Here is a 136039-nt window from a genome sequence, read left to right as displayed (position 1 = left end):
TTATCTACATTAAGCTTGTGAACAACAGCTCCAACCCCTTCTGACACAACGACATAAAGCAAGAAAAGAAAAACCTTCAGCCATGATTCACTGGACTACTGCAAGCTGTGTATTTACTTTCTGAAAAACCTGTGCAATCAGCCTTGAATGCAGTCATGCTGGATAGTCCAACTTCTCACACAAGCTCCTTCAACTTACATTTTCATGTTTCATATGCTTCAGTAGCCGTAGTTCTCGGTAGGTCCTTTTCGCATGGATGATAGACTGAAACGGTCGGGACAGCTTCTTTACAGCCACTCGCAACCCAGTTTTTGTGTCAAAGGCAGAACTACAAGACAGAATAATCAAATTCGTCAAAATGATTCACTTATAAATACCCTCAAATCTATTTAGCAACTCCAGATAGCAACTGACAGAGACTGAATCACACAACCCATTTTATTTCTCTCTTTCTTTCCAATGCCAATAACATCCAGGCATCCTGGTCTGCAACCTGATTGCAAATTCCCACACATTTATACAAATGTTGTTTTATACTGAAAACATTTATAAGATTAATCTTTTTCCACCTACTAAAGGTAAATATTATCTTTAAAAGTGATTTTGCAGGAAGAAAGAAATGTTTATGATTCTTCTGCCTAAAACAGTTATGCTTTTAAATGTAAATAAAGCAATTAAAACTGGTAGAAACATAATAATATTCCTTATAACACAAAAACTAATGCCATTTATTTGTTAAAATATTGTGAGTGCACATAACAGATGCTCTGTACTGTAATGTCATTCCTTGAAGCTCTCACAATCTCTTCAATGAGAAAACTCAAGCAAAAGCCCAATGCTTGTGAACCAACAAAAACTTTAAGCATTAGAAGACGGATGTGACAATCCTGATATGCTGCACAGAACCTTCCTGAGCTTAGGGTTGTGTATTTAGAGACCTAAAGAAAAGCAGGTACTTAACTAGCAATCAAATTACTCTTTTCTTCAACACTTATCTAGAACTAGCCCTGGTTTGTCAAAAAGAAGTAGGAGCAGAAACAGGATGTGAAACTGAGGTTATGCTGACACAAGACAACAAACATGGGGATAGCACGGAAGTGAGAAAGTTGGAGGACACCACTTGTTGAGTCTCCTACTGCCATCTGGTCCAGGGCAGGCTCCTAGCTGCACTAATAAGTGAGAACACACTGGTCATTGATCAGCACTGAGGGAAAAGGAGAGCTTCATATTCACAAACGCAACACGTGAAGCAGTTCAGCTAATAGGAGGTCCAAAACCAATTGCAAAAGTAGCTCTAGATTGAACTCACAATTGCACAGACCAAAAAAAAGCTAACTGAAAATAAATTAATTTGAATTTACTAGCAGAAAGATAACTCATCTCAAAGTTGCATAGTTTCCAAGAAACTAGTTACACTATGATTACAGAAACTAAAGCTAGAAAATAAAATACAAATTTGTTTCTACCAGCACCAATCCTTCTCTGAGGACCTGCAAGGGAACGAGAAAACCCCCACACACGATGGAAAGGGGCATCTCTTTTGTATGAGAGGTATCTGTACACACAGCACGAGGAACTTTCTGGAAGAGATATGAAAATACGGCCAGAAGGAAGATCACAAGAGCTCCAAATTGCCATAGCTGAATTACTGGAGCTGCACCACAGTGTCTACAAGAATGCCCATTAGTAAACACCTCTCCCAGCCTGCATGTATGGAAAATGCAATTAACTGCTCATCTTCTAGTCTTGCATTCAGATGATCTACATTAAGTTCTCACCCATCACTAAAAACGTGATAGTTCAGCTACAACAGCTCAAGAATACAGAACACTTTTTTTGTCTAAAGTTTCCCATAAACCGCTTTGCGATACATAGTCATACCTAATTCAGGCTAACTGTATGATAACACTCATGGTGTTTTCTGGGACTTGGCTCACAATTAAGTTTAGCCATCACCATTCAGGACAGGCTGCAGTTAACTAGTCTCAGATCTTGACCAGCTGTCAAGTACCTCAGGTGCAAAAGGCAGCACGCACTGGACAAAAAAAAAAATATACAGAGGAACTGCTACTAAAGAGGTGATATTTAGGGTTATTTCATTTCCTCCAGAATGATGGTTTAAAATTTCTTAAATCCATGGCATTCTTCTGCTTGTTTGTAAGTAGGGGAATTATTGCAGTATCTTCATCATGTCCAGGACATTCAGCGATGGTACAGCTATGGAAGGGAGGAGCAGACCTCTCAGCTTTGTAACAGCTCTGTAACCCAACAGCCTGCACAAGAGAAGCTGAAGAGCCCTTAAGCAAAATTCTGAGCAAGAGTGCGACTTAGCTGCTTCCTTTCCAAAGGAATTAACAGTCTGCAAAGTGATTAAAACGTTATTGTACAGAAATACCTATTTAAAAAAAAACAAAACAATAAACTGCTAGGAGCACACCACATGTGCCTTTATGTTTTATAAGCTGATGGCAACAAGCATTAGAGCACCCATTTGCTTACAAGAGGCTGATCCAACGCTGCCTGCAGACCTGCCACTGACACCCCAACAGCAGCAATCCTGCTGCTGAACCATGAGTCACTGCCCACCGATCCGGCCCAGCCAGCATTACAGGATGCCGCAGTGAGACCCCGCTCTTACACGAAGAATGCAAGACTGATATTTCGGTAATCCACATATGTTTCAGGGCAGACCTTGTTACTGATTTTGACAAAATCCTTCTAATGCAGAAGACTTACATGAATATACAAAGCTCTGGCAAGAACAAACTGAAATATCACTTCACACAACAGATGTCACCATAATTGTTAATGTGGCTTAGTGATGAATGATCTCAGGGTACATATTGACGTTTCTCAAAGTTTTGGCACCAAAACCCGACTTTAATCTCCACATCTTCTCAATTTTTAAATATAGACCCTGAAAAATACCCAAGCTGGCTGCTGAGATATTCTTCTCCTGGCATGCCAGAAGACACAACAGTTGCTCTAACACTAAGGACATGCTCTGGCTGCCTCAGGCTGCCTGCACAAAACACCTTTCTCCATCCACTGACTGCAAAAATAAAGTCAGTGTTTTCTATCACAGTGTTCCAAGTTGAACCAGACGTTTACAGCAGACACTGCATAGTCTAATTAATTAATTCACTGGCTTAATTCTTTACTTTTATTAATTTTTCCTCCACTTTCTAGAAAGCCCTTCTTGTTAAATCTCTCACCTTCACAACTAAATAAGGTGTCTCATTATATTCTAATATAACAATGCTGTAGACAGGTACAGGAGTACATTTAACCCCTCTGTTTAGGGCTGCTTAAAGCCCCACAGTTTGCTATCCCAAAAACGAGAGCACTCCAAACTCCCAGTCTGAAACTAATGTGGATACCTTTTCCCAGAGCAGGACAAGGAAGTGGGAGGAAACTCTCTAAGGGAGAGTTTTTGAGAGATTTTTTAATTTTATTTTTAATCCAGACATACCTTCTCTGCTTCTTGTCTTTCTGAGTAGTAATTCTTCTGAAACATGTTTTTACTAGAACACAAGGAAAATCATGAAAAAGCCTGTGCTAAGATCCATGTGCCACACATCCACAACTACTTCCAATACAGAACTGTTTCATCCAGGCTGAACACAGTTGCACAATCTTTGAAAGTTTGGAGGCAGCACCACAGGAAATTCGTGATGCAAACTCTTCAGTTATTGGTTGTGAAAACAAACACTGGAAGCACTATGTATACAACAGAGCACGGGGAGGGGAAGAACAGGAGAGGAACAGGCTACATACACTGCATAGGGCCAGCCTGAATACAACAGACAAGGAATGGAGCAAATCCACTTCCCATTGCACTTAGGAGTTATGTAACTGCAGCAGCTGAAGTGGTATTTATCAGCAGGGGCAGTAAGACCTTTCTTTCACTAAAAGTGAACCCTTCAATTATTAAAAAATAAATAAATCAGGGAGTACATCGGTTACCCTTGCTACTGTAATTGGTTAGGCTCTGTCTTTTATGACAAACAAGTATTTACATACTGGGGACACAGCAGTGTTAAGAAATATGTCTTATTTAAGTAGAGCTTCCTGACAGCGGAACAGAAGAGAACTTCTTTAGAACTGCAGTGCATGCAAAGCAACTCCTTTTTCTATTAGCAGAGGTCAGCATACATGGCTCCCTAAAATACAAATGATAGTCATGATATAAGTTTGCACATTACGTTAATGAAAAAAATAGGCACGTCTGCTCCAAGGCAGAAGCAGAACAGATGTACAGTCATTACGCACCAGTATTAGAGACCTCTGACCACACTGACAGAGCAGAAGCCAGAACATTAGGCGCGAAGGGCACAGCAGTCTATGCAGCTTTATTTGCCTCTACTATGTGACTGCTCAAGCCAGAACGTCAATCCGACCCAGACACAAACTCATCTTTAAGATTAAATGATGTCAGCAGCGCAGCTGATTCGCACTCCACAATCCAATATATCTTCGCAGAAATTACAAGCGAGGCACGCGTTGCGAGCCGAGCTCAACTCCGAGCGCTCCCTGTTCCTGCACACCAACTCCAGACTTTGCTCCTGCAGGCAGCGCGCTGCTGCCACTCTAATGGTTCCTGCAGCCCCCGCCGGGGACGCAGAAGCCCTCTGCAGCGCCCAGCTACAGAAGCGATCGCCTCACACGTAATCCATCCTCCGGGTCCAGAAGGAAACTGGGACAGGAGCAGAGCTCCGCGGAGCTCGAGGCCTTGCCAGCCCGCATCCTCTCCACCCCCACCTCCTAACTGCGAGGAGGCACTGCAAAATACGTCCAAATGAGATCACGCTGGGGGCTGGAACGCGATTATCTTCCCCTGAAAAAATGCCCCGGTGCCACCTGCCATGTGCTGCGATCCCCGGCGCGCACCGCGGACGGAGCGGGGACTGCGGCGGAGGGGGAACGGCGCGGCGCGGAGCGGTGCCCGAGGCTGGACCCGGCCCGGAGCCGCCACTCACCAGACGGAGCCGTAGGCCCCGGACCCGACCGGGGACAGGTTTTGGTAGCGCTCGGGCACCTCCCACACCGTCTTGTTGAGCTCCTGCCGGTAAAACTTGGGCCGCTCCTGAGACATCTCGGCTGCGGAGCCCACCCCGCCCGGCCCGGCGGGAGGGGGCGGCTGCACCACCACCTCCAGCAGCGGCGAAGCTCCCTCCTTTCCCCCCTTCCTTCCTTTTCTCCCTTCCTTCCTTCCTCCTCCCCGCCTTGCTCCTCCCACAGCCGCCCCTTCACACCGCCCTCTCCTCACAGCGACCGTTGGCCGCCGCCCCGCCCGCGCCCTCCCCTCCGCCTCACACTGCCCGGGGCTGAGCCCTCGCGCGGAGCGGTTGTTCCTTCCCCACTCCTCTCCTTTCAGCCACCCTCACTCCGTCACCACCGCCGCCTCCCCTCACACGCGTTTCTCTCTCTCTCCTCCCCCGCGCTGCGAAGGCCGCGAGGTGAGGGAGGAGCCGGCCGATAGGGAGGGCCGAGGGGAGGCACTCCACCGCAGGTAGGACGGGAAAGGCGCGGCCGCGGCCCGCCCCCCAGCGGGCAGCTCGGGCTGGGCCCGGCCCTACCGCCTCCCTGCTCCCAATGAGGTCCTACGGCTCAATCCGGCCGCTCTCGCGAGAGCTGAGGCGGCGCGGGCAGAGATGCCCCAATATGGAGGCGATGCGGAGCGGCGCGTGGGAGCTCTCGCGAGAGTGGGAAGAGGCGGGAGGCGGGCTGTCTGCTTTCAGCGTTACGAGTGCGGTGCTGTGAGGCGCTTTTGCCCACGCTGCGTAAAATTAAGGCGGCACAGCCCTTGTGGTGATTTCACGAAGCCTGCTTTTGTCACCTTGAGGGTATACTTCAAGCAAAATATGAAAATCCATGCGAATGCTGACTTACAGCAACAGGCCCAGGTTGACCTGTCAGGGCCCTCAGCGAGGCTGTGTATCTTGGTGCCAGCAGTGCTGCTTCTGTGAACCTCAGGGGGTTTACAGGAGCAGTCTGCTGTGTGGGGCTCCAGGCCTGTGAAGCTGTGGGGAGATGAGCTGGTACTGCTGGATCCCTGCCTGCTTGGACTTCAATTTGCAAACTTGAGCTTCTTTTCAACTTTCGTTATTGTGTTACCTCGAATAAAGGTGATTGTGCTCAAACAGCAAAGAACTTGTACTGGGTATGTAGAGCTAATGAACAGAATGTCTCTTACACTCTTCTCACCTTTAAAAGGAAGAAACCATGCCCTAGGGATGGAGCATGCCTGAGGCAAGCCTACTGCTGGCTCTTGCTGTGATTAGTGATTGAATTCAGATCTTCCTGATGTTAAAATGCTAAGGAATGTGAGTCAAAGGTTTGGGGCATTAAAAACCAGAATGGTAGCAGATAGCGGTTTTTTTACTGCAAATTGTGGTGTTGTACAGCCTCCAATTTAGCTGATCTCTGTACAATTCAATCTAAGCCTGTTGTTTCCAGCAATGGAAATAAGGAGAATTCAAACTGTTTCTCAGCTGTGACTGTCTTATGGAAAGAGGGTGTATTTTGTTCCTGTAACACAGACCTGCTCTAGGGATCCCATAATGGAGGGGATCCAGGCTAGTCTTTTCTACAGAGTAGAATCAAGGCAAATTCAAGAAGGATTCAGTGTTCTGGCAGTCAGTTTGCTCAACCCTAACAGCAGCATGTCTTCCAAGGATTGTAGTCTCTGGAGCCTTGCTTATCCTTGGTGTAACTGTTAGCTTCACAGGGGTGATGTTGGAATGGACAAATGTCATATGCTTTTTATTGGTTTTGGTTTTAATAGGTATTTCAGTCACCTTGTCTGATTCTTTCAGTCTCACTGCCAAGAACGAGAGGTTTAATTGTCATTTCCAGTATTTGATATTCCTCAGTTTTTCACTGTTATTAAAAGGGAAATATGGAGCTGGACAATGATACTGGCCACACTAGGATGCAACCAGCAGTTTGCAGAGTCCAAAGAGAAATCCAGACGGAGGAGCACCTACAAGCACTCTTGGAAAGAAACCTGCCTTCCACCTTCAGTGGAGATCCGCACATCTCTGAAAAGAAGAGACGGCTATGTTGCAGGTGAGCTATATGCTGGGAATTTGACAGGTGTAAAAAAAACTGAGTAGGCTTTTCAAGCCCAAATGTGGAAAGATGCTAATATCTTCCTGCAGCTTGTAATTAAAATGCTGAATTGTATTGAATGACAACTGAAGCAGAACAGCCAGTTGGAGCAAGTCACAGCAAAATATGCAAAAACAGCTTAGCACTCCACTACCCCACAGCTTAGTGTATTGCAGGAGTGTTTGTTTGCTTCAGGACTATGATAGAGTGAGAGATACATTCATTGCAAAGAGAAGTTGTCAGTATTTGTAGTCCCTTCCAGTGCTTCCCTCAGCCCAGGTGTCAGATACAAGCTTTCACTTGCATTTTTTCTGATTTCTGCCTTTTGACACTTGTATTTCCTGAATTTCAAGAGCCATTTTCTGTTCCTTCTTAGCTGGGGATGTGGAAAGTTGCATAAGGGTATGACTAAGATTGGCTGAATTGCTTTTGGATTATTTTTGAGCTATGTTCCTGCATTCTTTGAAGAGAATGGGTGAGGCAAATGGTACTGCCTATACAGCATTAATGTTTCCACAGCCTGATTTTCCCAACTGCCAAAATTCTCTTCTGGGCATTATCCTAGGGACAGAAACATATCTTCTGCCAGAGGAGCCCGGCAGGCTCACTAGAAGGCAGTCTTTGTTGACAATTTAGGAGAATTCCTGGTGTTCTTCCAGCAAGGCAAATATAATCAAAAATAGGAAGTGCTTTTATCAGCTTCCCTTTTAGTTTTGTTTGACTGTAAATACTTTTGGTTTCCTGAAAGAATCTCTCTTTGGATGTGGACTGCCAGTGGTTATGGCTGTGTCTACACTACAAAGTTCGCATAAGAAATCTCTGATTCATCATTTCTCTGAGCTTTGTTTTAGTGTGTATTCTGAATGTATACTGAAACTCAAACTGTTATTTTGGGACAGTGACAGGCCTTGAGACTCAGGTCTAGCTATGGGTGAGGTTCTACAAGGCGTGGTCAACTAATCTAACAGCTTGCTGCTGCCAGACTGCAGAGTGGAATACCAGGGGGACAACTCAGATGTCAGCATTTTAGCTTTCAAATTGTAAGTATTCTTGGTGCAAAACAAATACTTTGCTGAGAGGAAATTTGGACAGACCTGATCATTGCCCTTTATAGCATGCATACAGAATTGTGCTGTGATTTACCATGGACACAGGCTTTGAAGTGACAGAGCATGTGCTCTATGGCCAAGGACTGCACCTGTACCTCTGAAGTCAGAGTTCAAAGGGCTGCCTGCAGGTGTGTTTGGAGGCAGTTTGATGCTCTCACCTGACCTACTTTGCAGCAACTACAGATGCTTTGTGCAGACAGCAGCTTTTGAATGCCCTTGCCAACTAGTATAGACGTTTTCCTAGAAGGGCATGCTGCAGAATCCCAGGCAGCTTTCCCACTGCACTGAAATAGAGGAACTGTGGGAACTTGCATGATGTTAAACAGAGTTGTTGACAGAACTGGCAGAAGTTCTAAGGGAAATACATCAACATCGTTATGGTCGGTACTGGTAGAGGTTGAACCTTCCCTGCAGTGTTCCATTACATTCCGTTGTTGTGCAACAGATGGCAGCAGAGGGGGAAAACGGTGTCGGATGTGGAAGCGCAAACGAAGCAAAGAAGTGTCACTGATGTCCTCCGTGCGGAAAGCAAGGCACTCGCTGACGTTCCTGGATGCTTGGTGAACGTTTATGGAGACTGAACAGTGCACGTGAGCGGTGTAGCAGTGCGCGGTGCATCTCCACAGTGGTTCATAGGTTCATTAGGTTGGAAAGGGACCTACAAGATCATCTAGTCCAACCATCCTATCACTATCCCTACCCAACTACTAAATCAAATCCCTTAGCACCTCATCTAAACGCTTCTTGAACAGCGCTAGGGATGGTGCCTCAACCACCTCCCTAGGCAGGCCATTCCAGTGCCTGACCACTCTTTCAGAGAAAAAATGTTTCCTCAGGTCTAATCTAAATCTTCCCATGTGCAACTTGCGGCCATTCCCTCTCGTCCTGTCATTATTTATCAGGGAGAAGGGGCCCGCCCCCTCCTCACCACAACCTCCCTTCAGGAAGTGGTAGAGTGCAATAAGGTCTCCTCTGAGCCTCCTAGACATTCCTGGTGTCAGTGGGTCACCCCTGTGCTGGTGCAGACTGTTGTGAGCATGGCATGGCAGCTCCTATTTATCACAAGTAACGCAGAAATGCACAGCTAGTGGTAATGACTGTACTGAAAAGCAGTGCTTTGCAGCTGAGAATCTGCTCTATCAAACAATGTTATTGTGCTCTTCCTATGCGTTGCAATGTCCGTGGAAGTAAGTGGGAGGCACTGCTTTCGGAGCCTCCGTGACTGCTCCGCGCACGCCAATTGCTGACGTCACAATCGCGGTGCTGACATCACCATCGCTGTGCTGACGTCACCATCGCGGTGCTGACGTCACGCGCGACGTTCCCCTCCCGCCGCCAAGAGCGCCACCCCGCGCGCACCACGCAGCACACACCACACGCCACGCTGCAAGCGGACGCGTCCCCGGAGCTCCGCCCCGCGGCGGGCAGGCGGGGGCGGTGCCCGCAGCGAGGGGCCGCGGCTTCCGCTCACCGCTCTGCCTCGAGCGGGGGGAGCGAGAAGGAGGCGGAAGCGGGCGGGCGGCGCGCGAAGCTGCTCGCACCGCGCATACTCCGCCCGGCGCGGCCCGGCGTGGCGCAGGGGCACGGCGCAGTGCGCAGGCGCGTGGGGCTCCCCGGGCTCCCGGCGCTGGCGGCCATGGAGCGGAAAGGTGAGCGCCTCGCGGCCCTTCGGCCCGGTGGCTCCGCGCTCTTCTCACGCTCTTTCTCTCTCTTTCCTCTCAGTGCTGGCGCTGCAGGCTCGGAAGAAGCGGACCAAAGCCAAGAAGGATAAGGCCCAGAGAAAGTGAGTGCGGCCCCGCTCCCCTCCTCGCACCCCCGGGAAGGGCTGCTCGGGGCACTGGGCCGCTCCTCGTGGGCCCGGGCCGCTTTGTTTCGGTAACGGAGCTCTGCAGCCCCTCCCGCCGCTCCCTGAGCCGTTGCACTCTCCTCACGCCCCTTTCTTCCTCCTATTAAAATCCTTATCGTAAGGGCTCTGTAACGGCACGGTTACGTGGCTCTCCGACTTTGATGCTCTTCTGTGGCCGCCCTCGCGCCGCAGGAACGTTACGGTGTGCAGGGAGGATGGGGATGCGGAGAGGAAAATTAAAGGGTCTCGAGTGGAGACAATGGCTCGCAGCAACGCTCATCGTGCGCTGCATTCATCGCTGCAGATGCATTGTGTTCTGGGTGTAAAACACACAGCCGTGTGCTTGCCAGAACGCTGTGTGGTGATGTGAGTGCTTCGCTGCTGGGGTCCCTCGGTAGGAGGAACCTTCAGGATCATAGAACCGTAGACCTTAGAGCCCCCTCAGCCCCACCCCTGCCGTGGGCTGCGTGCCCCCTGCTCGGGGTGCCCAGGGCCCCATCCATGGCCTTGAGCACCTCCAGGGTTGGGGCATCCACAGCTCTGGGCAGCAGTTGTAAGTCAGCACCTCACCATCTTGTAGTCCTCGGGTTTCTCCCGAGCTTCTAACTTAAACCTGCCCTTTTTTTAGTGCAAATCAATTTTCACTTCTCTTGTCACTGTTAGGTTGTGTAATGGTTCCTACATAAAGGCTTTGGTGGTGCAGGGAGTTGTGGGTATCTGTCTTACAGCGGTTCTTAGTCACTTCCTCTGACAAGTTGTGTTTTAGAGTGTTTCTGGTTGGTTACTGTCTCCAGCAGACATTCAGTTGTTCTGAGGGCTCTGGGGAGGTGAAGGGCTATAAACTGAGCTCTTTGGGAGATATGTGTTATATTTCCACACTGTTCTGTAGATGTGCCATGTATCTTTTGAAGATACCATTAGGACAACTTTTTGAGAGCTCTCTTATCATTTCTGAGCAAACGATAGCTTGTTTTGTTCTGGATTTGCCTACTTTCTTTTTTCTCCTTTGTCCAGCTGCAGACACAGCACTGACCACCACTGGTTCTTGTGATTGGAATGGCTGTTGTCTGTGCAATCTGGATGTTGCTGAACAATAACTTTCAGTGCTGACGTTTTTATTTATTTATTTTTAAATGCACTTCATAACCACATGGCGAGGGCAGGTACTTTCTTGCGCTGCTGACTGATACTGCTGCTAACTTTGAGTGGAGAACTGTACTATTTGTGAAATGCTGTGCTTATTTTCTTAAACTACTGCTTCATTACTATTTTCAAGGAGCATATTCAGCGGCTCCAACCTATCAAATTAAATAAACTGGCATGTACTTTGTGCTTTATATGGTGCAATGGCAACAACCCATTCTACCCATCTCTCATCCTATCCATTCTAAAAGCCTTGTTTGATATTGATGGAGAAGTAAGAGCACATGTTATCCTGCAGAAGGAGCAGGCAAAGCTCCTTGGTAGTATGGAGGTGGGGTACTAGTATCTTCTCACTCCAGTAAACCACCCCAAATCTTCTGGTAACATGGAAAAATTGTTAAACTGGACATCTTAAATCTCTGTTTAGGAGTCATCTTGCTTGGCCTGGTGCTCTGTGCCATGTTAGCTGCTACGGAGCTGGAGTAGTGGTGTGGCTGTGCACCTTCTGCCCAGCTCCCATTGCTGTGAGGAGGAGAGGGGCAGAAGAATGACAGTTGAATGCCTCAGAGGAGAAACAAAGCAAGTCTGGATGCATGGAGATATGACTTCTGACATAGGCTGTCACCGGGTTGCTTTGTGAGCTTCAGGGAAGCATTTATTTCATTTTCTTTTCTCAGCTTTCCATCAAAAAGGGGAGTAGAATGAGAATTGCTTTAAATTATTTTTGGGAAATGAGAGATAAGTTTCCTCTTTGTCTTTTCTTGATACTGTCAGGAAAAGCACACCTCAAAGCTTTAGTTGTTGATGTAACACAGGGAGTTGGTATGTAGACAACTGCAGTGTTTGCTGGTGCCTGAAGACAGCTGTGCTGAAAGCTGCCTGGAGAGGATGGGATCATTTCACTTTATCATTTTGTGAGGTGCAAAGAGCTCTATCACTGTCACACAGTTGACTCACAGAGGTACTGAGAGGAAATCTTTTAATAAAAGGATCTTATAGGCTTAAAAGCTTTTACTTAACTAAAACGTTTATGGGTTTGACCATAAACCTTTCAGGCAGCTGGATCTTGAGATGCATCCATGTTGTTTTTTTGGTCTGACTGTCAGAAATATGGATTTTTTGAATCAGTTTGAAGCAGTTTCTGATCTCTGCAGAACTCGGCACTGGCAGGCAGGTGTGGTGGACATGGCATTTGCACCAGGAGGTCCGAAGCTCCATGGTGTTCTTCTGTGTTCTTGTGCTGTTTTTTCTTCTGTGACTTCTGGGGAGCTAATCACCAAATCCTGTGTTCTGGTGTGCTGTGAGCAGTGGGGAGTAGTGTGATGCATGTGCCAACAGCACAGGCTTCCATCAGCCACGAGGCAGCTGCTGCGTACGCTGCGGAGCTGGTGTGCTGGAAGCAGTGCAGGTGAGCAACACATTGCAGTTTGGCTTCTGAGTCCACTCCTGGGCACTGTTTGGAAGGGAGCATTGGTTTGAGTTAGCTTTGCAGGCAGAGCAGCAGTTACTGACTGAAGTGAAGCAGTGATTTGGTAATTTGTAATGGGATTGAGCATTCATGGCAGTGAGCATTTTGCTGGCAGTTGTGGTCTGTGGCTCTTTGTCTATGTGTCACAAGCCCTGGGATCACCAAGCTGTTCTTTGTCCTGGGTACTGATGTGACTGAAACCTGGGGTTTAAAAAACTAGGCTCCAAAATAACTATCTGTATTGAAAGCAGTTACACGAGCAATGGAACATGTGGTTCTGTACTACAGCTCATTTTTTCTGAAGTGTGGAAAATGAGCATCTTTAATAGAACTAGACTACAGGTCTGCATGCTGACTGGCTAATTGGGTATTTCACCAAGTCTGGTGTTATGCTTTAGCTGTGACTTTTATGTTCTGGGAAAAGTTGCTCCCTCAGGCACAGAAACTGCAGCAGCTGTGTGTGGGGAGTGAGGGGGATGAACTGACTGTGCCTCAAAGCACTACACTTTACTACTGTAAGCATGACTAACTAATGGTAGACATACAGCTGTGGTATATGGCATGTTCAGAGGAACATACGTGGTTGCAGGACTTTCTTCTAATGGAGTGCTTGGTGAACGGGTCTGACTCATGGGCTTTGCTCTGCTGAGTGGGAGACATTTTTTCCCAATTCCTTGGACAGTTCCTCCAGCTACCTCTGCTGGAGGAGGGGGGGCAGTGACACCATCTGGCTTCCTCTCCTTCCCACGTGGGTGCAGTATTCAGCATCTTCAAGCAGATGGTTTACAGTTATCTGTAATCTTCTGGACAGACTTTTACCGTTATCATCTTCTTCCTCTCCAACTGAACAGCAGTAGAATTGTGGGATGAAGAGCAATCAGGAAAGTGGTAATCTTTCTACACACTCTGAGTTGAGGAAAGTTCCTTGAAGCGTCTGCAGTACTTTGTTTATTACTGCATGTCCTTCTTGTATCACTTCCTTACTGCCTTTGGAGGGCCCTGGAGGTCTGGCAGCCCTCTTGGGTCCTTCACTTGCTTCTGGAAGACTTTTCCTGGCATCAGGATTTCGGGTTATGTTTTCCCCACTTGTCTTTCATCATTAATACCAGAGCTGCATTTTGGTATTTTGAGTACATCTAAAGCAGAGTCAGAACTTGATGCCTCGCCCACAGAATTTTTCATTCAAATACAGCAGTCATGACCAGACTTCAGCATGGCAGGTTGTAACATAAGCTCTGCTGGTTTCCATGGAAGTCCCTTGGTTTGTGTTGCTGGAATAGCAAATAGTTCTGCAAACGGCTTGTTAAGTGCTTGCATGGGGGAGTGGGTACAGGAGCAAGAAACTTAATTGCCTCTGTTATTTGTATTAGTGCCATTCTAATGTGAAATGCTTTATTACTTATCTTCAAACTGAACTCCCGCTATTTACCAAGCAAAAGTATGTATTGGTGTCTCCATGCTCTGTTCTTTCAGAGCTAAATGTTCTGTCTCTGGCCCTGTAAGCTCTCAGTGGTGGTATTCCTGCACACCCCCAGCTCCAGCATGATGGACCTGCAGCAGTGAGTATGGTGGATCTGCCCTCCTAGCAGCAGGTGCCAGTTCTTAATTCAGGAAAACAGGGATGGAAGAGTAAATGAATTGCATAGAATTGCAAAATAATGTGGAATATAGGCTCAGAAATCCCTGACAAGATCTGGTTCCTGGAAAGCCTCTCAAATATGCTTATTTTTAAAAGGGTAGAAAGGGTCAAGTGCATACAAGCAAGAAAGTGCTTATAATTTCAGGGTTTGCTTGCAAGTCTCCTCCATGTAGGCACACTGGAGACTAGTGTCAGAAGCAGCTGTTTGTCTGACTAGAGGTGCCTTAACGTGATCCTGAAATTGCAGGCTCCTTATGGATTGCAATGCACTCTTCCCTTAGAGACATTGTCTTGATGTGTGGATATGAAAATAGGGGAAGTATTAAATCTGCTCTTTTCATCATGCCATATGGAGCTTCAAGTTTTTGGGTCCTTGTCCCCTACAAGGCACCATTATAGGACTTAAAGTAGGGTCTTGCTGTGGTTTGGAGTCATGGAAATCCCTGGATGGATGTTTAAGGTGGAAAGTGTACTTAAGTCGGAGACTCAGATTGCTACAGGGCTCATGCCTGTGTCTCCTGCAGGATGAACCAGATTACTCTTCAGTCTTACATTCTCAAAACTGGATTACATTTAAGAATGCAGGTTTCATGTGTGTCCTTTTATCTCCCAAATAAGGGCTGATAATGTCTGTAAGGGTAATGCTGAAGGAAGCCTGAAAATCATTCGGGAAAGCAGTCATCTTCAGCTTCCTGCAGATGGGCATCAGTTCTTCAAATATCAAAGGAATGCCCAGCTGAGATGAAGAGGAGGAATAAGGAAAATACTTTGTTGTTTTCTGTTATCATGCGATGGTTTGAAGACAAGGAAAAATACTTGTTTTGACAAAGTCACTGAATGGCCTTAAATAAAACCATGAAAATGGTTTCTAGAAGCATTTTGTTATGGAGATGGAGAAAACAAGTTCTGAGTTGTGATGGTGGAACTGCATGAGATTTGGCTGTTGGGATGTCCTCCCTGCTGCTTTGCAGAGAGTGACAATGGAACAGCACCAAGAACCCTGGTCTTACCCGTTGCAGGCTGTGCTGATCCATGTGACTGTGGTCCCCTGCTTAGGGCTGCTTCATGGTTTTTGAGCTGATTTTTAGTGCAGACCAGATTGTGCAGGAGGCCAATGTGAATAAAAAATGTTTTCTCAACTCTTTTTCTGAGAAAGAAGTGATTGAACTCTTGAGTTCTTCCAGATGAACGTTACTGTCCCTGCGGTGCGTTGAGAGGTGGTTGTGTGATCAGTTCAGGGAGTGGGGAGCAAACTGTGTACCATGGGAAAGTTTCGTGTTGTAAGCACCCCTTCTAACAGGGAGACATCTGGCAGCTCCCACCAATGTGCATTAAAAGACTGTCAAACTTAATTCCATGAGCTTGTAAGGTGCAAACCTTTCAGTTGTTCAGCTGGCTGAATAACGTTCTTTTTGGATCTCCTGGTTTAGAAGGGCAGAGCTTGCTTCAGAACACCTCCTGTGATAGCCATGCCTTCATAGCTGGGCTCTGCATCCTTACTGCTGATGTCATGCTGCTGAGCTCTTTCCCCTATTGCTTACGCAGACAAGCAGGATAAGCAGGCACAGAGGTGGCTGGTAATTCCTTTGCATCACAAACAGTGCAAAGTGATTGCTGTGAAGAATATGGAATTCTCTGCCTTTTTTTTTTTTTTTTAAGATCTGGTGAAGATTTGCCTCCTCTCCCACTTTTTTGTTACTTCTGAGAGTAAAGGATATGTTTTTCTTGTAGCTCTGGAGGGAGAGATTTGGAATTACTTCAGAAAATGCCTTTTTCACTTTGAACGCCCTTGCTCTGCTGTGCGACTGTGCTGTATTAAAAGGGTTGGGGCAGCTACCCAACCTCCCTGCTCATCCCCACTTGGAATCCAGGGAGTATTGAATAGGCAAATAAAACCGGCTGGTGCAGGAAGATGAAGTGAAGCATCTTCCCAAATTCCCAATTTCATTAGAGGGAAGATGGAGACAGGTAAACATCAAGAGGAGGAGATGAGTCTCTCTATGCTCAACCCCTGACATGATTGAATTTGCAGGAGGTCAGCTGGGAGCAGCCCCCGGTCTTGCTGCAAGGCCCTTCACCTGCAATGCAGTGCTGTGCATCTGCAGCTAGGTGGTGGAGGCAGATCCCTCTCCTCCCTCCTCCCGCACAAAGCTTGGCTGCGCTCCGGAGGACCCGGCCCCTCGGCCATCCATGTCCTCCCCTTTCTCAGCAGTGCCATCCGATTTTTAATGGCTCTTTTGAAAACTGTTGGGCTGTCTCCAGGGATATCTGTCTCAATGGGAGGCCGTGCTTCCTGCAGGTGGGTTACCCTAATTTATGTCTGTCTCATGAACTTATCTCTGTCTCATGTTCTTCGAGCATTCCTGAGAGGATAAGGACTTTTTTTGAGGGGGGGTTGGGGGGAGGGCGGTGAACTCTGGATATGGGTTCTTGAGAGTTCCGTAGGAGTTGGTGTTCTGCCTTAATGTTCCTGTCTTCTTTCAGCAAAGTACTACTGTGTAGTTGTGTCATTCATTCTGGTGATTGATTAGTACATTGATGGAGAAATGAAAGTAAAAGGTGATATATTTATCTGTGTCTTGTAATACTGTTGACGGCAGTTTCAGCTGTCATCTTTAAATCCAGGGTATGGATTTTCCTGCTGTCTTTAGCAGCATTTTGTGCCTGGCAGAGCCCTGCCTGCGCAGAGGGTGCAGGGGGGTGAGGGTTGTGGTTTTGTGGATTAATTTTTCTTCAGTATTCATATATATCTGCACTGATGAAGGCTCCTTTAATCCATATTTGCAGTTGATGTGGTCAAGGGGAGGGAAGTGGTAAGATGTATTGACATCTGATGGACCTCTGCAGCAAGACAAGGAATGAGATGTGTTTTGGAGGGGATTTCGTGAAGGAAGTAGCACTGTAGAAATGTACATGACCTGAATACAGCTCTGTACCACATTATGGTGTAATAGGTTGTAATATACAAATTAAGTGCTTCATAGGAATTGGTTCTGGATTCCCAGGACAGGCTGAGCTGCAGACTGCTGTGTTCAGCCCCTTTAGGATGGGTGCAGAAAGCCCAGCAAACGGGTGTAGTGCTTCCAGTAACTTCTGCCCTGGTCATGAAATCTCTGTTATTGAAAAGCATTGGGACTGCAGAGCAGCATGGTGTTTCTGTCTGCATCAGTGATTCTGAAGATGAATAATCTTTTGAATCTGTTCCCGTTTGCGCAGTCACAAAGTGAAAATCTTGAAAGGGCTCTGGGTAGAATTACTCTGCACTACTTATGCTGTGGGTGTGGCTGCTGGGCTTAAATTCTCCATTCTGACCAGTTCCTTGTTCCCTATTTGTAGGATTCAGTGTATGTTAGCATCCAGTCTCCCCTTTGTGCTGTTGCTACTTGCTGTGATTCGAGGACAGTTAATGTCTGTTTGTAGCTCCTTTGTCCCTGGAGGAATGCAGCACTTTTAAAGAAGGCTTTTGTCCTCCAAGACTTTTTCCTTTTTTTTTTTTTTGTCTTCTCTCCTGACTCCATAGCTCTATGGTTTTGACCTGGGGCTGGATCAGGCTACAGAGTGGCTGCAGTGAAATAGCATTCTGTCTGTCTGACCAGCAGTCCTGTTGTAAGGCTCAGAACCTATTGTAGGCTGCTTTGGTGGGGAGGTTGGACTCGGTGATCTCTTGAGGTCCCTTCCAACCCCTTCAATGCTGAACTGCTGCCTGCTTTGCTTTTCTGTTCCTGAAATTGGAAGTCAGCAGGGCTCTGTGGCTCTGACAGCACAGCGAAGGCATTGTGGGGCGGTGTGGTTTTATCTGGGGTGACCTTGTGGCTCCTCTTTGATTTAATGAACTTCAGTTCTCTGCTGTAAATGGTTACACATGTAGTCATGATTGGAGTGGACAGTGTGATATTTTTTTTTCCTTTTTACTCTCTGTAGGTATTGTAGAGAACTACTGTTCTAATGTGTAGAAATGGAATGTAGTTGATGTGTAAAATCTCAGCAGAGTGCATGTAGTAGGTAAATGTTGAACGTGCATTCTGCTGCATAACTGCTAAAAAGTTGATGCATTCATTTTTGTCATTAGTTGATACAGCTGACATGACCTGACTCCAACTCAGGAGCTGCAGATCCTGCATCCCAAAGCCCATACGCATCCACAGTACCTGCTGGCATAACCTGCAGCTGTCTCAGAATTTAATACTCCCTTGAACAAAATGAGTTGGATTTAAAATAGGGTTGGATGTATCTACTACTTCTCTGGGAAAACAGTCTCAATGCAGGAAGCTCTGCTAACTCATGCTGGTGGGGAAAACCATTGTAAAGAGTGTTATCTTGTGCTTCTGTGTGGCTGCTGTCTCAGTCTTGGGCACTCAGAAAGGTTTGTAGAACACCTATGCATCTTCCTGCCTCCCATAGCTCCAACAACAGCAAACTTCAGGCTTCAGTGAAGAGACAAGCCAGAAATGCAGTGTGTGAACAGGAGACATCAGGACAGTGCCAGAAATCTGGGGTCTGGAGGCTTAGAGGCAGCGAGATTGTTAAATGTTCATTTTGTCTCTGGAAGGTGAAGGGAGCAAAGGGCATGGGTTCTAAAATGAGGCTGATTTGTTTCAAAAGGAGTGAGAATTAATTGAAGGTAGTATTCAAAATATCCTTCATCACCATTTAAATCTTCAGGTGTTGTGAGAGCATCTCAAAATCCAAATTTACTTCAGAAAAGTCCTCTCTGAATAAGAGGACCGAGAAGGAGTTCAGAGGTGCTTAAACATCTTGATGGAGTCACTAAGCTTTTCACTCGCACTCATCTGACCCTTTTTTATTCTACTGTAAAAGTGAATCTGGAGCCTTAAGCTGTCTTTCTTGCTAGCACATGAACCATTGTTTACATTCTTTTCCTCCTAAAGTAGAAACAAAGGTGAATTTTTTTTTTTCCTGGAGACTGAGGAGTATGTCTTCTCCATTATTTACAATCTCTTGTATGAAATGTGAGGTACTGAATTGGTGTGGGACATACAGTGTCTTCTTTCAGACCTGACACTCAGCACCGTGGCCCTGCTGCCCATTCGGAGAACGATCCTCCAGAGCAAGAAGAAGAAATCCTGGGGTCAGATGATGATGAACAAGAGGATCCAAATGATTACTGCAAAGGTGAAAACATGCCTGTTTAAGGTGCAACTTTTTCAGTGTAATTAAGAATTTCCTTTGTTTCCCCATCTGCTATGGACAGATAAAATTAAACCATCTCTCTGATTATTTTAAGTATTTTTTTTTAATTGGATGAATATAATAGTACTTCTCAAACTAACCTGTGAAAGATTGATTCTGTTATCAGTCAAGATTTGGGTTAGAGAGCTGTTCGTAATGCACGTTGGCTTCTCATCTGTGTCAGCGGACTTTCCGAATCAGTAAGAGCAAGCAGACATCCATATCTTTTTCAATAGAAGAAATCATACTTTAAACTAAATTTGAGATTTCATAAACCGTATTTTCCAAAGGTTGTTAGCCTAGTGAGCCTCAGATGCTTTCTTTGAGGAAAATGTTTTGTGATGCTGTGGTGATGACTTGCACTAAAAATGAGGAAAAGTTGGTTAGGTTGTTCTGTGCAGAGAGGTGGTGCTGGAGCATCCCTGGAGACCCTCAGGATCAGGACTGGAGGGGCTCTGAGCACCTGATGGGGCTGTGGGCCTCCCTGATCAATGCAGGGAGTGGGACCAGTTGGCCTTTAACGATCCCTTCCAACTCAGACATTTCTATGATTGATCTTTCTAGTTCAGTTATATTAAAAAGATATTTTTCATTCCAGCTGTGGGGCTCTGTGCTGCTCTGCCTCTAACTTACATTCTAGTGCAACCCAGTTAGATAAACATTTGCATTTGTTTATACGATTATAGATATTTAAACACATAAGAATGCATGCCTCAAGTTGTGATGCTTGTTCCACGTACCTGTTCTTCAGCCCTTGTGTGATCCTTTGTTATACCAACTTCCCACTGCTTTTCCAGGTGGTTATCACCTTGTGAAAATTGGAGATCTCTTTAATGGACGATACCACGTGATTCGGAAGCTTGGATGGGGCCACTTCTCCACTGTCTGGTTAGCGTGGGACATCCAGTAAGTATTCCTTCACAAGAGTGCTTCCATCTTTTCTTGCCAATAATTCTCTTGCATACAAGAGCTACTTAGGGTAATGCTGGAGAATAACTTCTTATGAGTGCTAACAGTCTCCAATTTACTTACCACGTGTGCATAGAGGGAAGAGATTTGTGGCGATGAAAGTGGTGAAGAGTGCAGAGCACTACACAGAAACAGCACTGGATGAAATCAAGTTGCTAAAATCGGTGAGTCCGTGAGAGCAAGGTTCAACTTAATTCACTTCTGGGTGTTCAGGTTAGTCGCATGCTTGATCTTTATGGATTATCTTGCAGCAAATAACATGGGTAGGACCCAAATGCTTACTGATGCAGTAGGTGTGCTCTTCAAAGTATATTCGTGCCTGGTTATCACCTTAAGACATACGAAGATAACTCTTTTTCGCTGCAGGTTCGCAACAGTGATCCAAACGATCCAAGTAAAGAGAGAGTTGTTCAGTTGCTAGATGACTTCAAGATTTCAGGAGTTAATGGTTCTCGTATCCTTTTGTAGAAGAAAGTCAAAGAATTGCAATAGAGGTGTGAGTTCCCTGTCATACCAGGGTCTGGTCTAGGCTTCCATTTCACTGCCTGAGGAAACCTGCTGTGAAATCATTGCCCTCTGTGGGTGTCCGTTGCCTGCAGAGCTCAAATGTAGAGTCATTCAGCCTGACATAATACTCCTAAGTCATGGAGTCAGTACTGCTTAGTCACGCCTTTCGTGTAAGAGCTGTGTTGGCTGCATCTCATTTGAGAAGCAGGTCTGAGTGGCTTACTGGCCAAAATACCTTGCCCATCTATCTCATCTCTTCAGTTTTACAGGCAGCCTAGTGATAACTCCTTATTTAAGTAAAGCATTGCAAAATGTCAAGGTGAATAGAAATAGCAAGCATATATGTGGTCTGTAGCTTGATGAAGTGATTTTCTAGTTAGGGAAACATCTTACCTTGGCCTTTACCAACAATCCTGAGAGGTTTAAAGTGTACTGCTTTGAAAATATCCTGTAATTCTGTGAACTGTCTTCTAATAGGCATTGATTTGTGGGAAGCAGTACTAATACATCCTTACAGTTTGAATGCTGGATTTCCTTTTGTACGTTTCTGCTTTGCAGCATCTTGAACTTTATATCAGTGAAAATTATTGTGCTGATGAAGAGAATAAGGCTGTAGGTTATAAACTTCCTAAAGCTTTTAGGAAATGCTAAGTACCCACCTAATGCATTTCCTCAAACATTTTTCCAGAACCTAGCACTGAGTAAGTCTTGACTTGATGTTGTATTTCTTTCACTTTTAGGAAATGCACATGTGCTTCCTACTTGTGTAGAGGAGTAGTGTGACTGTAAATGCTGAGATCTTAGAGGAAAAAAAGCAAATAATATAAATATTATTGTAGTCCGGGCATTTAAAAAGCTGCTTTTGCTGGTAGAGATGCAGTGGGGTTGGTAACTTAAAGTGACTTACGAAATAGAAATCTGCTTATCTTTTCAGGTTATCTTTTCAGGTATTGCTAGTACAGAGAGATCTGGCATTGGGTTTTGCCTGGGGCAAGAGAATGAACTATTCCAAAGCTTACATTGTTAGCTTGAAGCTGTTTCAGTACTAGCAGGAAATAGTAATGCCCAGTTGCTTGTGTAGCTGGCATCTGCCCAAAGCAGGAGATTGCTACTGCTGCTTTAGGCCATTATTCTAACCATCTCCCTCCTGTATTCTGCATTTTAGATAACAGCACTGATGTGTATAATAGGGTGGTGCTGTTAGGGAAGCCATCTGCTCTTAGCTGTGTCAGAAAGATGAGGGTTCTTCAATGTAGAAACAAAAAATCAGTTGAAGATTTATTTCAATCTTTAGTCCTGAGAATGTAGGGCTCCTTGGGTCCATCTTTTTTCTTGACTGTTCTAGATATCTGTATGGTGTTTGAAGTTTTAGGGCATCACCTCCTGAAGTGGATCATCAAGTCAAATTATCAGGGGCTTCCGCTCCCTTGTGTCAAAAAGATCATCAAACAGGTATGTTCCAGTTCTGGCTGCACTGTTCCCTGTGACCAAGTGAGAAGTCTTTCATGATGGGAGGTAAAAAAAGAATTTTTCAGGTACAAGAAACAAAAGTTAAATATCAGTGATATGTCTCTGGTGCAACCAGGCTGTTTTTGGGTTAATATTCACTTTCTCTACTGGAAAATAACTTCTGCTACAGATATTTTCTCTCTCTTAAACCCTGATGAAAGGCCAGTTTTGCTTTTAACCTCTTCTTTCCCTGGTCATTCCTCAGAAATGTAACTAATTCTTACATAGTCACAGTAAGTGCAGTGCTTAATGATGGAAAAGCAAGAGAAATCTTCTTGGTTGTCCGTTCCTACCTGTGAAAAGGAGAGGAGGAGGAAGCCATGAGATTTTTATAGGGCATTAAAATTTGATTTTCAGCTTTTTTAAATTACGACAGTAGTTGCATTAAATTACGACGGTAGAAAGAGAACTCTGAATTCATAGTTAAGATCTGTATGCAAATCTGTATTTTCTAGAACTCTAAAATAACTGTTGGTCACATTAGCACTAATCTGGAGTATTCTGAGACAGCCATCCTTTAGGCTCACTGGGTTCAGGCTATTGTAGGCAGGTACTGAATTATGGTTTTTCAAATTCACTCAACTTTGTTTTATAATTCTTTGCTTTTTCTCATGGTTGATTTCCTTCTCTCTTGTCTGCAGGTTCTTCAGGGTCTGGATTACTTGCACACAAAGTGTAGGATCATCCATACAGATATTAAACCTGAAAACATTCTTCTGTGTGTTAATGACCAGTATATCCGCAGACTGGCCGCAGAAGCAACAGAATGGCAGAGATCCGGGGCCCCCCCACCATCTGGCTCTGCAGGTGCTTGTTTCATAAAAGTTGGTACTATTTCCCCATTTCTCCCCACCTCAAAACAGAATTGATTTCACTAGGGAAAACTGTGCTGAGCACTGTGGAACAGTAACGCAAGTAACTACAGAAAAGCCAAATGCAAATTGTGCAGTTAGTCATTTTAACTCAGAGGTGCCCAGGAAGGTTGTCTTTTGCATAAGAAAAATGGAGGGAGGATACATTCTTGCTGACATCTGCTTTTAATGCAGCTTTACTTTTCTGTAGTGTAGATAAAGTGGTAGGACAATCAGTCTGGTATAGAACATGTTGTATGTTAATGCTGTCAAAACTACTGGAGTAAAAATGTGGTGAGGTACTTCTCACATTTTCTACTGAAGTATTTCCTTCATTGCATCATTCTGGAAAAGTCCATTTTGGGAAAGTCTCAACAAAATGGTTTACCTTTTTAAGTTGTCACAGAAGTCTAAGAGCTTTTAATATAAATAGCTTCCTTGACTTGCTGATGCTTCTGAAGAGTTGAGCACAGATTTTCAGTTGTTGCTCTGCAGAGTATCCATCTGTACCAGCATGTCATTCCCAAGAACTACTGCAGTATGTACTGAAAAGCTCTGTCAGTCCTAATTTTAAAACATCAGCGTTTTGCTGAGCCCATTGCAGTGTAGCTTAGCTAGGTTAGGTTAGGGAAATGGTATTTTAATATTTTGGTTTGCATTTGCTTTTCAGTAAGATGCATAATGTATGTAGTAAACGGAGCTGTATGACAGGAAGTGTAAGTCTTTGATATCAGTCAAGCAAGTCTATGATCTGGGATTTTAATTATCCATTTGCTTGTTTAATGATCTTTCTCATCCTTTTTATTCTTGCTTTACTTGCATAGAGAAAATGTTGTGACAGGTTCTCATAGGAAAAAGCTTATCTTAGTATGAAAATCTGGTTGCGGTTTTTGAATGGAAACATACTAATTTACTAATCTTACTTTTCATTTCAGTGAGTACTGCACCACAGCCAAAACCAGTAAGTGTAATAGTACTTTCATATGTAAGTATCCATCCATTGTGTTGTTTCATAGTCCAGTTGGCAGTAAAAGAGAGCAAACTGAATAGATCAGAAGGAAAAGTGCAATTTGTCATAGACGTAAGCATTGAATTCAACACTTGGAGATGTCAGTAGTTGTATCTCAAGTATATCACCACCAAGTGTCTCTTTGGTGGTTTGAGGTCTGTTGTGAAGGTTGACTGCTGTCTGTGAAAACTGGGGTCCCTCGTTAGCATGGTAGGGACAGAAATGTACTGATAAAAAGTAAATACAACTGCTGTAAAAACCTTACAATCTGCTTTGTATCTGAGAGAACTGTCCCCAGAGCTTTCATCCCAAACTGCTTCCTCTGATGTAGAATAAATAAAAACTTGTCTTGTGTTGGATTGAAATATGAAATACTAAGTCAAATGTCACTGTTTCTTTGTAGGCTGACAAAATGTCAAAGAATAAGAAGAAGAAGTTGAAAAAGAAACAGAAACGTCAAGCAGAGTTGTTAGAGAAGCGAATGCAAGAGATAGAGGAAATGGAGAAGGAAGCAAGCCCTGGGCAGACACATCCTGAAGAGGAGGAGGAAGCTCAGAGCCCTCTGAAAATGCTCATAAAAGTTAGTCCACCCAATGAAGATGCAGACAAAAAGAAAGGTATGGACCAAAAATATTGCTGGGGTAGCAGCATTCTTTCAGTCATACTGATGTGAGCAGACTGGGCATCTTTGAGAGTGGTGACTCTTCTTCAACATGGTTGTGTTACATTCTGCTTGTCTAAAGAGGCTAGTAAATGAGGTGTTATAAATTGAATTAATTAATGATTGCGTTCGCATACGTTCTGGGAACTGTGCATTCCTCAGGCCTCCTTGAACAGCTTTGGCTCTGACTTTGTATAAAAACGTTCTGCTCTCTTCTCCTTTCCATTCTTCCAGCGGAAGTCATCGTACATGAACAGTCTGTTCTAATGGAAAGTAGCATGGAAAAATGTGTAACAGAGATAAATTGCAATGGTGTGATACGGATGTCGGACTTCCCAGACTCTGGCAGTCAAGGGTCTGTGCAACTTGAAGATGACCTTCACAATGCCAACGACTGCGGTGATCATTCTCACGCACAGAAGGAGAACTTCCATAGCTGTAATTACAGCCAGCGTAACGGTGATGCAGATAACAGGCCTCCGGCAGCAGTGTCGAACTCTTTCGTGCCCTTAGTTTCAGAAGATTCCATGGTGTGTCAGCCTAATTCCAGCGAAGAGCAATCATTCAATGAGCAGATCAACCATTTGCAAGAAAGCATCCGGACAGAGATGCCATCAGAGGATGAGAATGAGAATAATAGCCCAGCAGACAACAAAGGTACCAGAAGAGCCATGTGAGAAAGGGCTCCTTTCTGCTTGATCTGGGAGACCTGTTACAATGCTTTATCAGAATCTTGGTAGAAAGCACCATTCTGTGGGCAAAGTTATCAGAACGACCTGTTTGAACCTTTTCCTGGCAGGAGTAATTAGCCTGACAGTCTTTCTCTGAAACTTTCTGTCATTTTTACCTTCCAGTTGTAGCTGTAGCTTAGTTCTGCCTACTGAATCCACAAGTGCTTCCACTAAAAAATTGCATTTGATTTCTTTGTAGGAACATTCTTTCCTTGATAAGGTATTCCACATGTGACTTTTTTCAGTATAGTTTAAATTTACTTGTCCCTGGCTATTCCATTGTAGGATAGGTAGTTAGGTGTCTTTGGATAGCTGTTGCTCCACAACATGAGCAAAGCTAACTCCTCTCAGTTACTTGAGATGAGTACACAGTTTCTCAGAACTGGAAAAATAAATGAAGTTGGAATGAGTTTCAGAAATTGAATGAATTGATAGATCTGTCTCTTTTGCATATTTGAGTGAGGGTCAGGTCAAGTATATTTGCTTAGAGTAGGAGGGAGAATTGTTAATTCTGTTAAGTTGCTCAGTAGTACTTTCTTGGCAGAGCACTGCTACAGAATTATGTGAAAAAGCAGCAAGTGAGACTTAATGCAGCTGTAATTTCAAAATCTTTAGTTGGATGGCTCTGCTAGATTTTACTTCATACAACTCTCCCCAAATTGCTTTCAAGATCCACAGCTGGATTTAATTTAGTGAGCTAATATTGTTGCTTTCCACCAGGTTTAATGAGGTTTTTTTTCCCCAGTATATACTTCAGCTTCTGCTAACGTCTGTGTTGCTACAGTGACTTATGACTGTCAAGAAGATGCTGTTGCATGTGGACTCTTTTCCTTCAAGGATTTAGGAAGATTTCTTAAAGACTTGTTATGCTCCTGGCAGTGCCCTTATTGAAAAAGCATGTATTGATACGGACAGACTTTGTGTGTGTGCTGTAGAACAGTCCTCCCTGCATACGTTTGCTTGTCTTTCTCCTTAACAGAGGTGGCTCTTCTTCATAGCGCAGAGTGAAGTTGATTTTTATGCCTTGGCTTCAGGGAGAGAAAAGTTAGATCTGTAAGGAAAAATTTTTTGTGGGTGGGGAGAGAGGGCTTATAGGATTTGGATGGCAGATGGTGACTCTGTTCATGGAGCTTTAATCAGCTGTTGTACATGATGCCTCTAGGAAAATCAACTGCTGGGAATTTCCTTCTTAATCCTCTTGAGCCCAAGAATGCAGATAAGCTTAAAGTGAAGATAGCTGACCTAGGAAATGCCTGCTGGGTGGTAAGTTTAAAAACTTTTCACATCGACTCTTTAACCTGCTGATTCAGTTGTGGTGTGCCAAGACTGCACATATAAAACAGAATCCTTTTTATACCTGCTTGGCAAAGCAGTCATAATTTTAAACTGCTTGGGAAAAAAAAAAAAGTAGAGGGGACCAGGGATCCAAAGGAAGAAATGGTCCCTTAATGTAAGATTTCAGCCTAGGTTTTGTGTTCATTACTGGTCATTATAGAATACTTCTTATTAGGCCTTTGAACAGTGTCAGTTTAGAGTCTGCATAAAGTGCATAGAAATCTGTGTATGTGAAACTTCTGTGGGAGTCTACAACTCCTCTGGTGAAAGTTGAAAAGAACTACTGCGTCTAACTGTGTGCTTTATTAGCTTCTCAAACCGTTCCACTGAATTCATGAGCACATGAAAGAGACTCATAAATACTTTTATTCTTTTGATGATTGTTCTACGTTGCTTTTAAATGTTTGACACGTCAAATGGAATAAATGTTTTACATGGCTTTTAAAGGGACAAAATACTTGAGATCTGAAAGGAAAATCAAGTGTTTCAAACTCAATCCTGTGCTGCTTACCTGCTTTAATGATGACTGATGTGATCTGATAGAAAGGGGTGCAGACTCTGAAACAGTTCTCCCTTTTCTGCTTTCTCTGAGTTACTGGACTGCTTTACTAAAGTAATGTGTCATGTAGAGCAGTTAAACAGTTCTTGTAGGAATATAAGGAAATACTTAACAAAGATCTACAATTCAGGTGAAATCTAATGGGAATGAGCTTTGATCTGCTCTGGCCTTCCAGGCTATTGATTTTTCTCCTTTAATCAATCTCCAGCCATTCAGTAAAATGTTTCTTCTGTTTAGCACAAGCACTTCACTGAAGACATCCAGACAAGACAGTACCGATCCTTGGAGGTGTTGATAGGATCGGGGTATAACACCCCTGCTGACATCTGGAGCACAGCTTGTATGGTGAGTGTGGCATCCAGGGGATTTTAAACTGCTGCTGTGGAGCGTTCTGGTAAACGTGTGCTCTGTGCTGAATCACCAGCCAAGTCTGGCAAAGAGAGACCAACAGCCAACAACAGCAAACCCAACGACCAATGCCAAAACACCTACAGGGGTTTCAGCCAATGTGCACACATGCCAAATAGCATGTTTCTACACCAAAATTGGTCTGTTTTATTTTCTGCTACATGTTGCTTTTCCTTTGAAAGTTAGGGCTTTGTTGTTTAACACTTGCAGAGTTCAAATAGAGCTGTACTTCAGTGTCATGCTTTGTGGAAAAGCAATTGTGAAGACAAAATCTTTATATAAGGACTTTCTTGCTGCATCCAGTACTGTTTCATAAGGGATGTCTCAGTATTTTAATGTCATGCACCTTCTGCATGTTTGAAATCATTAGAAAATCTGATCCAAACATTACCATAGCTATGCCTGTGATGTTTTTGAGTGCTGTCATTAAAATGCTGTAGAATAATTGCGCATTTTGAGGTGATAAAAGTGTATGAGAATTGTGCAGGTTATTCTTATGCCTGTTTTTCTTGTGGTGGGCAGAAACAGGCAGAGTCAACCTTCTAACAATGTGTGAAGTAATTTTGCTCATTTCTGTTTTAGGCCTTTGAGTTAGCAACAGGAGACTATTTGTTTGAGCCTCATTCTGGAGAAGATTACTCGCGAGATGAAGGTACATTTGTCTAAGTCTTTTTTTTGGAAATAGGATGTGAAATACAATTAATCCTTCTTCAGAACAATAGCCTTCTCTTAGAAACAATGCAAAAATAATTTAGCCAGGTTATTAATCTTAACGGACTGCTGTGCTTGACTGTTTGCAGTAGAATTTCACATTCTTGTTCCTGGTGTCTTCCATTCCTTTAAACCCCTAGATTATCTGTCTTGATTCTCTAACTCATTGCTCTTCACCGTCGTACTCTTTGAGTTCTTGTCTTTGCTGTTGTAATCTGATTTTGTGTGTGGATGCCAAAGTAGTTCTTGAGGGGGATAGTAAATCTGTCCATAACATTCCAGGAATGGAAACTGTGATGTACAGAAAGATGTGTTTTGTGGATGTATTATATACTCTCCTTTTTGTTTGTTTGTTTTGAAAAAAATGCAGATCACATTGCTTTGATCATAGAACTTCTGGGGAAAATACCTCGCAAGCTCATTTTGGCAGGAAAATATTCCAAGGAGTTTTTCACCAAAAAAGGTAAAAAGGAAATGAAGCAAATGTCTTGTTTGTTTGTTTGGTTTTTCTCCCTTTGCGCATCCAGTAACAATAGATAACATAGACAGCTCTTTTAGAGTCTTTCTTTTGTTTTATGAGAGGCTTTCTCTGGAGGGGAAAAAAAAAGACAAAATGCAGCTAACTATAAGATATCCTTGTCTAACTGCTAAAAATACACTGTGTCTTGGTACATGACATCTTGGTTGTAGATCAAATCAACAGATTAGGAAGCAATGCTGTACGTATTTATCATAGAATCACCAAGATTGGTAAAGACCTCCAAGGTCATCTGGGCCAACTGGAATTTCTTCAGACTGGAGGAGGCAAGAGGTTCCAGTATCACTTTTCTTCCTTCAGTACGCCCCACAGTTTTATCTTTCCCATGCATAACCATTCAGGAGAGCTTTTTGAACTCAGTCTGCTGTTTGTCCTGTTATTTGAATGTTCTGCTACCATGCCTTGCAGTTAATATATCTGTCTTGGTTTCCAGGTGATCTGAAGCACATCACTAAACTGAAGCCCTGGGGCCTTTTTGAAGTCTTGGTGGAAAAATATGAATGGTCCCAGGACGAGGCAGCTGCATTCACAGACTTCTTACTACCAATGTTGGAGCTGATCCCAGAGAAGCGAGCTACAGCAGCAGAGTGTCTCAGGCACCCCTGGCTCCTGTCTTAGGAGCTTCAACCCAATGCCACTGCACTGCACTCTGGTTTACAGCATAGGATATACACACCCAGCTGCCCTTTCCCAGCTCTGTTTTTTTTTCCTCTTGTTCATTTTGAGCGTGAAGTTCTTCCTTCAAGGCTTCCAAGATTTTAGATAAATCTAACCTGTTCTGCTGAGTTTGCTGGTGTGACTTAGTGGGGGCTCTCCTCATCCAGTGGGCATCATCTTTGTTTTGCCTTGATTGGGCTTCACCAAAGACTAATTGACTAGAACATGAAGTTTTCCCTGAGTCTTCTCATTGATATGCACTACTTTATGGATGTGTGCTCAGATATGCTCCCTTAACTAAATCTCAACACTCCTTCTATCATAAGGAGATCTGAAGATCTGAACTCATCTCACTGACTCAGGAGTCCATTTCCCACTGCTCATTCAGTAGCTAGCAGCAGTGTGAGGAGTAACAGATGGCACTATGGTGGTGTTAGTTCCTTGTAGAGCAAAGACCTCAAAATCCTCCATCGTTTTCTAGGTGTCTGCTGTATTCATTGCTTTTCAGTCACATAATTCTTTAGTTCTAGCTGCTTGAATCTCTTGAGATGAGCTATTTAAATCTAGATTTTTTAGTATCATTTGTTTCGTCCTCTAAAGTACCCTCTCCCTTTATTTTCCCTCCTGTCCTCATAGAATAGTTTCTGAATTCAGTGACGCTTTCTACTTGTTCCCTAATGCCTCAGCCTGTGACTAAAAGGTGACAAGCAAAAAAAGCAAAAGCTGGAACTGACTCAGTGCACAACCTTCAGCATACTGATGGGTGCACCCTTTGGCTGCAGAGAGGTGGTGCAGGTGGCTTCTAGTGCTTTAGTGAGCTATACATTTTTTTTTTTTTTTTTTTATCCCTTCCTGGCACTTTTATGCCTTGCTTAAGGTCGTTGCTGCACCAGTGAGAGAGAGGCTTTCACTAACGCAGTCTACGCTGGCCATTTCAACCATTCACATTTTTGTCCTCAGAAAGAGTGGGCAGCATCTGTTTCACAGCCATGCTATTGCCCTCGACTTCAAAGCTCAACACTTGAAAGCCTGCTATTAAGATTTTTTAAAATTTGTTTCAGGTGATGGCCTTCAGGACTAACTTCCCAGATTGGGATTGCCTTTTATTTTCTGGGCCGTTAGCACAAGGAGAGGTGGAAGAGAGCTGATGGACTTTCCTCTGTAGATACTGATGTAGCTGCTTGTAGAGTTACCCCAAATCAAAATGCTCTGTGAGATTTCTGAATTAACTTCTCAGAGGGGGTTGGATGTAATAAGTAAATGAATTAATTTTAATTACAGCTAAATCACTGTGGTTTAATAGTTTTATGATGACTTCTTTGAGGCTTACCCATCCTATTGCAGATTCAGTGCACCCGAATAGAGCAAGATCTGGCAGTGCTGAGGCTTCAGAGGCATATCTTCTCCCTGGACCAAATAGGGCTATGGATTTGTGGTAGCTCTCAGAGCACCAAAGTTCCTCTAGGAGCTCACTGGAGGCCATGCAGATGTGATCTGAGACTATTGTGTTGCCAGAGCTGCCAGGATGGCCGTTACATGTCACTTTGTTTGTGTGTTGAAAATCCTGGTTCATGAGAGTTGTTCATTCATAAACCTCTGTCATTTAATCTGCTTAGAGAGTTGCTCCAGTCTAGTGCCTGGCTGGGCTAATTAACACATCATGCTGCATGTTCTTTTAGGGGTAGGTCAGATTGCCTATGCATATAATCTAAAATGAATGAAGGTAACACACCAAATGGGTTTTAACTGCTGATTTGACCTCTCTTTCCCTCCTGTTCGGAGCTTTTCCAGCTGCGTGTCACTTCCATATCTGTTACAGAAGGACTGCAGTCAGGACTGGATTCCTAAACACCCTCCATCTACAGACTGTGAAGATATATTGGCAGAGCAAATGGTTTCTGTTGTCTCGACAGCTCACCTCATCCTGTGTGCTTCTGCCTGGCTGCTGCAGGAGCTTTTCCTGGGAGGGGTTTGCACATTCTGAGCTTCTTCCCTTCCTGCTGCACTCCTCCACCTGCAGGAGGACACTGTTTTACCCCGGTCGCTGAGGCTGGAGCCGCTGTGTGAGGTGGAGACAGTGGAAGCAGCTGTCAGGATTCAGTATTGTACCATGTGCTCACTCACTTTGGGTTTAAATCCCCAAACTGCCGTTAAGTGCTCACATTAAAGGGTTTGTACTTGCTGTGTCAGTCTAAAACCTGAAGGAAAATACATTTTTATTCTTTCTACTTGGGTGCTTTGTCTTCTTTCTTTGTGAAAGCCATACAATAAACAGACTATTTAATTACTCAGCTCTAGTCTCCCTATGTTCCCTCTGGAGGTCTCTTTTCTGTTTCTTGGTCCAGGGAGCTGCTTTGGCAGGGGCTTGGACTCGATGATCTATAGAGGTCCCTTCTGACCCCTACAATTCCGTGGTTCTCAGCTCGAGGCCCATCACATGCCTCAATTTCTGTACTGCATAGTCCCAGTTCTCCAGAAGAAGACTCGGGGTGTTGGTAAAACACTTAATATTATAATTCATTTTTAAGAGAGGGAAAAAAAGTGTCAGATGTTGGGATAACCGCTGCAGTTGCACTGTTCTAACATCATCTTTCTCCCTCTCACATCTCTGTTGCCTTCCACAGCATGGAATCAACAGAGGAAAGGATGTATTGGGGGAGTGGTGACGTCGGGCACCATCTGCTGCAGCCCAGGGGCACTGCTGCTGTGTAAGTGCCCTTCAAGGGCTGCGTGGTTCTTGCCCAGGTGGCAGTTTTCAGGCATGGAAGGTTACAGGGATGACTTTGGCCGTGGTGGAGGATTTCCTCTGGCTCGAGGAGAGGGCACACAATCCAAAACACCAGCTTTTAATTCAGAAGTCATTTCCTCAAAAGATGTACAAAGCCCAAGAGACAGCAAACTGTGGCCCCAAACCTCCCCCTTTTCCCCGTGTTTGGTGATGGACTCAAAAAGCCAACACCAAAACCCGATGTCCCACGAGGCTATTCCCATCACACAGATTCTGTGTGAGCTGAAAGCCGTAGCAGCCCCTGTGTGAAGAGCTGTAGAAAGTCCATGGGTGGTGGTATGTGTAAAGCTCTCAGAAAAGTCACTCAAAAGGAAAGGGCCATATCTGAAGTGCTGCAAAGAGCTCCAGGCAGCCCTGGGGAGAGAAGGGGCATGACTGCTGGTGCTGAGGGGAGCACAGCACCACGTTTAATGCTTTCTGTTGCCTGGCAAGAATTTACATTCTCCTAGATGGAGGCAAAGTGAAGCCTGTTCCCCATTTAGCCCCAAACAAACTGCATCAGAACACAGCACCAGTAATCCTGTGGCTACGCTGGTGGCGTTGCACGTGCAAGAAACACCAGGAATCACTGCAGCCCTCCTGCGGTGATCAGCGCTGTCACTCATTGCCCTCTTCTGTAAAACAAAAAAATCACTGTGTTAACAGCTCATGGTTCTAATAACAATCATAATGAAGGTGCGGGTGTGTTTTCCAGCTTTGTTTTTCAAAAAGTTCAACTCCCCCCAGCCCCATTGCTCTCATTAAGCCCCCCCTCGTTACCCCTGCACCCATCCTGCTGCTCTCACCTTTGCTTTCCACTTTAAAATCTGATGGCAGGAGGTTGTCCTGGCGGTTTCCCAGCACAAAGGCCAGGAAGGAGAGGATGAGGGCATCGAGGATGCCAATGATGCACAGGATGTACGCCCAGCGCACCGTGCAGGCACCCAGCGTGTACTTGTCTGTCTTGTCCCCACACATGCGCTTCACCTCACTCGAGTCCCAACCGTCAGGGTAGATGAGGCACCCGATCATCAGCCCGGTGGCTGCAAAGCAAAGGGGCAGTAGCAGTGTGAGCACATCGATCACTGGTGCTGGCTGAAGGGGCTTCAATGTGGCATGGAGTCAGGGGCTCTGCTCCCCCCATGACAGTGCAGCATGAGGACAATGCAGCACACAGACGGAATGGCATGGGCATGATGCAGCACACGGACCGAGCAGTATGGGGACAATACAGTGAGAAGGCAATGCAGCACAGGGAAAGAGCAGCATGGGTGTGGTACAGCACTGCCTTCCCATCCTCTGCCCAGGACGCAGCCCCATCTCCCATCACACTGTTGCCTGGGCAACTTTGCTCCTCTCCTACCACTGCATGCAGCAGGGTTCTCTGTTCAAGGAGATGCAGTCTCCGAGCGAAGCTGGATCACAGTTTGTCTGTGCAACCTTGCTGCTACTCTGTGCACAGCCGGGTTTTGGCTCACCACTGGCAGCAACACGGGATGCAGATTGATGTCACTTGCTCAGCTGCTGCAGTTACAGTGGGGCTGGGAGCTGCACGGCTGCATGTGCATGGCTGTACCATGGGAATCACAGCACCAACTTTTGGGGGACACCTTCTGCTGCACAGTGCACTTCCCAGTGCCTCCAGGTGCATTTTTTCTTCTGCACCCTTGTGCTCAGAGAAGTCACTGCTGTTGCTTGGGTAGGCACCTGGGTGCACAGAACAAAAGGATCTGCTCTCTGCTGCACTGAGGTCTCTCCTCAGCTGTGGGGAGCTCCTTGGCACAGCACAGAGCATCTCTTGCAATTCAGAAGCAGCTGCTTTCTCATGTATTAAGCTTTGCTGTAACCAACAGAAAGGGTGGAGGAGGAGGAAGGGGGAGGTGGGGACAGCTGGAAAGGAACTACTGCCCCAGTGGAAGTTGACCCCAACATGGAGCTGTTTCTCAGCTCTGCGGTGCCAGGCACTGGGAAAAGCTGTGCTTCAGAGACCTTGGCCACACACAGGAGCAAAAGGAAGAGCAGACAGAGCATGGGGAACTGGGTTGGAGGGGACAAAGCCACTTAGTTCGGCACAGCCCAGCCCTTGCAGTGAACTTACCCCCTTTGGCTCCATGAAGAGTGGTCACAAAAACATCCATAAATGTCCTGAATCCAGCAGCAAAGCCCTTCCCCGGCCCAGCTCCCTGCAAGGCTGAGCTGCCCCAAAGCCTCTTATCTAAATCTTCATTTGAGCTCAAGCTGGGAATTGGAGCAAACCCACGCAGCCGCTTGTCCCCAGGGCCACCTGAGGAGTGCAGGGACACCATGAATCATGCAGGAGCTGCGCAGGATGGGTTGGATTGGGTTACCAGCAGATCAGGTGTTGGCGTGCTGGGAGAGGGTACAGGGAAGGAACCCAAACCCTATAGCTGAGAGCAATATCCCAATGCCCCTTGATTCAGGGCAGTGCCCACAACCCCAGGGAGCCCACCTCATGCCCACTGCCCCATAGCGCAGTGCCTTTGCCCACTGCTCACCTGCCGCCAGCTGCATCCAGGCACACACTTTGTAGACGGTGGCGGCGTTGCAGAAGAAGAAGAGGCTGAAGCAGAGGATAGAGCCGATGATGAGGAACGTGGAGATGCCCACGAAGAACATCGCCGTTTTGAAGGCACTGGAGGGGATAGTACCGAAATCCAGCGGACTCCCCTTGCAGATGAGCTCTCCGGTGAGCGCATTGCCGATGCAGTAGGAGAAGAGGCCGAAGTAGCCAGCCTGCGGCGTGTCGATGCTGTCGCCAATCCAGTAGGGCTGGATGAAGGTCACCACCATCAGTATGGAGAAGCACAGCGTGAACAGGGCCCACAGCACACCCATGGCCCGTGCATTTCGCACGTAGTTGGTGTGGTAAATCCGCGCCGCCTCCTGTGCCGGCAGCAGCTTGGGCATGGCCGGGGGGAAACGGGGGGGCCCGCCGCCTCCCGGGGCCCCGCAGCGCCAGAGGAGTGCGGAGAGCGGCGGTGCGGGGCGGGGAGGGCCGCGGGGCCGGGACCGCCCCGGGGATGGATGTACCGGGGATGGATGGACGGATGCGCCGCGGGGAGGTGCCGCCGGGATGCGCTCTGCGCCCGCGGGTCCGGGTCCAGGATGAGTCCCTGTGGTGAGAGCCCCCCCCACGGGATGAGACTGCCGGTGTGAGACGGCCCCCGAGATGTGCTCCCTCCCCCCCGCCTCGGGATGTGCTCAGTGCCCCAGGATTAGACCCTCCCCCTCCCGGGATGAGATCCCCTCCGGAATGAGCGCCGCCCCGGGATGACACCCCCGGCGTGAGACCCCGGGGTGTGCCCCCAGGACACATCTTGTCCCCGTGGGATATGTGTCCACAGGATGTGCTCTGTGACCCCTCCACGTGCCCAAGGGATGCCACCCACCACTGTTTGCACCCCGAGTCCTTGCTGCCTGCATTGAGGTGCACCACAGGATGTGTGCTGTGCCCCCCAGGAGACCCCTGGGTCACTCTGTGCACCCCAAACACTGTACCCCTACACTGCCACCTCTGTGCCCCACAGGGAGGGGACAGGCTGCAGAGACACCACAGGGCTTTGTCCTCGTGCCATTTGGGGAGCCCACAGCCAGGGCCAGCCTGAGCGTCACTGTGTGGCCACCGAAGGCCACCAAAGGCAACCGAAGAAGGCCACCGCTGTGCAGGCATTAATCACTGCTGAGTGCTGAAAGCTGCACAGTTCCCAGAGCTGTCCCCATGCCTCAACAGGTTCAGTTCCTGTGCTCCAGGTGCAGCAGATCCCCTCATGGGAAGCACAATGCCGTTATCTGACATTTGCTTTGGCTGAAGGAGTGGCCACATGGCACAGCAGCACCTGGGGACAGCACAGTGCCACACAGCTGCCCTTGGAGTGGGGGTTGCAGTGCAACGAGGCCAGGTGCGATAGGAGGGAGCATGGCAGGTGCTGGCTATAAAGCACCCCCACCCACCTGCACCCACACCTACCTGTACCCACCATGGTGCTGCTTCTCCGCCTGCTGCTTGCCATGCTGCTCATTGCCCTGGCCCTGGCCGCTCCCAGTGAGCGGGGGCTCATCTTCAACCTGGTAATAAGGGAGCACACATTCCCACCATGCAGCTTTGGTTTCAGGGTGCCCTGAGGCAGAGAGCAAAACTCATTTGGAGATGGGGAGATAGAGGGAGAGGGGGTTCACTGGGGTTGTGGGGCAGCAAGTGAGAATGCAGCTGTGTGGGGTCAGTTGGGTTTGTGGGGGGGTCTGGGGTTCTGGGTATGGGCTGACCCTATTGCTGCCACAGGACACGGGGGAGCTGTGCTTGCAGAGTGCGCAGTGCAAGAGTGGCTGCTGCCAGCGGGACACTGGGCTGAGCCTGGCACGGTGCACCCCGAAGGCGGCTGAGACCCAGGACTGCTCCCGGAAGGTAGGTGCTGTGCTCCAGCCTGTTCCCAGCCCACGAGTGCCCCCAAAGTGTGCTGCCCCACTGTGCATCTGTCCCCACAGAGCCTCTATGGAGTTTACTACAAATGTCCCTGTGAGAGTGGCCTGACCTGCGATGCCGACTGGAGCATCGTGGGCTCCATCACCAACACCGACTACGGGGTCTGCTATGACAAAAACGATCCCACCACATTGCGGTGACAGACGTGTGTCACAGTAAAGAGCATTCCCCACCACGCCCTGTGCCGTGCTGTCACTGTGGGGCAGAGGGGACAGCTGTGTGTGTGGTGCATTTGGGTCAGTTCAGGATGCAGGTGGGCAATGAGTAATGGGGTCACATCAAGATGGTGATGTGGGGGCACAGTTGGATGCAGCAGTGGGGATAAATTGGCTGTCAGCACCACCATTGTGGTGGGACACATGAAAGGGAAGAAGGAACATAGAGCAGGAGACAAGGGACACATGGAATGGGACAAGGAATGTGGAAGACAAGGGACACGTGGAGGGGGCAAGGAATAGATAGAATGGGACAAAGGACACTGGGGACAAGGGACACGTGCTTCAAACTCCTGGGTTGGGGTGGGGGAAGAGATGCCACCAGATCCCATTTGGAGATGAGTGGCACCTCCCCCTCAAAAGAACTACCCCTGGTGTTCCCCCGGGGGGGAGGGGTGGGAAGTGTAGATGATGATGTCCTCACATCCCCATTGCTGCATGTGTGTCCCCCTCCCCCCACCCCACCGCTCGTGCTGTTTTTAATACGAGGGTACAGGATGTTCTGCTCTGCACAACCTCAACCTCCCTCCCTCCTCCCCCTGTACCCCCCCCTTTCCTGCCGGCCCCATGGCCTTCACCTCTCCTTTTCTCTGCAATGATTTAACCCTTTTTCTTGCGCAAAAAAAAAAAAAAAAAAAAAGAAAGAAAGAAAAAGAAAAAAGTGCTTTTTGTTAACATTAAGACCACCATTTTTGCAAGCATCACCTCTTCTCTTATTATTTCTATGGTGACTCTTCACATTTTTCATGTGATATTTCATCAGGGAGATCTCCTTACACTTCCCCACTGCATCTAGAGCTGCAGAAATGTGTGTGTTGGTTTTGGTTGTTGCATTGCAACGTGTCCCCACTGCAGCTAGGGTGGGGGCTCAGTGACTCCCCCTGGGTGCACCTCCACCACTGGGGTGGCTTTGGGATGGAAGGGGGTCTCATTCTTACAGCAAGGAAACACTAATCCTTGGGGGGACCTGAGGTTTTGCTCTGAACACCCAAAGCTCCGGGGAGGGATATGGGACTGATCTGCAGGGGCATCCCCCCATGTTCTCCCCCACCCTGGGCACTGACCCCTTTTGGGGTTTGCCTGAAGCTCTGTGGCATTTGCACAGCTCAGGGATAGTGCTGGTGTGGAGATGACATTTCCAGCTTTCACTATAGGGATAAAGACCTTTCAAGAAAAAAAGAAAAGCAAAATTAATGAAAAGTGCTCTGGTTTTGCTGCTCCTGCCAAAAACAATTGTTGAAGATTTTTCCCAGCCTCTCCTGTTTGGCCTTCACATGGGACGCTGGGAGCGATATCACCTCCTGTTTTCCTGCCCTGGTGTTTTCCCCACAGCTGGAGAAGGACACCCCAGGGCAGCAACAGGGTGTGGGTGCTGGTGTCCCACATCCCATCCCACTCCACACCACCACGTTCCATCTCATCACACCCCCATCCCATATAAATCCTATCCCACTCCCATCCCATACTGTCACATGCCCACCACATCCTACCTCACCCTGCACTTCACTGCCCCGTTATAAAGCAGGGGGACATGGAGATGCATATGAAGGTGCTGTGGTGTGGACCCCCAAACCCCCTTGTTGGCCCTGAGCCCCCCACAGCAGCAGCCACTGATTATTTCCAGAAAGACCAAAGCAGAAAATTCCCCCAGTCTGCTGGCTGAATGTTTTGCGCTACTGGAGGAATTAATTAGAGGGACATGGAGGAGGGGGATGGAATTGTGTTAGCACAGGGAAGGCTCCAGGATGGGGGAAGTCTCTGGAGTGGGATCCCTCAGGATCAATGTTTTTGGCATAGAATTCCCCAAAGTGGCGCTAAGTTGTGATTTTGGAGGGGAGGAACTGGGAGTGCTGGGGGAAATCTTGGGAGCTGCACCTGGGTGTGATACTGGGGGTTGCTGAAATAGGGGTGATGCAATAGAGGAGTGCAGTGCAGTGCAATGCAATGCAATGGGAGTGTTCAAGGCAGTGGAAGTGTACAGTGCAGTGGAGGTGTGCAATACCATGAAGGTGTGCGTGCAGTGTGGGGATGTGCAATAGAATGGGGGTGTGCAGTGCAGTGGGGATGCACCCTGTAAGGACGAACAGCGATACAATGAGTGTTTGCAATGCAATGCAGTTCAGTGCAGTGCAGTGCAATGGGTGTGTGCAGCACACGCTGACACCCAGCAGGGCCACGTCACCCCGTGCAGAGCCTCCGTGCTGCGCTCGCATTCTCCCTGAAAAAAATGCCGCTCCCAACTGCAGCCCGGAGCCGCCCCGGGGGGTGGGGGTGGTTCTTGGGGGGGTCCAGAGGGGCTGCCCGGGGCCTCCTGTGACCCTGCAGCAGCACCGCGGGTGGGGGCGGGCAGGGTGCCAGGCCCCGGCGTGGGGACGCGATGTACCGGGCGGAGGGAAGGGAACAGCCCTGACTCAGCAGAGGGGGGGAGGGGGAGGAGGGGGGGAGGATCGGAGTGGGGCGAGGGAAACTGCCGGGTGGGACTGCGGGCAGAGCTGGGTCAGCGGGAGGGCTGTGTGCACAGTGTGGGGGCAGGAAACCCCCATCCCGCTGCTGGTGTGCCCCGTGGGAGTGGGAACCGCTCAGCTCCCGCTGTCCCCGGTGTCCTGCTCCACCCCATTTGCGCTCCAGTGTCGTCCGCGTCACCTCCCGGCATCATAGCCCCCAGCATCACCCCTGTGCCAGCAATCCCTGCATCACACTCCCGTGTGGCCCCCTGCATGGTCCCCACCGTCACCCCCAGCAACGCCCCCCTAGCATCCCCCTCAGATCACCCCCCCCCCACCCCCAATCATCCCCGTAAAATCATCCCTGGTATTATACCTTAGTGTAGCCCCCAGCACCCCTTCCCTTAGCACTGCACTCCATTCATTGCACCCCCCATTGCGCTGCACACCCCAGTGGACTGTACACCCCACTGCATTATGCACCACTCCCACTGCACTGCATTGCACACACACAGTGCATTGCACACCTCCATTGCACAGCTCCGTCGCACTACACACCCGAGGGGTCCTGCTCCCACCCTGACACCCCAACACTTCCATCCCCATCAGTGCCCCCACCCAGCACATGGCCGAGTTGGGGGTGGGGGTGTGGCTGGCATGGAGCACTGCCACCCCTGTGCCCGCCCCGGCAGAGGCTGGTACAGTTTGTTACGTCCAGACCGGAATGTACTTTGTGTTAGAAGTGGCCCCCAGCCAGAACGCGCAGCGGCCGTTATTTATACTCCCACTCAGCCCTCTGCATCCTGTGCCCGGCGCTCATGGTGTTATCTGTGCTGGGTCCACACTGGGCCCCCCCAGTGCAGTGTGGGAGCCTTGGACTCTGCCCTCCTGCCATTTATTTACAGCTTAAAATACATATATATATGTATATAAATATATATATATATGTATAATTATGCATATTATATATATATATATATATATATATATATATACACATTCTTGGTGGGTTTTTTTTCTCCTTTTCCTTGGTGGAGAGATAGCCCGGAGGTACAATTTATCCTTTGGGTGGTATAAAGCTGTCCATGTGGGAGGGGAGTGCCGTGGGGCACCCATGCATTGCACACACCCATTGCATTGCTACTCATCCTTACGGGGAGCATTCCCAGTGCACTGCACATCTCCATTGCAACACACAACTCCGTTGCATTGCACGCTCCCACTGCACTGCATCCCCCTGGTGCATTGCTGTGCATTCTCCATGGGTGTCCATGCCACCCTAGTGGGACACACAGGGGTGTTGCGAGGGGACAGCAGTGGATCCCAGCATACTTTGAAGTGAGCACTGGGTGCATGGTGACAGGGTCAGGGCAGTGATGGGGCAGCAGTGGGGTTCTGGGTCCCCATGTGTGGTTGCTGGGGGGGCTCTCCCCAGTGCTGTTTCCACTCCTCAGAGCAAAGCACTAGTTGGCTGCATGCAACATCTCATCATCACTTCTCTGCTGGGAAGATTTGTGGGGTCATGTGCAGCATGCAGCCATGTACCCCACAGACAGGCCCTGCCCTTGTGGCCCCCCCCCTGTCCCTGTGGCCCCACTGCAGCTGCACCTCGGCCATCAGCGGGGACACGGTGTACTCACGCTGTGGTTGTGCAATCCCAGCCCTTCGCCTCCGTAAACACCCAACTGCTGCAGCACAGGGCTGAGCTCACACCATGGCATAATTAACCCCCCAGCCTGGGCTGGTTCGCAAAGTGGGGGTGCTCACAGGGAAGAGGGTGAAGGGAGCAGTGTGGACACCACACAACAAACTGCAAACTGCTTTGCACCCCCAAACTGAGGGTCAGGAGTCCCATTGCTGAAGGAAGAAAGCAGGGAGTGAAGGTGTGCTGGGCTCAGAGGTGCTGTAGTTTGCAGGACAGAGGGAACAGAGGAATGCCTATCCACTCCGCTCCCTTCCCCCCCCCCCCTTTTTTTTTCTTTTTCCCCCCCCTATTTACCTTTGGGCAGAAGGCTTTATTCTCACATTGCACCTGGTGCGGGTGAGGGGGGGCACTTCCAGGTTGCCACCCTTGGGATACCCAGGTGTCACGTGGGGTGCTGAAGCTCAGAGCTTCACCCTGATCCCTGTCCCCATCCAGGACAGACATGTGCCACTGGGATGAGCAGGGACAGGCAGTGCCCTGGCAGCTCTGCAGCGCCTTCAGGGATTGTTCCTGGAATTTTTATCCAGAGGAGCAGATTTCCTCCTGGGGTTGGGTAGGCACAGAGGGGGGAGGGGGGGGGGGGGGTGAGGGGTTCACACATCCAGCACTAGTGCTTTGCACCCAAATTATGTAAGCTTTCCCCTTGCTGCAATGTCACGCACATCCCCTCTGTTCCCATGCCCACAGCTGTCTCCATCCCACCACCACCTCCTTGTGTCCCATGTCACTGCCGGGGGCTGCAGCGCTGCTTGCAGCCCAGCTCAGCGGGATCTTGCATAACGTTGTGCTACGACACTCAGGCACTGCGGGCGGGTGAAGCGAGGACAGGGCTGCACCGTGCATTTCCTGGCGTGGGGAAGTTGACGTCAGCTCGTGCTCTTCTAACATCGAGTTTCCTTGCAAATATGAAATGCAGAGTTGAGGTGGGAGAGAACAGAGCACCCTCACCTGCACTGGTGCTCCAGCCACTGAAGAGCTCTGTTACAGGAACACCCTGGTGCTCCCTTCCTATGCACATTACCGTATATGTTTTCTTTCTGTGCAAATAAACAAATGGAGCACGGCATGCTGCAGCTCCCCACAGCTGCTGCTTTTTAGAGCTTTGGCTTTATCTCAGGATCCTGAACGAGATGCAGCTGTGACACTAAGGACCCCCTACAGCACTCATTACCTGGTGGAGGGAAACGCAAAGATTCCGGCAGGAAATACCTTCGAGCAGAAGCCGGGATCACTGGGTCACAAATCAGGATGCTGAGGGCCCGTGGGGCATCATCAGCCAGGGTTGGGGATCCCCAGAAGGACACTGGGGGCACCTCCTGCCATGGGGCAGCCCCTCGGGGGAGCTTGCCCCGGCTTGCTGAGTTGGTGGGAGCGGCCTCGCGGGCGCTGCTCGACCCCTGCAGAGGCTCTGCTCAGGGCTGGAGTAGCCCCGAAGCGTTGCGGAGTAGCACAGCGGTGAAATGACCCCACCCTTCACCCCTCAGGCTTATTGAGTGAAGGTGAGATCAACCCAATGGGGTACGGCACGGAGCTGCTCCCTTCGGGGGCATCGCACAGCAACGAGGATCCCCCCCCAAGATCACTGCCTGGGCAACCAGGTTCCCCCATCCCCCGACCGCCCCCAGGAGCACTGCGCGGCGTCTCATCCACGCGACCCATCGGGGCAGGGCGGAGCGCCGCGGCAATTCTCATTTGCATGCCACTTCCACTCCAGCCAATGAGAAAGGGCTGGGGGTGGTGTAGAGTAGACGGGCGGGCGAAACTACCAATGGAAGGTGAGCAGGGGGGCGGGGCAAAACGGCGGGGACACCCGGCCAGCGCGGGCGCCCGGTGCCACTCGGAGCCGGGAGGCGGCGGTGGGCAGGTGGGGCCGGGATGGTGCGGGGTGGGGTGGGGTTGAGGGGGCGGGATGGGGGTGTTGGGACGAGCATCACCCGTGTGCTCGAATGGTCCCCGGCTCTTGGTGGCTACAGAGAGCCCCGAGGAGGAGGGGGTGGAATACAGCATCGCGCCCACGGAGGGGGCACACATCCGAGCGCTTTGCCTCTGCTTTTACTCCACTCGTGGAATTCTGCTCGTTCCCACGGAGCAGTACAGCTCATCCCTTGCGGTAGGACCAGGATTGGGATTGGGCTCGGGAATGGGACCAGGATTAGGATTAGGGTTGGAATTGGGACTGCCGTCAGGATTGGGTTTAGGATTAGGATCACGACTGGGATTAGGATAGGGACCGGGGACTGTCAGTGCTGTAGTGCCCGAAGAGGGGATTTATTTTCAGAGTGGTCAGAAAATGAGGCTGCTGTACTCAGATACAATGAGTTTCCTAATGGCACTGACCAAAAATATCCTCTGAGTGCGGGCAGCAGTGTGTGGTTTAATTCAGGGCGGGTGCAGCAGTGTGCCCGACATAAATGGGGCGTTTTGTTTGGCTCCAGCTGTTTCCCCCCTCTGTAGTGGTCTGGCCTTCCTGAATTATCTGGATTTTGTGGTTTTTTTTGTTTTTTTTTTTTTGCACCCAACCCACACCTGGAAGGATGTGCTGCTGTCACACCAGGTGTCACCCTGCTGTCCCAAATTATGGAAGTTACAACCTGTAAAGTTGTTTCAACTCAGGGTTGAGCAAAGCCAGTGTCCCTGTGGTGCTGTGGCAGGGGATGCCATGTGGGTCCTGGACCCCATTGTGTGACATTAGACTGTCTTGGTAAGCCAGGACATGGGAGAAGTGGGGAAGGAGGAAGAGATACAGGGCAGGAGAAGGAATATGGGTTTCTGTGGTGGTGCTGGAGAAGTGATTGCTGGTAAAACCCTGTAAGGGAAAAGTGCACATGATAGTAGGGGATAGTCCTGGACGTGGTCCTGGTGTGACCCTAGGGGTGGTACTGGAAAGTGTCTAAGAGGTGGCCCCAGCGATGCTTGTGATTTGGCCCTGGAGGTGGCCACATGTGCAACCTGCAGGGCATGTACTGCACGTTGCCTTGAGGTCCCCTCCCCTTAGAATGAGAAGGGACCTGGGACAGTTCCCTCTGAGCAGGAGGAGTGCAGTGCCAGAGATTTCTAGAAAGCAGACCCCAAACCACCTTGCTCAGAACATCCCTGTGCTGCTGTGCAATTAGGTTGGTTTTAGTTGTGGCCACGCACAAGCAGAAAGCTCACCAGGAAGAGTTGAGTGGTTCCTCCTGGATACCTGGTCCTGCACACCTTTGTTAGCACCTGGAGGGTAACTAGCTACTGCATGACCCCAGGGAGAGGCAGGCTTGAGATTGGCTGATGCTTCCCACCTGGTTGTTCTGTGCTGATGAAGGCTTTGCTGAGCCCTGAGCTGTGCTGCTGTTTCTCTGCTTGTTACCTTCTATGCTAATTACTGTGGGGGTCTGTGTGCTGCAAGGAGGTGGGGAGATGCACAAAAGCATCCCCAGGCGTTTGCATGGCACCTCGTGTCAATCTTTAACCCCTGGCACTGGGAGAAAGCTGGGAAACGCTGCCCAGACAGGAGCAAATGTGCTTTGGAGCTGCAGAAATTGGGGGTATGGCACTGGTGGCAGCGTACTGTGCAAAGTGAGGCAACTCCAGAGCTCTGGGAAGGAGCTGCTCCCAAACAGTAGTGCTGCTCGTGGAGAATTACCCTATTTAAAGGTATTCCAATTTCAAGGAATTTTTTTAACTTACGTTAAATTTAGTCACTTAAATAAAACCAGCTCTGGGCAGCTCTGTCTTGGTTGGCAGTTGCAGTGTTTCTGGCTTGCACCCCACATGCTAGTGAGAGGCTGCACAGTGTGCACTGTTGCTGTGTGCACCCTTGTATGTGCACCATTGGTTTGTGCATGCTGGTATGAGATTGTGTAGATGTGGTTGTGCACATGTGGGGTATGTGTTTGTGCATAGGTGGTTGTGTACATGGTGCATGCATGTATAGTTGTACACATGAGGTTATACACACATGGTGTATGCACGTATGGTTGTGCACATTGTGCTTGCACATGCACCAGAGGTCCTCAGAACCTGCTCTTGCAGAAGGTTCCGTGCACCAACTGCACCTTCACCTGAGCACTGCTTTGTGCAGGCAGAGATTGATGTTTGTGCCCCATACATGTGTGCAGGGCTCTTGGTGTGCATGCACTGATGTGTTGGGGTTCACACTGCTCTCAAAATGCTGCTGAGGATGCTGATGAAGTAGAGCCCACTGATTACTGGGGAGCTGCTGTGGATGAGGCTCACCTGGGCAAAATGCACTGGTGCATAGCAGAAAGCCCTCTGTTACAAGCAGTGAGATGCCATTGTAAAAAGCCAATGTTCCTTTCCAGATTTATTTAGGAAAAAAGCACTAACTTGGAGAAGAATTGACATATGAGATATCCTTTGCTTGCCCCATGCTGGACTGACATGCACTCCTTGTGCGTGGGGATGCAGGGATTCAGCAGCAGAGCCTGGTTAAGTTTACTCTGTGACCTGCAGGCTGTGTTTTGGTGTGCAGACAGGAGCAAATCTGTTCTGTTTTTTTCAACCTCTACAGAAATGAGACTGCGTTCCCCCCTGTTGTGTGAATAGCGCTGAGCTCATGGCAGCACTGCTGCCCACAGAGCAGAGATTTATAGATATCCATCAATATACATACCACTTATCCATTTTTGCATCATGTAGTATAGGTTTTACACACGTTCTATCAATTGTCTATAATGTATATGATTACACAGAGGGATGTGTGGTGCTCTGTCCCTGCCACCACACTTTGTCCTTGCTTTGCAGCCCCCAGGGCACAAAGCCGAGCTGCATTGACCTGCAAAGCTGTGGTGGCCATGTGTAGCGCTGGGCATTCCTTGCAAGCACAGGGGTTGGCATTTGCCTTGATGAAAGTGGCCCTGGAGCAGCACCCGGTGTATCACTGGGCGCTGTTGGGGGTGTTCATTTCCTCCCTCCTGCGTTGCGACACTTTGCTCAGTATTTATTACAGAAAACCATTCCCTCCATCGGAGGGAAGTGAAACAGCAGTGTGGTGAGGAGACATGTCTACTTTGTCACCATGTGGGTGAGCATTTGGGAACAGCAGGGTCCCACTTGGGGCTGTCTGTGTGCCAAGCCAGGACCCTCCCTTTTTCTCCTCCCCCCCCAGCTCCTGCCAGCCTCCAGGAGGGAGATACACGCTGCAAAGTTTCCGCTTGCAGCTGGAAAGTTCCTGGTATTGAGATTTCTAGGAAATGCAGCCTGGGATGGTGGTGGATTGGGGTCCTGTCCTCAGCCCCAGGTCAGACTTCAGCTTCCACCTTCACTGCTGGGAATCAACAGCTGGTTTTATGGGGCAGGTTTTGGTGCAGGGCAGCGTGCTGGTGTGGCTATTCTGTGAGGTCCTGGGCTGTTGCACTTGGAGGGTTTATGTCCAGGTGCTGAAGCCTCTGGGTTTGTCTTGGTTTTAAAACATGTTTATTATAGCTCGTAAGTTATAGATGTACATTGAGATGGTGTGAAACTGCTCTGTTGTGGGGACGTGGCACAATCAGGAGCCCTGTGAATGCTTTCCAATTGTGCTTGTGTGTGTGCAGATCTCTCCTGGCCTTGCAGCCTCCAGTCCAAGGCTCCCAGCAGAGAATCACTGCTGTTGGGCGCAGCTTTGGAGGATGAAGGTGGTGCTGGAGCTGGTCAATCATTATGGCCTTGGATAGTACCAGCTCTGGCGGGGAGTAGAGCTCAGGGAGCAGCAGCCTTCCAATAGATTGTTTCCTGTTAATTGCTCTGGATCCTGTTAGTCTTCCCTGGCTGTGCTTGTGCCTCCACAACACTGGAGATGAGCAGAAACAGAGCCACCTTCTCTCTCTGTTTTGGTAGACGTATTGGGACAGAGCCCAAGAGCCTTCACAGCAGTCCTGTGGGCTGTATCCCTCCTACTGCTGCTGACGCAGGGCATTGCCCCCCCACTCCCCCCCATGCCTTGGCCAGCTGCCCTGGACAAGTTGCACTAATTGCTTACGTCGAAAAATAACGAGGAGGATGCGGGTGATGTATTTTTAGATATCTCTTAGTGGAATTTTGAGATGGGTGGTATGGAGGCAGCATCTTCTGAGCCATCCTCTATGCCCCCATGCTGATGCTTGATGCACCCAGGGAAGCTGTGCCCCAAGAGGCTTTGGAAGGCTCTCTGTCCTTCGTGCTCACAGTTGGAAATGACCTGAGCTGCATGGGGTATTGCTGCATTTCTGCTGCACAGTGTGCTGGTGGGAGCAGCCAGGAGCATGTGGGCTGGACATAGGGCATCTTAGAGGAGGAGGTTGGAAGCTGACAGTTGCAGGAAGGGGCATTCGGCTGAAAGCAATGGAGAAATACCCCTGAGCTTCCCAACTGCCCTCCTTGCACCAGTGCTCTTGGTGCTTTTAGAGATTGCCATCCAAAATCTCTGCAGAGCAGAAGTGGAGCAGATGCAGCATCTCATCAAACGTTGCCCCGAAGACTGTTCTGATGGGGCACTGCAGCAGCAGTTCCCTTCTTTCTCTGTTTGCTCCTTCCACATGGAGCCCTTTGTGTCTCGCTGGTTTCCTGTGCTGGGGAGGCTGGAATTGGGTTTGTCCCGCTCAGCCCGGGTGCACCAAGCACAGTTGTTCTTGCAGTGTGACTGATCTGCCTCGGGAACTGAAAACATCCTTTCTTTGCTGTTTATGAAGCCTCGAATGGATGATTTCTCCTGCTGGTTAGTGTCATCTTCCACACCAAAGGCTGTGGGAAAGTTTCGCAATTACGCTGACTTTTATAGATCTGTTTTATGTTTCAAAACTCATTGCTTTCTAATTCTGTGTTGCATGGTTCCTTGATTACGTGTTGCACAGTAGTGTGACTACCAAAACAAGTCGTCCCATTTGAAGGAAATCATCAGGAAATGCTTTTTTTTCTCAATTTGAAGCAGTTATGTTCTCACTGGTTAGCATTTGTCCAGCTCTGCCAGGGATGAAAGCCATGGTTGTCCATCTCTGTGGTGAGCAATGCAGCAGCCTAGGCAGTGTTCTGGTGCCTGACTGCATGGGTTTTGCACTGCATCCTTGCAGTGTTTCCCCATGCAAACAGCACTGTGTTCTGCTCATATTTTGTTTCAGCATAATGTTCACTGCCACCGGTGTGGCATGGTCTGTTGGCTGAGGCGCGCTCCTCTCCTGTACAGTCGTTGCTTCGAGCAATGCTTTGCCCCAGAAACCCATTTCTTGCTGTCTTCCAGCAGATTTTCTTCACCTATGTGGTTGGAATCTGTTGGTGCTGGGTTTGCATTGCCTTGCTTTACCTTTAGGTCTTCCCATTGGGGTGAGACTTTGTGGTAACCCATGGCCTCAGCACCTTTTTGGGTCTTTTTGTGCAAGAGGAATGATGTGTGCCTGGGTTTGGGCCATTCACTTAAGAGTAATGCAGCCTGTGATGGAACAGGAGGTTGTTCCTTGTGGGAAATAATTCTCATCAGTGTGTGGCATAGCTCGAAGTACAGTGTTGCGCAAACTTTGAGCCACTGTGTCATAGAGGCTGAGCTGAGGGAAGAAAGAGCTCTGGGGTTCCACTTCTTCCCTCTGAGCATCTCAGCCTCTCACCACTGCTCATGGTGTCTGGTGATGAAGGGGCTTGAAATCTCTCTGGTGTTTTTTCTTGCTCCATGGGCTGAAGGCCAGCATCCCCTTGGGGCTTCAGTCCTGTTGGTGGAGCATCCCTGCAGAAGGCCCCAATGGGTCGAGTGCAGCCAACAGTGCTGAGCTTCAGCATTATGCTGTGTGCTGAGAGTCCCTTGGCCAGCACGCGTTGAGCTGTTAGCACGGTTTTTTGTTTTTTTTTTTGGTAAAACCCTTGCTGGAGGACTCTCTGTAGCAACGTGGGAGGACCCAGGGATGAGAGCTAGCAGGACATGACCATTCCCATCGTGGTGCCACAGTTCGGATCCAGCTGCCAGGGCAGTTTGGTGCCTGCAGCCGGAGTTGCGTGTGCTTGTGGTTCAGCAGCGCAGAGCTTGGGTGGCCCCTGGGAAGGGATTTTCCGTTCTGCATGCTTGAGATGTTCTCTAAACTTCCTGCACGGCCAGCAGCACTAGGGTTCTGTAGTTCTTAACCCTTCCCCCTCCTTCTGCCCCTCCATCCTCCCCCTAGCTGTGCTGATTCTGCCCAGGGACAATGACAACCGATGAAACCACCAAGCCTGAAGGTGAGGTGCAGGCAGCTGCACTGGCGGAGCGTGGGGAGGACATCACACCTACCCATGACCGTGGTGTGCTGAAGGTGAGTGGGATCTGTGGCTGTGCCACGGCCCTCAGGGGCCCTGTGGCCATGTTCTGTGTTCCTGGTGTGACCCTTGGGCACTTTGGGGCCCACAGGGCACAGGGAGCACCGAAGGATGGAGCAAATGCACTCCACATGGGTTCAGTCTGCTGAATGAATTTCGCTGCTATTGTGTTTCTAATCTGATTATTAGTTTCAAATCCACAAAGCATTTTTGTGTGTGACTCACAGACGTTAGAAAGAGCACATTACTTAGGTCATGCAGTCTGCTCTGCAGCCCCTGGTTCACATTCGGGGCCGTTTCTGGATAGTTCTGCTTACCAGCACTTGCTCTTCCCCAGCTGAATAGGACCTTCCCTCTAATAATAGCATCCTCCCCTGTTGGGAACTGCTTGTTCTGGCTGTAGCAATATAAAAGGAAAAAAAAAAGTGTTGACAAGAAGTGAGGAGTGAAACAACACACCCCCATGAGTAAAACCCCATGCAGGGGGATCTGCACTGGTGTGGAGCTGGGTTTTAGGAATGGGGGATCAGGTGGCTTGCCTCCAGCCTTCCCCGGTGTTAGGGCAGAATTCTGAGAGGGGGTTTATATGCATACACACACCTGTTTTTTAAAATAATAGATATATGTACATCCTAAGCTCACCACAGCCTCTTTCCTGTGGGTGGGTTCTCTCTGTAGATCATCAAGAGGCCTGGGAACGAGGACGAGTCCCCTATGATTGGGGACAAGGTGTATGTGCACTACAAGGGCAAGTTGGCCAATGGCAAGAAGTTTGACTCCAGCCGCGACCGCAATGAGCCCTTCGTCTTCAGCTTGGGCAAGGGTAAGGGGACTGGGCACTCCTGTGTCCCAATGGGACTAAGGGTCAGCTTTTTGGGGTGTGTCTCTTATAGGGTTTTTCTATTCCGGGTTCCTTCGTGATGCCTACTTCTCTCCCAGGCCAGGTCATCAAGGCGTGGGACATTGGGGTTGCTACCATGAAGAAGGGTGAGGTCTGCTACTTGCTGTGCAAACCGGAGTATGCCTACGGGGCCGCTGGCAGTGCCCCTAAAATCCCCTCCAACGCCACTCTCTTTTTCGAGGCAAGTACAGGGCTGGGAGATCTTGCTGCTTTCTGCCTTGCCAGCCAGCTCTGAGAAAGGAAAAAAAAAAAAAGCAACAAAAACCAGCTTGCATTCCTGAAATGTGTCCCTCTGCTCCAGGAACCAGTGCCAGTGTTTTCTCAGCAATGTGTGTCTGAGCTGAGAGTCTGTGGTGGGGAACAGCACTGCAGGGAGAGCCGGCACAGCCTGAATGTGCAAAGGGACATGAGTGGGGAAACAGCTCAGGAGCTCCTCCAGGGGTTAAAAATCCACTCCTGTGCTCCATGTGCACCTCCCAGCCCCGATTGCGCTCTGCCCTGCAGGATTAATAAACTCAGCTTTTACTGTTACTTTGTGCTGTGCTTCAGGTACTGGATGTGGCCCAATTTCTAATAAATTGGCTGTATTATGCTGTGGCTTGGAGCTGGCTTTTATGGGCAACTTCTGCGTGTCAGCTGAGTGCAGAATTAGTTTGCTTGGCTCTCTGGCTTGGGGATGAACTGCTGCTTTGTGGATTTTCTGTTGTTTTTCTTCTCTTCTTCATCTCCACCCACAGTTCTGCCTACCTTCCCTTTAATCCTTTAGATTGAGCTGCTTGATTTCAAAGGCGAGGACCTGTTTGAGGATGGAGGGATCATCCGGAGGATCAAGAGGAAAGGAGAAGGCTATTCCAACCCCAACGAAGGTGCTACAGTGGAAAGTGAGTACTGAGTTGGGAGCTGCCCTTGGCACAGTGTGTGACGGCTGTTCCAGAGTTGCTGGCTTGGAGGGTTTTACTGGAAAACCTTGAGCCTCAGGAGCAGCCAGCTGGGGATGGAGTGACTGCTCAAGGACAGCCCGCACTCTGTTTCTCCAGTCTCTGTGGGGTGTTGGGGTCAGCCCCCTTCTTTTTGGTTTGTCCCTCCCTTGTACCTGCGTGGCTCCAGGATGTGGTTGTATCCAGGACTGGTGTGGTGGATGCTGAAAGTCCAGGCTGTAATTTGAATTTCAGCCCTCAGCACTGGGATCTCCAAGGTTTTCACTTAGTGTGCAGCTTGCCTGGTGCTTGGGGCACATCTTTTTGTAGAGGAGCAGCAGCTTCTCTGGTCTCCTTGTTGCAATGCTTATCATTGCTTTGGTGGTTTCCATTGCATCAGCTGCAGCATGGGGCCTTTTCTTTTCCTTCTCATGCAGCCAGAGGACAGTTTCAAGCTTCTGGTGACAGCTGATGGGGGATGAATTAACACAAAAGAGGTCTGTGGAGTCGGTTTGGTCTGAACTGCATTGCAGCTTGCCCTATCCAGCTCCTCACTCCCTCTCTGTGAGTGGGACAGAGTGATTCTGGTCATGTTTGTGGAGCAAACATCTTGCCCAGGTGGGGAGGGCCAGGTTTTTTTTTTCTCCTCCTGAGAACAAGTCAGCCATAGAAGTGAAGCTAACATGCCATCTGCAAGGCATCTAGTTTCTTATCCCAATTCCAGAGTTCCTGTTCGTTCAAGAGGGTCCAATTAACTTCCTTTAGTGAAGGTGAAATTAGATCTGAACTCATAAAACTCACTGTCTGTTCCTCTCACAGACTTTTTTAAGGAGATGTCCTTGTCTCACGCTGATCTATCTGCCTGTCACATGGCTGGACCCATCAGGGAGTAGGGTTTCAGGCTGCCATGCCTATCCCCGAGGTTAACCCGAGGAACAGGCTGAACAGAATGACAACTGCCCCATTCCCTCCTGCCTTTTTAACACTATTTTTTATTTTATCCAGAGGGGCTGTGAGGGTTGAGCCACACATGCCTGGAGAGCAGGGAAGAGCCGTGCTTTCCCACATGCTTTTTCCTTTACTCAGGTGTGGTGGTGGTGTGGTTGCTCAGGGCAGAATGGAGATAGGCTGAGGAAAACACTGAGCAACCACTTTTCTGAAAGGATGCACCAAGCTGCAGCTTTGCTTGGGGCCACATCTCAGGGGGCTCAGTGCCTTGAAGGCAGCTTGTTCCTGTTTCAAGTGGATGCTCAGTTCCAAGCGAACACAGAACAGGAGCACACGCACAGTCAGGTTAATAAAGATGAATGCCCTCAGAGGCAGTGCTGCGTAACAGCGCTGCCCAGAGCAGGAGCACTGCACCAAGGTGTGTGAAGGAGCAGCATGAGCCAACCTGGCAACCTTGCAGGGAAATGTTTTGGGTTCAGAAAGGCTTTTTATTTTTCCGAATGCATTGCTGTTTACCTCAGAGTGCTTTGCTCAGGGCTGGTTTGTGGGGGTGCCCAGTGGCCATGGTGGGACCCCAAGGAGCAGCCTTGGGTTATGGGAGTGCTCAGACGTCTCTATCCTTCACCTCACTCCCCACCAAACCCTGCATCAGTGCATAGCCCCCAGGTGCCCAAAATCTCTGTTTGAATGATGCTGGGAGAACACGTGCACTAACCAGGGTGAGCATCTACAGACTGGAGTTTCATAAGCAGTTCTATAGGTTTGAGTTTTATAGACCGTAATTTGCAGTTCCGGTTCCTAAAACACGGGCTGCAGTCAAAATCCCGCATTCCAGCTTTTGTTACAACCTTTCCCCACCCCCTCCCCCTCCTCTCCATTTTAATCTGAGTACAAATTGCTGTCAGCACATCAAGTTCATGTGCCAGCCACACTCGGTACACTGTGTTCTAAGCTCTTCAAAAACAAAATCGCTGCAGGCACCGGGAGAACAATAAGTCAGCACTGCAGCCGAAGGGATGTGCAGAGCCCGGCGGGGGCTTTGCTTGCTGTAATCCAAGAGCAACCACAGCCAGCTGACCTGCTTCAGATAGCACCGAAATGCTCCTGGAAACCAGAGCAGAGATTTCCCTGTTGCTAGCATGCAATTAGAATGGAAGGAGAACTCTTCTGCTTCTCCTGAAGGGAGGGCTGGGAGCTCGTGTTCTGGGCATCCTGTTGTGAGAAGGGCTTGTGGGATCACTGCTGTGTCCTGCTGCTGACAGGTGACCCAGGGACCCGCGGTGCCATGTGCTTGGTGCAGGGCCAGGGATGACGTGCACAGAAAGCATAAGCAGAGATAGCAAGGATCTGTGAGGTTGGTGGCCTGCTTGTGTTTTAGGGTGACTATTCTGTTGAGGAGATCAGCTGGGTTTAGCCCTGGAGAGGACTCGGAGGGTTTTCCATCGTGCAGCCTGGCTGCACAAAGCAGAGCGCTGACTTCAGCTGTGTGTCAATGAATGGCCAAACCATCCCCACTTAGAAAAGGGGTGAATTTCTTCCCAAGGCTCTCATCTCTCCCCACTTTATCAGTATTTATGTAGGTAATAGAAACCCTTCTGGCTTTTCAGTGGTGTGCACACAAGAAGCTATGTCCATCCATCCACAGTGTAGGGTTACTGCTGCAATGAGCATCTGCAACATCCTCAAGCACTTTTGGCAGCATTAGTGCCTGTGTTTTTTTTTTTTTTCACTCTTGCAGACTTCTGGGGGGGTTTCCTGCAGTAGATAGGAGTGTCTTATGAGATCGCTTTGACTCTATGTTTGCACTGGGTGTGGGGAACACTCACCATCCCCCAAGCACACACCATACTTGGGATCAAGTGAATGAGGAACAGCCTCAGGGTGGAAATCATGTCGGGAGCACCAGGTGGCAAATTTGCTAGGTGTCTGCTGTCTGCCCTGCCATTCCCTGCCAGTTCCATGGGCTGGAGCAGTGTGCTTATTGGTTGAAGATGAAAAAAATAAATGTTTATCTTGTACTTTCAGTTCTTAGAGGCAGGAAAACATGGCCTTGTTTTTGAGGTGTGATATGGGAGTATAGTGCTGTATAGGAGATTTGTAATCACCGTGATAAACTCCACGTGGCAGTATGCCAGGAGCAATATCCAGTTCCAGTAAGGCTGACTCGTGCAGTGCAGCACAAGGGGAACATATTAGTCATAATGTTTATCTGTTGTCTGGTCCTTGCTGGGATGAGATATGGCTGCACTGCTTTTTAGAAATGCTCTCCAGGCCTTCCTACCCCCTCTGCTTCACTGTCCGTCTGTCCGTCCGTCCCCTCCCCCCCCCCCAGTGCTTACAGGGCTCTGGCTTAACTGCAGGGGGGAGGAATGGGGGCTTGTGGGATTTTAGGGTCTTGTGGGGGATGTGGTCTCTGGATGGAATCACCCCAGTTCTGTTCCCGCTTCCTTAAGAGAACATCTGTGTGCAAAATCCCTTGGAAAATTGTTTATGGGAGCTCAGGTCCCACATGGTGCTGACTGCCTGTGGTCTTCACTTTGTCTTGCAGTTCACCTGGAGGGGTTCTGTGGTGGAACTCGCTTTGACTGCAAGGATGTGAAGTTCGTGGTGGGTGAAGGGGAGGACCATGACATCCCTATTGGCATCGACAAAGCACTGGAGAAGATGCAGAGGGGAGAGCACTGCGTCCTCTACCTGGGGCCACGGTAAGCAATCTTGTGCTCATGATGCTTGGTGCAGGGTTGAAACTTCCAACGTTGGAGGCTGTTAGAGCACTTGTGAAAATGCAAATGTGCCAATAGAATTCCTCTGAGATATGTTAGCATCACCAGCAGGGACAGCCAGAGGAGTAAGTGGGAGGCAGGGACTTGTTGGAGCTCAAGGAATCACCTTTTCTTGTCCTGGCTCTTGATGTAAGCTGTGTAAAGCCAGATCTGGGGCACCTGTGTGCGTCTGGAGGCACATGTGTAACGCATCATATGCTGCAGTGTATCTTTGCCCAGCAGTGTTAGCATAGAGTTGCTTGTGAGAACAGTGAGCGGCTTGGGTGTGTGCTTGCTAAAGTGAAGATGCAGGGGACTTCTCTTTCCTCTTGCTTTTTAAAGGTGCTGGCTGATGAAGTGGGGTATTTAGGAGGAGGATGGTGAAGTTGGTAGAAGAAGAATGAGGCTGAGCAGAGGCTGGTCTATGGGGGAGGCTGTGGATGCCCCTGACCCCCAGTGAGCGCTGCTTGCTTCCTCCCTCCAGATACGGCTTTGGCGAGGCAGGGAAACCCAAGTTTGGCATTCAGGCGAACGCTGAGCTGGTGTACGAGGTCACGCTGAAAAGCTTTGAAAAGGTGAGGGCAGGACCCCCTCCCCACACTCCCCACGCTATGCTCACCCTTTGTCCCTGGTGTGGCTGTGCCATGGCCCCTGCTGAAGTGGAGACGTCAGCAAGGATCGCTGTGTTCTTGATTTGTTCTTGTGTGTTGGTTTGTTTCATTTTTCTGGCCTGGCTCCAAGGCTGGTTCTTTTATTTGTTCCTAGCCTTGTTCCTTGTGTACTTTTTTTTTCTATCTCCTTGGTCTGCACAGAAAAAAAATATTAAGTTTTGTGTCCTGATGGGGGGTGGGCAGAGTCTGTCTGAGTGCTGGGGGAACTGGGGACAGGGACTGGGGACAACACAGGGATGCCAGCAGGTGCTGCTGGCTCCCTGAGCCTGGCTGGAACAGGGATGGTGCCATGACCCTCTGCTTGCCCTATGCTGGGGAGAGATCTTTTTCTTTTTTTTTTTCCCTGTTATTAAACCCCTAAAATATATATATTTTTTATTTTATGCTTGGATTTTTCATTCTGTGGGATTGCAGTGGCTGTACTGCTGTGGACAAACCATGCTGTAATGCTGGGTTCAGAGCATATCTCATCCCTGCAGTGGTTACTATGCACCCCAGACATGTGCCTTGTGTGCATGAATGTATCCTGTTCCTTGTCCTCTGCATCTCCTCAAATTCAGTGCTCTTCCTTGTGCAAGACCACCCTGCTGAGCCCCACTCTATTCAAGAGAAATCCTCCAAAGCCTCCTGGGGCCGCCTGGATTGCAGCATCCCATTAATTTTGCTCTTCTTAACACTTCCTGAGGGCATGCATGCAGGTGGGGCTGGTGTTTGGAGTTGCATGGTGTGTTGATCTGGCACTGCTCCTGCTGTGTGATTGCTGCCATGCACTGGGGTGGTGATTCTGAGCATTTCTTTGCAGGCCAAAGAGTCATGGGAAATGGACACCAAAGAGAAGCTGGAGCAGGCTGCCATTGTCAAGGAGAAGGGGACAATGTACTTTAAGGTTTGTGATGCCTGAGGCAGGAGAAGGAAGCTGTGCTGCTGGGCACTTGAAGCAAGTCCTGGTTCACCTCACTGAGTCTTGGAGGGCTAAAAATGTCAGAAATGTGCCCCTACCCCCCCCCTCAAAGAGTGCTGGTCCTCTGCCAGTTCCTCTCCCTGTATAATGAGCATACACTATGGGCAGTGCAGCGTTACTGGGGCAATGCAGCCTCATCCACTCCTGCCTGCCCAGCTGCTTGCTGTCCTCAGCAGATCCACTGCCTTTTTGAGCTTGGGTTCATAAAATAGAATCATAGAACCATGGAATGATTGGGTTGGAAGAGAACTTGAAGATCATAAAACTCTGGAGTGGTTGGGTCAGGAGGGCACTTGCAGGTCCCCCAGCCCTACTCCCCCCCCAAGCTCAGGCTGTCTAGGGCACCACCAGGAATGGGGTGCCCACAGCTCTAGGCAGCAGTGCTAGAGCCTCACTGCCCTCTGGGTAAAGAATTCCCCCCTGACATCAAATCTAAACCCTCCCCTCTTTTAGTTTTAAACTCCTCTGTGTCCTGTCATTGCTCGATCTCAGGAAGGCAAGTACCTGCAGGCGGTGATTCAGTATGGGAAGATTGTGTCCTGGCTGGAGATGGAGTATGGCTTGTCAGAGAAGGAGTCAAAAGCCTCTGATTCCTTCCTGCTGGCTGCCTTCCTCAACCTGGCCATGTGCTACCTGAAGCTGCGCGAGTACACCAAAGCTGTCGAGTGCTGTGATAAGGTATGGGATCATGACTTGTTTTACTCTTCTTTCCCAATTGAGTTTGTCTTTGCACCAGCAGTGCTTTCCAAAGGGCACCGTGTTGGTGGCATCCCTGCTGTTGGAACACTTCATTATTTTATAAAAGGCTCAGCTTTAGAATTGTTTGAGTTGGAAGGGACCTTTGAAGGTCATATTGCCCCATTCTCTGCAGTGCACAGGGACATTCACAGCTCTGTCAGGTGCTCAGAGCCCTGTCCAGCTCTGACCTTACATGCCTTCAGAATGAGGTATCCACCAAAATTTAAGAATCTTGCCTCTTCATTGCATGAGACTTGCTGCCTTAACCCAAATAAAAGTTACTGTTGAGATGCATCTACGGCTCTCAGGAAGCTTTCAGTGTAGGGAAATTAGATGAAGCTGGGACAAAAACCTACTGTATCCATAGCAAGCACATTCCTCAGGGTTGCTGGGCTTCTGTGAACTCTGTGCTTGCAGGCACTGGGATTGGACCAGGACAACGAGAAGGGCTTGTACCGGCGGGGTGAGGCCCGGCTGCTGATGAATGAGTTTGAGCTGGCAAAATGTGACTTTCAGAAAGTGCTGGAAGTGAACCCACAGAACAAAGCAGCCAGGTCGCAGATCTCTGTCTGCCAGAAGAAGACAAAGGAGCACAACGAGCGGGACAGGAGGATCTATGCCAACATGTTTGCCAAGTTTGCTGAGAGGGATGCAAAGGTTTGTCACACTCAGGGGTCAGTTTTGGGATTACTCAGCAGGGTGATGGGGTGAAAACAGAGCAAGTGGAGACTGGGACAAGGATGGAGGTGATGTATGGGCTGCAGCTACAGGTCACGTATGGGTTTACAGAATCTTAGTCACCAAGGTTAGAAAAGACCTCTTCGATCATCCAGTCCAACCATCCAACTATCACCAGTATTTCCCACTAAACTATGTCCCTCAGTATGACATCTGAACGTTTCTTGAACGCCTCCAGGGTTGGTGACTCTACCACCTCCTTGGGCAGCCCATTCCAGTGCCTGACCACTCTCTTGGAGAAGTATTTCCTAACATCCAACCTGAATCTCCCCTGGCACAACTTGAGGCTGTGAGGGCTGCAGCTGTAGGCTGTGCATATGTGCTGACAGAGCAATGTGGGAAGGAGCCCCTTGGTTCTTGGTCTGTTGAATGCAGAAGCTGCTGTCAGGTGCTCGGTTGTCAATTAAAGTATTTAGGACATTGGCTCATGACAGCTGACAACAGATTTGGTGTTTGTGCTCCAGGTGCTGTCCCCTGCCTGTGGCAGTTGATTAGCTTGGGTAAAGTGAAATGTCAGCCACTTGCTGGCAAGGCCAGGGGGAGTCTGAGACATGATAGTATGGATTTCCTGAATCATGTAACCCAATCCTCCACTGCTCTGCTTATACAAGAGATTGCTTTCTCGTAACAGGCTCTAATCCAAAATTCCTCCAAACAAAGACCGATGCACAGTGTACCGTAACAAGAGAGGGCACAGCTTTGCAATCTGTGTGGGTCGTTTTTAGTATAATCTCTTCTGAACTGGTGTCTGAAAATGAGGTGGTGGAATATATGAGTGCAGTGGGCAGGGAGCAGCTGCGGCCCAGCACCAGGAGGTGGGTAGGGAGTGGGGCTTTGCTCAGCTGCTGGGTACACTGGGGCTGTGGGATGCTGTCCTGCACCTAGGGGACTGGCTGCAGCCAAAGGTCGTGTATGGGGTGCAGCTATAGGTCCTGTATGGGCTGTAGTTATGGAGCTGTGTGGGGTGTAGCTATACTTATTTATGGGTTTTAGCTGTAAGTCTGTATGGGATGCAACTCTGGGTCATATATGGGCTACATCTGAACTGTGTATATGGGCTGCAGCTATAGCTCCATGTATGGGCTTGCAGGTATTGCCCAGCACTTGGGCTGCAGCTCGGTAGCCCAGTGTTTTGGTTTCTCACTCCATGTGCTCTCTTGCAGGAAGCAGCCAGCAAAAGCAGGGTAGGAGAAGAGGCAGCAACAGCAGCACATAATGAAGGAAAAGAGACAGAAGGGCACGTATGATGGAGGGGGTGGCAGAAGGACAAGCCTCCTGCCCTCAGCCTGTGCCAAGAACTTTGCCAGGACTCAGTACCTGCTGGTGTTTCCTTGTAAAGTTTGTTCCAGTTTGTGTGATTGTGAAAGCAGAAGTGCCTCGCAGAGATCAGACCAGCCTGGTGCTGCTGCCGGCTGCGAGCAATTGGATGGCATGGGACCACTGCCAGTGGAACAACCACCTTCACAGAGGTGGGGGACAAAGAAATCAAAGCTGGAGCTCCCGGCTTCAGGAGGTTCCTTGCTCTGTGTCCTCTGGGAGGAGCTGGGAGCACTGCGGCAGAATGTGACCAAGCCTTCCTCCTCCTCCTCACTGTGGGTTGGGCTGGGGGGGCTGCAGCAGGGTGTCCAGACCCTGCTGTGCTCATTTGTTTTGTTCCCCGTTCCCTTTGGCCAGGCTCAAATTTTTCAACAGGTTTTATGGTATGGTCATGGCCCATCGGAAAAAAAAAAAAATAGAAGCAGTGATCAGGGAGCAAAGGAGTGCTTCTGACAGAGCCAGTGCTGCATGATGCCATCCTCTGGCCCCATTGGAGGGATGCAGGCACTGCCTGCAGAGAACAACTTTCAGTTTTTTATTTTTACTGTCTGGTCTTTGTAATACCCCTTTGGAAGCTGGAAAATAAAGAACTGAAAAAAGTAAATTGGTTAAAACAATAAAAAAGTGCTTCTTCTCTCCATCCTAGTGGGGATGCATCAGTTCAAGTGTGTTACAGTGTTAGTGCTGTCCTCTAGGACTGGTTCTGCTTTGGCGTTTTGCTTTGGGGTCTTCCTTTGAAGTTCTGTTTTGAGGTTCTGCTTTGGGGAGTGGCTTTGGAGTGCACCTGTGGATGCTGCTTTGAGGTCTTGCTTTGTGGTGCCCCTCTGGGGTCCTGCTTTCAGATGCCACTCTGGGGTCTCAGCAGTATAGCCTTTCCAGTCTGAAGGGTTTGTTCTAATGCCTTTATTTGCTCAGTGTCAGTGTTCAGGAGATTTGGGGCTGGTGCTCTGGGGTCATTGCTTGCCCCAGGTCTGGTGTAGGGGTGAAAAGCTGAATGGAAGTGATGGCTCTGCAAAAAATTTTATTTTATTTTGCAAGCAGTCCAAAAAAGTCACTTTGGGTCGGAAACAACTCGGGCTTGCTCTGTGGAAACTTACAACCCTGGCTACGCTGCAAGAGAGTGGCAGTGCTGAGCGCCCCGTGGCTCTGGATGCTCCACTCTGCATGGGGTGTGCAATGTCCAAATGCCACCTAGTGGCACTGGGTGCTGCAGGGAGCAAAGCTGCAACGGGGTTGATGCTGCAGTGGGGTTGTATCGAGTAAGGAATGGGTTGGATGCTGCAGTTAGGTTGGGTTGAGTAAGCAATGAGTCCAGCAGGAATGTTTCTGTTTCCTGTGCAAACCAACCCAAATCCTGCGCTTCTGTCCCCAACATAGAGTGGGAAAAAGGAGGCAGTCCACAAGCAAATCCCCCAGCTCCCATTTTATGGGGATTACTGCAACAGCTGTCACTCTCCCTGCAGGGCCGGCCAGCCCTGAAATCCTATTACCGAGTTTCAGAAGAAATAAAAAGTTAATCATCTCCTGTGTGCGCTCCTTCCGCACCACCAGCACTGGGGCTGAGGTTGCACCCATGGAACCAGCTCTGATCCTATAGCGGCTGCAGCGATGCCACTGCAGACGGAGATTCTCCGTGAGGTGTGGGCCACTGACAGGTGAAGTCCTTTTTTCTCTCCTTTCAATACAATTTAATGGTTTGTCTTAGTGTTATTCTGTTGGTTTTTTTTTTTTTTTTTTTGCTTGGCTGGCCAGAGCCATGGTACTTAGTGGCTTGCAATGGGAAAAGCATTCGTTGGAGCACATTCCCCCTGGTTAACCTTGCTGCCATCAGCCCTGTCCAAAGCAGAGTCCAGTCCCTGCTTGGCCCTGTTGGAATTTGGGGCAGCTGCTTTGGAAAGCTGCTATCCCTTTTGGCTCAGGGACACCTTAGAAATAACTAAAAAATTTTAGTTATTAAAAATCCATGCCACCTAAAAAATAACCTTTCAACCCATTCTGATGGGGCCAGACATCAGCCCTCTTCTTCCTGTGCCCCACAGCCCCAGTGAGGAGCCAAGCAGCCCCCAGCAGCGGCGGCCAAAGCAGGTGAGGAGAAACCCTTCTGTGGGCTGAGGGTGGGGGCCCTCATTGGGGTCCTGGCCCACATTGCAGTGGGAGTGGAGCAGGGTGGGTGCTCAGCTCTGTGTGAGCTCAGGCATTTGTGGGACCACACTATTCTTCTGACTTTTGCATCCTTCCCAAGCCCATCTCCATCCCATCAGATGGAGTCTCAGCTAATAATTAGTGCTTTAATTAAGCCTTTCAGGTGTCAGCAGACTTGCTTTTGAGGCTGTGACCCCTTCTGGAAGTGGCTGCGTTTTGGGGCAGCCCCTGACAGAGGAGTCTCTGCAGCAATCTGAGCACTCTGCTATAATTAGCAGACTTTAAGTAATGAAGTGAAGGGCCGACCTGTCCCTGTGCTGCTTAAGGGATTAAAGGAGAGAAGGAGCTTTTTTGTAGCCAGCTGATGGTATGAAAGAATTTGGGATTTGCACCACCACGAGACCCAAAGGGATATATGCACTGGGACACTGCAATGGGTTAGTGCTGTGGGGCAGACCCATCCTTTTGTGGTGCTGAGGTGCTGGGAAGCACCACCCCCAGCGCAAATCCCTGGCAAAGGGGAGAATGCTTTGCACCCAGATGCAATCAGTGCTGTGTCACTCCTGGGGGACCCCGACCTGGTGCACATTCCCCAGATGTCCTCTCTCTGGTGCTGAACCACATGCTCTGCATTTGGTAAATCAGCATTATTTATAGCCCAGGGTAAAGAGGATTAGGTGTGCTGCCTATAATCCCCCACTTCCTCCTGCCCTGCTTCTTCTGACCTCGATCCCTGCAGCTCTGATATCCCCAACCTGCCTCGTGACACGGCCTTCAATCTCCACCCCGCAATTGGGTTTCCATAGGAAACACGTGTGGGTGAGAGGAGCCATGCTATTTGTAACCCTTGTCCCCATATGGTGGCATGGCATCATGTCCACCATTCCCTGGACTGGCACAGTGTGGTACTACTGCTTTCCAATCTCTTGCTAACAGCCCGTTCTGTTTCCCTTCCACCATCCCTCCATGGGACTGCCCTATGGTAAGTTGTTCATGTAAAAGTGCAGCATGTCTCTTGCAAGAGCTGCCGTGCTCTTACAGCATCCCTTTCCAAAATGCACCAGTGTGTTCCAGCTGCTGTAAGAGCAGAGGTTAAAACATGCCATGGTCTCTGCAGCACGATCCGTGGGGCAGAAGCTGAAGAAGAAGCGGCAGGAGCCGTCAGCGGAGCCTGAAGCCAAACCACGACGGCTACAGGTGAAGAAGCCAAATGAGCCCAGGGGTACAGAGGAGCCACACGGTCCAGCACAGGGTAAGCAGCCTATGGAGGCCCTCTGCCAGCTCCTGTTCCCCCAAAGCTTGTGCCTCCCTGTGCTTGTGGTGCTCCTTGTCACAAGGGCTCTTGAAATGTGCAGGGGTGAAGAAGGTGAGGAAGAAGAAGGAGAAAGGAGAGGAGGACAGTGATAAGGAGCCTAGCTCCAAACCCCCCCGGGAGCCTCGGAAGAAGAAGGAGAGCCTGGCACCTCGATCCCATGTGGCTGAGGGTCCAAAGAAGCAGCAAGGTTAGGTGACATGGCAGGCAGCAACCATCCCTCCAGGGGCGACTGTTTGCAGCACGGTACAAACACATTCCCTCGTGCACCATGTGTCCCCATGCATTATCACATGTCCTCAGGACCCGTGTCCCCGCTGCCCACCCCACTGGTATTCACAGCAACTCTGAATCCCCTGAGGGTGCTTTTTGCCCCCCATGTCAGCCAAACGCATCCCAAGAAGGATGGAACCCTCCAGCCCTATGACCCCACTCACCACATCCCTATGTCCATGCTACCAATATCTGCGGAATCCCTGTGCACCCCTACAGTAATTTTTGTCCCCAAGTCAGCCTGATGCATGTCAGGTGGGGACCCCCAGTCCCATGTGCATCTGTCCCTCGTGTGTTACCACAGTCTCTCTGTTGTGTCCCACTGGGCAGAGGCAGCTGAGGAGGAAGAGGAGGAGGAGGAGGAAGATGAGATGGAGAGCAAAGATCCTCCCAAAAAGCTGAAGAAGAAACTGACCAAAGAGCCACCAGCAGGGGAGAAGAAGCTGAAGTCAAAGGGTGAACACATGGGGGTGGCTCTGTCCCAGTCCACTGTCACTATGTGACCCCTGTCACTTCCTGTCCCTTGTCTGGCCCTGCAGGTGACAAAAGTGATGCTGACAGCAAAGCCAAATCCTCCAAAAGCACAAAGAAGGAGCCAGTATCCATGTTCCAGGTGAATGGGGAAAAAGAGAAGAAGAGCAAAAAGAAAGGTGAGAGTTCATCCAGCAGCACCCACAGTGTGTGATAGTGTCCCCTTGTCCCCAATGTCACTGTGTTCCTATGTCTCTGTGCCTTTCTATCCCCATGTCCCCATATCCCTGCACCCCCCAGCTATCACTGGCAGTGATGAGGAGGATAACTCTGATGCCAGCACCAAACCCATCCGATCGGGGAAGAAGAATCCAGTGTCACTCTTCCAGACTGGTGGAGACCCCCCCAGGGAGAGGAAAACCAGGAAGAAAGGTGGGAGCAGGGTTGGGAGGCTCCAGGGGCACGGGGGAACCTGGCTATGAGGCATTATTACCAGTGTGCTGGTGTTCCCTCCTGCCCACAGCCCCTAAAGCAGCAGAGAGTGAAGAGGAGACCCTGGAGACACAGCAGAAGAACTCCAACAAGAAGGGCAAAGGGAAGAAATCCAAGAAGGTATAGGGGTGAAATACCAGAGACACCCATAGGGTGGGTCAGGAGCATCCCATGGGGTAGGTTTACATGGCTATACAGTCCCCAAAGCCAAATCCTGGGAGCATGTGGGGTGCAAGGAGGTGGGAGATGCCAGCAAATGTCACAGGGCTTGGGATCACCCCAAAAACTTGTGGTGTGGCCCTGCAGAAGGAGGAGAGGCCGCTGTCACCTGTCATTGAGGTGGACAACCTGGAGAAGTTTGTGCTGTCCCCAGCACCACAGGACGTGACCATCAAGTGCCGGGTGACACGAGACAAGAGGGGCATGGATCGAGGCCTGTACCCCACCTACTACCTGCACCTGGATAATGACAAGAAGGTGAGTAGGGTGGGGGGGCTGGAGAACATGGGAACACCCAAGGAGTGCACCCACATGGTTTTTAGGGGATTCCCGTGTGTACCCCACTATGGCCCCGTGTTAGATTGCTCCTGTCACATTTCTCTTTGGTAATGCCAATGTTGGTGCATGGTGCAGTGCCAGAGGTCATGCCATGCATAGGGTCACTGACAGTGTTTTGGGGCTTGACTGTGCCATAGTAATGCTGGTGATGGGTCAGTGGTTGGATTTGATGATCTTAGTGATCTCTTCTAACCTTAATGATTCTGTGATTCTATTTAGGGACATGACCTAGTGGCCATGTTGGAGAAGGGTTGATGGTTGAACTGGGTGATCTTAGAGGTCTCTTCCAACCTTAATGGCTTAATGACTTTATGACTTGCACAATGTCATGGCTGTGTCCCCATTGTACAGTGTCATGTGCAGAGGGTATGATGAGGTGACAGCCCCATCCTGGCCCTGTCATGTCCCCAGGTCTTCCTTCTCGCTGGGAGGAAGCGTAAGAAGAGCAAAACCTCCAACTACCTCATCTCCATTGACCCCACAGACCTGTCACGGGGTGGGGAGAACTTCATCGGGAAGCTGAGGTGGGTACTGCCAACTTTTATGCATCAGATATGGGATGAGAATGAGATCAGTGCAAAAGAGGAGTCTCTGAATGGTGGAACTGGGTGTGTGACAGTGACACTGGTGACACCACATCTTGTCCTGACACTGCAGGTCCAACCTGATGGGGACCAAGTTCACTGTGTTTGACAATGGTGCAAACCCTGATCGGGCCAATGCCGATTGGTCCAATGTGCGGCAGGAGCTGTCGGCTGTGGTTTATGTAAGTGTGTCCCCAGCTCCCCCCAACAGGGCCTGAGGAGTCCCAAAACATGCACCCCTTTGCTGGGGGCTGAAGAGCCATGGAGCTGTGCAATGAGGCTGCAGCACACAGCAGTTGCTTGTTTTATGGATGGTGCATCTCTTTGCAGGAGACCAACGTGCTGGGGTTCAAAGGACCCCGGAAGATGACAGTCATCATTCCTGGGATGAACTCAGACAATGAGCGCGTGCCTATCCGGCCCAGAAATGTGAGTCAGACAGCCAAGGATCAAATGAGGATGGAGCCAGCAAGCCCTCAGGGCTGGGTTTGGTGGGGTTCACTTGAGGTTCACCTGGTTGGGGCATCCCTCAGTCTCAAGGCACCTCTGTGGGAGGTGGAGGTGTGGTGCTGGTCTCCTCCCAGCCATGTCCTGCTGCAGAGCTGTGTCCCAGAGCACCCAGAGACAGCATCCCACTAGGGAATGCCACAGTGCTCCAGGTGTCACCCCCTTTGCCTTTCCCAGGATAACGATGGGCTGCTCATGAGGTGGCAGAACAAGAACATGGACAACATTATCGAGCTGCATAACAAGGCGCCAGTGTGGAATGACGAGACTCAGTCCTATGTCCTCAACTTCCACGGCCGTGTTACCCACGCCTCTGTCAAAAACTTCCAGATTGTACACGGCAGCGACCGTGAGCAAAGGGGCAGGTTGCGGGGGGGGGCTTGGATGACACCCAGCGCCCATTTTACTGTGTTTTATTTATTTCTTGCCCGACTGCTCTGGGGTTCCTTGAGCTCTGCTCCGGCAGAGGGAGCACGTGGGTTGTGCATTGCCATGCAGAGCAGGGCATGATTCGATCCTGCAGGGTGCTGAGCCCCACAACCCTGCAGCTTTGCCCCCAGCACACACCCCATGCATGCTCCCACATGTTCATCTTTGGTGTGCATCATGCCCTGGGGTTGGATCCTTAGGGTGACCTTCTGGGATGACGGACACAGGATCTGGATGTGGCTCAGGGGTACGTTTGTACCCCTCTTGCCAGCGGCACTGCCTGCCCTATGGCAAAGAAGACACAGCCCCATGGCAAGCGTCCCACATGGGGCAGTGCTCAGCCACTCGTCACCTGTCCCGCACAGTCAGAAGCCATTGGCACCCGCGGGTGTTGAGTTACAGGACAGAAAAAAACCTGTCAGGGGCCCCCGGTTATTTTTACAGATTTCCTGCCCCCCGTGCTCTGGTAACAGCGAGTGTCCCATGGGGGGCAGTGGGCTCTGGTTCCCAGGGACAGAGTGCTGGGGGGACTGAGCGCCACATCTCTGACGAGGTTCAATGGGAAAACACTGCTTTTTGATTAATTGAGCTGCAGTGCAGTGCAGCAGCAGCCAGTGTATAAGCTGGGCATGGAGCGCCTTCTTTGCAATGACACTTGGAAAGGGGAAGTGGGGGTGTGGGAGCCATCTAACCCACACCAACAAACTCTCCACTCTGTCCTGCAGCTGATTACATCGTGATGCAGTTCGGGCGTGTGGCAGATGATGCCTTCACCATGGACTACAACTATCCACTGTGTGCTGTGCAGGCTTTCGCCATCGCTCTCTCCAGCTTTGATGGGAAGCTGGCCTGCGAGTAGCTCCATGCCACCCCATCCCAATCCTCTGTCCCTGTGTCTGATACTACTCCATTGGGCACCACTCCATCAGGCACTGCTTGTCTGGCTGTGGACACCTCCACTGGGTGCTGGGGACTGGTCTCAGGCAGAAGACAGAGTTAAACCTGGAATATATCTTCTTTTTTTTTAGCTTCTGTTTTGTATTTTGTTGCACAGTCTTTAAACAAGAAGAGGGTGTGTGCTCTTCTTTCATTTGCAGTTCTTTGTACCCATGCTCAAGGTCAAACCCCCCTGTGTCCCCCGCCCCCCCCACCAGCAGCACCCAATACCTGATTTCATTTAAAAACAGTGAGTAGGCACAATGCAGTTTCTTAGAGAGCAGGGAGCCCTCATACCAGCCCAGTGATGAAAAACACCAAGACACATTGGATTGTCACAAAATGCTATCCTGGTGCTGCTCCTCCTTTTTCCAAAAGCTGCACCGCTTTAGGCTTCATGAGTCATCACTGCATTGGGGGCAGATGGGGCCATCTGTGCCCCCATGTGGGGCTTCATCCCTTACCCACATGGGAGAGCTGGAAGGAGAAACAACTGCTGTGGTATAGGGCCAGCATCTGGCTAGGTACAGCCAGCCAGTGTGGAGGAAAGCTGAAGCTTGCTGCCTGAATCCAGCTGCCAACCACACGTCTGAAATTGGGAAAAGAGTAGCTGATGGCTGAGGGCTGCCTCCATCTGCACTTGTCTCAGTTTCCTGTGCATTGGTGGGAGCCAGGAAGCCAACATGAAGTGAAAAAGTGGGGTTTGGTATGGGCTCCCCAGTGTGCTCAGAGCATTGCTGTTCTGTGGGAGTTCCTCCCTGCAACAATCCCTAATATTTTTTTCAAATATTACTTCTGGTTCCCCTGAATTCCCATCCTGGGGAGCAACTGAAGAGAGCAAAAAGCAGCACTGGGTTAGAGGCACAATGCCATCCCACCCCAAACTCATTGCCATCAGCAGCAAGCCTAATGTGCAAGCACTGTGCACACAGCCCACAGCAATTACAGCATCAGCCGCCTCCCCCAAATCACTTACACAAATCCTCCTAACCCAAACCAACTGCAGCATAAGAAGCAAATGAAAGCAATTTAATAGGGTGCTGGATGCTCGGGTCCTTTGTTTGCGCTGGCTGTTAACACCAGCAGAGATGAAGAATTGAGGCAGTTGCAATGTGTATCTACTTTGGCCGATGGAAAGTGTGACAGATCCGCCAGCAGACCAATGGGTGAGGATGAGGATGTGTGTGTGGGTGTGGAAGGAATGCTCTCCGCAAGTAAAGATCAAAAAAAAGTAGAGAAGAAGAGGAGGGTTCTTATCAAATTCTGAGGCCAAAGTGTGCATCGTCCTCAGAGAAATGCTTTTCTCAATCCTAGGAGTTGAGGTTTACCCTGAGGCAGTGGCTTTGAGGTTTCTTATGGTTGAGTTCAGGGGCTGAAGTTGGGCTGGTGGAGCAGGGATGGGTTTAACCCCACGGAGCACATAAGCTCCTTGCAGGATCCTCCAGAGAAATGCACTGTATTTTTGCGAAGATGTAAGGAAAAGAGGGAAGAATGCATCCCACCCTGATGCTGCACATCCCACCCCATTCCTCTCCGATAAGTGGAACGGTGCTGCTCTGGGTCACATCCCAGTGGCAGTATGTGCAGGACATGTTGCTCTCAGTGTGGTAACCAACAGCCAGCACTGGGAAAGCTGATATTTTTCAACTGCTTTAAGAAAGGAATCATTTTTTTAATTAGTGAATCCATTCTGGAGGAGCGTCAGAATTTTACAGTGTTGTAGCTGTTCTTGGTGTGTTGCCTAGACTTGGATGTTCCGGCCATAAGAAAATATTATTTATGGCATTGCTGCTCACAGCTCTTTTATATTATAATTTGGGAAAGGAAGTTACTGTTCCCACTAGTGGATGAAGAATAGCAGAAATCAAGTTTAGGAAAAAGCCCCAATCAGCAGCACCGCAGCAAAGCACCAAGGGCAGAACTGGAACAGGACGAGACCATGCTGCAGCCGCTCACTGCACGCATCCAGCTCAGCACAGCAGTAACCCCACTGCTGCTCCCCTGCGCAGAGCGCCATGTGTTCCTAAACATTTGCAGATCAGCCTTTTCTTCATGGGCTAACGCACGCCTGTTTGCTCATGCCTTACTCAGACTAAACTCCTATTGAACTCAATTAAGTCTGTCATCTCCAGGAGCAGTCAATGTCATTTTTGACCAAGTAAGGGATGAGTAACGAGTGCTCTGAACAGCCCTTGGAGAATTGCAGCCATTTTGTTGCAGTTCTTGGTCCAGATTTCTGCAGTCAGCACCAGGCCAAGGGTGGAAGAATGCGATATGGCCATATTAATCACCCAGATTGCTGAATGTGTTGGATGGGTGTGTGGAGGGCTGCGCCATTGGCTGTCTTGTCCCAGAATGCTTCAATACAACTGAGTTCGGCATGAAAATTAGAAAAATATGTTTCTAAAAGGGATGGGACGCAGGGAGCATCCTTATCCTGAGTGAAGTGCCAGGAGGATCCTGCTCCCTGATCTACATCCGTGTGCATTGCTTCATGTGTAGCCCAACCTACCTATGTCCTTGCTGCGTGCTGAACTCATGCTCAGCAGCACCGGGCTTTTTGCCATTGGGACCACAGATCCCAACACTGGGGCTGGGCCATGGCCAGAGACTTGCATGCAATCAGCATGTTACCACCCCTCAGCCCTGCTGCTGGCCAGGTTCCCTGGTGTTCCATTGGGAAATCACAGCCGTGTGGGCTGAAATCCCTATCCTGGTGCTAAAGGGAAGTATGGGTGTCCAGGGAGACAGGGGGAACTGTGGGGTGTGGGGGATTGTGGGTTTGTGGGGGAGTGTAGCAAGGGATGAAGGTGCAAGGGTGGGGGTGAGGTGAGGAATGGAGGTGTTTGGAGAGGGACAGAGATGGGGATAAGGGTATGAGGATAAGGACGAAAATATTTTGGAAGGGATGAAGGTGTTTGGAGGTGGATGAGGGGGTGAGGATGATGAGGAGGAGAAGGGGAATGAGAAAGAGATTGAAGGTATTTGGAAGGGGATGAACGTGGAGGAAGATGAGAATGTGAGGATGAGGAGGAAGAGAATGAGCTGAAGGTGTCTGGAGAAAGATGAAGGTATGAGGATGAGGAGGATGAAGGTGTGTGGCACAGCACAAGGGTGTGTGGAGGGTGATAGAAGTGTAGGGGAAGGGTTGAAGGTGTGTGCAGGGGCTGAGATGTCTATGGGATGAAGAAGCACAGGAAGGAATAGAGGTGAGCAAGAGGCGAGCGCAGGAGGATGAGGGTGTGCAGAGGACAATGAAGGCTGGCACAGGGTAGGAGCACCCGAAGCTGCGGGAGGAAGAGAAGGATGAAGTCTCAGAGAAGTCGCTCCATGCGCCGGGGCCGCGCTGCCCTTTCGTCCCACAGTGCTGTGCTCCGTGGAGACCGGACCCCGCCGTGACTCCGCACCGCGACTGGACCGAGGATCGGAGATCGGGACCCGACGGGGCGGGAGCAGTCGGGAGGAGGGAGGGAAGAGCACCGGGAAAGGAGGGAGGGAGGAAGGCCGGGAGAGGAGGGAGGAGGGTCGGCCCTGCCCCGCCGCCTCCTGATTGACTCCCAACTTTCTGCTCCTCCCTTGCATAAACTTTCCCGTCCCTGCGCCTGGTTCCCTGCGCGAACTCCAGAGCTCGCAGCGCTCCCGCATTCCTGCCGCCCTCCCCCGGCCCATCCCCGGCCCCGGTTCGGTCCCGGTCCGCTCCCGGCTCCCGCAGCCGGCCCAGCCCTCCGGAGCACGGAGCAGGTAAGCGCCGTCGAGAAGAGATCCCAACCCCCCTTCCTCCTCCTCCACCTCCTCTTCCTCCTCCTCCTTCGCCTCCTCCTCCTCCTCCTCCTCCTGCTCCTGCGCTCCTTCCTCTCGTCCGCAGCCCTCCGTCCGCACCGAACCCGGGAGGGGCAGCCCCGGCCCCGGCCCCGGCCCCATGGGATGGCGGTGGGGAACTGGGGAGGTTGGGAACAGAGGGGCCTCGCTGCCCTCCGACTCCTCCAGCAGCCCTGGGGGGCCTCGGCGTGAGGAGCGCCCTTGGCGCTGCTCTGTGCGCTTCTTCGGGGCCACTCCGCGCTCTCCCCGGACGGCTCTGCGGTGCCCCCACCCCACTCAAAGCCAGGACCCCCCATCACGCATCTTCCCCCATTTCTCTTCCCACTCACTCTTCCTCCTCACTCCAACCGTTTCCCATTTTCTGCGCTGCGAGGCAGCTCATCCCTCTCCAACCTCACTCATCATTTCTCATCCCAAAGGGTTTGCAATGGGATTAATCTGTTTTTTTCCCCTTAACACTGCGCATCCCCGGGTTATATATAGGGTTACAAAGGGGCCTTGTGTGCAATAGGGCCCGTGCATCGAAGCGGGCGTTACATAAACAGCCCTGGCACAATGCCCACCCCATCATGCCTACCCCAAAGGCAGTGGGGTCGTGGGGCATGGGGACGTGTCACGTTACATGTGTGTCACACACATGACCATGTGCTGAGTGTATGCTAAACACTTTGTGCCTCGTCACAGGGGTACATTGCTAACGAGTCAGCAATTAGATGTATAATTTTCAGCAGTGTGTCATCTTTATTATTATTATTTTATTTTTGCACTCTCATTTGGTTTTGTTTTGTTTTGTTTTTTCACTTCTCCCCTTCAGAAGAAAAATATCGCTCAGCCCAAAAGTGCCCTGCAAGAAGTCATTTTTAGGGAGAAAACTGCTGGGAATGGTGAAACATGCACTGTGTGCTGCTGATCCCCACTGGGGTGGAAGGTTTGGGTTTTTTTTGGGGCCACAGCGAGCTGGGCCAGGCAACAGTGTCGCGGCAAAGCGCTAATCTCCGTGTCAGGCACACTGGGGTATTTTGGGCTCCAGCGTCCTCTGCCCCCTCCTATCGCTTTCCAATGTGTGCGCCGTGAGTCAGGGCTTTGCGCTGTCTGGGGACACTGTGTGTTTGTTGGGGGGTTGTGGGACGCCATGAGCCCCACTTTGTGCTGTTGTGTCAAGAGCTCTGGTGGCCCCAAAGCTCTTCCCAGCCATTGGGTTTTGCAGTCGTTTTCGCATGAGTGGCTCCCTAAATGGGACTTGAGGGGGTCTCACTGAGGTCAACAGGGATGGCCCTTTTAGCAGGCAGGTGGCAGCTGCTCCCTGATAGAAGGGACATGAGTGCCCCATTGGGGTTCAAAGTTTTGGGCTTGGGCATGCTTTGGTGTACATGGGGATCTGCTCTTCTCAGTGGGGATGGAACACTGAGTGGGGATAGGAGAACAAGGGGGCCTTCCCACCCCTTCCGGACCTCTGGCACAGCTTGGGGCAGGGCTTGCCCCCAGGGCTGGCACAGCAGCAGCTTTTCTAACAAAAATAACCCTTTGGGAGCGGCCACATTGCATAACGGCACTGCGGGGACTCTCAGCCGGGCTGGGCTGACAGCACAGAGCGTGGGGACAGTTCAACCATGGCACTACAGGGTACAAAAAGGGTTCTGCATGGGACCAACCTTCTCAGCCCATATTCTCCTCATGCCTTGCAAAATCCCTTTCATCCATCCAGATCTATCCATAGCCCACAACAGAAGAACTTACTGGCGTTTCCCATGACATACGGTCACTATTTATCATGATACCGGAAACAGCACTGTCTTTAATCACAGTTTAACTCCTTGTTTGCTGTGAGAGCACAGCTGGCAGCATCTTGGTGTGCTATGGGGTCACAAGGGTTGCTGTGGTCACTGCCTGTAATTAATGTGTGAAACATCACAGAGCCGCACGACATCCAACAAAAGGTGAGGTTGGGATGGGGAGAAATGGACAACATTGGGCTTTCTGTGGGGAAAATGGGGCTTTCTGCATTTTCTTCCATCTGTGGGAGTTGGAGTAGAGGTGGATAGCAGAAAATGGGCTGTGGAACAGTTCCCTAGGTTTGTGTTTACAGAAGTGGGACAGACAGTGTCTGAAATACCATGATCCCAAGGAGCTCCTCTTGTATTTAAACCACCAACGCAGTGTGAGGCTGAAAGGGACTCTCGTGGTTGGATGCATTGGCCCAACCTTGTGTGCTGCTGGGAAATAGACTTTTTTGGGGGGTTGGTGCCCAGTTTAGGCACTGGGAGCATGCTGGAGTGGCCAAGCCCAAGCACCTGTGTTGTGGCTGGGGACAGCACCTGAAGCATGTGGGCGTTTGGTATTGCCACTGTCACGTGTCGTGTTATGAAATGTTTTTTCGGATGGAAGGAGGGAGGGAGGTAATGATGGGGTGAGCCGTCGGGGCTGTGCCCCATGGCAGCCTGCAGCGGGCACACAGCGATACAGCGCGGGTTTGGACAGGTTGCTGGGGCGGTGGTTTTACCCACTGGGGAAATGTGTGCAGCGGCTTTACGGTCATCCAGTCCAACCTCAGCCCATCCCACCTTACCCACTGATCGTGTCCCTTGGTGCCACATCTCCCTGGTTCTGAACACCTCCAGGGACAGTGACCCCACCACTCCCAGAGGCCTCAGCCACCTGTGCCCAGCAGCTCTGTGCCTCAGTTTCCCCACCTTGGTTGGGAAGTGGAGTGCTGCTAGGGCTCTGGGCTCCTTGCCTATGAGCGCCAATCCGTATTATTTCCCCACAACTGTCTCCTCCTCGCTCCTCATCAAATTAAATCCAGCTGTTCACAATAGCCACTAACTTCTCTCCGGAAGATGTTCAAAGTTTACAGCCGCGCCGTGTGTGGAGGATGGGCTGCAGGCCCATGCCAGTTCACTGCTGCTTTCCCCCAGCTGCCATCTCCTGCTGTGTACACAGTCAACATGAGCATTGTTTTTGGGGATGATGATGATGCAGGCTTCATCTCTTGCAAAGCAAAGGCACTAGGCAGGACCCTGCGTCGCCCTGCCCGTTGGGAGTGGGCTTCCCCCATGACTCCCAATGGGAGCAATGGATGGGTTGGGCAGTGTTGAGTGGTATGGAACAGAGGGTGATGCTCTGCTCTGGGCATGCACCAGGGTGCTGTGCTCACTCACTTTACTTGTCTGGATTAGGTGATGCTGAGCCTAACTATCCCATTCTGGGAATAAATTGGTACAGCACTCAGTGCTGCTCTATTTCTGCATGGCCTTGACTTGTAGATGTCCCAAGAGGGTTGGTGACATTGGGGACCTCATAGTAGTGACCCCACTGTCCCTACGTTGGGAAATTGGGCAGGAAAGGTTGCATTCTGCAGGCATTCCTGTGACCCTGCAAGCCACTTCCTTTGAGTTTGAAAGGGTTTGCTGTTGCTCCCTTTGCTGCACACCCCATGGGTTTCCTACTCTGTGCAATGCTGTGCTCACCCCACGGAGTTGGTGCGGGCAGTGGTGCAGCTGCTCCAGGGTAGGGCTGGGTTTCACGGGGGTGGAGGCAATAGGGAAGGGGGCAAGTGTGAAGTGCAATGCAGCCTTCCTCCTCCTCCTCCTCTTCCTCCTCTCCCTTGCCTATGGTGGCAGTGGGTCTTGGGGACCTGGACACAGTGGCCACCCTGAGGGAAATATCCCCATGCATCCCAGGATGTGCACATTTTTGGGGTGGGAGCAACGCAAATTCCTCCACACACTGTCCCTGCTGTGTCTCAGGTCACCTAGTGCTGTGGGTGTCACAGAATGGCCATGGTGGTGGCCTGTCTTCAACCCCAACCCTGTTGTTTCCATTGCGCTTGTTTCATAACACAGAGAATAATTAATGCTGTCAAAGCTTTCTATTTATGAGCTGACGGATGCAACGCCCCGGCTGGGCAGGGTAATTGGGGCAAGGAGGGACTGAGGCTGGGGTACAGTGTCCATCTGTCTCCTGTCCTCATGTCCTGGCCTCAGAGCCTTGGGTGAAGCCAGCGTAGGGCCTCCTACGCCAAAAACCAGTGTGGCTGGGGATGGAGGAAGAGAAGGAGATGGAAAGCTCTTCTGCGTGCTGGCAAGGAGCATCTCACCTGATGCACTGTGAGCTTTGCTCAGGGTGTGCCTTGGTCATGTCTTAATTTTCCAGGAACACGTCAATGAGATTTCCCCACTGTTTGCCCCCGTGATTTGGAATGGAGCATCCTTGACTAGCCCAGTGATGGCAACTTTCTGGGGTCTAAGCTGAGGTCTGCAGGGTGGGATTGCAGGGGGCACTTCATGGTTGGGCATGCTATGGACGGGCTTGCCATGCACAGGCACCCACAGATGGGCATCTCATGGTTGGGCACCTCATAGATGAGCGTCCCATGATCGGATGGCCCTCGTGGCACTGCAGACCCTGGTGGTATGCTGCCATGTGGCCTCCTGCAGTTTCCCTGCTCCGATTGTTTCCTGAGCTGCCTGCCAAGCCGGAAGGGACAGGAAGCGATAGAGGAAAGGAAATTAGTCGGGCTGCGCTGTGGGGAGCACCAGGGGCTCGGATGCTTCCATGCCCCCAGTCCAGGTGGTGTCCCATGGGGTTATGAGTGGCCCTATGGCACAGCCCTGGGTAGGAGGGAGCCGGGGAATCCCACACCACAGCCCCAGAGCTGCTGGGAGGAGTAGAGTGGGGTGAGCAAAACTGTGACATCTCCAGCCTTGGTGCCCACACAGGGTGATTGCCTGTGAGCATCATGGTTTGGTGCATAGCGTGGGATATCAATGAACAGGGGAACATCTTTCCATTGCTAGGGTCCTACTAGGAGACCCTGGGTTGTCAGAGCGTTGGCCACTTCTCGCTGCAGGCAGTGTTCCCCTGTCCAGCTCCCAGCCCCATGGGATGTGTCATGGGGTGGGTGATCCTGTGCTCCTCCCATCACCAAGTAGCACCGACAGTGCCTGCAGACTGTGTCCTCTGGTGGCTGGGTAGGCTCTTAACGTTTCACCCAATTCACTGGATCCTGCAGAGTCAAAGCAATGGGGGCAGCGCTTCTTGGAACCCTGAGTGTCCTCCTCGGGGCACATCACCCATCCTGTCCCACTGTCAGAGTAGCACAGCCCAAGGGCTCGGTTCCCACTGTGCCACCAATGGTGATGACCCCGTGTTGTCCCCCAGCCCATCGCCACTGAGTGTCAGCGCTGCGGTGGTTGCTGTGTAGGTAAGATTGCACCCGGCCCTGATGCCTGCCTCAACTTGTTGCTGAACTTTTATCCTTTTGCTATGGGGTCCAGGCAGGGAGGGCTGGCTTGCCCCAGGCCCCCGCACAGGGAGGGAGTAGGGTGGTGGCTGTAGCCCTCTGTTCTGCATTTGCTCGTGCTCAACCCTGTGTGTCCTCAGTGTGGAGTCCTGGTTCTGCTCCCCATTGAGCTGGGGTAGCTGTCACCCACAGCAGGGCCACCTTGATGCCAACAGGAGGGTGGGGATGACTGTGGCAAGCAAGGAGCAAGATGAGGGCACTGGTTCCTGTGTCGATAGCCACCATAGGATAGCTCCTACCTCCAACCATCCTTTCTTACTTTTGGCAGACCACAAATCCTGGCTTTCTGCCCCAGACAGTCAGGATATGGGGCTGGAGTGATGTGCAGTGTCGGGGGGTGCTTTGGGGGCTGAACATGCTGGGGAGGAGACTGCACCTTGTCCCCAAGCTCAGTGGCACTTCTGGGGTCAAGGTGCCACTTCATGTTCCCCACTCCATCCCTGTGCTCCCCACTCTGTTCCCATGCTCCCAGCCCCACAGTTGTCCTCATGCCGCTCCCACACATCCTCAGCTCTACAGTCCCTACCCCCATCAGGTTTTGCTGCTCCTCCCCCTGATTGTGCCTTGCCAGCACTCTGATCCTGACCTGGATGCTTGGGCAGTACTGCTACATCCTAAATATTTCCATCCCCTGAGCTGCTCATCCCCTGCCTCCTTGCAACCCCTTGGGCAAGGCTTTTGGTGCCACAGGGTTTAGCAGGGATTTCTCATAGCGTTTTAGGACTGAAGACCCCCACCTTGGTGAGCCCTTAAGCTGCACTGGGGCCGAGCTTGGGGTGAGCGTACAGCCCATGGGAGTGCCATGTCTGTCTCCAACTCTTGGCTTCACCTTGGCCATGCTCTGGTGGCCCCCTCTATGCCAGCTGTGAGCACCCATCCTGCTGCCTCTTGGGTACCCCATAGTTACCATGGCGCAGTGAGCATCCCTGTGCCATGGGGTTGTGATCATCTCTGCTGAGGTGCCAGAGTCCATAGGGGATGGGAGCTCTGTCCCTGTCCCAAGCAGAAGCCAGGAGGAGGGACACACTTAGATGTTATTTTTCCTGCAGCTCTGGTCCCTCCCAGCCTTGATCAGGTTGGGCAGGCTGGTACCCAGGTCCAGCCGTGCTGGTTTCCTAATTGTTCCTCTGGTTGCTGTTTTGTAAGGTTGGGTGGAGCACTGTGCTCGTCCCCTTACGTCAAAGCTGTGACTTACTGCCTGCCTGCACCCTCCCTCCAGGAAATAAAATCCCTTGGCCTGGCCAAAAGCAGGTTCGGTGGAGGAGGAGCTGTTTCCTCGCACCTTGGCCAGGGCCCCGCTTTACCCTCCTCCTCTCTCTGTTTTTCTCCCACTTCCCCGAAAGGGCTGTGCTGGGATTTCCCTGCTGAGGAGGGAGGCAGTGAGGTGGGAGGGATTTGAGGGGCTGCAAGGAGCTGCGAGCCCTCGGGGAAGGGGATGGTGACCTGTGCCACTTGTCACCATGTGGGCAGTAGTACCCGTAGACCTTTGGCTCCCTAAAGCCCTCATTGAGTGGTGGGGAGGGTGTCGCACCCTGTAAATCCCTTGCACCCCAGTTCTCAGGGCTGTCTCCTCCTGGCACCCCAACCCCATGGGAATTATCCTACTGCAGAGGCGGGGATCTCATGTTACTGGGGGTGACTCCAGGCACTGCAGGGCTGTGGACTCTGGGTGCTGGGGGGGCTGCAGGGGGTCTTCTCAGCACCATCGAGGGATTTACATGGGAGCAAGGTTCCATTGGGCTGCATGGCAGGGAGGGGCTCAGTCCCATGGGCCAATCCATAGGCAGGCCCCCTGCATTTTGGCTGTCCCTCTCCCATCCCATTGTAGGGTTTGCATGTGGACAAGGTCCCAGGGAGCTGCATGGGGTTGGCATTGGAAGGGCTTGGCCCTATATGCCAGCCCCCTACAACATCCATCCCTCTCCCATCCCCATCGTTCATACTGCAAAGCCCTTCCCCATAGCCCATGCAGCCCCCGAGGGCTGTACTCAGCGTGGGGCGCAGAGCAGTGCGGCCTGCTGCCACCATCCCTCCCCTGGCTGCCGGCTCCATCCTGCAATCCAGTTCTCCTTATTTGGCCACAGTGCTCAGCAAGAGGGGGAGTGCTGGGGGGTGGGGGGGAACAGGCAAGGGTGGAAGCAGGGAAGGGGGGAGCAGAGGGGCTGACATCACGGAGGGGGTGGTGGCAAAGAGGGAGGGGGGAGAAAAAGTTTCTTTTTTTATTAAATAAATTAAAAAAAAAAGGCACAACACAACACAAAGCAGCCTGGGCGCGCGCCCGAGCCAGCGGGTTGCTGCAGTTCCTTTAAAAGGAGATGTCTGCACGCCGAGACCTTTGCACGCTCCCACCCCAAACGGGAAGCACAGCACTGCACAGTGAGATACCTCTGAACAGAACCCAATGCCGCTCTGCAAAACTGTGTGGGAGGGCAGGCGAGCATCCTTGGGGCACCTGGTTTGTCAGATCCCCTCATCTCCTTTACTAGGGGCTTTTGGGGGGCTTAAGTCCCCGAGTGTCAGTGTGTGCCCTTTGGACACACATGGTGCCCGAGTGTGCCTTGTGTGAGCACTGTGTCTATGTGTCCAAGTGCTTTGTGTGTAGTGCTGCACATGGGCTGTTCCCAAGTGATTTTTGGGGTGGGCACTTGGTAGCTTTGTTCTGCTGGACTGGGGGTGCAGGGTTGGGGCTCCCAGGTTCCCAAGCATCACTGTGCACCCACATGCTTCGTACGGGCAATGCAGCCACCAGATGTTCCTAAATGATATTTGGAGTGGACATCTGGTGGCTTTGCTCTGCTGGATTGGGGGTATAGGGTTGGGGCTCACAGGTTGGGGCTCCCCAAGTGGCAACGTGTGCCCAAGCACTCTGTATGGGCACCATGTGCCCAGTGCTTTGTGTGCAGTGCAGCACATGGGTTGTTCCCAAGTGATGTTTGTGGTGGGCACTTGGTAGCTTTACTGTGCAGGATTTGAGGTGTTGATGGTAAATGTGGCCTTGTCCCCAAGACAGAGCTTTGTGCATCACATGCTTGACACTGGAGTGCTGTCCTAGTGCAGTGCCAGCATTGGGGTTGTACTGTGACCATGCTGTCACCCGCCCCTCCAACATGACTATGGCAGTTGTGGCCAAGTCTCAGGGGTGTCTCTTCATCCTTGCAGGTTGCCACGTGTCCGTGGGGGCTCGGGCTCGGAGCCCAGAGCAGCCAGCACCATAGCGTCCAACAGCTGGAACGCCAGTGGCAGCCCCGGGGAGGGGCGGGAAGATGGCCAGGACGGGATGGACAAGAGCCTGGACAACGATGCTGAGGGAGTGTGGAGCCCGGACATTGAGCAGAGCTTCCAGGAGGCGCTGGCAATCTATCCCCCCTGCGGTCGTCGGAAAATCATCCTCTCGGATGAAGGCAAGATGTACGGTGAGTGCATGCATAGTATGGGTTGGGCATTGCATGGGTCACTGTTCACTGAGATGGGGCAGGTTCTGAGCCCTGAACCTATTTGTGGTTCGACCCAGAGCACCCCAACTCCAAAAGCACTTTCCCAAGCAGTGTGGCTTTGGGTACCAGAAGGCAGTGACCCGTGTCCCCGTGATGTTGTGACAGTCATCCCCTCCCTCCTGCTCTCAAGTGTGCTGGACAGACAGGTTTGGTGGAGCCGTGGGGCAGGGAGCGGGCATGGCTCTGTCCTACACCACTCCCTATAGCGTCCTGAACTGAGGAACACTCCAAGAAGACGGTGGCTGTGGCTCTTAGCCCATCCCAAGCCACCGGCTCTGTATCAGGTGACATTGCCCCATTTGTGAGATGAGTTTTGCATGGGCTCAGCCTTGTTTCCCCTGCAACTGGGTGGATGAGGATGGGTGACAAAGGCAGGGGTGTGCAGTGCCTCCAAGGAGAAGAAAAGGGTGGTGTCCCCATCTGTGCCACAGTGAGACTGTCCCCTCCTGTCTCCCTGCCGTGATGTGGCTCTCCAGACAGATGACTTCAGAGCTCTCTCCTGTGGGACACAGTGCCACACCTCCATCCCTAGTGGTGACCTCCAAACCCACCAGTGACAACACTGTTACCATCCAATGACTCATCCATCTGTGGCATGGAGGGCACTGGGTACCTGGAACACATGGACCCTGTCCCCATCCCAGTGCCACCCCGGGGGCACCCTGGTCAGGGCTAGTGTCTGAAAGGCAGCACAGCGCTTCCTGAGCGGGTGCATTTTTTGGATTTCTCCTGGAATAGCTGAAGTGCCGCTGGGAGCCTGGCCCTGTGCAGCACACCCGGGCCCAGACCGGTTTTTCCAGCCTTTCAGAGCCATCTGGCAGCTGTTTAAAGCAGCAGAGGCCCCCACCTCCCATTGCACACCCAGAGGGCTCTGTATGTAGGGGTTGGGGCTGGCATCTCAGAGTGCTCTGCTCTCAGAGGTGCCCTTGGAAAGTGGAGTCCAGAGCAAACCCACTGGGAGAGTGATGGGGTTACACTTGGGCTGTGCATCTCCAGGAGGCACTGATTTGGGGACCCCCTTGGAGCTATCAAATAGGAGGATGAGTGGCTTTGCATAGTGCTGTGCTGACTCAGGGGACGGTGCCAGTGTGCTATGGAGACGGGGTGCGGGACATGTGTGTGCCCCGGGAGCAGGTGGGAGCCATGGGGCCAGGCTGGGCACGCTCATGCCGGTCTTTGGCCGCCGGCATGTCCCACTGGGTTATTTTTAACAGAGCCGTCCAACTGGTTGACATGGTGGTGTCAGAGGAGAGGAATTTGGGGAATGTGGTAATTTGGAGGAGGATGTGCCCTCACGGAAGGAATGGCAAGGCCCTCAGTGAATCACAGGGACATGGCCATGGGTACCCTGGTGGGTGCAGGTGGTGCTGTCAGGATGTGGGATGAGGCAGACTTGTGGGGAGATGTCTGGTACTAGGCACCGTGTTGGGTGCACCACTGCAGCTGGGTTTCATTTTTCCTATATGCTTCCATAGTGCTGAGCATGGGGATGGGACATGGGAATGGGCTGTGCACAGCCAAGGTGGTGAAGGACCCAAACCTAACACCCCACAGTCACAAGTATTGCTGCACCTGGTGGCATCCCATCACCGGGACACCCGTACATGCTGGGCAGGATGAGGAATAGGTGTGCAGGGCACCCTTGGGTGCTGAACAGGATAAGGAATGGGTCTACTTGGCACTACTAAACGCTGAGCAGGATGAGGGATGGGTGCATGGGGCACCCAAGGGTTCTGGAGAGGATGAGGCAGGTATGGGTGCATGATGCCATGGCTCCTTCCAAACCAATGTTTTGGCAACCAAGAGCAAGTGAGCCCTGTTCATTAGGATATGCTCATTAATTAAAAGGCAGACTAAGGAGTGAAGTCTGCAACAGCATTTTGGGGCTATCATAGGGTGCCACCAGAGCACCGATGGCTGCTACACAGGGGACAGGACTGAACACAGGGACTCTTCACTGTGCCCACATTTCTAGTGGACCTATGGTGACCCCCAAATGGCCACCACCCCCTGCATGCTACAGCCACCCCATAACACCTGGCGCTGTCAGTCCTCCTGTGTCCCCTCTCACCCCCCCCCTTCCAGTTGCTCTGGGGCTGCCCAGGGTAGGGTGGTGGGGATTATTTTTATTTTATTTTATTTTATTATTTATTTATTTATTTTTAAAGCCGAAGCCCTCTCCAAGGGCATTTCGACAAGTTCCAACCACCACCATCTGGTCCATTAAAATAAATCTGGCGTGCCTTGCCGCCCCCATGTGCGGGGGGTGAGGCACTGGGGGATAACAGGCCGGGTTTGGGAGAAGAACGCTCCCAGCTGCTCTGACGTTGGAGCGCAGATTGGCCACAGCTGGCCCTGTAAAATGTGGCACAAAAGCACTTCTGCTTCGAATTAAGCACAGGACATTAGGAAATACTGGTGGAAAGGGCAGCTTGGCATGCTGGGAGAAGCTTGATGCTCAGGGGGCACCCAGGATCTGCATATGGAGGGGGTTTGTGCTCAAAGGAGTGCCCTGTTGGGATGGTTTTATGGGATCCATGGTTGTCTGTGTTGGGGACACTGCTGTAGCGTGGGTTACTGGTAGATGCCACCCCCTGACCCCCAGTTCCTGCCCCATGGTGCTGGGGGTGGGGGACACAACGGGTGTCCCCGTGTGTTGGCTGGGGGTTGGCCACTCCGATGTCCCCTTGGGCCACCCCAATGTCTCCTGGGGCCACACAGCTGTCCTGGCAGCGCCATCTCCTGGCAGAGCCTCCTCCCTTGTTACAGACCAGTGTGTCCTCATCCCATGCTGTCCTCTTGTCCCCACCCTGCTGGGGCTGACGCTGCTCATCCCCATAGGTCGCAATGAACTGATTGCTCGCTACATCAAGCTGCGGACAGGGAAGACACGGACAAGGAAGCAGGTGAGGCTGGTGCTCTGCCTTTATTGGGGATGCTTTTATCTGGGCACTGGGAATGAGGTGCCCAGAGGGGTCTGGCTGTGCCATGCATCCGTGCTTTCTCCTTACTGGGTCCAATTCTGCGTAACGGTGCTGGAACTGAAGCTCTCGTGTGTCACTGAGCATTGCCCTTTCTTTTCATCTGGAGCCAGAGATTGTCCCCATGTCCCAAAACCTCCCTGTAGGGTTGTGTGCCTTGTGTGGCATACAGTTTGCTGAAGGCATTTCGAGGGCTGAGACCTGGCTATACCCATTGAAGCCAGGGGACAGCAATATGGCACTGGACCCCAGTATAGCACAGAGCCCACCAGTGGCAGCACTGAGTGGCAGCGGAGCAGGGGAACACTTCTGTCCCCTTCTGCCTGCATAGTGCCTGTGACCCTCTGTGCACTTTGCTCACAGAGAATGTACACGTCTCATCCCTGCCCACTGTGCATTGACGTCTTGGCCTTCCCCAGGGGGACACAGGCAACAGAGGGGTTGGAGTGGCTTATACTGGGGTGGCCCCATGCCACTGTCCCTGTACAGGATGGATCCTGGTACCCATGTGCATTGGGGAAACGCCTCCAAGACTGGTGTTGGAGGAGAGGACCTATGGTCCAGCCATGGTTACTGCATTCTTCTTTTCTGGCTTTGAGCCTTGTGTTTCACCTTCATGCCGGGTATCTGTGACAGTAAGCATCTCACTTGGATTCCCTTCCTCTGGGAGAAGGAGTGGGCACAGAATGAAAGTGATGCTCTGGGAGTATCAGTGCACCTGGCATTGTCCCCTCCATGTGTTTGTGTCTGGGAGAGTCGGGTGCTGGTGCTGAAGGAGCTCTCCCTAGTAGTGAGCCCTAGTAGGGGCAGGGACATGCACCCAGGGTCTGCTGGTCAGCCCCATCCTGCTCTTGGAGAGCTCTGCACAAACCAAACCTCTTCTTGAATTTCCCACCTGCAGTATCAGCAGGAGCCCCGGGGATGCTGCATCCCCTTTGGGATCAGCAGTCCCATTACAGCCCTGCTGAAAGGACAGTAGAGCTATGTGCACTCACAGGTGTAGGGCTGCCTTTTTGGGAAGCCCCAAAAGATGGTAAACACAGAGCCACTGGCTTCTCCCCACGCACCCCACCCTCTTCCCCCCAACTTTCCTCCCTCCAGCTTATGGCAGCTGCAGTGCTGCAGGACCACGAACAACTCCTGGAGCACCCTGGATCTACACGCCCCATTTTTCCCATACACAGTCCTCAGGGGCAGTGCAGGGACATGTCTTCACGCTCTGTGTTTTCCTTTCTAACGACGTGGTGGGCACTAGGTGTCCAGCCACATCCAGGTTCTAGCTCGGAAGAAGGTGCGGGAGTACCAGGTTGGCATCAAGGTACGTTGGCACCCGTGCCCAGGTGTCCTCGGTGGTGTCTCTCTGAGCATGGGCAGCCCCTCTCCTTCCTCTCTTTTCCTCTGGTTGACGGCTCTGCTGTTCCCCTCTCCTGCTCTCTCTCTGCAGGTCTCTAGCCACTTGCAGGTTCTTGCCCGACGGAAATCTCGGGAGATTCAGTCCAAGCTGAAGGTATGCGCCCGCTTCCGTCCTGCCTGCTGACCACTAACACTCTCCACTCTCTAGTGTTCTGCTTCCTCTCCTTTTGATGGCTTTTTTTTGCTTCTCTCCTCCCTTCGCTCCTGGAACTGATGGATTGGAGTGACTGCAAGGGCTGGGCGATCCCTCTTCTCTCCCAGAAGTGTGGAGGTGTCCATGGTGTCCTCTCCAACCCCCGACCTGGACCACATGGAATTGAGTTTACATCCTCCCCTTGTGATGCACTCTGCTTCTTTGGGCATCTCCCAGTGGGGAAAGGACCCATTCCAGAGCAACTGGCAACAAATCAAAGCCCAAAGGGTTCTCCCAAAATTGGGGTGGTCACAAGCATTGTCCCCCTGGCTCTTGTCAGAGGCTGAATCAGCTATGTTCCCAAGCAGTGTCCTCAAGGATGGCATGATTTGGGGACACTGTTCCCAGTGGGGACACAGTGGTGGTCCCAGTACAGCCCATAGTTCCAGAGGCCAATGGATCCAAGCTAGGTAAAACTGGATCGCCCACTGCTCTGGCTGGCTTTCCTTTCCTTCCTTCCTCCTAACTGCAGCCTGACTAATCTGCCCATAACCATTTCCACTGTTCCTGGTGTTATTTGTTGGGAGAGTGGGAATGGAGGGTCACAGCAGGAACTGACATGCCCAAAGGATGGAGCCCTCCCTGAGTCAGACCCACCCAGGTGTCCCCACCCAGTGGTCCCCGCTGGTGCCCATTGGGGACATCCCCTTTGCACAGCCTGAGGTGCTCCTGATTCAATCTCCTGAGCTGGATCCAGGCACATTTGGGAGCTGTGAAAGCTTCCAGCCCCAAGAATACAGCATTCTGTCTCCAAAACTTCTGTGTGAGGTTTACTCGGTCCCCAAAACACTGCCACCATTTTGGGTCTGAGCTGTAGGGGCTGGCAGTAGGGCCACATTCCAGGATCACCATTCTATGCCCTCCGAAAGATCTGAGCAGGTTTGGTAGACCCCAGTGTCATGAAGACCACCACCATTCATCCCCATCTGTTTGCTGGGAGGGGACCCCAAATGATTTGGATTGTACAAGCCCAAGGGACTTCAAGCCCTGGAGGGGGTGCAGCTGGTGGGACAGAGTGAATGACAGCAGAAAGCTTTGCAAAAAAATGATTTTAAAAGGGCTCTGGATGAGCTCTGGGGCTGCAGGCTCCAGCCCCAGTCAGGCTGCAGGGCTGACTTCGAGCAACAGTCTGAAACAGCGAAGTGTGAATGTCAGCATCCTTTCACATCCATCCATGGAGGCAAATCTGGGACCTTAAGACAGGCTCTCATCCTGCTGAGTCAGAATTCCCAGCTGACTTTTTTAAGGTGCAGTCACATGTTCTTGTGTCCCTGCGCCCAGAGCTCAGTGCTTCCCCAAACCCTGTTTTTCTCACATTTGCTGTGCCCCAGGTGCGAATAAATGGGTCCATAGAGCCCTGAGCAGGATGAGGAGGGGAGCAAAGAACCAGCTTGTACACTTCTCACTGCAGCTGGTGAGTGCCTGCTGCCATCAACTCCTGCTCTCAGAGTGAGAGAAAAAATGGGGAAAATTGATTTCTTGAAGGAGTCTGGTTCTCACCTTCTCATTGGGGTGAGCAGGGTTCGAAGGGTATTACAAAGCAGTGAAGGCAGGGGTCCCTACCACTAGGATGGCACCTGGTCTGGGGTGTCAGTCCCAAAACCAGGCTGTGGTGGCAAGGTGGGGAGGTGCAGGGGGCACACTCAAGGTCCCCTGGGTTCTAACCGTATCTTTTCCTTTCTTTTGCGGACAGGCCATGAACTTGGTAAGTTGAGTTCTGATGCCATGATTTCCTCATTGCCTTTTGCTAAACCCTTTGTGCCCCCAGGGGAGCAGTGGGGACACTTCCTAGATTTGGAAGCTCCCATCTGGTGGGGTGGTACAGCATGTGTTTGTGTGTGTGGGGGGGGGTGGGGGGTGGGACGGGACACGACATTTGCAGTGTGATAGTGTTAATTACCTCGTGTATTTTTGATTGATTGCATTAACATTCCTCCCCCCACATCCTCAATCCCTTGGGTTGCACAACACCTACATGCTTTGCAAAACTTCCGGGGGGTGGGGGTAGCCTACCTGAAGCCCCCTATAATGCCCATCTCCTCTCTTTCCATGCCCCCCAAGGACCAGGTCTCCAAAGACAAGGCTCTGCAGAGCATGGCATCCATGTCCTCCGCTCAGATTGTGTCAGCCAGTGTCCTGCAGAACAAGCTCAGCCCCCCTCCTCCTCTTCCTCAGGCCGTCTTCTCTGCTGCCCCCAGGGTGAGGACAGCTCTGTTACCATGGTCTCCCATGCTTGGGGCAGGGGGGAAATAACCCATACGTGGCACTGGAAGGGTCACAGCCCCTTGGCTGAATTGTGGTAGGGGCACTTTGGGGGCTACAGATGGATCTGGGAGGTTAAGAGGTGCTGACTATATTTTCTCTACTGTTCCCCAGTTTTGGAGTGGGCCAATCCCAGGACAGCCTGGACCCTCTCAGGAGTAAGTACAACCCCCTACACCAAGCAGCCTCCCTGTGGGACTCAGCCTCATTAATCTAATGAGGCACTTTGTGTTTTTCAGCATTAAACCGTTTGCACAACCAGCTTACCCCATCCAGCCACCCATGCCTCCATCACTAGCCAGTAAGTGCCATCTTTCCTGGGGGCCAACACTTGGCACTCCACAATGGTGCTGGGGACACAGCTTTTTGTCCCCTCCATGGTGCCACCCAATGGTACCACCTACCTTGGGACAACCCTCACAGATTTTTGTCCCTATACTTGGGCCACCTAGCAATGTCACACACCTGAGGTCCCAATCTCAGCCTCCTGAGGAGAAAACTTGGGTTTAAAACTAGCTCCAGACCCCACACTTAGCAGGACTACACTGTCTCCTTTTGGAGATGGGGTGCAAATTTTCCATCCCCCAGTGAAACCCATCCTGGGAGGTTGGGGAGGGTCAGGGGGGGGCACAGCGAGGCAAGCAGCACCCTGGTGGTACAAGGGGGACTCACCTCAGTTGACTCTGCCCTGTGTCCTCCCCAGGTTATGAGCCCTTGGCCCCGCTGCCGCCAGCCGCCTCAGCTGTGCCGGTCTGGCAGGACCGTACCATCGCCTCTGCCAAGCTGCGGCTCCTTGAGTACTCTGCCTTCATGGAGGTGCCGCGGGACGCTGAAACGGTAACACTGCCCTCCATGTCCCCTAGACCCCTGGACACCATTGTCCTCAGTGTCACCCAGCTTTTTTCGGCTAACCCTCAGCTTGTTTTGAACCCACTTGCCCTTACAGTATAGCAAACACCTCTTCGTGCACATTGGGCAGACAAACCCCTCGTACAGTGACCCTCTGCTGGAGGCTGTGGACATCCGCCAGATATATGACAAGTTTCCTGAGAAGAAGGGTGGTCTCAAGGAGCTCTACGAGCGTGGGCCCCAGAACTCCTTCTTCCTCGTCAAGTTTTGGGTACGAGGCTGGGAGGATTGACCTCCATCCCTTAAAGATCATAGAACCACGGGATGGTTGGGTTGGAAGAGTCCTTAAAGATCATAGCACCATATAGTGCTTGGGTTGAAAGAGACCTTAGCCCCCCAACCCCATCCCTGCTGTGGGCTGGCTGCTCCCCAGCAGAACAGGTTGCCCAGGACCCAATGCATCCTTGGGCACCTCCAGGGGATGGGGCACCCACAGCTTTTCTGCACAACCCATCTTAGTGTCCCCATTCCCAAGAGCACTATGGCTCATGACAGCACTCCTCTCTTTTCTCTGCAGGCGGATCTGAACAGCACAATCCAGGATGGGCCAGGGACTTTCTATGGTGTCAGCAGTCAGTACAGCAGCACAGAGAACATGACTATCACAGTGTCCACCAAGGTGTGCTCCTTTGGGAAGCAGGTTGTGGAGAAGGTGGAGGTGAGTGCTGTGTGGTGTTGGGAGTACTTGGGAATGGTTTCCATGCTTCGAGTCCTGGGACAGTGGGATGGATAAAACCTCAGAATTGAGTGTAGGGTGTGTGGGCAGAGGCTGCAGTTATCCCGTGGTGTCTCTGTTGCATCACCTGTTGACCCTGTTGGGTCAGCTGCCCTCTGATGCCTGGCCGTCCCTGCAGACGGAGTATGCACGGTTGGAGAACAGCCGCTTTGTCTACCGCATCCACCGCTCCCCCATGTGTGAGTACATGATCAACTTCATCCACAAACTCAAGCATCTCCCGGAGAAGTACATGATGAACAGCGTCCTGGAGAATTTCACCATTCTGCAGGTACTCACCCTTCCCAGAGCTTTGTGCGTAGATCAAACCATGGGACGCATCATATTGGCCATGCAAATACTGCATGGAACCTTGGAAACTGCCCCAGTTATGGACACCAAGTGGTGGTGCTGCAAATAAATCAGCTGTGCCCGAGTGCATGGAACATCCTAGATGGTAGTTAGCAAATGTGGGGTGGTGCAATGAAAGCAGCAGTACCTGACCTGCATCCTCAATGTATCCTGTTCCAGGGAAAAAATTGTGATGGTGCAAATGGAGTGGCTGTGCCCTACTGCATGCAACCTCCCAAATTATGGGTAGTAAATGTGAGGTGGTGCACTGAAAGCAGCAGTGCTTCCATCTCCAACTCATCCCCGCTGCAGGGAACACATCTTGATGGTGCAAATGGAGTAGCTGTGCCGAAGCCCATGCATTCACCTCCTAAACAATGTGGGGGGCAAAATTTTGGTGGTTCAAATCAAAGTAGCTGCCTCTGATTCTGCACAACCCCCTGAACAGCAAATAGCAAAATCAGTGCAAATCAAGCTGCCTTGCCTGAGCCCACACAACACCCCTGATAACAGCATTCACGCCCAGTATGCTTACTGATGCCCCTCTGCTTCACCACAGGTTGTTACCAACAGGGATACCCAGGAAACCCTGCTCTGCATTGCCTTTGTGTTTGAGGTGTCCACCAGTGAGCACGGCGCCCAGCATCACGTCTACAAATTGGTGAAGGACTAGGGGCCCTTGGGACAGGCGAGGGCTTGAGGGACATGGGGACGTGGGGTGGGTTGTGCAGAAGTGCTGCCTGTTGTGCCCCCTCTGACCCCGTCAGGAGTCATTGGAAGAGAGGAGGAGGAGGAGGAGGAGGAGGAGGAAGAAGAAGAAAAGCAATAGCCAAAAAAGACTGATTTGCAATCGCAGAAGTTTTCTACTTTAGGAACAGTTTTTAAATAAATGTATATTAAAAAAAAAAAAAAGGATGAATGAGAACAAGAATGGAAATGTAGGGAGGAAGGAGAGGAGCTCGTGTCCGGCGTTGGATGGGGAATGAAGTAGTGCTGATGAACCAGGATGTTGGAGTGGAGGATGGTGCTGCTTTCACCTCCCAGTCCAAGTTCCCACCTGATGTCACTGCGTCTGTGGTGGTATCCTTGGGACAACGGTGTAACCCAGCACTGGGGGTGGTGGGGGGGACATGGAGACATCTCTGTGAGCCCAGGGCAGACGTAGGAGCAGGTAGGAGCAGGGCAGGGGTGGTGCCCCTAAGCAGGAGAAGGGGATGGGAGAAAGCTGCATCAGGCCTCAAAGAGGATGGGAGTTCCTCATCCTGTTCTGGCAGAGTTGGGAGTGGGAGGGCATTAACAATGCAAAGTGTTAATAGCGCTTTTTTTTTTTCCCCTTTTTTTTTTAAATGAAAAAATGTTTTTTGTTTTTTTGTTTTTAAGAAAAAAGGGCACTGTGCTCAGAATTGAGCTTTGTCCATCTGCACTCCACAGTGCCCAGGACCCCTTGCTGTCACCTCTGATGCCTATGGCTGGAGCTTACCATGGGGCAGTGTTATGGGTCTTGGGGGTCACTACATTGCTACGTTTGTGCATACTTCCAGGGATTGCATTGAGGCTCTTCTCCAGGCCCAAGCACACGCTGGTGTGGCTTGCCATGGTGCAGTGGATTTGCCTGATTTATTTTTCATATGATCATTTTCCATCTTTTTTTTTTGGCCCATTTTTCTGTGTTGACAGTTCTGGTGTCGACTTTTTCCCAGTGGGAAGCAGCTGAGTCAGGAAGAGCATGATGCTGAGCTGTGAATGGGGAGAGGAGGGGACAAAGAGGGGACCGAGAGGGTCAGAGGATATGTGGGATGCAAGACTGGGTCTGCCCAGAGGGAATCTGGGGCTACAGCTCATGATAACTCAATGCACTGTGTCCAGTCCTGCAGGTTGCAAGGGGCGAGCATCCCCAGGAGGGATTGTGCAGGGTGGCATGGAACAGGGGGCAGGAGGAACGCTTTGTCCCCCAGAGCGGGAGTGAAGGCAGTGGGAGGTGCAGTGCTGAATGTTTTGGGATGATGGAGCTGGGGATCGGTGATGGGATGCTGGCTGTGCAGGGACAGTGCAGAGCTCAGGAAATACCCTTTGCTGATGCCATGCATTGGGGCTTCATCCCAGCAGAGCCACCCCAGTGCTGGGTCAAAGGGAAAGGGGGAAAATCATGGGGACAGCCTCAGCCCAACCACCCCAGGCTCTCATGTGTAGCATGTTCATTTGCTGTTAATGGTTGTGTTTTCTTTCTTCTTTTTTAATTTCACTCACTGATCTAAACTCTGGGAATCTAAGTTCAAACTTCCCACTATCACACAGAGCTCTTTGTTAACTGGACCGCTTTGTGCTCCCTCCATTCCTCCTTCCATTCCTCCCTCCATTCCTCCATCTACCTCTCTCTCCATCCATCCCTCCCTCTCTCTATCCCTCCATCCTTCCCTTCTGCACTGTCTAGGGCTCAGCCACAGCCCCAAAGACCCCTTGCCCTCCCCATAGCCCCTCTATTCTCCTCCAGTGTATTTATGAATTTCACATGAAGTACTGTTTTATTTTTTTAAAGACTTTGTAAAGCTTTACCAGGGTTACAATCACAATTTTTAGAGCTGTGTCAGTCCACAATGTTAAAAATAATAATTTTTTTTATGTATTATATTTTTTGTGTATTTTTTTTAATCCAGCTGTGATGGGTTGTATCATATATTTGTTGTGTTTACTGTATCTGTCCAACTTCAAAGAAAGGAGACTGTAGGGCTCCGGGAAAACTACGGTCTGCTGAAAAACCATTAAAATTATTTGTTTATGATGTGGCTCAAGCAGTTCTGTTCTTCCTTTGGGGTTTGTTGTGACAATTGGGTCTATGGGGTCTGCTGCAGTTGGGTTACACATCTGCAATTAACCCAGCTCTGGGATGCACCCCGCAGTGGGTTGCTGTGGTTTGTAGGGTTGGGTGAGTGGTGATAAGATTGTATAGTCGGAGGAGTTTATAGTGTTGTTTGGGTTGCTGATGGGTTTGGTTTGCAGGGTTGAATAGATCTGTAGTGTTGGATGGGTTTGCAGGGTTCATGATCGGTTTGTATGATTGGTGATGCGTTGGTGATAGGTCGGATGGGCTTGTGGGGCTGGTGATGGGTTCGTAGGGTTGGTGATGAGCTGGATGGGTTTGCAGGGTTGGATGGCTGCCTGCTGGGCTGACTTTCCCCTGTTCTCCTAGAGGGAGAAGCCCAGCAGCATCACTGGGTTCACAGATCCATATTTGAGGGCGTTGCAGCCTGCGCTGTGCTAGCAGAAGGGATTGGAGGGCTGAGTGTGTGCTGTCAGTAACAATCATTCCTTACAGCTTTGCTTGCAGTGCTGAGGCTGCCTAACGCCCGACCCTCTCCCATCACAAGGTGACCCAGAGGCCGTATTCTAGTGCAGGCCATATTTCCAGCACTCTTCCTCTTTCTGCAAGCCAAACCGTCATGCGTGGCATGAAGACACCTGAGATACTTATTTCTACTTCATCCAGTTCAGCTTGCACACTGGCGAGGACAATAAAACACGCACGCGGGACCCAAAAAGAGTACTGAACTGCAGGTTGCAGAGGGCAGCAACACCCTAAGGGAGCCTGCAGCTGCGGCGGTGCGGGGCACACCCCTCCGCGGCTCAGCAACCTCGGGCGCGCCGTCCACAGAGGCGCTCCCGCCCCACCGCCGCGCACCGCCCTCTCGGGGCCGCTCCCTGCTGCCTTCCCCTTCCCGTTCCGCACTGCTGACTGCCGGGACTCGTAGTCCCGCGGCGCCGCACCGCAATCGGACTTCAGCCGGCACAGCACCGCGGCCGGACCGCAGACGGACCGGGACACACGCACCAGGTGCGCTCCCGATTTTGCGCCGCGCTCCGGCTCCGCGCTCTGCTCCGCTCCCCCACCTGTTGCTCCGCGTCCCGATCCCGCCTCCCTCTGGGTGGCGTCGGCCCGGGCCGCGAGTTCGGGGGGAGCTCCGGGCCGGGCCGGGCGTCCATTTCGGCGGCCGGGGACGCGCACATGGCGCTTTTCCTTTTTTTTTTTTTTTCTATTTTTCTTTTCTTTCCAATTTTTAAAACTCATCTGTGTGATGTGCACTGCGGAGGTGGAGTTGGGTTCGGGTCAAGGTCCGTTCCTCGGAGCTCTCCAAACATGTTGGGCTTGGGGCGGTGCTGTAACAGTATGTTTCGAGCCTGTCCAGTGAGCACAACTCAGTATAGGGAGGTGCCCCATCCTTGCCCCCTCCTAGCTCCCATTTGTCCCTGTCAGCACGGAGAGGATTTGGGGAGTCCCTATTTTGGGTCAGTTTGAAGTTGAGGAGGAGAGGGAGGGGAGAGCTGGGAGCAGGCTTAGCATTGTGCTTTCCTGTGTGAGTCTGTCACCCCAAATCTGCTTTCTGCAGGACCAACCCCTCCACCCCACCCCACCCCACCCGGGTGCTGCTGAGCAATGGAGAAGGACCCCATGCTGCGGCTCCGTGTGTTTGACCTCAACTGCTGGTGGGTGTGGAGCCTGCTGGGGCTGTGGGCAGGGGGACATCTGCCCCAGGAGGGCCACCTTCTCTTCGGTGTGGGGTCTCACTGTTTTCACAGCCCAAATGGAGGGGCAGGGCACTCAGCTGGACTTTATCCCACTCCTTGCCAGTTTCCCTGCACTCCCTGTTCTCTCATATGAAAGGAGCCCCCCCCCATGTGTCCTCCTATTGGGGATGTACTGATTTGCCTTGCAGGCAGGAAAAGCCATCCCCAAAGAGCCTGTCTGCACATCCCTATTGTCCCCACCTCCCTACCATCCCATCTTGCCCCCACCTGAGTTGCATCCTACTTCATACACTCTCCCCCCATTTTGGGTCCCCACAAGTCCTCATCCCTGGCCCCTCTCCACGGCTCAGGGCCATCTGTTACCTGAGCAAGCGGCGGCAGGAGCGTATCAGCCTCATCGGGGACCAGCTGTGCCGGGAGGGCTTTGACCTGGTCCTGCTACAGGAGGTGAGCTCACTCATGAGCTGATTGTGCCAGGTCTCAGCCCACTTGCTGGGAGCGCCCAGGCTAAGCCCATCCTGCTGTTCATCAGATATGGAGTGAACGTGACTACAGCAACCTGAAGGCAAAGCTAGGTGGTTGCTGCCCTTTCTCCCATTATTTCCGAAGGTGAGAAGGGCTGGGACACCCCCAGGAGGGAGGGAGATGGTTGTTCACTGTGCTTCCCTGCAGTGGTGTCATCGGCAGTGGCCTTTGTGTCTTCTCCAAGTTCCCCATCCTGGACACACTGCTCTACCAGTACTCGCTCAACGGTTACCCTTATATGGTGAGCAGGGTAGGGGGGGGCATGCAGCACCCACAGGGGCCTACTGAGCTGTGCCAGCCCCTGCCTTCCCCCTTCCCCTTTGGCAGCTGCAGCATGGGGACTGGTTCTGTGGCAAGTCTGTGGGTCTCGTCATTGTCAGGATTGCTGAGATCACCGTCAACATCTATGTCACTCATGTGAGCACCAGGAGGGAATGGGTGGCTGCACCCCTCCTTTGCTATTTGCTCTCTGGGGACACTGCTAAAATCAGAGTGGTGGGACAGGGTCCCCAGCTGGGCAGCACAGTGTGGTAAAGGTCCCAAGCTGTCAATAGAATGAAGGCAGAGCCATGGGACCAGAGTATTGCAGGGAGACAGGGAGTGGGATAGGTACTGCAGGAAGGGGATCATGGCCACTCTGTCCCCTGCTTTTCCAGCTGCATGCTGAGTACAGCCGGGAGAAGGATGCCTACCTGCCCCACCGTGTGGTGCAAGCCTGGGAGCTGGCACAGTTCATCCGGTGAGTGCCCACAGCTCACAGCCAGGATTATAGGAGTGGTACACCTCGGGGTCTCCCTCCCCCGGTGCTGAACCAGGGGGCTGAGTCAGTCCTGTCCCTGCAGCCACACGGCAAAGGCAGCCGATGTGGTGTTGCTGGGGGGTGACCTCAATATGCACCCTGGAGATGTGGGCATCCGGCTGCTGCGTAGCTGGACGGGACTGCGGGATGCCTTCACTGAGGCCCAGCGCTTTGAGGTGAGCAGGACTCAGCAAGGACACCTCTGGGCTCTGTGTGCCCATCCCTGCCCAGGGTATGGCACAGGGCTCATGTTCTCAGGGCTGCGAGGATGGCTGCACCCTCATCCCCAGTAACTGCTTCACTGTCAAGTCAGAGCTGCAGTCCTTCCCGCTGGGCATCCGCATTGACTACATCCTTTACAAGGTGACAGGGTCCCTCTGTGCTGCACATGAGGTGGGGGACACCTGGTGACCTCAGTGCTCTCTCAACCAGGCTGTCTCCAGCTTCACAGTGGAGTGTGAAGAGCTGAGGACCACCACAGGGACAGTCCCAGGACTAGACATCCCTTACTCAGACCATGAAGCTGTGATGGCAGTGCTGTGCATCCAGAGGAGGCAACAGACAGCCAGTGTCACCATTGATGCAGCCAGTAAGGTTTGGGGGCACCTCTAGGGTCCCCTTGGCATGATCAATGTGGTCTGGGGCCACTAGTGGGAACCTGCTGGCATAGGTTTGAGGACATCACTGGGGTCCCCTTGGTGTGCTCAGTGAGGTCTGGGGACACTACTGGGATCCCTGTGATATGCATTTGAGGACACAAGTGGGAGCCCCCTGGAATGGGTTTGGGAGCACCAAGGGGTTCCTGTGTGCACTGAGGATACTGCTGACCACCAGCATTGAAACAGGGAGGATATTTTCAGGCACCCCTTGGAAGGGAGCTGATGGAAAGTTGCTGGATGGGGACCAAATGGGTGTGAAGGGTATCAACCCCCCAAACCCTGGTTCCCACAGTGCCGGCGCTGCTGGAGGTGCTGAGTGAAGCGCGGACAGAGGTGTGCATGGGGCTACTGGCAGCACGGCAGCAGCGTTACTCCTCAGGCAGAATGGCAGTGCTAGCCATGCTGCTGTTGCTGCTACAGGCAGTGGGTGTGCTGGGTATGCTGGGAGGGGTGGCTGCCGCGCAGCCCTTCCCTGCTCTGTCTGTCTCCCTGCTGGCCTTCTTTGCCCTTGCCATCCTCCTCTTTGCTGCTGGCCTCCACCTCTTCCACAGCATAGAGGTAAAGATGCTGCAGGGCACTGAGGAGCAGATGGAGATGGCGATGCGGGGGCTGCAAGAACAGCCCCTCCACCACTGACCCGGCCCCATCCTGGCCCCTTTTTTAGCTGAAGAAAATAAAATCAGTGTTTTAACCCTTTGTGCTGTGTTGAGGAGGTTTTATTCCAAGGCAGGACATCGCAGCAGGCTGGAAGATACAGAGGGTCCCACACCCACAATCCCCATACTTTAAGCACCACATCACTGTAGAGAACAGCTCTGTAGCAACTGGGAACTCTTTAAAGGTCTGAACATTCAGCGCAAAGGCATTAAAACTGGAGATGCTCCAGAGAGCCAAGGAGGACATGGCCACCAGCAGTGTCACATATATAGTGCCATCTCTAGGCAAAATCCACTGTTGCTGGGGAAATGTCCCCATCCCACATCATATCTCACAGAAGTTTTTGACCTTGTACCCTGTGGTGCGTAATGACAGTACAGAGGCAGCACTCAAAAATGGTGTCACAGAGCTGTGGGCTCAGTTTTGTCTGGCTATTAGTGGCTCCATTTGTAGAGCCAGATGTTGCCATTTGGGATAGATGTCCTTGGTTAGGGTGGGTGTCCCCAGCTGGGATGGGTGTCCCCTTCTGGAATGAATGTCCCCATTCCAGGTGGATGTCCCGGAGTGGCTTCCAGGCACTGCTCCTGCTGCTGCTCCACATCTGGCACCAAGCTGCCACCGCCCATGCCTCCTGGCATGTTCTCAGTGCCAGGAGCGAAGCCCTTGGGGTCTGGTGGGCATGTAGCTGTAATCCACTAGGACTGAGGCACTCTGTCCTGAGGAAGGTAGCTGAGCAGCTTGAGCATGAGGGGCTTTGCAGAACCAAAATATTTCAATGCACCAGTTCTGCCTTGAGGCAGCATCCTCCTCAAAGGGATCTACAACTATGGGAACTCTTCCACCAAGTGAGACTCCAGTTCCCCCAAGGGGCTTTTTCCTCCTGGCAAGTCCCAGGCAGAGACACGCAGCCGACGTGTTTCACATCCCCAGCAAATCTAATTTTCAAGCAAGCACAAGCCCAAGGCAAAATTCAGCCAGACATGGGGGGCACCTCTCTGTGCCCCAGAATGGGGGTGCTCCTTGCTGTCACCCCCTCCACAGAAAGTGGGTCCCAGCTTCGCCATGGTAGCTGCCTCCAAAGCAGCTTGGGGTGATGCTCAGCCTGCGGGGGGAGCACCACTAGAAACGCCCCCCCCCCTCCAGTGAGGATCTGTCAGGGATGCAGCTCGCTGAGCCTCTTCTCCTCCTGCATGTGGATGAGTGCATTGCGCTTGTCCACCACCTTCAGCAGCTGAGCCAGGATGCGCTGCTCAGCTGCGCGGTCCTCAGGGGTCTTCAGGGCTTCTGTGGGAGCAGGGGAGGCTGCAGCAGGGCGGGGGGTTCCCAGCACACACAGCTCATCACAGCACACAGGGGTGCTTACCTTCTGTTTCTATGTACCAACGCAGTTCCTGGTCTAGCTGCCACTGCTGCTCTTCCAGCTTCAGCTCCTGCACCCTGCAGGGAAGGAATGAGGTGAACTGCATATGGGCCCAAGGGTCTGGGGGATGGCCTTATGCAGCACAATTCCCAGCCCTACGTGATCATGAGATCTGACTCCTCCAACATCAGGCTGTTCTTCTTCTGCACCAGGTACAACAACTGGTTCATCCACTGTGTTGTCTGGTCAGCTGGGCTATCTGTGGAGCAGGGCAGAGTGAGCAGTGTGAGCCCCCTCCTTGGATACTGAGGAGCCCCACAAACCCCGTTCTCACCACTCTCCTCCTGGAGGAGCTTCTCTAGCTTGATACCCTGTTGCTCCAGCTCTCGGAATGTCACCTCAATCTCCTCCAGCCGCCGCTGGATAGCCTGCAGGATAGGGAAAGGTAATGGTTGCCCAGTGCATCTTGGTGCGCAAGGTAAGAATGGGGACCTGGCCTCCACAGCAGGGCTCCCTACCTGGGCTTTGCGAAACCGCTTCACCTGTGCCTCCCGCGCGTGGCGGTTCAACGTGCGTTTCCAGGTGGGGTACTTCTCCATGTTCCCCGATATCAGGTTCTGTGCAGTGACATGGGAAGCGTCAGGCAGAGCCATACTTGATGCCTTGATGTGCAACAGTGTGGGACCAGTGAGTGCACCACTGCCCAAGGGCATAACTTACTGACTCTCCCGTGATGCCCAGGTCCAAGCCTTCCTCTTCCTCCTCTTCTTCACTGTCACTCTCCCCAACGTCTGCCTCCCCCCAAAGCACAGACTAGGTGAGGTACAATGGGGCCCAAGAGGGACCCTCAGCCCAGCTCAGCAGCCACCCACCTTCCTCCATGTCTGTTTCTTGCTCCTCCTCCTCCTCTTCCTCCTCCTCCTCCCAGGCCACCTGTGCCTGCACACTCAGCATGGCCTCAAGTGGTGCCTGCAGCCGCAGCCGTGGTGGCTTAGGAGGAGGCTCAGACTCTGTGTCACCCACGAGGTTCAGTGAGGAGAGATGGAGCTTCTCCAGGTCCGAGAGGACAATTTTCCTCCTGGTGCTACCCTCTTCAGCTTCCTCCACCATCTTCTGAGGCTCTGTGCTGAGACCTTCATTCTTCTCAAGCGTATCCTTTGGCTCCAAGGCCAACAGCTCCTGCTCCATGGTCTCACCATTGCCTGTAGCATCCTCCACTTCACCAGTGCCCACGCCCTCCTCTACCTTGGGCTCCCTAGGTGGCTGTGGGGCAATGGGTGGGGGTCCAGGCTCCTCCTGCTTGGGGGATGTACAGGGGCTCCCAGCATCCAAGAGCACACGGTCAGTGACAGCATCCTAGGCCAGGAGGGGCAGTGGAGGGGAGATGAGTGTGAGGCCATACCCAAGCATTCTCTCCCTCTGCTAAGGGATTTGATTTAGTAGTTTAGTGGGTAGGGATGGTGATAGGAGAATGGCTGGACTAGATGATCTTGTAGGTCCTTTCCAGCCTAATGTATCTATGAATCTACGAATTATTTGACTCCATTCATGGGGATTTCAGGCTACTTACCCCATCGGGCCGCATGGGCAGTTCATCTGGAGGCAGCACTGGAGGCTCACTCGGGGGCAGCTCCATGCTGAGGGCGTTGGGGAAGTGAAGTGAGCAATAGAAGTGACCTGGGAAGACAATGCAAATCCACATGATGAGCAAGAAAAGAGGCTGCGAAGAGAATCACCCAGCCCCTGGCCCCCGTTTCCAAACACACTCACCGTCCTCCTCATCAAAGGCGTAGTCTCCTAGGCGCAGTGTGGCTCCGCAGTGCCGGCACCGGAAGCAGCTGCGGTGGAAGAAGCGTCCCTCGGCGCTGGCCCGTTCCAGGATGTAGACGTGGCGGGCACAGAAGTAGCAGGCATCACTGCTCTCCGGGTGAAGCGACGTCTGCAGGAGTACAGGATGGGTTGGGGTGATGTGGGGTGACCCAGCCTTTGGGGTTTGGTGGTGCTGGGGGCTCCTCTTGTAGAGGAGCTCAGTGCTGGAAAAGGAAGGGAGGGAGAGGCAGCGCCCAGCTCCGGAAAACCAGTTGGGTCAGGAAGTGATCTGGGAGGAGCCAGGAGGCCGTGGGCGTCTTCTGACGCAGCCCAGGTGCCAGCCCTCGATTTGGCTCCGCGCACATGAGGAGCCCCCCAGGCATACGGAGAGGACCAACCTGCGCAGGGTCCATGGTGGCAGCAGGCTGCGCATCATGGTCACCGTCCATAATAATTCCAGATGGCACAGCATCGATCTAAGGGCACAGCACCAGGCAGGGCTCAGCACTCCACTGGCTGCACTCCACAGAATGTCCCTTTGATATTCAGCAGGCACCCACCTCTGTGCTGTCCCTATTGCTCCTCTCGCCATCAGCATCCTTCTGTGCACTGGCCTGCCAACGCAGATATGGTGCTTAGAGTTATAAGGCATGGCTGTGGGGAGCAGTGTGGGGTGATGAAAGGGGTCCTTACCTGGGTATGCTTGTGCATTAGGATGCGGCTCTTCTGCAGCTTGCTGAGAAAGAGGATGGCCCCTTTGGTGCCACAGGGGGGCAACAGTTTCTTGCTGAGCTCCATTGATGCTGTACAGAGGGAACAAGGACATGTTGGGGATGTAAGCAAGGAGAACCCAGCTGGCCACGTGGGGGGGCTCAGGGTGGGACAACCCACCCCACAATTCACACCTGTAGGAGGAGGCTTGAAAGCTTCATAAAACTGGCTGAGGTAGGTGATGAGCCCCAGGCGGTTGGGCTCAGCCATGGAGGCCATCTCAGCACTGGAGAGGATAGGCTGGATGCCCAGCTTCTGCTCTGCCATGTCCAGCACCAGCTGGTGGATGCGGACGGGGTCTTGTGGGTCCATGGCATTGAAATCCCTGCAGGTAGGGTGGGTGACATCAGAACGGGTGCTGCAGGGTAGGGGTTTCTGGGACTGAGCACTTACAGCAAATCAGGACGGAATCGATGGATGAGGGCACAGAGTGCCAAACCACTGGTCCAGGAGGACGTGAAGTCGGTCACCTCCACCCCTTGATACCCATCTGTGCTATCCTGGCACCAGCGCAGCAGCTCTTTGTAGGCATCTCCACAGACAGCTAGGAAGGCAGCAGCACATGTGACCCAACCCAGCCCAAGGACACCCTCACAGAGTTCCCCCGCCCATGGCATCATGCTTTAGATGGGGAACTCATCATGCAACATCCCCCAGAGCTTGATCAATGGTATGAGAAAGCATTGGGAGGAGGAAAACTCCAAAACAAAGCAGTGGGATAGAAGCTGTGTCCCCATGGGGGCTTATGTCATATGGGATAGGATGGGGATGTGGACATTCCTGGGAGGAGTGAAGTGCCTGTGTGCAGGGGCTCCAGAATGAGGGGGTGGGGAGGGAAATCAGGGCAGGAGCTGCCCTGCCCTACAGGGGGATCCTGGAGATGAGAGGACCATGGGGCCACCCCTACCGGTGCTGAGCCTGTTGTCCATCTTCTTCTTGTGGTCCACCTCTACTTTGCCCATGAGGTAGAGGTCTTGGACCTGCCAGGAGGGACACTCATGTCACCAACTGCATCCAACCAGCACCAGCAGAACTGGCATTGACAAAAGGGACACAATCCCCCCCCGCCCCCAGCTGCCATAGGAAATGCATCACACAAACTGGGGACCTACAGCTGTGATTTCACACTCTTGGGGGACAGGAGACCATGACAATTAGGCAGTGAACCACATCTACTGGTGGCACCCAACTGGTGTCACCTCATTGATGGGCACCAAGCAGGTGGCTGCTGTCTCTCCCACCCAAGCAGGATATCCCTGGGTTGGGAACTGGAGAGCACTTGTATTCCAGGCCAGTACCTGAGTGGGTCTGATGGCCTGCAGGTTGAGGCTGGGGTAGCGTGTGGTGGGGTCGATGCTGTACTGTGAGATGTTCTTGTTCATGTTGTCCGGAGAGGTCTGAGATAGGTGCTGGTAGATGCTCTCCCTGGGCACAAGGGGATGGTGCAGGGTATCATATCCACTCTCACAACTCCCCACCACACTAACCACACAGCCATTCCAGGGTGGACTCTCACCTCTCTGCCAACACCTCCAGAGGAGGGGTCCCAGCTGCCCATCGCCGCACCATCCACGCCACATCAAAGGCGGCCAGGAAGCCCCGGGCCACTCCAGTGCCCAGTGGCCAGAAGGGCTGTAGAGAGGAAGGTAAAAGGATGGAGATGTGTGGCTGGGAGGAGGCAGGGAGCTGCCAGACTTGGATGGAGATGAAAACAGGGAGAGGGACAGACAGACATCTCCTCCCCAGCTCCATGGCTGCACAGATGCTGCTGCGTGCCAGGCGGAGCTGGGCTGCACCCCAACCATCTCCAGTAGGTAGGGAAGAGGGATAACCCATCCCCATCAAAGCATCTTGCTACCAGCAATTTGGATACGTGTCCATGGGGATAGGGTGCACTGAGCAGCTGGAACAGCAAATGTTCAGGGATAGGGACTACGCTGCCTCACACAGCCCTGCTGGGAGAGAGGAAACTGAGGCACAGTGCTCACCTCCACCAGGCAGTCGCCCACCAGCCCCAGCAGCAGGCGTGCCCCATTGTGCTCCCGCACCAGTGCTGCATTCTCAGAGCGCGTCATGCAGGTGAAGTCAAACATATCGACGTCTGGCTGGTTGTGATGGTTGAGGGCAAACTCCAGCTCGGGCAAGCAGTAGCTGGTGGAGAAATTGGCAGCCTCCTTGACGTAGCTGAGCAGTGCATCCCGGTTCACATTGTCTGGAGACAGGAGGCTCTCAATGTCCGCTTTGTCCTACAGAGATAGATGGGTCCAACCAGCATGGGAGATGGCATTTATCCCCATTCCCAGTGGTGGGACAAACCTACTTGCCTCACCTGCAGGATGACACCCTTTTTGAGCAAGCTCTGCTTCTTAGCTGTCATGACAAAATAGTGCGTATCATCCTTGTAGTAGACGATGTTCTCCAGATCAATCCCTGGTAATGAGGAAGGGGCTTACCTGAGCCATCAGTCACCCCCACCAATGGGATCGCTATGTGGGGATATGCAACCATATCTGGGACAGACCCCAAGAGCTTTATGAGGCTACCGCATGTCCCCACCAGCACGGTGACTGTATGAGGACACGCATTCACCATAGAGTGCATAACTTGGGACACTCCCACTGACCCAGGACCACTGACCTGTTTTGTTGTAGAGGTTTTGGAAGAACTTCTGGTTGTAGATCCGGGCCACGCCACTGATCTCAGTCACCTCCACCTCTGCCCGACTGTGGCGGTTGATGAAGTTGGTGGTGATGCCAATGGCCAGCTTGCCCCGCATCTCCTTCCGCTTGAAGCCTTCGGGGACAAACTTGCTTCCTCCAGCCGAGACGAGGACATCAAATTCATACTGGCTGAGAGGAGAGGAGCTGGGCTGCAGCACAGCCCGCCAGCCACCTGTGGGACAGAGAAATCACTAGGGTTTGCTTGTGTCCCCAAGATGCCACCAACCCTACAGCCATGCCTTACCCTGTCCAACTACTTTGCCTGTGGGGGGATGGAGGCCTTTAAATTGCACCTTGGTGTGCACCTCCACACCCAGCAATAGGGCCACCTTCAGAAGGATGAGCTGCAGTTGCCGGATACCTGCAAGGAAACACAGGGAGCAATGAGACCTGCACTTCCTGCCCAGCTCTAGGGTGTACTCAGATTACTCACTGATGTGGTCCAGCGTTCCAGTGCAGAAGCGCCCGTAGAACTTCTTGGCGCCCAGCGCCCGTAGGTCATGGATGGTGAAGGGCCAGAGGTGCAGCACATTGTTACGGGAGAAGGAATCACGCTTCTCCAGCAGCACCACACGGGCACCCAGCAGCGCCAGCTCAATGGCAGCCCGCAGCCCGCAGGGACCAGCACCCACCACCAGGCACTGCAGAGGGGACAAATGCTGTGACATCCCCATGGTGTGACGTCCTCGCAATGTGTTGTCCCCACAGCGTGACGTTGGGCTCAAGGCTAATCTCACCCTAATCCACTGCTCCATCCCTCTCCACTCACCGCTTTTCTCCCCATGCTGCAAACAGGGTGCCCAGTGGAATGACCTCCACCTCCCCGCAGGCTGAACCTTGCCTTGGTGTCAATGGCAGCAATTAAGCGCCAGGCAAGATAAGGTGCACATACTTCCCCTCTGCTGCGGATGGGGAAGTTTCACTGGTAGCAGTCTCAGTAATGAGACTGAAGACTGAATTGCTATCAGGCCGGAAATGACAGTAGGGAGGAGAGGTGACAGCAGGGGAGATGGGGGACAGAATTGAGGTCCCCAGCCCCAGGGTACACATGATGTTGGGTCACTATGTCCCTCCACTTCTGCAGTCCTCACAGTGGAGATAGGAGGGACACCTCCAACTGAGCAGCACTAAGGTGGCTTCATGCCTTGGGAGGGCATGGGAGATAATTAACACATCAACCCACTTCAAGACATTAAACCCCATTGCCATCCCAACCAGCACATCTCGCATCCTCCTCCAAGGACATCCCAATGGATGCTCCCACTCTGTGGACACAGCACAGGGACCCAACCTCACACCCCACAGCCTCCCGTACCTTGGTGCCGGCGCAGGCAGTGCCCTGGTCATAGTCCTTGTGCCCTGCTTTCTTATCCAGCTTGCCCCACAGAGCCTTGGCACTCCAGGAGTTGAGGGCAGCTTTGAGGCCATGGTACAGCTGCAGCCCATTGCCCCGCTGCCCCAGCTGACAGCACAGCTCCGCAAAACAGCTCAGTACTTCCTGGCACTGCCTGGCACGTACAAAGTGCTCAAACAGTGTGTGGGCTGGGTTGGTCGGCTCCTCATTGAGTGCACTCATCCTGGGGGGACAGTGGGGATTAGAGGAGGACCCCCAAGTGCCACCCTCCAGCCCAGCCCCATAGGGATGCTGCAGAACCTGGGCTCTCAGCACAAGGTTTTGTGCAGCGCAGGGTGCAGCGATCTGGGTGATGGTGACATTAGAGTCAGGGCCCTTTCCGGCTGCACCCAGTGAGCCACGGTGTCACTGTGCAGGGTGACGTCAGAGGAGGGGACGGCTGCAGATTTCTTTTGTGCTGCGTGTACCTGTAGCAAGTAAGAGCACTGTTTTGGAGCTAAGACACCACTTCCTTCTGCTTGTTGGTGGGGCCCCAGCTGCAGGGATAAACCACAGTGCCCCAAGAACAGCAAAACTACCGCTGCACAGCCAGTAGGGGGGCAGGAAGGGACAGAGACCCCATTACCCTGGTTTGAGAGCAGGATTTGCTCTGCTACAGCCCAGCAGGGAAAGCTGCCAGCCTAGAGGCAACTAGAGAGCAGCACAGAAGAAGCAATGTGGAGAAATCAAAAATAACCAAATGACACACAGACAGCCCAGCAGCAAGCAGGAAGAGTTCCATCAGAGCTGAGGTGCAGCACTCCTCCAAACCCCACCTTCAGCACCTGCACAATGCCCGCTCACCCATCCCCATGCACTGATTTCCAGCCCTGGTGGCACTACACTGCTGTCATGTGCCACCTCCAGCACCAAAACCTGCCCTTTCCGTCCACCTCTGAACCATGGGGCTGGGAGATGCCCCCACAACCTGGCAGGAGAAGCAGAGCAGTGAAAGTCTCATCCTGATGCACTGCTTGCTCCTCCTTTTGAACACCAAGCTTTGTCTTTGTGCTGCACCCATGCTCCCAGAAGCTCTCCAGCCTCACCAGTGGGAAATAATGAATGTGAAGAGCTTGGGGAAACTGAGGAATGCTGTCCACAGCCAGTGTTGTGGGGCCAGGGCAGCATTCCACCACAGCACTTGGCTCAGTGAGGAGGAGGCAGAACAACAAGCCCTATGTTACTTCAAATTTCCTACGGAAACAACGCTTATGATGGCACTCCATGTCCCCTTTGGCATGCTTAAACCCCATACAACTACTTTCAGGAATAGTCAGAACCACTTTAACTGCTTAGCTCCTGCAGATTTGGTGCCAGCAAAGGGGAGGCAACATGCTGAGCCCCCATCTCTGCGCTCCCCAGATGAAAGCACAAATGCTTTGTGCATTTCTTCCCTTAAAGGTGGAGGGAGGAAGTGGATTTGTCCTGACTCAGCCCAGGACAGCTCTGCTTGGAGCAGCTGCAGAAGTGAAGCTTATAGGGAAAACACCTAACACCAGCACATGCAGAGCAAGACTGGTGTGGGAATGCCCAGTTGTGCTGATGAGGTTTCACTTTGTTGTTGTCCATGGGCATGCACTTGGGAAACAGCCCCAGGGGTGGGGTGCTGCTCTGCTGGCAAGTTCATGTACTCCAGCACATGGAAACAGGTTGAGAAAGGATGCAGAGCAAATGCAGGCTGGGATGGCTTCTAGCAGCACAGCTTGGCAGCTGGGCCTCTCTCTGCTACTGTGCACACTCACAGCATGGACTAGGATCAGCCCAAAGGACCCGTGGGCCAGGCTACTCGGAACTGTCATCCAGGCAGGGTGCTCTCTGCCAAGAGTTTGTGAAAGCTCCTCAGAAAGTGGGTGTCAAGCACCCTTAGGATATGGCAACCTCGTGCAGATCCTTGGCGGCTCAGCCACCTGCAGTGGAAGTAAGCACTTCTCCGGTATATTTTGGAGTTGTTCTGCAGGGGGGATCCATAAGCCACAGCTCAACCACATCCTCAAGAACTTGGGATGAGGACATCACTCAGGGGCATCAGCACCCCCAGATGTCACCTGAGCTCGTGGGACTCAGCCATGCACCCTGCTCAGCACCAGCCCTGCAGAGTGCACAGAGGTCACTGCAACCATGGGTACAAGGACAGCTCTGTCCCTTATCTGATGCTGTTTGGTACAAGCAGTACTACTGAGAAGCTGCTCTTGCTTGGACTGAGGCTGAGACAGCTACAGGCAAAAGTATCCTCACCTCTAAGCTCCCATTGCCTGTGGTATGGTGGGGTGGGATGCTCAGCAGTGCTGCTCTGCAGCAAAAGTACCCTGGAGGGACAGCAGACTTGCAAACCCCAAGTCCAATTGGCAAAATGAGGTGAGGGCTCCTGCACACCAATTGAGTATCTTCCCCCTGCAGCAAGCTAGGGGACAGGATGGGGAAAAGCCTCTCCCTTTTCAAAGCTCTTCCTGCTCCATTCTGCTTGGTACTGGGAAAAGAGTGTAGGATAAGTGGTCTGCTCTCTTTTACCCTCAGACCTGGTGGGAGCAAAATGTAGGGGTTGATAAAGTGAAGACCAAGGGGAGACCCATATAGCTCAGCATCCCAAAATAACCCCTGGGCTTTGGCAACTCATGCTGCTTCAAACTGGAGTGATGTTTCCAGCTGCACTCACACAATGCAGTCCCATTTCCGCTCACATCCTCCCCTCCTTTGAGCAGGACACAGAGGTGGGGGGTGGGGTGGGGGGGAAGGACAGCAGGGTGACCCCCTACATCCCCCCACCCACCAGGGATGCTCTGCCCATCCCCTCCCACTCACCTTCAGGTCTGCGCAGTGGGAGAACAGCGCAGGGATGGGGCTGGATGAGGGCTGAGAGCGGCTCCGGCTGCCTGCTTCTATTCCTTCCCGCTCCTTCTGATTCTGTTCCTTTCCGCTCTTCCCGACTCCTTTCCTGCTGGAAGGCGGTGCTGGGACCCCAGCAGAGGGGGCAGGACTGTCTCGGGGTCTACCCCGTTTTACACTGCCACAAGTTGTGCTGCAATCGTGGTTTTGGAAAGCGGTGATGAAACGAAGTACTTTGCTTTTCGTGCTGTGCTTCCTCCCCGCCTCCAGAAATATAGCTCAGCAGTCAAGTCCTGCCCTGGGCAAAGAGATTTGCTCAGCCCCAGCCTCCAAACGAGCCAGTAGTGTCCCCAGGTAGTACAACACTTGTGCAAATTTTTGGGACAGCACTTCCTCCTTAGCCAAAGGTCCACAGGGGGACGAAGGTACCTTGGGGCAGAGGATGGAACTGCCCACTCCCCAAAGATCTCTCCTGGTTGAGTGGCTTTTAAGAGTTTCCCAGCAGTTAACTCCTTGGGGTGCTGCTTCCTGCTCACCCCATGCCCTTGGTGATGGGACTGGTGGAGCAGTGACACACAGTGACAACCTACCACGAGGCTGCGATGACTCAGGAACATAGGGCAAGGAAGCACACAGGGACCGTGAGTCACGTGCAGCAAGAGAGGACAGGTGTCCCAATGCCTTCATCCCTCCTTGTGTCCTTGCCAAGAGCCCCAAAGCAGAACCCTCACAAATCGCCCCCACAGCTTGACTGGGTTCGTTGGAGTCCCGCAGCCCTATGCAAAACCCCTAGAGCCCACCCATGGGAGGGCACGGGTGTCCTCACTGTCCACAATAGAGGCGTGGGTGGAGAAATGAGGTGTCTACGCAGAACTGGGCGTGGTCCCAGGCAGGGAGCTGCTTCCCACAGCTCCCTTTGTGGGCACTTTGTGCTGCTACGAAGAAGGCTCAGTACTAATCAGCTCTTTCTACGTGTAGGTTTGGCACTCGGCGGGCAGCTGCAGAGAATTAGCATTAGATATTAATTAAGATGGCAAAAGAATTGGAGGTAAAGATCCTTCCTCTCCCTCCTGTGCCCAGACCAGAGTTGAGGACATAGGGGAAGGTGGTGGCAGTCCCTACAATGCAGGGACCAAGGAAGCATAGCTGGGACGCAGCCCTAAAGCAATGGTCATGGGCACTGTCCCCAAGGGAAAGAGGACATGTAAGAGACATCTTTGTATCCCTCACTGTTCTGTTAGGACAGGGAAACTCATCACAAGGCTTCAGGTTACTGCCACTTTGTGCCTACAAGCTCACCCTTTTCTCCAGCATCAAAACTCTAAAACTCTCCATTATTTCCTCCAATTTTATTATTCTAGGGCCTCTGTGGTTTCTTGGGGGGGAGGGGGGGAAGGGTGGGGGGATTCAGGAGTAGTGATGTGGAGTGGGTGTCACCCACTGCAGCTAAGCTTTGGGTGATGCCTTGGGCTGCAGCCGCTGCAGCTCCAGGAGGTGGAGGAGGAGGAGGAAGGCGATGCTCAGGAGAAGCAGCCAGAACACAACCCAGTAAGGCTGCAGGAGGGAGAGCCATGGCCGCCACAGCTCCACAGGCGATTCCTTGAACCTGGGGACAAGGCAACAAGGGACATCCTTCACCCAAAGGGCGCAGCACTTGTCCCAAGCAGGGACAAGATTTAGCCCAAACCTGGATGAAACAAGAGTGGGGAGAGCACAGGTGACACACGATGCATGAAGAAACTGAGGCATGGCACAGTGGGACAGTCGCAAACCCCCCATCCCCAAACCGCCCAACTCCATCCCTGCACACTGGCAGCGTTGGGATTGCAAAGACCCAAGGATGTAGGGTGTTGCTCACATCAACTGGAGCTGTCCCAGCTCCTCACCCCCTGTGCTTGATTCCAACTCCTTGCTGCCTGCTTCTGCCACTAGCCCCTCACTCACCACGTTGCCCTGGCCTGGTGGCTCCAGTTTCCTCCTGTAGAGGGAGAAATGGGACACTGTGTCCCATGGGATGGTGGCAGACAGAGCCACCATCCCACTCATACAGAGCCACCATCCCACTCATCCAGCACCATTACCTCTGGGTGCTGATCTGGCGCTGGGCACCCTCGGGCTCACCAGCCAGGGTTGCTTGGCCATCCATGCTAGCAGCTGGCTGGGCACCAAAGGAGGGAGCGTGAGCACTCAGACCTTGCAGCATCAAGCCCTCCTGTCCTCACTGAACATGTTCTTACCAAGAGCTGCTTTGGGATGACAGCGATGCTGACTCTGCGGCGTGCAGATGCCTATGGTGAACAAAGGAGATGGTATGAGCACAGTGCTGATCCCTCCCTGCACTCCCCCCACCCCCAGTGTGAGCAATGGACACTGAGGAGGAGAAGGGGTACTTCCAGCCTCCTATAAGTAGTCGATGAGAAGAAGGGGCATCAAAGCCAAGAGCATTGTGCCTGTCCTTATCGCACCAAAGCAGGGCCACCTAACCCCTCCTGAGCACTCCCTTGCTTTCTCAACTGTAGGGTAAGCAGAGCCAAATTTAAGCAAGCTGGAGCTAGAGAGTAGCCTCCTCCATGTCAAGCCCTGCAATACAGGACTGCCTGAGGTCTCCAGGCCAGCAGCTCTCCCCTACATTTTGTCCCAGTGCTTCTAGCAGACCTTGCCACAGCAGTGGCTAGGAAGGGGGTGCTGCCCTAGGGGAGCAGTGCATGGGGACAGTAGGAAGAGGAAGAGGCGGTGCTGGGAGAGGTGCTGCACTGCCATTACCTGCTGGAAACTTCGCATCAGGGGGTGAGGCCTCAGCCGCAGCTCTGCATCATCTGGAAGGAAAAAATAAAAATATAAAAATCTCACACTGCCTCCAGAAAGAAAAACGGGGCTGATGTGCAGGCAAATGTGAATGTCCTTCATGCTGGAGGCAGACAGGACCACACACTCTCTGCTTGACACAAACCACAGGTGTGCCTGGCTGGGGGAACTGCTTGCATGCACGCATACACATACACTGTGCATGGGGTTTGGAAGGACAGGGCATTCTTTGTATGCTCTCCAACCTGCATTCCCCACTGGGCTGCAGGACAACCACCAGCACCTGCTCCCACTCTGTGGCTGCTGTTACATGTCATCAGGTCCAGCAGCTGCAACCCCCAGCTGTCATCCACCCCCCAGCTAATGGCTTCACAGCACAGGGTCATGCTGACTTCATGGGGGGGGGTTGGAAATAAATGCTGCAGTGTTGCCTGCACAGGGGTGAGTTCACCTCACCCTGGGTCTCTGCCAGCTGCCGGTTGTGGGAGTTCTGCTGGATCAGGCACTTCATCTCCTCCAGCTCAGCATGCTCACGTAGGTGGTGCCGCTTCAGGTTCTCCACGTGCTGGACCATCACCTCTGCTGCTCGGCTCATCCGTGCCTCCTTTGCTCAGGAGGACCAGCCATCAGTTCCCATCATCCCTATGGACCCATGCCCCTCCACAAGCCTTCTCTGAATGCAAACAGATCCCCTTGCCACCCCAGTGTGTGCCAACAAAGCCCACACAAGCACTGGGAGGAGGAAGCACAGCCCCCAGAAATGTACTCCCATCCTCTCCTTTCCTCACCCACCTGGTGGACAGCCCCCATCTTCACTGCAGCACTGGTTGCACGCTTGATGGCAACCTCCAGCACCTCCAGGCTGCACTGCAGCTGCTCCAGCACCTCTTTGCAGCTCCCATCTATGCAGGATGAACTCAATCTCTGCAGGGGGAGAGCACAGAGCTGCTGGAGCTGGAGATCCCCAGCAGATGTCAACCCCCTCCGGTGCTCACCCACCTCCAGGGCAGCCCGGCACTGCCCCAGCTCCTCCTGGATGTTTTCCTCTGCCGTATCTTGTGCCCGCGTCTCCACCTGCACCCGTTGCTGCAGGGTGAACACGTCACAGCGAAACGCCAGGGCAAGGTGGGCAAAGGCTGCCTGTGGGCAGGAGGACACAGGACTGGGACATGAAGGGGAGGGCACTGAGGCCATGCATGGCTGTCCCCAAGATACAGCCAGATTCCTTTTCACCTGCCATTGAGCAGTGCTCCTTAAGGACCATCAGCACTGCCTGTCTCCAGCTCTCATCAGGATGATGCACACTGGAGACAGACTTTGTGAAATGCCACAAGATGGGGACAGCAGCCCCAATTAGCCAATAATACACTGGAATCCAAAGGCCTGCTGGTGCAAGGATGCAGCAGGTAGACACCAGCTTTTGCTGCAGGCAGGGCAGCAGGGCCTGACTGAGCCCTGGCACTCACAGGACAATTATTTTATGAAGACTTCCGCTACCTCCCTGCTCAGGGAACTCGAGAAGCACTTTATGGGATTACTGGGTGCTCATCATGCCATAGAAATGCAGCTGCATCCAAATGCCAGCTGCATCACAGACAAGGGACTGTGGAGCCCAGGAGCAGGACACAGACCCCTGTCTGGGATTCAGTAGAACATTTCCCTTTCCCCTTACCTAGTCTACCCACAAGCCCTCACCTCCACATCTTGCTCTGTCAAATCCATGCTGTGGAAAGAGAAGAGCTGTCATAGCTGGAAACACAGTGGGGACTGCATGCTGAAATGCCCTTGGTCCGCTCCCAGGGCTGCACCTCGACCCGTGTTCTGCAGTCCCCAGCAGTGATACAGCCACTCGCCTCTTTACCTGTGCAGTCCCAATCTCTCCAGCACTGAGAGTTCACTGGGGAAAGTCGGTGGCAGCTCCTCTGGAGTTTCTTCATCTGTGGGGAGGACCATACGTGAGGGTTCTTTCTTGGTCTCCCCTCCTCCCTCTCTTCTTCTCTCAGCCCTTCTTCCAGTAGTGACAGTTCCCATGTTTCCACCAAGGGAGTTGAAGCCCATCAGGCCACGCTTGTCCCCAGTTACCTCATGGTCCACCATAAGGGCACCCAGCCTGGGACATGGCATGGTGATCCACCCACCTTCCTTGATCTCATGGCCGTCTCTCCTACAAAAAGCGAGATCCATGCCCGGCTCCTGTGGAGGGGCACTGTCAGAGCAAACCCCTTCCTAGTGCTAGATGGCATCTCCCCCACCAAAAAAGCATCACCGAATGGTTCTGCAGTCCCAAACCCGTTGTCCTCCTGTCCTTCTCACCTCACTGACTCTCTCCATGGTCTCCTCACTCCCAGCCAAAGCCCTGTCTAGGTGCTCCTGGGGACTGTTCATCCTCCCTGGGGACAGAGAGGTGTGGCAGCATCCCTGCACCAGCCTTGAGACTCCCAGAACCTCTTGAGATGCTGGCGAGCGTGGGCTGGTAGGTATCCCCCAAAAAGCACCCCCCACAGGATAAAGAATGTCCCCATCATCCAGGAGGAGCTGATGGGAAGAGGTCAGGGTCACAGGACTGGAGGGAACAGGAGGATCCAGGGGGGGTGCTGCTGGGATGAAGGACTACCAGCTTGCTCCATGTGATGCTGCTCAGGGTGGGAGGAGGCAGCACAAAGCTATCCCTTTCCCCCACCCCCACCCCAGATATCTTTACCTTCATCCAGAGCTGCGAGGAGCCCGGCTGACTCTGTCTGCTGCTCCCTACAAAGAAGAACTAGAGTAAACCCAAAAGGAACTCCAGCAGGAGAGGCAGCACTGTCTCTCACTGTCTGGGACCTGGGTCCTTCTCTGCCACCGACCCTGTCCCCACTGTCCCTGGCATAGGTGCAGCAGCTCTCCCTGTGTCTAGCAAACCCTCCATTGCAGAGGAACCAGAGATGAGTCACCTGCCTGATGCAGCAGTGCTTCTTAGCACATTTATTTTGCCCTGGCTGCCAAGCAGACCTTGCTGCCAGCTGGCCTCCCTGCAGGCACAGCAGCAAAGCTGGCTAGCGTCACCACTATGGGGACAGCAGGCTTTAGCATGCAGTCACTCCCCCCTTCAAAATCTTACGCTGTATTCACAGGGGTCTAGAAGCTCCATGGATCCAGAAGTGCTGGAGCACTAGAGTGCATGGAGTGCACGAGGGCTGCTGTGCAAACAGCCACTACGCCAGAGCCCAGCACCCAAATGGGAAAGAGTTTGCACTCCCAAACTTAGTTCTTGGCTCCGGGCAGAGCTCAGCAACACTTTTCTGTCTCCTCCTCGCAATTTGTTCCCCAGGAGCAGTGCCCACAAGAGAAAGCATTGCTGCACCAAACCAAGGCTGAGTGCTACATCTGGCACTGCCATCCCCATCCCAACCCTACCAAACCCCAGTGCACGTACCTGCTATGGGGGAGGCTCTGCTGGCAGCCCCTACGCTGTCGCTGCACCGCACGCCTCTGTGCTCGTCCCCGCACTTCTTTCCCCGCTCTCCGCGAGGTGTCCACCCGTGGCTTCATCTGCACAGTGCAGAGGCTCCAGGACCAGCACACCTACCATGAGAGATACGTATTAGCCATACACAGATGGGAGAACGCCTCTAAATGTTATATTTTTAAAGTGTTTTCTCACCCAGCGGCAGCACAGAGGCATTTGTGGGCTGCAGGAAGATGCTGCTGGGATGGGCATGAGGAGATGCAAGATTTACACCAAGCCATCTTTGTGCAGCACTGATGGTGGGCTTTCCCCTCTGCACCCATTTCCCACCCCTCACTCATGATTTCCATCAACAGCACGACCCCCACCCCTCTGTGGGACACATTTGTACTCCCTGCCCAGTGCAGAGAGGGAGTACTGGGCTTGGGACACCCCGAGTATCCTGCCAGGCAGGTTCCTGTGCAGATAAATGCATATGATTCCCAGATCCTTCTGTAAATAAGCTCAGGTGTCTCATTTGAGTTATTTTCAAATGATTTACCAACTGAGAGAAAGATGGCAGAAAGCTCAGAGAGTTTCTGTCAGACCAAGGAGCTGAGCCTTTCTACGCAGCTATGGGGCAGAAGGAAATTTATTTGTTTTGGTCAGGATATGAAATACAGTGCAGATTTAAGGGGCTGACTGCACAGAGCCTCAGCTAAGCTAAGCCACCCCCCTTCTCAGAGAATCAGTCATGATCTAGGAATATCTGACAACTTTTCATGTCTATCCTTTGGAATTGTCCCTAGAACGTCTGTCCAGGGGCCCAGGAATCCCAAACAACAAACCAAACTCATTCCATCAGCGAACATCAGTCTCACCCAGAGGAGTAGACTCTGCTGCAAAGCTCTGGGACACCTATGGCAGCCTGCTGCTTTACTCCATTTCACCACCTTCATCTTTGCTTCATAGCTGGAAACTCAGGGGTGCGCAGCTCGTTGCACAGCACAGCACAGATAACCCCCCAGCACCCAGCCCCACTCTCTCTTGGCTCACTGACTTCACCAAATGTTACCCAGATCATTACCTGACTGAATCCGTCCCAGAAGGCCCCAGCTCAGCCTCAGCCCTCCTCACAGTCAGGACCCCAAGGATGGGAGCCAGGACACCAAGCAGTGCACGCTGTCAGCAGCGCAGCAATTGCATCTGCGGCAGAAGGAGCTGCCAGAGAACAGCTTGAAGGGAGAAGGCCTTTAAAGGACATGCACGGAGCAGTCGAATCTTCCCATGCGGGGCCAGGCTGGGTGCTGGTCAGGTGGCCCTGTATCCCCTGTACAGGGTGTGGGGTGTGATGGAGACTGGAGGAGAAAAGCTGAGCCTCAGCAACAAGTGAAAGCCCCCATATATTCACACGGGGTGCAGCATAAGGGTACACCAGGATAGCTTGTATGGGGTGATGTGGGGAAGCCCCATCCCTCCTGCTGGCCCCACTTCACCTCATTCATTAACCCCAGTGACCCTTTCTCTGACTGTCCTCTTTGATCAAATCCATCACATCCTCAGAAGCTGCTTTCTTACTTTAAGGAGCTTATGTGGTGTCAGACTCAATAAGTGCTACAGAGGACCAGCCTGCAGGCAGGAAGGCGCTGTTGCATCCCTCGTCCTATGTGCCTGCTGCAGGTCTTCGGGATTTGGCCAGTTTCCTAAGCCCTCAGAGGGCAGACAGCAAATGGCATCTCGCCACCTGCAGCAAGGCTGGCCCAGCACTGTACCAAGCTGCTGAGGGCTCAGGATGCAGCCCCCGGAGTCGTGGAGCAGACACGCTCTTAGCTCAGATCTCCTAGGTTTGGAGAAGTTTCCCTTCGTTTTCTCTTTTTTTTTTTTGTTCTCCTCTTCTAACTTCATATTCTTCCTCTGTCATAAGAAGAGAGGAAAGAACGGCAGGGTCTATGCAGCGTGGCCGCGTCAATCCCACAATAAGTCTTTCCGCAGTCCCTGCTGCCGCTTGGCGGCCAATCTGCGAAACTGCAACTGTTTACATTTGTTCATGCAGGCAGCACAACGCACGCGCACAAGAACGCGGAAGTATCGTGTTCATGACTCAGTCGTTCTGCGCAGCAAATACACCGATCTCTATGGTATTTGGTCCTCCAGGAAACAGTGCGCACGCGCCAGGAGATTACAAGGCGGAAGAGCGAATTTATAGGACTCTCTAACACATCGGCGAGCAGTGAATTCTTGGATAACAGCTCAGCATTATCCCCCCCATTGTAATAACGATGACTCGTCTACTTTCGCACGTTTAGGTCAGAATCCGTCCCGAAAACTGGCCGTTTTTTCTCAAAGCAGCCATTCCGCGCGCAAAGGCACCCGATTGGCTCGGCTCCACACGTGACCGCCAAACCCGCCCCGGCCGCGCGCACGCGCACTAGCGCGGCGGTGCTCAGAGCTGCCGCCGAGTGGGGAGAATTCGGTACTGCAGGCACGGCCCCCCCCCCCCAAAAAAAAGCACTGCGCATGCGCGCGGAAACAACAATACTGGGCATGCACGTACAAAGGGTGATACTGCGCATGCTCGTTGCCGTGGCGGTGCTCGGTGCTGCCGCTGTGTGGGGAGAATTCGGTACTGCAGGCACTATCCAGAAAAGAAAAAAGCACCGTCCGTGCGCGGGGAAACGGCGATACTGCGCATGTACACAAGTTCCTATAAAACACTCCTATTACTGCGCTCCCTACAGTGGCCGGCGAGAAGCCCGTTTTTGGACCGTCAATACAACAATAATTCCTGCCTCCCCATTTAGGATTCCGCCGCTTTTTTTCGTCGCTTATGCGCCGATCGCGATTCCGATCCAGGAAGCGGCCATTTACGTTCGGTTGCACCCTATGCACCCCGCCGGCACCCGATTGGCTCAAGTCCGCACGTGACCGCTAGGAGCCCGCCCCATCCACGCGTACGCGCAGTACCGCGGCGGTGCTCAGTGCTGCCTCTGTGAGGGGACAATGCGGTACTGCAGGCATTGCTCAGGAAAAAAAAAGCACAACACAGCGCATGCACGCGGAAACAGACATACTTTGCATGCGCACACGATCCTATAAAATACTCGCAGTGCGTCGGTCCCAGAGGTGCCAGCTAGCAGCCCCTTTTTGGACTGTCAGCTCAACAATATTTCCCTCCTCCCCATTTAGGATTCCGACGCTTTTTTCCCCCCCCAACCAACAACAAGAACAGCATCTCCCCCCCTACAAACACCACCAACAGACTCACCCCCCCCAACCAACACCACCAGAAACAGCATCTCCCCCTACAACCAACACGACCGTCCCCCCAGATAACACCAGCAATGGCATCTCCCCCCCAAACAACAACACCAGAAACAGCATCTCTGCCCCAACCAACATTAGGAACAGCAACTCCCCCCAACCAACACCATCAACAGCATCTCCCCCCTTAACCAACACCAACAACAGCAACTCCCCTCCCAACCAAAAACAGGAACAGCATCTCCCCCCCTCAACAAACACCAGGAACAGCATCACCCCCCCCCAGGCAACAACAGGAACAGCATCTCCCCCCCCATCCAACACCACCACCAACAGCATCTCCCCCCCCAACGAACACCTCAAACAGCAGCTCCCTTCCCAACCAACAACAGGAACTGCACCTCCCCCGTCAACCAATAACAGGAACAGCATCTCCCCCCTCAACAAACAACAGGAAATGCATCTCCCCACCAACCCCTTGGTCTCCCACCCCCACCTCCATGTCTTCTCTCAGTGTGTGACTCCCTGATGCCACCCCCAGCGATACTTCAACATCACCCCAGTGATAGCAAACAATGTCCCCCCAACAACATCATCTCCCAGCATCACCCCAATGTTTCTCCTTGACTTCAGCCCCCACTGATACCCAGACATAACCCCCTATGTCACTGCCATATGTCACCCCACATCTCCTCCAGCATCTCTCCTTAATGTGACCCATAGAAGTCCCACAGTGCACCATTACTTTATGACCCCTGGGAAGCGGCAAAGCGCCGGGAAGCAGAGAGCAGAACACGGCAGCGGTGGGTGGGACAGGCAGTGCCAGCAGGGCGTCCCCTGCACCAAAGGGCATTGTGCCTCTCCCCCACCGCTGCCTCTCTCCAGCTGTGCTTCTCCCCAGGGTCTGCAGGGTTTGTTCCATTGCTGCACCGCATCTGCGTGGCCAGCACAGGACACAGAGCCCAAGTGGAACTCCTGCTTTCACAACAAGTCTTGGTTTGATTCCCTGACACAGCTCTCAACAATGTCACCCCAAAATGTCACCCAAGTGTTATTCTCTGATTCCCCTCCTCAGTGGTTCTCCAACATCACTCCCAGCATGACCCCACCTTCCATACACCCTACATCACCCCAAATCAATGGCCCAATAGGGTTCTCAGTATCCCTCTCCTAAGTCCCCCTCAGTGTCACTTCCCAACATCACACCAACTTCACCATGTCACGCGGCATCACCCCCCCTCAACAAACAACAGGAACGGCATCACCCCCCCTCAACAAACAACAGGAACGGCATCACCCCCCCTCAACAAACAACAGGAACGGCATCACCCCCCCTCAACAAACAACAGGAACGGCATCATCCCCCCTCAACAAACAACAGGAACGGCATCACCCCCCCTCAACAAACAACAGGAACGGCATCACCCCCCCCTCAACAAACAACAGGAACGGCATTTCCCAGCCACCCCCTTGGATTCCCACCCCTACTGTCACATCCACCTCCATATCTTCTCTCAGTGTGACTCCCTGATGTCACCCCCAGTGATACTTCAACATCACCCCAGTGATAGCAAACAATGTCCCCCCAACAACGTCATCTTCCAGCAACACCCCAATGTCTCTCCTTGACTTCAGCCCCCACTGATACCCCAACATAACACCCTATATCACTGCTGCATGTTACCCCACATCTCCTCCAGCATCTCTCCTTAATGTGACCCATAGAAGTCCCACAGTACACCATTACTTTATGACCCCTGGGAGGCGGCAAAGCGCCAGAAAGCAGGGAGCAGAACACGGCAGCGGTGGGTGGGACAGGCAGTGCCAGCAGGGCGTCCCCTGCACCAAAGGGCATTGTGCCTCTCCCCCACTGCTGCCTCTCTCCAGCTGTGTTTCTTCCCAGAGTCTGCAGGGTTTGTTCCATTGCAGCACCGCACCTGCGTGGCCAGCGCAGGACACAGAGCCCAAGTGGAACTCCTGCTTTCACAACAAGTCTTGGTTTGATTCCCTGACACAGCTCTCAACAATGTCACCCCAAAATGTCACCCAAGTGTTACTCTCTGATTCCCCCCCTCAGTGGTTCTCCAACATCACTCCCAGCATGACCCCATCTTCCACACCCCACATCACCCCAAATCAATGCCCCCAATAGGATTCCCAGTATCCCTCTCCTAAGTCCCCCCCAGTGTCACTTCCCAACATCACACCAATGTTACTGCATCCCTCAGGGGTGTCCCAGCAGCATCACCCCAGTGTCACTCCTTGCTATTAAATATCAGTGGTCCCCCAACATCACCACACTGCTTTGCTCTCCAGTGTCTCCCCCAATATCACCTCAGTACCATCCCTCAGTGTCACCCATCAGTGCCCCCCCAAACCAACAACAGGAACAGCATCTCCCCCCCTTCCCCACACCAACAACAGGAACAGCATCTCCCCCCCTTCCCCACACCAACAACAGGAACAGCATCTCCCCCCCTTCCCCACACCAACAACAGGAACAGCATCTCCCCCCCTTCCCCACACCAACAACAGGAACAGCATCTCCCCCCCTTCCCCAAACCAACAACAGGAACAGCATCTCCCCCCCTTCCCCAAACCAACAACAGGAACAGCATCTCCCCCCCTTCCCCAAACCAACAACAGGAACAGCATCTCCCCCCCTTCCCCACACCAACAACAGGAACAGCATCTCCCCCCCTTCCCCACACCAACAACAGGAACAGCATCTCCCCCCCTTCCCCACACCAACAACAGGAACAGCATCTCCCCCCCTTCCCCACACCAACAACAGGAACAGCATCTCCCCCCCTTCCCCACACCAACAACAGGAACAGCATCTCCCCCCCTTCCCCACACCAACAACAGGAACAGCATCTCCCCCCCTTCCCCACACCAACAACAGGAACAGCATCTCCCCCCCTTCCCCAAACCAACAACAGGAACAGCATCTCCCCCCCTTCCCCAAACCAACAACAGGAACAGCATCTCCTCTCAACTCCTTGGTCTCCCACTCCCACCATCACCTCCACCTCCATGTCTTCTCTCAGTGTGACTCCCTGATGTCACCCCCAGTGATACTTCAACATCACCCCAGTGATAGCAAACAATGTCCCCCCAACAACGTCATCTTCCAGCAACACCCCAATGTCACTCATTGACTTCAGCCCCCACTGATACCCAAACATAACCCCCTATGTCACTGCCATATGTCACCCCACATCTCCTCCAGCATCTCTCCTTAATGTGACCCATAGAAGTCCCACAGTGCACCATTACTTTATGACCCCTGGGAAGCGGCAAAGCGCCGGGAAGCAGAGAGCAGAACACGGCAGCAGTGGGTGGGACAGGCAGTGCCAGCAGGGCGTCCCCTGCACCAAAGGGCACTGTGCCTCTCCCCCACCGCTGCCTCTCTCCAGCTGTGCTTCTCCCCAGGGTCTGCAGGGTTTGTTCCATTGCTGCACCGCATCTGCGTGGCCAGCGCAGGACACGGAGCCCAAGTGGAACTCCTGCTCGCACAATAAGTCTTGGTTTGCGTGCCCAACGCAGCCCCCCCCCAACAGTGTCACCCCAAAATGTCGCCCCAGTGTTACTCTCTGATTTCTCTCTCAGTGGTTCTCCAACATCACTCCCCAACATCCCTGCCCGGCATCACTCCCAGCATTACCCCATCATCCACACCCCACATCGTCCCAAAACAGTGCCCCCAAAAATGTTCCCAGCATCGCTCTTTTAAGTCCCCACCCAGTGTCACTTCCCAACATCACACCAATGCCACTGTGTCACTCTGGCATGTCCGCAGCAGCGTCACCCCCATATCACACCTTGCTGTTGAACATCAGTGGTACCTTAACATCACTGCAACACTTCGCTCTCCAATGACTCCCCCAATATCACCTCAGTACCATCCCTCAGTGTCACCCATCAGTGCCACCCCCACAAAAATACTACCAGGAACAGCATCTCCCACTGCAACCAACACCAGGAACAGCGTCTCCTCCCTCCCCAACCAACACCAGGAACAGCATTTCTCCCCCTAATCAACACCAGGAACAGCGTCTCCTCCCCGCACAACCAACACCAGGAACAGCGTCTCCTCACCCCACAACCAAAACCAGGAACAGCGTCTCCTCCTTGCAACCAACACCAGAAACAGCGTCTCCTCCTCGCAACCAACACCAGGAACAGCGTCTCCTCCCCCCACAACCAACACCAGGAACAGCGTCTCCTCCCCCCCCCCAACAAACACCAGGAACAGCATCTTCCCCCCACAACCAACACCAGGAAGAGCATCTCCTCCCCCCAGAACCAACACCAGGAACAGCGTCTCCCCCACTACCACCACCAGGAACAGGGTCTCCTCCCTCCTCAACCAACACCAGGAACAGGGTCTCCCCCTGATCAACACAATCAACACCATCTCCCCCCCAGTTATCGCCAGCAACAGCATCTCCCCTCCCAACCAACACCAGCAACAGCATCTCCCCTCCCAACCAACACCAGCAACAGCATCTCCCCCCCAACAACAATGCCAGTAACAGCATCTCCCCCTCAATCAACAATGCCAGCAACAGCACCTCCCCTCCCAACCAACACCGCTAGCAACAGCATCTTCCCCTCATCACCAATACCAGGAATAGAATCTTCCCCCCACAGCCAACACCAGGAACAGCGTCTTCTCCCCCCACAACCAACACCAGGAACAGCCTCTCCTCCCCCCCCAACCAACACCAGGAACAGCATCTCCTCCTTGCAACCAACACCAGGAACAGCATCTCCCCCCCAACAAACATCAGGAACAGCGTCTCATCGCCCAACCAACACCAGGAACAGTGTCTCCCCACGTCAACCAACACCAGGAACAGCGTCTCCCCCTGATCAACACCAGCAAGAGCAACTCCCCACCCAACAACAACACCAGCAACAGCATCTTTCCCCCATTGACAACACCAGCAACAGCATCTCCCCTCCAATTAACGCCGCAACACCATATTCCCCCTAATCAACAACACCAGCAATACCATCTCCCCCCTAATCAACAACACCAGAAACAGCACCTCCCCTCCCAACCAACACCGCCAGCAACAGCATCTCCTCCTTATCACCAATACCAGGAACAGCGTCTCCCCCCCAACCAACACCAGGAACAGCATCTTCCCCCCACAACCAACACCAGGAACAGCATCTCCTCCCCCCACAACCAACACCAGGAACAGCGTCTCTTCCTTTCAACCAGCACCAGGAACAGTGTCTCCCCCCCCTATCAACACCAGGAACAGCGTTTCCTCCCCAATTATCGCCAGCAACAGCATCTCCCTCCCAATCAATAACACCAGCAACAGCATCTCCCCCCCATCAACAACACCAGCAACAGCATCTCCCCCCCATCAACAACGCCAGCAACAGCATCTCCCCCCCATCAACAACGCCAGCAACAGCACCTCCCCTCCCAACCAACACCGCCAGCAACAGCATCTTCCCCTAATCACCAAAACCATGAACAGCATCTCCCCCACAACCAACACCAGGAACAGCATTTTTCCCCACAGCCAACACCAGGAACAGCGTCTCCTCCCCCCACAAACAACACCAGCAACAGCATCTTCCCCCCATTGACAACACCAGCAACAGCATCCCCCCACCAATTAACGCCAGCAATACCATATTCCCCCTAATCAACAACACCAGCAACACCATCTCCCCCCCAGTCAACAACACCAGCAACAGCACCTCCCCTCCCAACCAACACCGCCAGCAACAGCATCTCCCCCTCATCACCAGTACCAGGAACAGCATCTTCCCCCCACAACCAACACCAGGAACAGCGTCTCCTCCCCCCTCAACCAACACCAGGAACAGCATCTCCTCTCCCAACCAACACTGCCATCAACAGCATCTCCCCCCCATCCAACACCGTCAGCATCTCCCCCCCAACCTCTTGGTCTCCGACCCCCACCTCCATGCCTTTTCTCAGTTTGACTCCCTGATCTCACCCCCAGTGATACCTCAACATCACCTGTCATCGCAAACAATGTCTCCCCTACTACGTCATCTTCCAGCATCATCCCAGTGTCACTCCTTGACTTCAGCCCCCACTGATACCCCAACATAACCCCCCGATGTCACTGCTCTATATCACCCTCCCAACAGTATCACCCCACATCTCCCCTAGCATCTCTCTTGATGTGACCCATCGCAGTCCCACAGTGCAGCATTACTTTAAGATCCTAGAGAGACGGCAAAGCGCCGGCAAGGAGAGAGCAGAACCCGGCAGCGGTGGGTGGGACAGGCAGTGCCAGCAGGGCGTCCCCTGCACCAAAGGGCACTGTGCCTCTCCCCCACCGCTGCCTCTCTCCAGCTGTGCTTCTCCCCAGGGTCTGCAGGGTTTGTTCCATTGCTGCACCGCATCTGCGTGGCCAGCGCAGGACACGGAGCCCAAGTGGAACTCCTGCTCGCACAATAAGTCTTGGTTTGCGTGCCCAACGCAGCCCCCCCCCCAACAGTGTCACCCCAAAATGTCGCCCCAGTGTTACTCTCTGATTTCTCTCTCAGTGGTTCTCCAACATCACTCCCCAACATCCCTGCCCGGCATCACTCCCAGCATTACCCCATCATCCACACCCCACATCGTCCCAAAACAGTGCCCCCAAAAATGTTCCCAGGATCGCTCTTTTAAGTCCCCACCCAGTGTTACTTCCCAACATCACACCAATGCCACTGTGTCACTCTGGCATGTCCGCAGCAGCGTCACCCCCATATCACACCTTGCTGTTAAACATCAGTGGTACCTCAACATCACTGCAACACTTCGCTCTCCAATGACTCCCCCAATATCACCTCAGTACCATCCCTCAGTGTCACCCATCACTGCCACCCCCACAAAAACACGACCAGGAACAGCATCTCCTCCTCGCAACCAACACCAGGAACAGCATCTCCCCTCCCCAACCAACACCAGGAACAGCATTTCTCCCCCTAATCAACACCAGGAACAGCGTCTCCCCCCAGTCAACACCAGGAACAGCGTCTCCCCCCCAACAACAACACCAGCAACAGCATCTCCCCCCCATCAACAACACCAGCAACAGCATGTCCCCCCCCAATTAACGCCAGCAACAGCATCTCCCCCCCAACAACAACACCAGCAACAGCATCTCCCCCCCAACAACACCAGCAACAGCATCTCCCCCCCATCAACAACACCAGCAACAGCATTTCCCCCCCCAATTAACGCCAGCAACAGCATCTCCCCCCAGTCAACAACACCAGCAACAGCATCTCCCCCCAGTCAACAACACCAGCAACAGCATCTCCCCCCCAACAACAACACCAGCAACAGCATCTCCCCCCCAACAACAACACCAGCAACAGCATCTCCCCCCCAACAACAACGCCTGCAACAGCATCTCCCCTCAATCAACAATGCCAGCAACAGCACCTCCCCTCCTCAACCAACACCGCCAGCATCTCCCCCTCATCACCAATACCAGGAACAGCATCTCCCCCCCAGCCAACATCAGGAACAGCATCTTCCCCCCACAGCCAACACCAGGAACAGCGTCTCCTCCCCCCACAACCAACACCAGGAACAGCGTCTCCTCCCCCCACAACCAACACCAGGAACAGCGTCTCCTCCCCCCACAACCAACACCAGGAACAGTGTCTCCTCCTCGCAACGAACACCAGGAACACCGTCTCCCCTCCCAAACAACATGCCAGCAGCAGCATCTCCCCCTCATCACCAATACAAGGAACAGCATCTTCCCCCCACAACCACCACCAGGAACAGCGTCTCCTCTCCCCCCAACCACCACCAGGAACAGCGTCTCCCCCCAGTCAACACCAGGAACAGCATCTGCCCCCCAACAACAACACCAGCAACAGCATCTCCCCCCCATCAACAACACCAACAACAGCATCTCCCCCCCAATTAACGCCAGCAACACCATTTTCCCCCTAATCAACAACACCAGCAACACCATCTCCCCCCCAATCAACAACACCAGCAACAGCACCTCCCCTCCCAACCAACACCGCCAGCAACAGCATCTCCCCCTCATCACCAATACCAGGAACAGCGTCTCCCCCCCAACCAACACCAGGAATAGCATCTTCCCCCCACAACCAACACCAAGAACAGCATCTCCTCCCCCCACAACCAACACCAGGAACAGCGTCTCCTCCCCCCACAACCAACACCAGGAACAGTGTCTCCTCCCCCCACAACCAACACCAGGAACAGCGTCTCCTCCCCCCTCAACCAACACCAGGAACAGCGTCTCCTCCTCGCTACCAACACCAGCAACACCATCTCCTCTCCCAACCAACACTGCCAGCAACAGCATCTCCCCCCCATCCAACACCGTCAGCATCTCCCCCCCAACCTCTTGGTCTCCGACCCCCACCTCCATGCCTTTTCTCAGTTTGACTCCCTGATCTCACCCCCAGTGATACCTCAACATCACCTGTCATCGCAAACAATGTCTCTCCTACTACGTCATCTTCCAGCATCATCCCAGTGTCACTCCTTGACTTCAGCCCCCACTGATACCCCAACATAACCCCCCGATGTCACTGCTCTATATCACCCTCCCAACAGTATCACCCCACATCTCCCCTAGCATCTCTCTTGATGTGACCCATCGCAGTCCCACAGTGCAGCATTACTTTAAGATCCTAGAGAGACGGCAAAGCGCCGGCAAGGAGAGAGCAGAACCCGGCAGCGGTGGGTGGGACAGGCAGTGCCAGCAGGGCGTCCCCTGCACCAAAGGGCACTGTGCCTCTCCCCCACCGCTGCCTCTCTCCAGCTGTGCTTCTCCCCAGGGTCTGCAGGGTTTGTTCCATTGCTGCACCGCATCTGCGTGGCCAGCGCAGGACACGGAGCCCAAGTGGAACTCCTGCTCGCACAATAAGTCTTGGTTTGCGTGCCCAACGCAGCCCCCCCCCCAACAGTGTCACCCCAAAATGTCGCCCCAGTGTTACTCTCTGATTTCTCTCTCAGTGGTTCTCCAACATCACTCCCCAACATCCCTGCCCGGCATCACTCTCAGCATTACCCCATCATCCACACCCCACATCGTCCCAAAACAGTGCCCCCAAAAATGTTCCCAGCATCCCTCTTTTAAATCCCCACCCAGTGTTACTTCCCAACATCACACCAATGCCACTGTGTCACTCTGGCATGTCTGCAGCAGTGCCATCCCCATATCACACCTTGCTGTTAAACATCAGTGGTACCTCAACATCACTGCAACACTTCGCTCTCCAATGACTCCCCCAATATCACCTCAGTACCATCCCTAAGTGTCACCCATCAGTGCCACCCCCACAAAAATACAACCAGGAACAGCATCTCTCCCTGCAACCAACACCAGGAACAGCGTCTCCTCCCCCCCCAACGAACACCAGGAACAGCGTCTCCTCCCCCCACAACGAACACCAGGAACAGCGTCTCCTCCTTGCAACCAACACCAGGAACAGCGTCTCCTCCCCCCTCAACCAACACCAGGAACAGCGCCTCCTCCCCCCTTAACCAACACCAGGAACAGCGCCTCCTCCCCCCTCAAGCAACACCAGGAACAGCGTCTCCTGCTCGCAACCAACACCAGGAACGGCGTCTCCTCCTCGCAACCAACACCAGGAAGGGCGTCTTGTCCCCCAACCAACACCAGGAGCATTGTCTCCCCTCCTCATCCAACACCAGCAACAGCGTCTCCCCCCCAACCAACACCAGGAACAGCGTCTCCCCCCCCACAACCAACACCAGGAACAGCGTCTCCTCCCCCCACAACCAACACCAGGAACAGCGTCGCCTCCTCCTCGCAACCAACACCAGGAACAACGTCTCCTCCTCGCAACCAACACCAGGAACAACGTCTCCTCCTCGCAACCAACACCAGGAACAACGTCTCCTCCTCGCAACCAACACCAGGAACAGCGTCTCCTCCTCGCAACCAACACCAGGAACAGCGTCTCCTCCTCGCAACCAACACCAGGAACAGCGTCTCCTCCTCGCAACCAACACCAGGAACAGCGTCTCCTCCTCGCAAGCAACACCAGGAACAGCGTCTCCTCCTCGCCACCAACACCAGGAACAGCGTCTCCTCCTCGCCACCAACACCAGGAATAGCGTCTCCTCCTCGCCACCAACACCAGGAACAGCGTCTTGTCCCCCAACACCAGGAGCATTGTCTCCCCTCCTCATCCAACACCAGGAGTATTGTCTCCCCTTCAACTAACACCAGGAGCAGCGTTTCCCCTTCAACCAACACCAGGAGCAGCGTCTCCCCTCCACGACCTACACCAGGAACAGCGTCTCCCCCCCACAACCAACACCAGGAACAGAGTCTCCTCCCCCCACAACCAACACCAGGAACAGCGTCTCCTCCCCACACAACCAACACCAGGAACAGTATCTCCTCTTTGCAACCAACACGAGGAATAGCATCTCTTCCTTGCAACCAGCACCTGGTACAGCGTCTCCCCCCCAACCAACACCAGGAACAGCATTTCCCCTCCCCAACCAACATCAGGAACAGCGTCTCCCCCTGATCAACAACACCAGCAGCAGCATCTCCCCCCCATCAACAACACCAGCAACAGCATCTCCCCCCCAATCAACAACACCAGCAACAGCATCTCCCCCCCAATCAACAACACCAGCAACAGCATCTCCCCCCCCAGTCAACAACACCAGCAACAGCATCTCCCCCCCATCACCAACACCAGTAACAGCATCTCCCCCGCATCAAACAATACCATCAGCAAAAACTACCCTACCTTGGATGATCTCCGGTACATACAGAGGTCCAGGAAGAACCGCTCTCCTCCACTTCCTGCTTTTAAATGAGGGAGAGGAAGCGGTGGTCCCAGCCCCTCCCCTTCCTGTCATCAGCAGCATTGCAAACACCTGAGTTCCTCTGGTTTGGCCCCGCCCCCCACCACATGCGCCATCTCTGCTCCAAGTTCTCACAGCATTTCCACTGCACCCCCAGCGTCACCCCCACATCACCACTACAGCGTCACTTCCACATCACCCCAACAGCGTCACCACAACAGCATCACCCCAACATCACCACTACAGTGTCACCCAAACATCACCAATACAGTGTCACCCCAACATCACTCCAACAGCGCCACTCCAGCATCATCACTACAGCATCACCACTGCATTACCACTACAGTGTCACCCCAGCATCATCCCAACAGCGTCACCCCAACATCATCCCAACAGCATCACCCCAGCATCATCACTACAGCGTCACCCAACAGCATCACCCCAACATCGCCCCCCAGTGTCACTCCTCATCACCCAAATGTCATCTCAGCGTCACTCCCTGGTGTCACCCCAATTTCACCCCCACTGTCACTCCCTGGTGTCACTCCCCCAGCATTACCCCAACATCACTGCTGCTGTCACCCACACTGTCCCCCTGTCCTCCAATCCCCATGCTGTACCCCTGTCCCTCCATCCCTCCCCAGCCCCCATCCCTGCTGTATCCCCCCCGTTCCCCCATGTCCCTCTGGTCCCACCTGCTGGCTCTGGCCCCTAACTGCAGTGCAGTGCCCCATGAGCGGTTCTATGTCACCTTTGGTGTCACCTTCACCAGCATCTGTGGGAACAGTCCAGCGCTGTGTCCCCTGTCTCCTATGTTACCACGTGCCCCCCATGTCTCCCCATGTCTCTGTGTCCCCTCTGTGCCCTTGTGTCCCACCATGACGTCACCGTGGCGATGGTGCACAGCACGGGGTGGCCGACATGGCACAGCGGTGTCCCCACCTCTGTCCCTGCTGTCACCAACACTGTCACCACCACCACCTCCACACAAATGATGGGCACTGGGGATGTGTCCCTGGGGGATGTGGGGACACTGGGGACACTGGGGGTGACACTGGGGACACACTGACATTGAGGACAGTGGGAGATGTTGAGGGGACATTGCGGGTAAGCTGATGGTGTGGTGACATTGGGGCATGGGGACATGGAGAGGGACACTGTGGGGATCCAGGGGGATGCGGGGACACTGTGGACGTTGGGGAGACACTGCGGATGTTGTAGAGACATCGTGGAGCAGTGGGGGATGTGGGGACATTGGGGCAGTAATGGGGGAGCTCATCCGTCGATCATCCCCCCCGCTGGACAGGCAGACCGGGTTTATTTTAGTTCATTCACAGCTGTATGGGAACTGTCAGCCATTACTTACACCTGTGTGGGAACTGTCAGTCACAGCCCGAGCTGTGATGGAGCACCTGGTGAGGGGGCGTGGCCAGCCCTGGGAGCACAGGTGGGAGCAGTTGAGCCGTGGGAGGGGATTGGAGGGGATCCCTGGCTCCACCCCCCCCTGCCCTCATTTAAGGGCCGGCAGCCGCAGGGGCAGCATCTCAGCCTGGAGCTGCTCCCTATGGAGTTTCTGTGTGAGTGCTGTTCCTTGGAATAAGGTCAGTGGTTTCTGTTTTGTTTCTGGGTTATGCTTTTTGTCGTTTTTTATGGTTTTTGTCATTTTTTATGCTTTTTGTTGTTCTGGGGCTCTGATTCTGGTTTAAGGGAGCTGTGTTTGCTCTCTGTGTTCTCTCTATGCTCTTCCTTTTTTCTGTAAGGGAGGTGCTGGGGTTACTTCTTTTTTTCTGAACTGGTGATGGAGGAGCTGCTGTTTATTCTGTTCTTTCACTACTGCCTCACTTCTGGAGTGCTTCAATCAGCCCTACGGTAATGTTGCTCAGCCGATGGAGCACTGCAGCTCTGGGGATGCCTGGAGCTTATGCCTTTTTCTGCAAAGGGGTTCAGTATTCTCATAATCTTTTTTGTGCTTTTTTTAAAGCTCTTTTTTTTTCTGGTTAAGCCTTTGTTTCTTCTCTTACAGTTTTCATCTCATCATCTCCACCTTGGCCCCTGAGTGCATTGAGGTCCTGAACTTTGCTCCTGCATCATCCCAGCCTGTTTTACAACTGTGGTAAATGGTGCTCTACATCAGCTCAGGTGGAGTATTGTTTAAAGTCATTTTGTGACTCGTTATCACATAATGAATTATGTTTTGTTTCTTTGTTCTGCTCTCTTTTTACAGCTCAGTGGTGTTTAAGGCTTGCCGGGACTCCTCTAATTGATGGTGTAAGTATTGTGGGATCTGCAGAGCAGGAAAAGGAACACCGTGAGCCCCTCATTTGTGCATCACTCGTATGCAGGCAGGTTTTCTGCTGGCCGTGGTAAGAGATGAAATGGGGTTACAAGTGCTCCTTTCTCAGAGGAGCGCGTTTGTGTAAGAGGTGCTGCCCTGTACGTGTGGGGCAGTGCCTTCATTGCTGTTCCGTGTCCAACAGGTGGCCATGGGGAGCTGCAGCACCCCTGGGGATACAGCAGCTGCACTGAGGAACGTGGGGTGCTCCACAAAAGCAGTGAGGAAACCAAAGCTGCATCTCCTGGGATGGCTCAGAACCGGACTCTGCTGACTGGTAACTGGTCACCCACACAGGTAAGGACAGCACGCACTCACTGCTGCTTTTCTGTCACCTAGCATGGCACAGTGTAGTCCTCCCAGAGCTTTTCCCTGTGCTTCAGGGTACCCAAAAGCTGCCTGTCCTTTTCAGTTTCCTCCTGGGTGTTGTCCTTGCCTTTTTCCTCATCTTTCTTTGCGTTGTTCTTCTTCCCTTTGTGCTGTCTCCTTACTTTTGCTCGGTCTTTTTCCTGGCATCGTTCTCTTGGCCCCTGAGTGCATTCCTTGCACTGTTCCCCTTTCATTCCCTGTGCTTTCCCTTTTTCTTCTCCTTGTCTTTTGCCCTTTCCCTGGGCATTTTAGCGCCGTTCTCCTGTCCCAGCTCTGGGCCTTTTGGCGTCGCTCTGTTGTTCCTGTAGTGCATTCCTTGCACTGTTCCCCTTCCATTCCCTGTGCTTTCCCTGCTTCTCCTCCTTGTCCTTTGCCATTTCCCTGGGCATTTTAGTGCCATTCTCTCATCCCAGCTCTGGGCCTTTTGGCGTCGCTCTCTTTGCCCCATAGCGTGTTCCCTGGGCTTTCTCTGTTTCTTCTCATTGTCTTTTGCCCTTTCCCTGGGCTTTTTAGCACCGTTCTCTCGTCCCAGCTCTGGGCCTTCATTTGGCGTCGCTCTGTTGTCCCTGTAGCGCATTCCTTGCACCGTTCCCCTTCCATGCCCTGGGCTTTAGTGCATTCCTCATGCCATTCTCCTTGCCCTCATCTTTGCTGTGTCTTTCTCTGGTTCTTCTCCTTCCCTTGGCCCAGCTCTGGCCCTTTTCTTTGCACTGCTCTCTTGGCCCTGTAGCGCAGTCCTTGCGCCGTTCCCTTTCCATCCCCAGGGCGTTCCCTGTGCTGTTCTCCTTTGTTCTTCCCCTTGCCTTTCCCTGCACCATTCTCCTTGCCTTTCTTTTGCTTCATCTCTCTCTGGGATTTCACTTTGGCTTTTCCTTGCCTGGGTGTTCTGCTTACCTTTGCCTCCCTGGGATGCGTTGGAGGCAGCTTTGATTTTCATCATCACCTGAACTGTAATCTTAATGGGAGCTCTAAAGGTAATTGTAATCATGTGCAGTGTAACCCTAAACTTAATGCTAGTTGTCTTTTTCCTACTTATCTCTGTTAACCCTATTTAACAATATCTAGATCCTCCAATAACACCGATTGCCTGGAGCACTGCAGCCAGAGTCCAGCAGCCGGATCTCAGCCTACAGCAGTCAGCGTCAAGACGCTGCACTTCCTGACTCTACTGAGCCTCTGTATCCCTGCTGCCCCCACCCCTCTCCCTCCCATCTCCCAGGCCCTATTTTGAAGGGAACTGTGCAGCTGCGGGACTAGGCGGCCCACAGAAGGTAATTCCTCAGAGCCCCGCACGCTGCGACGGAGCTGTTCCACCGTAGGTGCAGCAGAGCCCGGGGATCGCACCAACAGGAGCACTCGGTGAGTTTCCTGGGAGCTGTCAGCAGGCAGACTTGTTGGTTCTCCCATATCGCGTCCTGACCTTCCACGTGTCTCAGCAGCGCTTCTCTGAGGATCCGCTGCACCATCTTTCCCAGCACAGAGGTGAGACTGAGGGGTCGGTGGTTCCTGGGGTCATCCTGTGTCTATGTTTTCCAAAGAGGTGTAATGCTGCCTTTATTCTTCTCACCAGGGACTTCACCTGATTGCTATGACTTCAAACACCATTGAGAGCAGCTCTGCGACTCCATCAGCTCGTTCCTCAGGACTCCAGGATGCATCTCATGGGGACCCATAGACTTTGGGATGCTCCGGTTCCCCAGGCGGTTCGGTACCTAATCTCGGCTCACGGTGGGGGGTGGGCGGCATCGCTTCCCCAGTCCCCATATCCCAAACCAAAGCATCTGAGAGCTGTGCGATGAGCAGTCATCAGAGGGGACAAGCAATAAAACTGAGCACTGAACCTTCTCCTTGTGCTCTGTTACAGCTGCAGCACTGCTCCTGGTGAGCAGCATTGTGCACAGGGTTCAACCATGTTGCTCTGGGCAAGGAGCACTGCTGTACGTGTTTGTGTAAGAGACGTTGTCCTGTATGTGTGGGACAGTGCCTTCATTGTTGTTCTGTGTCCAGCAGGCGGCCATGGGGAGCTGCAGCCCTCGTGGGAATGGAATGTGGAAGTGGAGAGGAATGGGAAGCTGCATTTCCCGGAATGTTCTGGAACTGGACTGTGCTGACTGGTAACTTCCCCCATCCAGGTAAGGGCTGTGCACACTCACCGGTGATTGCCCATCGTGCCGTGCAGTGCTCCCAGAGCTTGTTCCAGTGCTGTAGGGTATCCAGAGCTGCCTGCCTGTTTCCTTCTGGCTGTTTTCTTTGTCTTTACCCCTTAGCTTTCCCTGTGGTGTTTTCTTTGCCTTTCCCCTTTGCTTTTCCTCCCACCTTTCCCTGTTTCTTCTCCTTGCCCTTTGCCTTTCCCTGCAGTGTTCTCCTTGTGTTGGCCCTAAGTTCTGCCCTGACCTCTTGGCATCGTTCTCTGCCCCCCCATTGCTTTCCCTGCGCCGTTCCCCTTCCTCACCCTTTGCTTTTGTCTCTGCCTGGGCCTTTATGCGCCCTTTTCTTGGCCCCTTTCCAGGCTCTCTCTTGGCATCATTCTCTTGGCCCCTTTGATGCATTTCCTGCATCATTCCCCTTCGTTGCCATGGCTTTCCCTTTAGTGTTCTTCTTGTGTTTGCCGTTAGTTTTGCTGGGGCCTTGTCTTTGTGCCATTCTCTTGGTCCAGCTCGGGGCCTTCTCTTGTCACCATACTCTTGACCCCCATAGTGCTTTCTTTTTTTTGCGCCGTCCCCTCCCTCCCTTTTTCCTCCTTGGGTTTTTGCGCCGTCCCCTCCCTCCCTTTTTCCTCCTTGGGTTTTTGCGCCGTCCCCTCCCTCCCTTTTTCCTCCTTGGGTTTTTGCGCCGTCCCCTCCCTCCCTTTTTCCTCCTTGGGTTTTTGCGCCGTCCCCTCCCTCCCTTTTTCCTCCTTGGGTTTTTGCGCCGTCCCCTCCCTCCCTTTTTCCTCCTTGGGTTTTTGCGCCGTCCCCTCCCTCCCTTTTTCCTCCTTGGGTTTTTGCGCCGTCCCCTCCCTCCCTTTCCCTTTCTTGTTTTTTGCACTGCTCCCTTGTTTTCTGTGTTGCTCTGGCTCTGTGTTTTTTTTGCTGCCTTTGCCCTTTGTTTTGCCTCTGCTTTCCCTGTGATGCTGTCTATGCCCTTCTCCTGGCACTGTTCTCGTGGTGCTGCTCTGGCCCTTCTCCTCGTGCTGTTCTGTTTCCTTCCATTTTCCCCTCGCCATTCCCTGCACAGTTCTCCTCGCCTTTGCCTTTATCCCATTGTCTTTTCCTGAGATGTTCTTGACTTTGCATGCCCTGCCTCTTCTCCTTTCCTTTTCTTTTTTTCTTGGGATTTCACCTTGCTTTCGCCTGCCCTGGGCTCTTGCTTGCCTTTGCTTCACTGGGTTCGGTTGGGTGGCAGCTTTGGTTTTAATGCTGATTTGAACCCCAAGCTTAATGGGAGCTCTAAATATAATTGTATTAATGCACACTGTAACTGTAATACTAACCCTAACTGTCCATTTCCTATTGATTACTGTATTAACCCCATTAAAATCCATCCAACCCAACAGTGATGGTAACGCCCAACCCTCCAATAACTCTGATTGTACAGAGACATTCCCACACTCCCAATTGCATCTGATCACCAAACTCCTTTGTGTCACCATGTCTCTTGGCCCCAGGCGTCTTGAGCAGCGCACACAGTGCAGCCCCCGTGTTTCTGAACAGCGCACTCACTCTTTGTTGCATTCCATAGGTGGGAGCGGAGAACTGCGCTGCAAAAACCACAGGGAGGGATCCATTGTTCTTCACAGACTCGGTGAGAAACGGTAAGCTGCAACTCCTGGAATGGCACTTTGCTGCCCAGCTGCCATAAGAGGTAAGGACAACGTGTGTGCACCAATGTTTATTTATGAATAAATTACTGCGTTTCTAGAAGATGGTTCTCCCGTTGTGTTGTACTGCATCACTTTGTGCCCCGGATTTCAATCTGGGTCACCGTAGCGTAGAAGTAGAGTGTGTGTGTGTGTGCATGTGTAGTTGTAACCTAAGAACCATACAGCAGTACAGGCATAGTGACAGAACTCTACACCTCAGTTGTGCACTGTGAGCATCTCTGACCTTCAAAGTCATATCTCCAACAAGTCTAAAAGTTCTCTGTAATAACGCTAACCTGACTCTTGCACCGTTTACAGGGCCGGGCTGACGGCGAGCTCTACTTGCGTCTCTGCATTTGTAGAGTTACCAATGTCTCTTTCTAAATGATGTCTCTTGTTGTTACAGGTGAAGGTCTCTTCAGCACCGCTCGGTTCCGGCCCATAACATCACCTGCAGTTGTAAATACACGGTGTGGGATGCAGCACTCACATCAATTGTACTTCGTTTCATCATCCTCAGCCCGGCGATCGAATGCGTCCACGTCCGTCTGTCCACATCTCTTCTACGGCAGCCTATTGACGCTTCCTTCCGCCGCGACGCCGTCTCCAGACTTGCACAGGTGCACTCGGTCCGTCACCCAGTTCATCAATAAAGATTTTGGACAGGCCCAAATTCCACTTGGGACATGACATTGGTTATAGTCCCACCCTATGGGCGCAGCCATGGCACTTGTTCTTTATGCAGCCAATATTGTCCCCGTCCCCGCACCCCCCTGTACTTATCTCCTGGAGAATCCCATGGCTCATCATGTCCAGTATTTTGCCTCGCTTACGGGGTCGGGTTAGCTTTGCTCTGAGTTTGCTTGTCCAGCAGGCCGACCCAAACCCGTAACCAACACCCAGAGTTTGCAAGGAGTCCTTTTGCACTCCTTTCCCATTGGATTGAGACTTGTGCCGGTTTGCGGCCAATTGGAGTTCGGCGCTGATTTCAGCGCAGCAGGGGCTTTTGCCTCTCCCAAATTGAATTGAGTTAGGCCTTGCTTACGGGGTTGGGTTAGCTTTACTCAGTTTTTCCTTGTAGAGTAGGCTAACCCAACCTCGTAACCAACGCACGGCCGTTGGTCGGAGACCTTTTGCTCCTTCCCGGCCACTCTGAGACTCGTGCCGGTTTGCGGCCACACTAAGATGGATGCTGATTTCCGCTCACGCAGCGATTTTTGCCTCTTACAATTTGACTTTAGCCATTGCTTTTGGGGTCGGTTTAACTTTGCTCTGAGTTTGCTTGTCCAGCAGGCTAATCCAACCCCATAACCAACACCCCCATCTCACAGAGTCCTTTTGCACTCCTTTCTGATTGGATTGAGACTCGTGCCGGTTTGCGGCCAGTCCACGATGAGCACTGATTTCAGTGCAGCAGGGGCTTTTGCCTCTCCCAAATTGAATTGAGTTAGGCCTTGCTTACGGGGTTGGGTTAGCTTTGCTCAGTTTTTCCTTGTAGAGTAGGCTAACCCAACCTCGTAACCAACGCACGGCCGTTGGTCGGAGACCTTTTGCTCCTTCCCGGCCACTCTGAGACTCGTGCCGGTTTGCGGCCAGTCCAAGATGAGCGCTGATTTCAGTGCCGGCCATGATTTTTGCCTCTTCGAAATTGAGTTTAATTTGAGTAATTGGCTTGAACTAAATTGACAAATTAAATTTCAAATTGAGTTAGGCCTTGCTTACGGGGTTGGGTTAGCTTTGCTCAGTTTTTCCTTGTAGAGTAGGCTAACCCAACCTCGTAACCAACGCACGGCCGTTGGTCGGAGACCTTTTGCTCCTTCCCGGCCACTCTGAGACTCGTGCCGGTTTGCGGCCAGTCCACGATGAGCACTGATTTCAGTGCAGCAGGGGCTTTTGCCTCTCCCAAATTGAATTGAGTTAGGCCTTGCTTACGGGGTTGGGTTAGCTTTGCTCAGTTTTTCCTTGTAGAGTAGGCTAACCCAACCTCGTAACCAACGCACGGCCGTTGGTCGGAGTCCTTTTGCTCCTTCCCGGCCACTCTGAGACTCGTGCCGGTTTGCGGCCACTCTGAGACTCGAGTTCTGTCCCGGACGCCCTGAGGTCCGTGTTGGTTTTGATGTGGCCCTGGTCCATTGATTCCATGCGCCCAATTAAGGCAAGCGTTTGGTTTTTTGTATATCGGGTATGTGGATTGCGTGCAGAACGCGGTGTTTGTGT

General features: G+C 52.2%; 10 protein-coding genes across 20 annotated transcripts in view; 6 read left to right on the top strand and 4 right to left on the bottom strand.

Annotated features, from left to right (window-relative positions):
* The window catches only part of MAPK14 (mitogen-activated protein kinase 14), a 20222-nt gene extending 14988 nt beyond the window's left edge, over window positions 1-5234 (bottom strand). The window contains exons 1-2 of one of the 2 annotated variants that reach the window (XM_065747457.1): window positions 4980-5234; window positions 199-328 (exon numbers count right to left, since the gene is read on the bottom strand). In XM_065747457.1, the coding sequence (XP_065603529.1) occupies window positions 199-328; window positions 4980-5095 (246 nt within the window). In that variant the 5' untranslated portion in view covers window positions 5096-5234. The remainder of the gene's footprint in view (window positions 1-198; window positions 329-4979) is intronic. The other variant, XM_065747456.1, reaches the window with a different exon arrangement.
* A 4558-nt stretch (window positions 5235-9792) lies between these two features.
* SRPK1 (SRSF protein kinase 1) lies at window positions 9793-32181 on the top strand. The gene is made up of 16 exons (XM_065747451.1): window positions 9793-9871; window positions 9945-10005; window positions 19333-19451; window positions 20306-20414; window positions 20554-20641; window positions 20844-20931; window positions 22330-22436; window positions 23135-23300; window positions 24280-24305; window positions 24757-24970; window positions 25249-25671; window positions 26908-27008; window positions 27877-27984; window positions 28630-28699; window positions 29129-29221; window positions 29730-32181. Exons 1-16 carry the CDS (start codon window positions 9859-9861, stop codon window positions 29912-29914), a joined length of 1971 nt encoding a protein of 656 aa, XP_065603523.1. The 5' UTR covers window positions 9793-9858; the 3' UTR covers window positions 29915-32181.
* Window positions 32182-33085: 904 nt separating this feature from the next.
* Window positions 33086-35660, bottom strand: LHFPL5 (LHFPL tetraspan subfamily member 5). The gene is made up of 3 exons (XM_065747485.1): window positions 35237-35660; window positions 33527-33763; window positions 33086-33355 (listed from the first exon to the last, which is right to left on the bottom strand). The coding sequence occupies exons 1-3, from the start codon at window positions 35646-35648 to the stop codon at window positions 33339-33341; spliced, it is 666 nt and encodes a 221-aa protein (XP_065603557.1). The 5' UTR covers window positions 35649-35660; the 3' UTR covers window positions 33086-33338.
* Window positions 35661-36705: 1045 nt separating this feature from the next.
* CLPS (colipase) lies at window positions 36706-37396 on the top strand. The gene is made up of 3 exons (XM_065747527.1): window positions 36706-36809; window positions 37021-37143; window positions 37224-37396. The coding sequence occupies exons 1-3, from the start codon at window positions 36720-36722 to the stop codon at window positions 37359-37361; spliced, it is 351 nt and encodes a 116-aa protein (XP_065603599.1). The 5' UTR covers window positions 36706-36719; the 3' UTR covers window positions 37362-37396.
* Window positions 37397-49306: 11910 nt separating this feature from the next.
* FKBP5 (FKBP prolyl isomerase 5) lies at window positions 49307-60413 on the top strand. The gene is made up of 10 exons (XM_065747493.1): window positions 49307-49813; window positions 50496-50640; window positions 50757-50899; window positions 51485-51599; window positions 55132-55288; window positions 55830-55920; window positions 56819-56902; window positions 57470-57655; window positions 58133-58372; window positions 59617-60413. The coding sequence occupies exons 1-10, from the start codon at window positions 49709-49711 to the stop codon at window positions 59698-59700; spliced, it is 1350 nt and encodes a 449-aa protein (XP_065603565.1). The 5' UTR covers window positions 49307-49708; the 3' UTR covers window positions 59701-60413.
* A 965-nt stretch (window positions 60414-61378) lies between these two features.
* LOC136055645 (tubby-related protein 1-like) lies at window positions 61379-67609 on the top strand. The gene is made up of 13 exons (XM_065747483.1): window positions 61379-61403; window positions 61820-61855; window positions 63030-63164; window positions 63268-63414; window positions 63828-63953; window positions 64037-64147; window positions 64269-64400; window positions 64492-64580; window positions 64767-64937; window positions 65430-65542; window positions 65676-65784; window positions 65933-66031; window positions 66287-67609. The coding sequence occupies exons 1-13, from the start codon at window positions 61379-61381 to the stop codon at window positions 66617-66619; spliced, it is 1626 nt and encodes a 541-aa protein (XP_065603555.1). The 3' UTR covers window positions 66620-67609.
* A 3475-nt stretch (window positions 67610-71084) lies between these two features.
* Window positions 71085-89712, top strand: TEAD3 (TEA domain transcription factor 3). Of its 2 annotated transcripts, XM_065747502.1 has the most exons (14): window positions 71085-71215; window positions 79755-80008; window positions 82931-82995; window positions 84326-84388; window positions 84515-84577; window positions 86370-86381; window positions 86738-86875; window positions 87053-87096; window positions 87178-87239; window positions 87642-87775; window positions 87885-88058; window positions 88365-88505; window positions 88702-88854; window positions 89473-89712. In XM_065747502.1, the coding sequence occupies exons 2-14, from the start codon at window positions 79873-79875 to the stop codon at window positions 89584-89586; spliced, it is 1299 nt and encodes a 432-aa protein (XP_065603574.1). In that variant the 5' UTR covers window positions 71085-71215; window positions 79755-79872; the 3' UTR covers window positions 89587-89712. The 2 variants fall into 2 exon arrangements, with proteins under 2 accessions (XP_065603574.1, XP_065603573.1); XM_065747501.1 differs by lacking the exons at window positions 84515-84577; window positions 86370-86381 and having other exon boundaries at window positions 71088-71215.
* A 3603-nt stretch (window positions 89713-93315) lies between these two features.
* SMPD2 (sphingomyelin phosphodiesterase 2) lies at window positions 93316-96113 on the top strand. 2 transcript variants are annotated; one of them, XM_065747499.1, is made up of 10 exons: window positions 93316-93392; window positions 93785-93881; window positions 93967-94043; window positions 94107-94200; window positions 94287-94376; window positions 94616-94698; window positions 94802-94934; window positions 95017-95121; window positions 95191-95347; window positions 95710-96113. In XM_065747499.1, exons 1-10 carry the CDS (start codon window positions 93343-93345, stop codon window positions 96051-96053), a joined length of 1230 nt encoding a protein of 409 aa, XP_065603571.1. In that variant the 5' UTR covers window positions 93316-93342; the 3' UTR covers window positions 96054-96113. The 2 variants fall into 2 exon arrangements, with proteins under 2 accessions (XP_065603571.1, XP_065603572.1); XM_065747500.1 differs by lacking the exon at window positions 95017-95121.
* A 602-nt stretch (window positions 96114-96715) lies between these two features.
* On the bottom strand, window positions 96716-107664 carry MICAL1 (microtubule associated monooxygenase, calponin and LIM domain containing 1). 5 transcript variants are annotated; one of them, XM_065747490.1, is made up of 25 exons: window positions 106927-107664; window positions 104389-104555; window positions 104050-104311; window positions 103168-103375; window positions 102979-103095; window positions 102652-102906; window positions 102344-102444; window positions 102003-102260; window positions 101531-101646; window positions 101313-101439; window positions 100922-100994; window positions 100408-100558; window positions 100149-100339; window positions 99937-100046; window positions 99804-99857; window positions 99642-99719; window positions 99205-99373; window positions 99005-99111; window positions 98307-98790; window positions 98155-98225; window positions 97953-98051; window positions 97772-97862; window positions 97594-97693; window positions 97438-97511; window positions 96716-97376 (listed from the first exon to the last, which is right to left on the bottom strand). In XM_065747490.1, exons 3-25 carry the CDS (start codon window positions 104308-104310, stop codon window positions 97228-97230), a joined length of 3444 nt encoding a protein of 1147 aa, XP_065603562.1. In that variant the 5' UTR covers window position 104311; window positions 104389-104555; window positions 106927-107664; the 3' UTR covers window positions 96716-97227. The 5 variants fall into 5 exon arrangements, with proteins under 5 accessions (XP_065603562.1, XP_065603560.1, XP_065603563.1 ...); XM_065747488.1 differs by having other exon boundaries at window positions 97769-97862; window positions 106927-107663; XM_065747491.1 differs by having other exon boundaries at window positions 96716-97358; window positions 97769-97862; window positions 106927-107662.
* A 168-nt stretch (window positions 107665-107832) lies between these two features.
* Window positions 107833-114365, bottom strand: LOC136055653 (inositol 1,4,5-triphosphate receptor associated 2-like). Of its 4 annotated transcripts, none has more exons than XM_065747497.1 (15): window positions 114270-114365; window positions 113171-113319; window positions 112457-112503; window positions 112069-112145; window positions 111894-111948; window positions 111617-111692; window positions 111451-111478; window positions 110755-110895; window positions 110548-110679; window positions 110212-110359; window positions 109714-109766; window positions 109188-109238; window positions 109032-109108; window positions 108809-108928; window positions 107833-107948 (listed from the first exon to the last, which is right to left on the bottom strand). In XM_065747497.1, exons 2-15 carry the CDS (start codon window positions 113284-113286, stop codon window positions 107909-107911), a joined length of 1161 nt encoding a protein of 386 aa, XP_065603569.1. In that variant the 5' UTR covers window positions 113287-113319; window positions 114270-114365; the 3' UTR covers window positions 107833-107908. The 4 variants fall into 4 exon arrangements, with proteins under 4 accessions (XP_065603569.1, XP_065603568.1, XP_065603567.1 ...); XM_065747495.1 differs by lacking the exon at window positions 107833-107948 and adding an exon at window positions 108264-108556; XM_065747496.1 differs by lacking the exons at window positions 107833-107948; window positions 111451-111478; window positions 111894-111948 and adding an exon at window positions 108263-108556 and having other exon boundaries at window positions 110755-110891; window positions 111605-111692.
* Between the last annotated feature and the right edge of the window lie 21674 nt (window positions 114366-136039).

The sequence above is a fragment of the Cyrtonyx montezumae genome, unplaced genomic scaffold (assembly GCF_038088225.1).
Source record: "Cyrtonyx montezumae isolate F1298 unplaced genomic scaffold, pur_monq_1.0 scaffold_45, whole genome shotgun sequence".
Taxonomy (NCBI): Eukaryota; Metazoa; Chordata; class Aves; order Galliformes; family Odontophoridae; genus Cyrtonyx; species Cyrtonyx montezumae.
Note: the sequence above shows the minus strand (reverse complement) of the source record. Positions and strands in the feature narration are given on the sequence as shown.

Bases quoted from the DNA above. Each gene is read 5' to 3' on its own strand.
- SRPK1 (XM_065747451.1), top strand. The intron at 25,672-26,907 runs GTACCAGAAGAG...TGATGCCTCTAG, and splicing joins TAGCCCAGCAGACAACAAAG to GAAAATCAACTGCTGGGAAT. The intron at 28,700-29,128 runs GTACATTTGTCT...AAAAAAATGCAG, and splicing joins AGATTACTCGCGAGATGAAG to ATCACATTGCTTTGATCATA.
- LHFPL5 (XM_065747485.1), bottom strand. From the start codon at position 35,648: ATGCCCAAGCTGCTGCCGGCACAGGAGGCGGCGCGGATTTACCACACC. The intron at 33,764-35,236 runs GTGAGCAGTGGG...TTTGCTTTGCAG, and splicing joins CTGGATGCAGCTGGCGGCAG to CCACCGGGCTGATGATCGGG.
- CLPS (XM_065747527.1), top strand. From the start codon at position 36,720: ATGGTGCTGCTTCTCCGCCTGCTGCTTGCCATGCTGCTCATTGCCCTG. The intron at 36,810-37,020 runs GTAATAAGGGAG...TTGCTGCCACAG, and splicing joins GGGGGCTCATCTTCAACCTG to GACACGGGGGAGCTGTGCTT. The intron at 37,144-37,223 runs GTAGGTGCTGTG...CTGTCCCCACAG, and splicing joins CCCAGGACTGCTCCCGGAAG to AGCCTCTATGGAGTTTACTA.
- FKBP5 (XM_065747493.1), top strand. From the start codon at position 49,709: ATGACAACCGATGAAACCACCAAGCCTGAAGGTGAGGTGCAGGCAGCT. The intron at 55,289-55,829 runs GTAAGCAATCTT...TCCTCCCTCCAG, and splicing joins GTCCTCTACCTGGGGCCACG to ATACGGCTTTGGCGAGGCAG. The intron at 57,656-58,132 runs GTATGGGATCAT...CTGTGCTTGCAG, and splicing joins CTGTCGAGTGCTGTGATAAG to GCACTGGGATTGGACCAGGA.
- LOC136055645 (XM_065747483.1), top strand. From the start codon at position 61,379: ATGCCACTGCAGACGGAGATTCTCC. The intron at 63,954-64,036 runs GTGAACACATGG...CTGGCCCTGCAG, and splicing joins GAAGAAGCTGAAGTCAAAGG to GTGACAAAAGTGATGCTGAC. The intron at 64,581-64,766 runs GTATAGGGGTGA...GTGGCCCTGCAG, and splicing joins AAGGGAAGAAATCCAAGAAG to AAGGAGGAGAGGCCGCTGTC.
- TEAD3 (XM_065747502.1), top strand. From the start codon at position 79,873: ATGGACAAGAGCCTGGACAACGATGCTGAGGGAGTGTGGAGCCCGGAC. The intron at 87,240-87,641 runs GTAAGTGCCATC...TGTCCTCCCCAG, and splicing joins CATGCCTCCATCACTAGCCA to GTTATGAGCCCTTGGCCCCG. The intron at 88,855-89,472 runs GTACTCACCCTT...GCTTCACCACAG, and splicing joins AGAATTTCACCATTCTGCAG to GTTGTTACCAACAGGGATAC.
- SMPD2 (XM_065747499.1), top strand. From the start codon at position 93,343: ATGGAGAAGGACCCCATGCTGCGGCTCCGTGTGTTTGACCTCAACTGC. The intron at 94,699-94,801 runs GTGAGTGCCCAC...CTGTCCCTGCAG, and splicing joins GAGCTGGCACAGTTCATCCG to CCACACGGCAAAGGCAGCCG. The intron at 95,122-95,190 runs GTGACAGGGTCC...TCTCTCAACCAG, and splicing joins TTGACTACATCCTTTACAAG to GCTGTCTCCAGCTTCACAGT.
- MICAL1 (XM_065747488.1), bottom strand. From the start codon at position 104,310: ATGAGTGCACTCAATGAGGAGCCGACCAACCCAGCCCACACACTGTTT. The intron at 102,907-102,978 runs GTAAGGCATGGC...TCTGTCCCACAG, and splicing joins AGGCAAAGTAGTTGGACAGG to GTGGCTGGCGGGCTGTGCTG. The intron at 99,720-99,803 runs GTGGGTGCCTGC...CTGTGCCCTTAG, and splicing joins GCAATAGGGACAGCACAGAG to ATCGATGCTGTGCCATCTGG.
- LOC136055653 (XM_065747495.1), bottom strand. From the start codon at position 113,286: ATGAAGCCACGGGTGGACACCTCGCGGAGAGCGGGGAAAGAAGTGCGG. The intron at 110,680-110,754 runs GTGGGTGAGCAC...CTCCCCCTGCAG, and splicing joins AGTGCCGGGCTGCCCTGGAG to AGATTGAGTTCATCCTGCAT. The intron at 109,109-109,187 runs GTAAGAACATGT...TTTGGTGCCCAG, and splicing joins TCATCCCAAAGCAGCTCTTG to CCAGCTGCTAGCATGGATGG.